The 102855-nt window shown below is 35.1% G+C and overlaps 15 protein-coding genes and 1 long non-coding RNA gene across 27 annotated transcripts; 9 read left to right on the top strand and 7 right to left on the bottom strand.

The window, feature by feature from the left end:
• The first annotated feature begins 3513 nt into the window (after positions 1 to 3513).
• On the top strand, positions 3514 to 4881 carry LOC109182152. The gene is made up of 2 exons (XR_002054336.1): positions 3514 to 3714; positions 4483 to 4881. It is a non-coding gene; the product is annotated as an uncharacterized LOC109182152 (long non-coding RNA).
• Positions 4882 to 6065: 1184 nt separating this feature from the next.
• On the top strand, positions 6066 to 9743 carry LOC109182131 (DAR GTPase 2, mitochondrial). Of its 4 annotated transcripts, none has more exons than XM_019332210.1 (8): positions 6066 to 6375; positions 7069 to 7167; positions 7476 to 7553; positions 7643 to 7793; positions 7878 to 7948; positions 8293 to 8389; positions 8593 to 8783; positions 9339 to 9743. In XM_019332210.1, the coding sequence occupies exons 1-8, from the start codon at positions 6205 to 6207 to the stop codon at positions 9582 to 9584; spliced, it is 1104 nt and encodes a 367-aa protein (XP_019187755.1). In that variant the 5' UTR covers positions 6066 to 6204; the 3' UTR covers positions 9585 to 9743. The 4 variants fall into 4 exon arrangements, with proteins under 4 accessions (XP_019187755.1, XP_019187746.1, XP_019187762.1 ...); XM_019332201.1 differs by having other exon boundaries at positions 7069 to 7173; XM_019332217.1 differs by having other exon boundaries at positions 7069 to 7173; positions 8593 to 8859; positions 9339 to 9474.
• Positions 9744 to 13645: 3902 nt separating this feature from the next.
• LOC109182102 (E3 ubiquitin-protein ligase PUB23-like) lies at positions 13646 to 15173 on the top strand. Its single transcript, XM_019332158.1, has 2 exons — positions 13646 to 14147; positions 14254 to 15173. The coding sequence occupies exons 1-2, from the start codon at positions 13678 to 13680 to the stop codon at positions 15080 to 15082; spliced, it is 1299 nt and encodes a 432-aa protein (XP_019187703.1). The 5' UTR covers positions 13646 to 13677; the 3' UTR covers positions 15083 to 15173.
• Positions 15174 to 22214: 7041 nt separating this feature from the next.
• On the bottom strand, positions 22215 to 23562 carry LOC109182110 (AT-hook motif nuclear-localized protein 23-like). The gene has a single exon (XM_019332169.1). It carries the CDS (start codon positions 23251 to 23253, stop codon positions 22471 to 22473), a length of 783 nt encoding a protein of 260 aa, XP_019187714.1. The 5' UTR covers positions 23254 to 23562; the 3' UTR covers positions 22215 to 22470.
• A 7209-nt stretch (positions 23563 to 30771) lies between these two features.
• LOC109182094 (pentatricopeptide repeat-containing protein ELI1, chloroplastic) lies at positions 30772 to 33594 on the bottom strand. The gene is made up of 2 exons (XM_019332145.1): positions 33351 to 33594; positions 30772 to 32959 (listed from the first exon to the last, which is right to left on the bottom strand). The coding sequence occupies exon 2, from the start codon at positions 32869 to 32871 to the stop codon at positions 30997 to 30999; it is 1875 nt and encodes a 624-aa protein (XP_019187690.1). The 5' UTR covers positions 32872 to 32959; positions 33351 to 33594; the 3' UTR covers positions 30772 to 30996.
• A 715-nt stretch (positions 33595 to 34309) lies between these two features.
• On the bottom strand, positions 34310 to 40560 carry LOC109182084 (protein SCAI). The gene is made up of 10 exons (XM_019332133.1): positions 40228 to 40560; positions 39152 to 39539; positions 38236 to 38436; positions 37840 to 38082; positions 37431 to 37497; positions 37108 to 37329; positions 36297 to 36388; positions 35403 to 35585; positions 35182 to 35318; positions 34310 to 34831 (listed from the first exon to the last, which is right to left on the bottom strand). The coding sequence occupies exons 1-10, from the start codon at positions 40389 to 40391 to the stop codon at positions 34612 to 34614; spliced, it is 1917 nt and encodes a 638-aa protein (XP_019187678.1). The 5' UTR covers positions 40392 to 40560; the 3' UTR covers positions 34310 to 34611.
• Positions 40561 to 44707: 4147 nt separating this feature from the next.
• Positions 44708 to 45718, bottom strand: LOC109186472. The gene has a single exon (XM_019336466.1). It carries the CDS (start codon positions 45716 to 45718, stop codon positions 44708 to 44710), a length of 1011 nt encoding a protein of 336 aa, XP_019192011.1.
• A 2767-nt stretch (positions 45719 to 48485) lies between these two features.
• Positions 48486 to 58308, top strand: LOC109182064 (putative acyl-activating enzyme 19). Of its 4 annotated transcripts, XM_019332113.1 has the most exons (20): positions 48486 to 48915; positions 49198 to 49692; positions 49776 to 49972; positions 50131 to 50334; positions 50448 to 51158; positions 51625 to 52262; positions 52347 to 52422; positions 52515 to 52601; positions 53016 to 53059; positions 53340 to 53448; positions 53638 to 53697; positions 53979 to 54063; positions 54242 to 54306; positions 54761 to 54820; positions 54930 to 54974; positions 55791 to 55900; positions 55997 to 56338; positions 56439 to 57286; positions 57383 to 57462; positions 58081 to 58308. In XM_019332113.1, the coding sequence occupies exons 1-17, from the start codon at positions 48555 to 48557 to the stop codon at positions 56211 to 56213; spliced, it is 3564 nt and encodes a 1187-aa protein (XP_019187658.1). In that variant the 5' UTR covers positions 48486 to 48554; the 3' UTR covers positions 56214 to 56338; positions 56439 to 57286; positions 57383 to 57462; positions 58081 to 58308. The 4 variants fall into 4 exon arrangements, with proteins under 4 accessions (XP_019187658.1, XP_019187640.1, XP_019187650.1 ...); XM_019332095.1 differs by having other exon boundaries at positions 55997 to 57286; XM_019332105.1 differs by lacking the exon at positions 57383 to 57462 and having other exon boundaries at positions 55997 to 57286.
• A 4307-nt stretch (positions 58309 to 62615) lies between these two features.
• On the top strand, positions 62616 to 65444 carry LOC109182057 (probable xyloglucan endotransglucosylase/hydrolase protein 30). Its single transcript, XM_019332083.1, has 4 exons — positions 62616 to 62894; positions 63122 to 63222; positions 63457 to 63665; positions 64723 to 65444. Exons 1-4 carry the CDS (start codon positions 62705 to 62707, stop codon positions 65261 to 65263), a joined length of 1041 nt encoding a protein of 346 aa, XP_019187628.1. The 5' UTR covers positions 62616 to 62704; the 3' UTR covers positions 65264 to 65444.
• A 5958-nt stretch (positions 65445 to 71402) lies between these two features.
• Positions 71403 to 77249, top strand: LOC109182049 (protein transport protein SEC23). Its single transcript, XM_019332070.1, has 13 exons — positions 71403 to 71983; positions 72837 to 73115; positions 73545 to 73718; positions 73800 to 73961; positions 74101 to 74243; positions 74672 to 74747; positions 74822 to 74997; positions 75093 to 75174; positions 75405 to 75482; positions 75654 to 75815; positions 75912 to 76175; positions 76495 to 76599; positions 76888 to 77249. Exons 1-13 carry the CDS (start codon positions 71534 to 71536, stop codon positions 77029 to 77031), a joined length of 2295 nt encoding a protein of 764 aa, XP_019187615.1. The 5' UTR covers positions 71403 to 71533; the 3' UTR covers positions 77032 to 77249.
• Positions 77250 to 78006: 757 nt separating this feature from the next.
• LOC109186900 (transcription factor bHLH91-like) lies at positions 78007 to 80874 on the bottom strand. Of its 3 annotated transcripts, none has more exons than XM_019337096.1 (5): positions 80696 to 80874; positions 79521 to 80511; positions 79020 to 79436; positions 78806 to 78929; positions 78007 to 78302 (listed from the first exon to the last, which is right to left on the bottom strand). In XM_019337096.1, the coding sequence occupies exons 2-4, from the start codon at positions 80424 to 80426 to the stop codon at positions 78828 to 78830; spliced, it is 1425 nt and encodes a 474-aa protein (XP_019192641.1). In that variant the 5' UTR covers positions 80427 to 80511; positions 80696 to 80874; the 3' UTR covers positions 78007 to 78302; positions 78806 to 78827. The 3 variants fall into 3 exon arrangements, with proteins under 3 accessions (XP_019192641.1, XP_019192633.1, XP_019192647.1); XM_019337088.1 differs by having other exon boundaries at positions 79521 to 80508; XM_019337102.1 differs by lacking the exon at positions 80696 to 80874 and adding an exon at positions 80599 to 80653 and having other exon boundaries at positions 79521 to 80508.
• A 3432-nt stretch (positions 80875 to 84306) lies between these two features.
• Positions 84307 to 87092, bottom strand: LOC109183673. Of its 3 annotated transcripts, XM_019333731.1 has the most exons (4): positions 86859 to 87092; positions 86607 to 86614; positions 86143 to 86451; positions 84307 to 84337 (listed from the first exon to the last, which is right to left on the bottom strand). In XM_019333731.1, exons 1-3 carry the CDS (start codon positions 86960 to 86962, stop codon positions 86162 to 86164), a joined length of 402 nt encoding a protein of 133 aa, XP_019189276.1. In that variant the 5' UTR covers positions 86963 to 87092; the 3' UTR covers positions 84307 to 84337; positions 86143 to 86161. The 3 variants fall into 3 exon arrangements, 1 of the variants encoding a protein (XP_019189276.1); XR_002054596.1 differs by lacking the exon at positions 86607 to 86614 and having other exon boundaries at positions 86855 to 87092; XR_002054595.1 differs by lacking the exon at positions 86607 to 86614 and having other exon boundaries at positions 86859 to 87088.
• A 439-nt stretch (positions 87093 to 87531) lies between these two features.
• LOC109186455 (BTB/POZ domain-containing protein At5g17580-like) lies at positions 87532 to 90186 on the top strand. The gene is made up of 2 exons (XM_019336444.1): positions 87532 to 87959; positions 88564 to 90186. The coding sequence occupies exons 1-2, from the start codon at positions 87822 to 87824 to the stop codon at positions 90169 to 90171; spliced, it is 1746 nt and encodes a 581-aa protein (XP_019191989.1). The 5' UTR covers positions 87532 to 87821; the 3' UTR covers positions 90172 to 90186.
• A 19-nt stretch (positions 90187 to 90205) lies between these two features.
• On the bottom strand, positions 90206 to 92337 carry LOC109182040 (DNA-directed RNA polymerases II and V subunit 8A-like). Its single transcript, XM_019332059.1, has 5 exons — positions 92231 to 92337; positions 91113 to 91221; positions 90838 to 90992; positions 90620 to 90702; positions 90206 to 90540 (listed from the first exon to the last, which is right to left on the bottom strand). The coding sequence occupies exons 2-5, from the start codon at positions 91183 to 91185 to the stop codon at positions 90429 to 90431; spliced, it is 423 nt and encodes a 140-aa protein (XP_019187604.1). The 5' UTR covers positions 91186 to 91221; positions 92231 to 92337; the 3' UTR covers positions 90206 to 90428.
• An 876-nt stretch (positions 92338 to 93213) lies between these two features.
• LOC109181986 lies at positions 93214 to 95888 on the top strand. 2 transcript variants are annotated; one of them, XM_019331985.1, is made up of 4 exons: positions 93214 to 93421; positions 93944 to 94070; positions 94165 to 94237; positions 95486 to 95888. In XM_019331985.1, exons 1-4 carry the CDS (start codon positions 93394 to 93396, stop codon positions 95753 to 95755), a joined length of 498 nt encoding a protein of 165 aa, XP_019187530.1. In that variant the 5' UTR covers positions 93214 to 93393; the 3' UTR covers positions 95756 to 95888. The 2 variants fall into 2 exon arrangements, with proteins under 2 accessions (XP_019187530.1, XP_019187537.1); XM_019331992.1 differs by lacking the exons at positions 93214 to 93421; positions 93944 to 94070; positions 94165 to 94237 and adding an exon at positions 94824 to 95213 and having other exon boundaries at positions 95428 to 95888.
• A 3806-nt stretch (positions 95889 to 99694) lies between these two features.
• On the top strand, positions 99695 to 101148 carry LOC109181951 (F-box/kelch-repeat protein SKIP25-like). Its single transcript, XM_019331938.1, has one exon. The coding sequence runs from the start codon at positions 99816 to 99818 to the stop codon at positions 100989 to 100991; it is 1176 nt and encodes a 391-aa protein (XP_019187483.1). The 5' UTR covers positions 99695 to 99815; the 3' UTR covers positions 100992 to 101148.
• The last annotated feature ends 1707 nt before the right edge of the window (positions 101149 to 102855 follow it).

Below are 102855 nucleotides of genomic sequence, written 5' to 3'. Positions count from 1 at the left end.
TGAATATATTTTGATAGTGGTTGTGATAACCATGCAATAGGCTTAACTGAGAGGATATTAGTAACAATTAAACTTGTAATCATTTAATACACAAAACATATATACTCTACTTAATTACTCAATCACTCTTTTTTAGGTATCTTTTGTTTTCTTAATTATACTTTTATTTTCACTGTTTCAGTCATAAATTATAGTGTAATTATAGAATTCATTTATACTCGTTGCCCCTTCTCATCTCGAAACAAGTTGTTGGTCCTACTTATTTCTCGTTTCTAAATTATAACTGACGTTGCAAATTTCGTCATTTTTCTAACAAAATATTATTAACGAAATTTAGAGACACTTTGTATACACTTTTACAATTTAGAAAGAAATAAAAAAGCAATACTAAAAAGTCATGAGAGAGAATCAAGCAACTAAGGGGGTGTTTGGTTGGATGGAAAATATTTTCCATGAAAAATGTTTTCTTCAAAGTGAAGGAAAATATTGATTTATGTTGTTTGGTTGGATGGAAAACATTTTCCATTGAAAAATGGATTCCTCAAAGTGGAGGAAAATGAATTCTTTGCAAAGGGGTGGGATTTTGTTTTCCACAAGGATTGGGAAGAAAAATAACATAAGTGAACCATTTTACCCTTATGAAAAATTTTTAATTACATAGACACCTATTTATTCATTCATCTTTTTAAGAGCATATTAGTCTTTATATTCATTATTCCTTATCTTTCTAAAACCAACCAAACAATGGAATCCATATTCCCAGTAATTTCATTTCCACCAACCAAACAATTGAATCAATTTTCCTGAAATTCATTTTTCATGGAATTTCAATTCCATTTCTCTTATGCACGTGAGAGGCATGAGATGGCACGATGAGTCATTGGTGGTTTTGATAGACATTAATCAATTATTATGTGGAAAGAAGATATTAGAATTCGGAGGTTTCACGCTATTTTGAGTGATGACAATTAAATTTGTAGGCATTATGATGATAAACACAATTAATGAATTATATATGCTTGTCGCAGTAACTAAACACAACATTAGGCACATCTCCAGAGAGCAAAAATAGAGTAACAGACATATTAACTTATATGACACTATATCACAAGAGAGGAGTTAAGTTGCCCAATTTGATAATAATAATAATAAAATAATAATAATAATAATAATAATAATAATAATAATAATAATAATAATAATAATAATAATAATAATAATAATAATAATACACGAGGTATGGCATTTATGACAATATCTCAACAAATTAAGAATCAACACGTTACAAAGAAGAACTGATATGTAACTTATACTAAAATTATTTTTAGTGAGACATGAATCCATTATCAAATATATATTCTAACTTCAAAATCATTCTTTATGCAATATCATTATTATTTTTGGTTGTCCAAAGGTATCCCTCCAGCCGATAGTAAGAATACTAATCCTCCGTCCTTATTGTACTAAGTGATAGTGGACTGGTCATATTGTTTGCTCCATTCATCTGGGTATATGCAATATGATTATGGTTAAGTGTAAGTTGGCGAGTATATGGGTCAATCATTACACCATAGACCATAAATCATTGACATAAGATACATTTTTATTATACTAAATATATATATTTTTAATACATTTTTTTTGGGTGAATATATTTTTAATACATTAATGGTTCATTTTTTAAAGATACATTATTTGATATATTACCAAATAATATATATTTAATACATAAATAATGCACATTTTTTATATATTAAAAATGTACGTTTATTCATTGTCCATGTTACAATATGAATCATGGTCCACAATATAAGTTGCCTGTTGGTTTTAGGACTTTTGAGGCCCACGGAGGTCCAACACAACCGGGAGGCTGGTGGATTCACCGAAAAACTAAAGGTGTGATAGATTGGAAAATGGCGGATTTGAAGTATGAGTAAAGTTGCTAAAAGTGCTTTGTCTTTTTCTCAATTCTCCCGAAGATGTCTTACAGGTTGTGGGTTAGACCTATTTATAAGCTTAGATTTACAAAATCTTGAATTTGAGCGAGTAAATGCGTATTAAAGGCGCCATTTAAGGTCAAAGCCGTTACTGGACTCCTTGAACGGTAGAGTTGACTGTCATTGATGGCGGGTAATTAGTGGGCAACGGTTCCGATTCTCAGACGCACTAACCTTTGTTCAAGCTGACTGCCCGGACTCGGCCCCCTCCCGGCCAAGTCCCTGAATCTGGCTCACATTCTTATTGGGCTCCTTGTTCCTTTAAGTTTTGGGCCTTAGCCTCTCGACCCATTATCTCAAAGCCTGCTTTTCTTATTCGTATCCCATATTTTGGGCCTCCTAGCCCATCGGGGTCCACACCCCAACATTGTCTATATGAGTAAGTTGTGATAGAGTGAGCTAAATAAATCAAAATTGTTACTAATGATGTCATATTTTGTTTATTTTGGGTAAATCTGGTTATTGTTTATATATAATAGTCCACAAACTACCTGAGAAAGTAAACATTAAGTAACTCTCACAAAGTTAATATTAAGATATTATGATTACGGCTCTGTTTGGTAGAGCGTATAGCTTATAGCTTATTTTAAGTTACTAATAAGATATAACCTCTGTTTAGTAATGTTCTCAAAATAAGCCCGTAGCTTAAAATAATAGCTTATTTTGGAGCGCTACCATAGCGTTTCAAAATAAGCTAGCAGCTTTCTAACTTTTTTTCCCCATCTTTATCATTATTATTTTAAAGAAATGACATCTTTACCCTTCCCAATTAAAATCATTTTCTCTTCTCCTTTAGCCGCAACTTTCACCGCAATTATTATTATTATTATTATTATTATTATTATTATTATTATTATTATTATTATTATTATTATTATTATTATGGGATGAAGGAGATTTGCAACAATATTGCTAATTCATTATGGGATAATAGGTCTTAATTATGCTAATAATTTTATTTCAAAATGATAATTTTTTTAAAGACAAAATGTTAAATTTTAATATAATTAATTTAAATTTTATGAAGATGTTATTTTTTGTCTTTTTACATTTATTAGCTTATCAAAAAACTAAGTTTACCAAACATTTTCAAACATAACAGCTAGCTTTTAACAGCTCTTCAGTTTCCAACTCCTAACTTATAATTTTTTTTAACTTTCACTCCTTATAAGCTTTCAACTACCTTTTCAGCTAGGTTTGCCAAACATAGCCTACTAAATCAACTGTTGGACAACATTACTTGTTGTTTTCAGAAGGTTGAATCCCCTACCCAGGCTCTCATGCCCCGGCCCCACAAAGCATTTGATATGCTGGATCTTTGTTTACTGTGCACCAGGAGCCCTCTCACCTTGAGAGGATCCTCTCACACTGCCTGAGACTTGATACTTATTGTTTTCAAACTTTATCCATGTGATCAATTAAGCTGCTCATGCGGACAACTCTCTTTAAAATGGGTAGACGCAATGCATTTTTCACGTGTTGTCGTGCGGATTGTGTTTAATATTGTTAATAGTAATTTAAACATGATGAATGAGTAGGTGTGGAGTTGGCGTTGTGTGAACCAAGCTATTGAAATGGATAAAACCCAGCGTCCGAGAAGACAAAAAGGGTATTGATCGAGCCATTCAACGTTAGTTACTATATCGGCTAAACATCGTTCAAATTTCTATAGGTAATTCCCCAAATCTCTTTGTTCTTCCAATATTATTTCTGGAAGGTAATCTTAAATCTTTTGTTCGTTTTCATTGTGTTTAAGTTTCTGTGAATGAAGCAAAATTGTCGCTTGGTTTTCAGTTTTCACTGCGTTTCTGCAAGGCATAATCTGGTGTTTAAGTTTGATGGGCACTTTTCAGGTTTAAAGATTTGTTGTGTGTAAGTTTCAGATCTAGTATAATGGAAACTGAGCCCTACTGTCAATTAAACTAGCTGGTTTCTGCTTTCTACTGCCTGGACTCCATTAATGTTCTTAGTTTGCTCTATTATTATGTGCTGTACCTGGAAATCTGTAATTGATTTGAGGAGAAATCCTGTGTTTAATTGGTGTTAATGCTTGATTTGGACACAAATCTTTACATTGGAAGACATGAATGAATCATGCTTTATGTGGCTTATGTTGTCTGTTAACTTTCTACATTTGTCATTAGTACATACATTGTTGTTGTTGGGAAGTCTGCTAAGTTGTGTTGTATTCGAGAGTGTACAATAGGTAAACTCGACCCTAGCTGGCAAAGTATCACCATGAGGTAAATCTGTCTAGGCTACCTATAACTGATCAGTTCAAATCAAGAACGCCATAGACTGTCCTGATAAAAGTTAAACTTGGAACTTTGTAGTTACCAAACCAACAGATCTGACCAATTTGGTTGGGTTGTCTCCTGAAGCCTGCAAGATAACAAGATGGACATCAGCCATTTAGGCTACCTCGCATCTTATATTGTTCGGGTATGATTTTGATACCAAATTAAACGATGTGTTATGTTTTTAGGAATCGTTGTTGGTATGGATAACAAGGAAGTTGGGAAGGAGGTTTTTGAGGAAGCCATAAGGGAGTCACTGATTTCAATATCTCACTCAGCTCCAGCAAGGAAGAAAGCTGCTGCAGCTTCTGGTTTGGATTTGCAGAATGGGGTGAAGGGTGTAGGAGATGGTAATGGTGATGACAAGTACAGGTCTAAGTTGATTTCAATATCCTTCTCTAACTCACCAGATGCCAAAGTTTAACCTGGAGAAGTTTAGGGATGGCTTTGCTGATATAGCCAGTTTTCATGTTTCTGCTATGTTGTTGTCATATGTTGTTATTTGGAGAGGAAGCAAAACTATGCTTTCATCTTTTCATATCAAAAGCTTGCTTAATAATTGTATGTTTTTTTTTTTTTTTTTTTTTTGTGTTCCCGTTTGGGATTGCTCCATACCCAAAGTTAAGTATCAAACTATTGACATAATGACATTTGGTTTAGACTGAATAAATCCCTTTCACTTGGACTAATTTCTCACATAGCTGGTCGGAAGATTTAAGGCTCGAATCCTTACAGGGTATTTGGTTGGAGGGATTTTAAAGGCCATTAAATTCCGTAGTTTGGTTGGAGGGAATTGCAATTCCCCCATTTTCATGGAATTAAAATCCCATGTCCCCCCTGGTATTTTAATTCCTGAAAAAAAAGGATAGTGATGAGTCAAAATTACCCCTTCCTTTTTTAACATAAAATTAATGTCTAACAACAATAATGGACATTTTTGACTTTATACTACTTATTTCCTTTCAATTCCCATGTATACCAAACATTGGAATTGAAATTCACAGTAATTCTATTCCAGTCAACCAAACACTGGAATTTAAATTCTCACTTTATTCCCAGTAATTCAACTCCCATGAAATTACAATTCCTTTCCCACATAATTCCTCCCTCCAACCAAATACCCTGTTACTGTTTAGTTAAGGATGAATTAGTCACCTCTACTCAACTACTCCTAATTTATCACATTTGGTCCTTAAGTATTAATTTTATCACATCTGATGAAAATTGTCGTCTTTGGTCATGCTAATTGCTAACCGAATCTCCTGCATTCACTTGGCAAAAATGTAAATTTCCTATCATCATAGGGTTCTACAAAAGCAAAGTTTAATTATAATATTGTTTATTTAGATTTAAATTGACGATTTTTTTTTTTTTTTAAGCTATCTAGATGAGAGAAAATTTAATTTTTTTGGCAAGTAATTATCAGAGATTGGATGACAGGACTAAAAATGATAATAAAAGTATATTTCTGTACCAAATGTAAAAAAAAAAGTTGGAGACTAAATATAAAAATAAATAATGGTCGAGAGCGACCAAAAGTGGCAATACGTGATTTCAATTTTAGATGATTCAATTAATTTTACATAAATATTTACTTTTTTACCCGTCTAAAAAATAAAAACAACTTAAAAACAGTAGTCTAAGTGAATAGAAGAGGCACTTAAAATTTACTTTCAACCTTGGAGGTGGGGTTTAATTTTTGCCGCGAATGTATAATTTAATGACTTGATTTATCTTATAATCCCGGATATAATTTGGTTATTATCAAAAATTAAAAAAAAAAACAAAAAAAAAAAACGCAACACAACTACATAAGTCTGAAACGGTGAAGCCTCTCAAGCTCCCGGAGCAACCGAACGCCGGCGCCATTCTATCTTTAAAAGCTAGGCAATGTAGTTAAGGAAGTAGCAATGAAGCCATTAATGCATAGTTTAGTTCAAAAGTTAGGCAACGCAGTTAAGGAAGTAGCAAGGAACAAAGGCTCGAGCTGGTGGTACACTCCTCATGTGGCCGCCGCGTCTCATGCCATCGCCGAGCGGATTCCACTGGTCGATTTCGTACTCGAAGTCCGAGATGCCAGGGTATGTGCTCCATTCCATCCGTATTCGCTTTGTTTTTCAATGGGTATTGCTAGGTGTTCGATATAATGCTTAAATGAACTGACTTGCTGCTGGGTGATGCTGCTTCGTAATTGTCTTTTACTATCTGGGTTCTGGGCAGTTTGGCTTAGCGAGTTTGTTTATATTGTAATATTGTATAGTGGTTCATGGATTGAACTCAAGTTGGATGGATGATGAAATTAATTGCTTAAATGAGAAATATTAGTTTGTGAGCTTAATTATTCTTAAGTGGAGGAGAATGCTCCAAATATATATTTTACAGTACATTTACACCAATGGTACTGAGTAAATTAAGTTTGAATGATGAGGGAAACTCATAGCCACTACACTAGGTGAATCCCGCTTGTGACCCTAGCCAGCAAAGTATCACAAGGACGTAAACCAACCTAAGTTATCCATAACTGACCGGCTAAAACCAAGAAGGCTGGAGCTGGGAGTTGGACTTGTAAGGTTACTAAGTTAACAGCCTGACCAACTTGGCTGGATGGTGGGGCAAGTAGGAGAGGCTATAAGTAATGGACGTGATGGTTCAAAAATGTTTCTGTTAATGTAGAAAAATAGAAGTATGGTGTATGTCATGCTTGGAAGGTTATTAAGAGAACAAGTTGCTTATACTTTCTTTAATATTGGAATCTACATCCTACCTCTGCTCAGATCCCTTTGTCGTCAAAATACAAACTGCTGAAAAAATGTTCATCTTCTGCGAGGCGAATTATAGTTCTTAACAAGACAGACCTTGCAAATCGCTCAAAGGTGAAGGTAATGAATTTTATTATTCTTCCTCTCTGTATTTCTTCCAATGTGATTTTTATTTCTAGAAAGATTGTTGCTTATCAGACCGTACTTTTATTTTTTGGTATGTGATTTTTTTATGATTCTAATACGAATAGTGCTGCAAGTTCTCGTTTGTTGGATGCGGGCATGTTAAAGTATTGCAAAGGATCTTTTGCACCGAACTATTGATATGTTCTAATTTCAATCATTCCAGATTTATTTGTGGGAGATAAATGTGTGCTCACTGCAGACACTTTTTTATTTTTATTTTATTTTTTTATTTATAGAAATGGATGCATTATTTTGAAGAACAGGGGAATGTAGCTTTTGGAGTCAATTCCCATAATAAAGATAACATTAAGGAGGTAAGCAAGGACTAGGGAAACCTGAGGAAGCCATTTCTAAATACGCTATATACTAATAGGCATTAATATTTCTCCCTATGTTTTGACAGTTCCTGAATTTTCTGCAAGCCAGAGTAAGAGAACTAATAAATAGTGGGCATTCTAGTCGTACTATAACATTAATGCTTGTTGGCATTCCTAACGTTGGAAAGTCTGCCCTTGCAAACTCGTTGCATCAAGTTGGACGAATTAGTGCAGCAGGTACATCAATTCCTAATAATATATTGCTATAAAATGTTGATCGCTTCTGACATTCTGATACGTATATATTACATTGATTTGAAGAGAAGGGAAAACTAAAGCATGCTACTGTAAGTCCTCAGCCAGGGGAGACTAAAAACATTAGCAGCTTAAAGGTGTAAAATCTTTCCCATTCTTTGGTCTTGATAGGAGTCATCCATTTTGTATTTCAAGATATCTAATAAACTGAACATAAGTTTGTGGGATTTCATATTTTTCTTCTCCTTTGGCATTCAAGTATTCATAGGAACCCAAAACTGAACACCATGGGTTTGGATTCTTAATTTTAATTTGTCACTTTGTGTTTTTGTTTGTTTCCTTCAACTTATGGGCACGAGAATTTAAAGTGCCCCACCTGAAGAATTCTGTTATGCTGGAGCCATTTAATTTTCTCGATGCATTCATTATTCTTTCTTCTATTGCTCTTTGACAAGCATGTTTTTCTCGATGTGTGAATCAGATTGCTAGCCATCCTAATATCTATGTGTTGGACACACCTGGTATTTTGCCTCCTGACATTCCTGATGCTGAGCTGTGCTGCAAGCTAGCTTTGACAGGTACCCGCAATGTTACTTTGATGACTAGAACATAATTATACTGTCCCAAATAACCAATGTAAAAGAGAAGGGAAACATAAGCAAAAGAATGTACTTAATTTTTGGGAGAAAATTAAGATATGAAAATGATGTAAGAGATTCATGCATGTAAGCAATAAGCTTTTCCATCAATTTCTCAGACTGGTTTCCCCTTCTCAATCCAGGTGCTATCCAAGACTGCTTGGTTGGGGAAATAGAGCTTGCTCAGTATTTTCTAGCAATCCTTAACCAGAGTGATGAATACAAGAAATGGGCGAAGTTGTGTGCCATTGAGAAAGACATGGTAGCAGCCACTAATGATGGCTTTGACTTGGAGAAAACACAGAAAAGCCAACATTTGACAGATCACACACAGGTATACTATCAATTTTATTCTAGGGCAGCCCCATTAAACACCACAGAAAAAGCAACATTTGACAGATCGCACACAGGTATACTATTCTTCATAATCGTTTAGCTTATATTGGTGACTGTATAATCCCCTAGCCTTCTAACCTTTCTTGCACTTGTTTTGTAAATGTCAAATGGAATTTGCTCTGGGGACAATACCAACCAAGTTGGTCAGACTGTTGACTTGATAACTACAAGGTTCCAAGTTCAACTCCTAGTTGGAGCGATCTATTTGCCTTCTTGAATTAGTCAGTTAACTATAGGCAACTTAGGCTGGTTTGCCTCCTTGTGGTCCTTTGCCGGCTAAGGTTATAAGGTGGTGTTTATCAAGTGCACACCTTCGGATAGTGGTTGCAGGTTTCCCTCATTACCAAAAAAAATGGAATTTGCTCTTAAAAAGAGAAAGAAAATACACTATAACCATTTTTGTCCCTTCTAATGAATGCCATCTTAGGCCAAATTTCAAATTTTCACCAATTAGTTTAATAGGTGGAAATGAAATTTAACAAATTTTGTGCAGGATTTCATCGTAAACAATGTTCGGAAAACTCTCTTTGATGCTATTTCATCTTTCAATGGAAACCTGGATGATGAAGAAAGCTTGTTACAGCTAATCAAAGCAGAGTTTGCAGATTTGAGGAAAGCTTTTTATTTGCCTTCTGAATCAGAAGATAATGTACATAAAGTTGCTGCTAAATTACTCAATCTATATCGTACAGGAAGGCTTGGTCATTACACCTTAGACCCTATTCCAAGGAATACTTGAGTAAGACTCTTTATCTTTACATGCATAAATTACATAGCTCCCGTTTCTGTATAATAAATAGCTCATAAATTACTTCGAGATGGTGTAAGAAACGAACCCGTGCTCTTAGAATAACCTCAATAGTGAGGTTTTTTGGTTAGATTTTTCATTTTTGTATTGCATGGCTAGTGCGCAAAACGTGCACCAATAGAGTTTTTTTTTTTTTTTTTTTTTTTTTTTTTTCGAGTTCTACTACATGTAGTCTCAAATCTTGCTCTCTAAATTTAATTTCTGATGTGGTGAGCTTTGATAAGTTATTTTTTTCATGTGGGTCCCAATACAAGTATCTACATCAAAGTTTTGTGTGTGGGAGTACAAGTTAGGAATAGAAAATGAGAGTACACATAGCATTTTCCTTTTTTTTTTTCTTCCTCTGCGAGCCCCACAATAAACCTTCGTCTTCTCTCTCTTTCGCCTCACAAAAGTCACTATTGTTTTCTCTTTTTTTTTTTTTTGGCACGACAGAGGGATCGAAAGGTCTCAGGATTAGTAGATTCTTCTAGTAGCAACATCTCTAACATCTTTTTTTCCAACAAGGGTTTGAGGCCCTCCGGGAATTTATTGTAGTGACTCTTAAAGCACGAAAATCATATTCTATTCACGAACATTTTTTTTAATGTGATTAATATTTACATTTTAATCTTTATAAACACCTTAAGAATATAAGCACATGGTCCCTATTTGACCTTCATATCTGCCTTCACCTGGGCCGATAATCATGCTATCCTCTAGTCAATTTTCATTTCATAATCAATCTTAATTAATTATTAATGGATTATTAACTCTGTAATTCTCTCTTTCTGCACTTGACATAATTCCACTGCCCTTTGATAGTAACATCAACACATAATTTATTACCACCCCTGGCGTTATGTTCACGGGGTCGAGTAGAAAAAAGTAGTACCGTAGAATTATAATCCATTTGCTAAGAATATAACCTTTTACTTTCTCAACATACTGGAACACAAAGAGATAATAACGCCTCCACTAAGGCTCGAACTCACAATTTTCCAAATGAAAGTCCAACTCGGATACCATTGGACCACATAGTCTTGCTATAACCTTTTTGTGCTTAATAAACAATTACTCCCTAATATTTTACAAGTCAATCGCTTAAAATATCATTTTAAAAAATGTATATAACTAACCAAATACATTTTCAAAAAAAAAAAAAAAAAAAAAAACCAAATACATTTATTGAAAGCGTTAAAAGAGTAAACTGCACTAAATTTGGACATTACTAAATACGGAGTACTAAACATGAGAGGTAAATAGTAAACTGCACTGAATGTGAGTTAGATATTATTACCAAATATTGTACTTGTGATCTTTTGGTACGAAAATTATATTTTACTTTATCAGCCCTTTCAAGACTATAATAACTAATTTTGATCAATATATTTTTTGTAAAAATCGAACTCGTGATCTGATTTATGATTTCGTATGATCAGTATGCTACAAATATCCTAATTGTGCAACCACCATATGATTGAGTCTAATTCTAACAGCTAAATTTGATCTTCTGATCCCTCATGGCCACCTACTGTTGATTTCTTCTTTGTTTTATGGGTGGCAGCACGTTGGTTTCGTGTGACAAGTTTCTAAACTTTAATCCCTATAGATTCAAAATTATAATAAAGGATATTCAATTCCGGCCTCTTTGTAATATGAACACATATTTATAATTGATCACTTGCTAATATTCCTCTTTTGTGGACAACATTTTTTCCATCGAAAATATTCATGCATACTGCATAGTATTATTACTCATCAAGATATTAACATATTCTTAAATTTAATTGATTCCCAGGTATTATTGTGAATGAATGTATATCTTAGTGGCATGTTTAATTTGTTTGTTTTTTTTTTTTTGGGTGACAAATTAATGGCATAACTCTTTTTTTTTTTTTTTTTCAATAATAATAATAATAATAATAATGGAAAAACAAAATATGGAGGGAGAGAGTCAGAGAGGCAGCTCAACAGAATATAAGAAAAAGAGATAAAATAAGGTGTGAAAGAATCGCAGTCGTCGCCGGTGTTATGTAAGCAAAGGTTTGAATATACAAATACACACTACTGCAGCTACATTTCTAAGTGTTGAAATGTTCATTTTTCGTATTATTTTATTGTCTCACAATTTCGATCGGTTCATAATTATAATTATAAATTATAATGAAACCCATGCCCGCCCGCATGTCATACGCAATTTTGGATCTAATCTCTTAATTAAAGTCAACCCCCTGACCGGTCCGCAAGCTTTTATGAGATCACATTTTTCATTAATTGTTATCAACCTTTTTCTTTCTCCATATTTTCTTCAAAATATATATATATATATATATATATATATATATATATATATATATACACATATACCTAGAAGAATAAAATTCCAAATCCAATGGCACTTCCATTGGGCATATCAAAAATAGGAAGACCCAGTCTAGAAAGTAATACGATTAGTTTGGTAATTACAAAATTTCAAGTTTAACTTTTGTTAGGAGTAATTAATTGGCTTTCTTAGTTTGAGGAGATGTCAACATATGCTGATTTGTCTTATTGTGATTCTTTGTCAACTAGGGTCACAAGGTATGGTTTATTCAGTGCCGCACATTCTTTGGAAGTAGTTGATTCTTGAACTAGAATAGAAGATCACGAAAAAAAAAAAAAAAAAAAAAAAAAAGATAAGGAGTTTGATTTTTGCCAAACACCTTATTGGTTGAACTCGTCGCACATGGTTCTAATGCCATTTACCTCTCCTATCCCATGTGATAGTGGTTGCTTATTTCACTCCTCGTCACAACAAAGAAAAACTTGTGATTTTTTAAAAGTAGCTTAGTTACCTTAAAAAAAAAAAAAAAGAAGCAAAAACATAGGAATATCCCATTCTTGTGATTTTTTTTGAAGTATTGGAATTACCATATTTGATCATACATTCATAAAGAGAAATTTTCTTCAAGGCTGTATGGCAATAATGCATGTGAGACCTAGACCAGAGTAGTTTGGTTCATTTGTGAGTTGTGGATCCGGGGATCACCATATGGGATCAAACCATTTCTAACCATGAATAGCATGCATGTATAGGTGCGGCTCGACCATGATAAAGGATAGCAAATGATAGTGTAGGTGTGACTTTGGATATGATATTTTGGTTTGTTTGTGAGTTATGGAGTCGGATATATGGGATAATAATCAAGCACATTCTAGTAGTTGATTGTGTAAGTGTGGCTCGATAATGAATTGTTTAGTTTGTTTTTATTTTAGATGATAAAGAGAAATTCACAATTACTATTTGAAAGTGTGTATTGATAAATTCTGAGTTATAATCCTAGCCGACAAAGAATCACAAGATTAGAGGTAAATCAGTTTATCCATATCTGATCGACTCAAACTCAGAAGGTTAATAAGACAGTACTCCTACTTGAAATCGAACTTGAAACCTTGTGACCACATACAATATTTCTTGATATGTTTGAACTGGTTACCTATGAACAACCTAAGTTGTTTTACTTCATTATGATCATTTGTTGGTTATGGTCAAAATGTAAATCAAACTTCACCCAGAATGCAAGCGGTTATGAACTTTTTTCTGAATCAAAGAATTTAATCATACTTACTAGTACTTTTTGTATAAGTACAAACACATACCCTTTGTCCAAATAGTATATAAAGTATAACTAAAACAGGTGATCAAATAGGTAAATCATAGATATCGTACTAAAAGATCACGAGTTTAATTTTTTTTAACAGAATTGACCCTACTCTTTGAGCAACACTATCAAGTAAGTTTTTTTGTTGGAAAAGTAAATTTAAAGGGATTTGACTCTTCCAATTTGCTTCCTTGTTGAGCGATGTCAACAGTGCATAAACAGCTATTTTCCATTTAAAAACTCATCTATTTTTGAGGTTTTCATCATATTTCATTTATTAGACTTCCACAACCCTCCTAGTCCTAGGCTCCTAACCACTCACCTCTTAACTCCCAACACCACATATAAAAAAAAAAAAAAAACCTATATATACTGTTGTTGTCTCTATCCCACCACCCTCCATGGAAAACCGCAACAAAAATCTTCAAGAAAACCAAAACCCATCATCCTCCATGGACTTTCCTTTGCATTTTAGGTGCCCCATTTCCATGGAGGTCATGAAAGATCCGGTGACCATCTCCACCGGCGTCACCTACGAGCGGAAGAACATCCAGACTTGGTTTCACACTTACAACAAGAAGACATGTCCGGCCACCATGCAAAGCATTGAGAGGTTGGAGATGACGCCCAATCACACGCTCAAGCGGCTCATCCATGCATGGCGACAATCCGCCGGCGGCGCCGCGGTCGGCGGCGCCGGATCCTCGTCGTCCAAGCGTGATGAGTTGGTGTCCTTGCTTAGCGCGGTGGAGACTACCCCGTTTAAGGTCAGCTGCTTGAAGAAGCTCAGGACGGTTCTTGAGGTCGGAGATGACGATGTTAAGGATGATTTCAAACGCCTCGGAGGTGTTGAGGTTGTCGTGACCATAATGTAAGAATCTTCCTTCTGTGTCATCATGTTTTTAGTTGAGATAGAGCACATGCCTCAATTTGGTATCAGAGTCCTGGTTGTTTATCTGCTGTTATAATGATAACAGGCAGCAGATTTTGGTGGAGAGTTCGGATTTTGTGGCGTTCAGAGCGTGCGAAGAGGCGGTGGGAGTCCTGCACAAGCTGCCATTAATGGAGGAATCCGACTCGGCGTTGACGAAGCGCGTGTTGTTGACGCCGGAGCTGATAAAATCCATGGCGCTGATGCTCCAGCGCGGCAGCGCGGAGGCGAGATACAGCGCCATCGCGACGTTCCAGAAGCTTTCCCGAGCGGACTCCGATCAATGGAACGCGATGGTGCAGGAACAAGGCATCGAGTTCTTCAAATCCTTACTAGAAACCATCTCCGACGACTACGCCTCCGGCAAGGCCAGCTCGTCGGCGGCGCTACAGCTCCTGATCGACATCCTGGACGCCTCGAAGCGGTCGCGGCTGAAGGCGACGGAGGCCGGCGGCGTCTGCACCCTCATCGACCTCCTCCCCGACGCCGCCGGCTCCAAATGCGAGAAAATCTTGTACCTCATCAAGCTCCTGTGCGAGAGCGCCGACGGGCGGCTGGCGTTCGCCGAGCACGGGCTGGGGATCGCCGCGGTGTCGAAGAAGATGCTGAACGTGTCCACGGCGGCGACCAAGATCGGCGTGAAAATCCTGGCGTTGATCTGCGGGTGCCACCCGCCGGAGAGGGTGCTGGAGGAGATGCTGATGTACGGCGCGGTGAAGAAACTGGTGGCGCTGCTGCACATCGGCGGTGCATCCTCCACCAAGGATAGGGCGGTCAAGATTTTCAAGATGCATGGGAATACTTGGAAGAGATATCCTTGTTTTCCTTGTGATCTCAAGGATTATTTGGGATTGGGAACCAATAATACTTGCTAAAATCTCAAATTAAAACTGGATAATTAAAGTAAACACAGTCTTATTGGCTATCTAATTATCAGAAAATCAAAAATATAATTATTTTTTTTAGCCAGAAATGTTACAAACACAATGTAGAAATTAAAGAATTGGTTTTTTTTTAAAAAAAAAAATACATTTTCATACTTAATTAGCTACCCTTTAATATAATTTTCATTATTCAAAACTGATGAGAGGTCTCAAAGTATGTATGAACATATACTATATTGTAACAGAATCAATAGTACTCAAAAAAAAAAAAAAAAAAAAAAAAAAAACTTATGCATGCAATCAGAGTTTATGACATTGTGGTTATAATTGTAAATCTCTTGACATCTTGGCTGGAGATACTCCCAAGCTACTATTGAATTCGCTACTAGGCCACGAGAAAGCTCCATCTTCTGCAAATTTTGGATCAAATTTAAAACATTGTGGTTACCGAGCCAACCTGAGAAATAAGGCATGACAATTCTAGCACCAATTTAATTAACATGAAGTTGGTCTTCAGACAAATTAAATGTATCTCATAATGTTATATCACAAAGAAATTTCCTATCTCATCCTATATGTTAAAAGAGCAACTAATATTTGTGAGATAAAGTCGAGAAAAGGGAATGCATACCATTGACTTAGGATTGCATTAAAAGCTACTAGTCAAACTTTGCTACTTATTAATAAATAATAATAAATAAATAATAAAAAATAAATAAAAAACAGATAACAATTTTGCATTTTTGCATACCAAAATTACATATTTAATATTTTTGATATATTTGTTCTCAATAAATACGCATACATGCAAACATGATTTATTGATTATAATGATCAACCAAGCTATGATTTATTGATTATAATGATCAACCATTAAGCAATAGTTAATTTTAAGAAAAAATATTTATGCCATATTAGTATACAAATTTTAGCAATGCAAAGATACATAAGTTTCAAAATGGATGACTGAGGGTGTGAAACATAATTTTTGTATTTAAAATTTTCATGAATTTGATTTTTGTTAATATATGAGGAGATTTTTGTAAGGACGACAAATTTTAAGAGAATACTTGAGATATTTAACTCTTTTGATTCCCTATATTCCTTCAATCCAAGCATAGAATTTGGAACGTTGGTTTAACCGCAATAAAAGATTGACATTTGGAGAGTAAGAGCTTTGATTTGATTAAGGTAAGACTTTAGTTGGCCGGTGTAACGTTGAATTGAAGTAATTAAAGTATTAAACTATGTTAGTTACGTCTCTTAATTATTATTTATTATAATATAATCTGCTGATGATGAAAGCATTGCGTAGAAAACATCATAATTCAACTGCTAATTACATCGACAGTTGACCATCCTATATAGTATAATTTCTTTTACAAAATTTAGTAAATAGGTTAAGAATCTATATAGTATAATTTCTTTTACAAAATTTAGTAAATAGGTTAAGAATCTATATAGTATAATTTCTTTTACAAAATTTAGTAAATAGGTTAAGAAACTGATTTTATGAAGCAAAAAGTTTTTATATAGATGGGCTTATTATTATGAGGATTGTATACGTGCGCAAATTATGCCATGGAATTGTGTTCACCGAGAATGGTGAACACAAGGCAAAACGACGTCGTTTTTAGGCAAAAATAAAAATAAAAATTCGCGGATGTAGAGTTAACGGCGCGCGTTTGATCAAATTATGAATTTTCTGTTATGAGATTATGAATTTTATGAAAATTCATAATCTCATAACAGAAAATTAATAATCGCATAACAGAAAATTCATAATCTCACAACTGAAAATTCATAATCTCATAACAGAAAATTCATAATCTCATGGTTCCAAAGTGAATGTGTAGGCATGGTTCCAAAGTGAATGTGCAGGCATGGATTCATAATTTATGAATGTCCGTGATTTCGGACGGGAATATGTAGGCATGGTTCCAAAGTGAATGTGCAGGCATGAATTCATAATTTATGAATGTCCGAAATTATGAATGTAATGAAAATTCATAATCTCATAACAGAAAATTCATAATCGCATAACAGAAAATTCATAATCTCATAACTGAAAATTCATAATCTCATAACTGAAAATTCATAATCTTATAACAGAAAATTCATAATCTCATGGTTCCAAAGTGAATGTGTAGGCATGGTTCCAAAGTGAATGTGCAGGCATGGATTCATAATTTATGAATGCCCGTGATTTCGGACGGGAATGTGTAGGCATGGTTCCAAAGTGAATGTGCAGGCATGAATTCATAATTTATGAATGTCCAAAATCTTTGTTCACCTCAAATTAAAGTGAAACCGCAAAATGTGAAAATAAAGAAGAAAAGTCACGCAATTAATTAAGAAAAAAAAAAAAAAGATAACGGTGTACTAACACCGTTGGAACCGTGTTCACCATGAATGGTGAAACACGGTTCCATCGCATAACGTCCCGTATACATGTGTTGAGTTCAAGTAAGTTGAGTATCTAAACATTATAATTTATCACATATTCATAGCAACAAATTAAACACAATTGTGTTTATTATATAAAAAACATGATTTATCTGGTGCACACTATTAAATAATGGAGGTAGGTTCCTCTCGTTATTCAAAAAAAAAAATTAAAAAATATTAACCATAATAATTGTTTATAAGTAAATTAATTTCGGATCGTATATGTGTAATAATATTTCTAGAACGATTACTCTTGTAGTCTTGTGGCTAATCTCATTGGACCGAACCCAACCATGAATCCATGATCACTTTGGGTTGCCAACGATTGCAAAATTATTATATTGGAAAGAATCATGCATTGTCTAATACGTGACATTTAAAAGTTAAAAGTTCAGATTTTATTAATTCCAATACCTTATATATATATATATATATATATATATATATATATATATATATATAAAACCCAATACCTTATATAATTAATATAGAATAATAATAATTATTATTATTATAATAATTGTTATGTCGTAATAATTGCATCCATTATACATAAGTCTCTTTCAATATATACCATATATGAAGCAATATTATTAATATATTATGACATTAAAATTGCTACTTCATATTGAATACCAAGTAAAAGTTTAATTTGGCCAGAACGGTGGTCAATTTTTCTTTTTCTGAAAAGAGTGATTAATTTAATGAAGCATAATCATCATATTTGAATATAACAGTTTTTCTTTTTCTGAAAAGAGTGATTAATTTAATGAAGCATAATCATCATATTTGAATATAACAGTTTCTATTTTCATCAATACTTTATTAATCAAATTCGTCACATAGAGTTTTCTTAGTTCATTTTATTTCTTATATATAATTCGCGAATTATTACATAAAAATTAAATTTTATCTAATACAAATCCTCAAATAATTTCTATGAATTTCCTTTACACTTGAAAAAAAAAAAAAAAAAAAAAAAAAAAAAAAAAAAGAACTTAACAATCAGCATATATACGGTCAGAATCAATGGTTGGTTTGATGTTATCCATATAGTATTATCTATTTGTTTATTATTTATTTGCAGAGTAAAGTCTGGCTTCTGAATTGACATTAATCATATTATAATTTCAGTTTTACTTTTTTTTTTTCTAAAAAATATATTTGTTGGGAAATTGTTAAAATATATTTGAAGTAGATGTTAGCTATAGCTATCACGATGATGATGATTTGATAGTACTCACAAAATAAAGAAAAGAACTCAACAGAATATTAGTTAAACTGGTAAGAAATCAAGCTAATTACTATACACTAATCGAATTAATTACTTAAATTTATTAAAACTCTCCAATATCTTAATGGTTTACCCATTAAGTCAACTGATGTAAATAAAATAGCAAATTACACTTTTAATCTCTTATGGCTTATAAGACAAGTGCAAAATTTAGTTATTAATTATCACGAGTTACAATTTTAGTCTTACAAAATTGATTACTTTTTATCTTTCAAAAATATATTAAAAATTAATAAGAATGCTAACTTCTCTCGACTCTGACGATAATCTTCAATTTTTACCTTGACAAAAACAGGAATATTGTATACCCACCCCTGATTATATTTTAAATTGGGGTTATCCAAAACTAGCAAGTTGTTGATGCTATCCAAAAAATGAGATTAGTCAAATGATTGAGGGTTTTGTTGGTTTATCGAAAAGGGTCGAAAAGTGTAAGGATGTCTTAATTACCTTTACCATACGACTTGGGATTATTGGCCAACTGCCGCATTTAAAGACCACAAAACATTAATTGCTATTTTGGCCGAGTCTTAATTGACTATTTTATACATAGGTTAATACCGTGTTCTTTCCCCCCCCCCCCCCCTTTTTTTTTTTCTCCTTCAAATAATTGAATGATATTCTTGGTCAAAGTATATATAGATTACTTACGTCGTAAGTAACACGACAAAAAGTTATACAAGTATGAGCAAAAATATTCGATATAAAAAGTAACTCAATCAAGTTGGTTTGATAGTTAATTTAATTTTTGAATAGTGATTATGACTTTTCTCGTAATAAAAATTAATATAAAAACTAACCTCAATCGAGTTGATTTGTCTTGACTTAGCTTCTTCAATTTCTCTCTGGATAGTGATTATAAACTTTCTCGTAATACTCCTTTTATCACATTTTATGTGTTTAGTTTAGTTTGGTTAATGAGATTTAACTGAATTTATTTTGGTATATAAAATTTATATATTTAGAAACTATATTAAAAATACTATTAAACAAAAAAATAAAAAAAAAATCAAATTTAAAATAAGTGAAAAATACTAAAGAAAAAAAAAAAGGAGGACCGTAAGATCGTAAGCCCCGTTCAGTTAGTCCAGACGGACCACGTGAATAACTGTTAATCAGCCAACGCACTTCCAGCTAGGGCCCATGGGCTCGACACTCGTCTCAGCCCATCTCGCAACGAGATAGGGCACCAGACAGTGAAGTGTACCCGTTTCCGGGCCTGCATCTCTGCAGAAACAGCCCGGGGACTTTCCTGGGCCTGGTCAATCCATAACGGAAAGGCCCAACCCACTCACGTCGCCCCACGGTCAAGTTACAACGTTGTTAGTTTCCATTGTATATAAGTATTGATTCTTTCGGTTAAATACTCGATGTGGGACAACATCGGATAATTCGCAATAATGACTATATTTACAAATTACAAGTGTCATTCATAATTACCAATACACTGAGAATGCGAGCGATCTGGTTTTTCGGAAAATTTAAGGTAAAATAATAAACTTGTATGTATATATAGACAGAGATGGAGACATAAATACATAGGATTTATATCTGAGTTGGTGGATCAAGAATTGAAGAATCAAGATCGAGTTCATCCGATCCATCAAATCGAAGAAAAATGCAGGCCATAAGGGAGAAGCCCAAGGCCAAGGCAGAGTTAAAGGAGGAAGAAAAGGTAATATATATAAGCATGCAATTAATATGAATAATTAAACATTTAATTAGCATTAATTAATGTAATAATACAGGCAGAGACAGAAATGGCGAAACAGAGATTGGGAGTGGTTCATAAGATACGGCTGGCAAAAGCAGAGATGAATCTGCATGCCAACAAGGCTAATAAGGGGAAGGTGGCAGCCAGGTATGATGGGGCAGATGATCCTATTGCCTACCTCCAACCCTGATCACGACGGACGATCTGATTTCATCTGTCACACATCCCGCTATTTACTTCCTCTCATCAGAATTCCCGAACAAGAACCATGGGTTCTCGGGATTATATTAGGGTGGCAATGTACAGTACATCCTGTAGTAGGCATGTGTATCTTAGGTTTCTGAATGTTGCTTCTTATATATATGTGTGTGTGTGTGTTGGTTTTAGCTAACATACATGTTGTATTATGGTGGTTTTTATATATCATTATTTTGATCTGAATAAAATGAACATGCAGCATTACTGCTGGGAGATCAGATCACTCTTTATGAAAGCTGTCTATTATTAGCCATTCTCAATCAGTTTGTCCTTAACGGCTAGGGTTATAAGGTGGGTTTCACCTGGCCTGAGCGTGGCTGTGGGCTTTTTGATCAATAAATTGACAATATGATATACAACTTTTATTTTAAACTATACTGTTAGTTTGTTATTTTATGCATTCGTTGGAGTTAATGTGTTACATACTTACAATGCTGCAATGCAATGTTATAATGGAAGGGCGACAGAATGTGAAAGAAATGAAGAAGATAGAATTAAAAGGATTAACTATGCATTTGTATATACATTTAGGACTTAGGATTTGAAGTATATATCTCTTAGCTGCAGGTTTCTCTTCAACTACAAAAAATGGTTAATTATTACATAATATATATGTGTATGGATTTTGAATATATATATTTGTTAAGTTATATATGTAGTAGCTAGGCATTATATTCACAAGCTGGCCTGGTTAAACCAATATATATCATTTCCATTCTCATAAGATGTATCAATAATGCAAGCATTTGATTTATACATAAGAATCTGTTTCGTGACTCTACAATAAATGATCGCAATGAGGTAATTAAACTAACCTAACTTGCTCATAATAACTTACCCTAACCCGCCTTGTGCATTTTCCTTAGTTCTTAATTCTTATGAATGCATGTATCATATGTATACATTGGCATAAGATAGATAATAAGTGCATGGTTTTCCCTTCAAATTCTACTAATAATAATTTAAACCAACAAAAAATTGCAACCATAATTGATAGGTAAATAACTATATGAAGTTATGGAGTATTCATTAAGACTTAATTGAAATTAGAATGTTAACTAATCAAACTCCCACCCCCACCCAAAAACAAAAGTATTTATTACTAGATTATATTGGGTTCTTAATTAATTTAATAATACATGTGCTATACCACTTGCTAGATCACATAAGATCTATCTTTGATGCCATTTAATTTCATTATCCTTAACTAATTAAAGTAATACTTCTTTTAATGCATTTCCATTTTCAATTACACCTACCTAGCTCACTATATGCATGATTCCAAGGAGAAACAACAAGTTGTAATTGTATATATATATGTATATATAATTATATATATACACACATATACATACATATGATATGTCCAAGATAGCTGGCTAGTTGATATAAAATAATGGCAGGACTTATAAAGAATATAAATATTATGTAATTTAACAAGCTAATAAGTTGCATTATATTGTGCCTCCAACCAAAATTCAATGAGAAGATTAAAGATAAGAGGAAAACCATTTTGACAAATTGTAATTAGGTCACAAAAGAGATTAAGTAAACAAATGTACAAGATATGATGATGAAGATGACAAATTAACCATGCATGTTTCACATATAGATTTGGGATGATCACAGAGTGCACATTCGAGTAGCAGCAGCAATCTGACCTAGTTAGTATTGACCTCGGGTTGCCGGATTTCCGGCCCATCCGCCGCCGCTCTCCATGGGAAGCTGGCCGTTTGGGAGGTTGAAGAAAGGAAGCCCTAGAGAGGGATCCGGGAAAGCCGCTCCACCGTCTGAGGGTTCGGACTGCGGCGGTTGCATCTGGAGCGCGGCCGCGGTGTCGTCTTCGTCCAGCGGGAGGCGCTCGTAGGCCACGTTGGTGAAGGAGGCGGCGATGACGATGACCGGTCCGGACGCCATTAACGGCCCCACCACGTTCCCTCCCACCACCTGCCCTTGGCTGCCGGCTAGGTAAATCGTCAGGCTGGTGGCCCCCGGCGGCGCTGGCGGCGGCAGGAACGACCCCGACAGCGACAGTATCTCGAACCGCCCCTGCAGCGTCACCACGGCGCCGGCCGCCGACGGCTGCCGCAGCGTCACGTTGTTCACCGTCCCGTTCCCGCTCAAAACACAAATCCCCCTCTGCCGCTTCCGCGCATAACTCGCAACCGACTCGAAAACATCGCACCCGTTACTCACCTCCAAAATATGCGCCCGGAGAGCGTTCGCGCTTTCCCGCGTAATAATCACCGGCGGCTTCGGCTTGTTCTTCGACCCCGCCGGCCGCCCTCTCGGCCGCCGACCCCCCATATCGCCCAACACCCCACCGCCGCTTCCCCCGCCGTTACTCTCGCCTGAAAAAGGGTTCCGGCCGCTCTCATCCTCCGTCTCCGATCGCCCTTGAAGCTGAGAAACAAAACGGGACGCAGAACCTAAGTCTAACCCCGCCATATACACTCCCAACAACAATTAACAACACCCAAAAGTAGTGAACAGAAAACAAAGAAAAATAAACAACTAAAAATGATTAAGAAATTCCTAACCCAAAAAAAAACAGTAAAATATTTAGTGGGAAATTATTTTTATAAAAACATTAAAGAAATCGTAGAAGAACTATCAAGCAAGAACTGTAGCAGAAGATCAGCTCAAACCCAAACCCTAGATCGAATGGAAACCAGTAGGGAATCAAGTAGAGAGAAAGGAAAGGGCTAACAGAGAGAGAAAGAAAGAGAGAGAGAGAAGTTGACAGGCGCAGCCATTATTTTACCAACCCAAAAAGCATAAATAATAAGGCAATCTCAGCTAAATTAGTCAGATTAGTGACTTAATAATCATAAAATTTTAAGTTTAATTTCCAACAGACACAATAGATCAGCTATAAATACCTTAGGTTGATTTACCTCATTATGATACTTTATCCGCTAGATTTACAAGACAAAATTTATATAAAAATAATTGCTGCGAGTTTTCCTCAACTCTGTCACCTAAAAAAAAAAAAGCATAAATAATATTTAAAAATAAATAATTATAGAATATGGTTCGCACAATTGGATTAAGAAATGAAGATGGAATAGTTTAATGTTTGGGGCTTTTTAAGAATAATTTTAAGGTATGAGTGGAGGAAAACGACAAAGAGAGGTTAAGTATCTATAGGGTCAGTGTACATTAAAATACTACATTAGTCCTAATGACCTAACATGGGAAAGACTAATTAACGGTACAGGACATAATGATAATTGCTTGATAATTATATGTGCTTTCATCATTTCATCATATCATACATAGAATATAGATAAATTTTATGATAATCAAGGAATAAAATAGAAAATGAATACTATTACTCCTTATATTATTTAATTTATATAAAAAAAATACATTGGGAATAATATTACATAGTTTAATTAGCTAACTTAAAAAGTAAACTATGGAGGCATGGAGCATATATATATGATTAGCATCATAAGCTCATAAGTTCGATCAATTATTGTTAATGTCTTCTCGGTTAAATTCGTCACACTGCACATAATTTTTTTACTAGGATTTACCTCTCCTGTATGATTTGCAAAAAAAAAAAAAAAAAAAAAAAAAAGAGATGCAAACGTAGCGTCACAATGCAAGGAGTCAAACCTGCAACCTACAACAATATCGAAATTACTTAGTACACTTATAATACTAGATATACACTTATACACAATTACACATTCACATATATTATATTGAAGGGTTTAAAAAGGATATACCCTCCTCTACAAGATTTTGTTTGCTATTTGAGTTGCATACTTATATACTTGTATGTATGTAGTGGTAACTTTAATTTTATCATAGCCTTGAAAGAATAAATTGCTATGAAAGTTTGTGTTTTGGTTAAATTTTTGCGCATGTTTTCAATTACGAAGTAGTGTTTTTAACTTTCAAGTAGGTAAGTTTGAATAATATATAATATGATCAATTAATGGGAAATGACATTTTTAATCTTTAAATTATATTTGTGGTGTATAATTGGTCTTTACATTATTTAAAGTGTAAAATTAGTCGTCTATCAATTTTCATAAAAGTAATATTTTTCATCCCGTTTGGATATGATGAAAATGTTTAATACTGGCATATATGGTTATCAAGAGTTAACTTATTGCCTTCAATCTAGATCCAATTCTAAATAGGGTTGTGCAAAGTTTTTATGAAGGAAGAAGGTTATGCAAATGACTAAAAAGATCTGGCCCTGTTTGGTAATATGTTTAGTTTATCAGAATTTTAGTTTATTTGACAATTATTAACTGTTTAACTTGGTTAAACAATCAATATGATTCTTTGATTAATTAGATTTTTGTAGCAGCTTATTGCTCAAAAATGTTAAAATTTAAAAAACTGATCAAAATAGTTTTTTCAATCAGTTTTTTGAGAAAATAATTTTACATGTAATTTTATTAAACATTTTTCTACAATCAGTTAATGCTACCAACTAGTCAAATTCATTAATCCACTCAATTAGTTAACCACTATCAACTAACAATTATTTATCAACACTACTCTCCTATCAAATTAGGGTTTATGCATTTTTCCGTTAACTCTTTCTATATGACAAGACTATATATATATATATATATATATATATATATATATATATATATATATATATATATATATGCAACCTTCAATCCATGAGCCAATACTACTATTGATTGATATCCGTCCTTCCTAATTATTTGTTTGGTGATAAAACGGTAAATTAGTGGAAAAAGGGGTGGTGGGGGGTGTCACGTGAAGGAGTACAAAGTCAAATGAAGGCTTTCGTTGTTGGAGCTGTTGGCCACGAGGCGGCAGTCACTTTCACTTTTATTTATTTATTTATTTATTTATTTATTATTATTATTATTATTATTATTATTATTATTATTATTATTATTATTAATTTGAAACACTTAATTTATTCTTTAAAAAAACAAAAGAAATGGTCAAAAACTTAAATTGACCGCAAAAAGACAGGCTGAGGTCCCCTCCACGTGCCCTCACCCGCTCCCCTCTTTTTATTTTTACTATGCCCATTTGTCCAGCGCCCCAAGCCCCCCAACGCATTGAAATTTTCTCATTTTTAATTATTTACTTATTTGATTTACTAAAAAAAAATATGAAACTAAAATTACTATAAATAAAGTTGGTCTTGTAATCTTAATCAGTATATGATCATAAAATGCTTATCAATTAAATTAAAGAAGTCAATAAGCACCTTTCATTGTCTGATCAGTTGAATTATAATAAAAACACAAGATTAAACTTTGACAGCTGCAGTGTACGAATTACATCTAATATGGTAGGCTTTTTAGGGATACCAAATATTGGCCCTCTCATAGTCTCACTATGGACTGCGAGTCGTCGTAATTTATCTATCTATTATCATATTAAATCAGATAAAAATACGAGGAAACTTCGTCTTTTTTAAATAAGTGAAGCTATTTCCGATGTAACAGTGCGTTCTCTAATTGCATTCCAAAAATAGCAATGAAAACCTCTACTCATTAATCATTATATTCATTAATTGCTCAAATGCACATGAATTAATGAATCACAACGCACTACGCAAATAACTATTTATATTTTTCATTACACCACCTTTTTAAAAATAAAAATAAAAATAAATCCATTAGTGTATGTTTTAGTTAAATTTCATCACAATTATATTCTTCTTTTCTTATTTATTAAAATGCCCATTATTATATTAATGGAAACGAAATTTCCATGTCATTAAGTGATTAAGTTTTATGATTTATCCATAAATATACTATATACTATTAAAAATTGCACTATATTGTATTAAAATTACATTTTTAAAATACGAACAAATTATTAGAATGTCTTTTTTTTTTTTCAAATTAGATCATATCTATTAAATTTTTTCGAATAAAAATTTAAAATTAATTCTTAACTTTCTCTTAAAAATAAAAGTTCTCATTTGAATGTATTCCTGACATCGTCAATATCAAATTGACACTCTAGAATAGGTATTTAAGCTCCCAACAACAATCATGGTGATGAGGAATTCCTCCTAGCTAGATGTGGTTGGATTGGATGATCAAACTAAGACCTAAAGATGGCTTTTTGACGTACAATAGATATATTAGCCATGTTTGGTAAATGACTATTAGCTGTTATTAGCTGATTGCGTTAATTAGAGGGTATAACTAACATTAGCTGTTGTAGAAAAATGTTTGGTAAATTAGCTGTTAGCTGATTGCTGTTTGGTATAATTTTTTTTCTGAAAAAAACTAATTGAAAAAGTTGATTGGAGTAGCTTTTTAAATTTTAGCATTTGGAGTTGTAAAAAAAAAAATTAATCAAACACTTATATTAATATTTTAAATAAATCATACAATTAATAGTGGTTAAATAAGTCAAAATTGACTTATAGATCAATTTTTTACCAAACAGGACCATTATCTAAAATCTACTTTATTAATTCAAGTCAAACCTTAAAAATTATTCCTAAAAAAATCCCAGCTAATACAATGGAATGTTTCAAAATTATATATGTTATATGAGCTAGTCTACATTTCAATTCTTAAATCTACATCATTCATGGTGTTTTTGTCAATTAATTCGGGATAAGATTGATCAATTCACAAATAATTAATAAAAAGTATATATGAAAGATTATGACGCTTCACTGCAAGATAAGAGTAAAATATCTACAAATTAAATAATTATAGATTTCAGGGTACGGTTTACTATAGTTACAAAAATTTGTTACTAAACTAAATACTTACACATTGCAATAATTTATCTACAGATTTTTTCGTAGATAAATTTAATTTTTCTTGTTGTGCTTTATGTTTATCGCACAAAATAGCATGATAAAATTGAATAATGCGTTTGGTTTCAATTAAAAGTGTAAACTAATAATTAAAATATACATTAACTAATGAATTTCTGTCAATTTCCATTTGACTATAATATTAAATTGAATGATATTTTTCAGTTCAACTAAAAAGTTAAAATGATAATTTGACTATATATTAATAATTTATATTACAAAAGTACAAAATGATTGAAACAAGTACCATTTTTATGCTCTATGGCATCAAACTTGCGTTGGATAACTATGCAATTGAAAAAAAATGGTACAAATTCTCGAAAACTGTTGAGTTTCGTCATATAAGTAGTTGAACTTGAAAAACTTCCTCAAAGGTTTTTTTTTTTTTTTTTTTTTTTTTTTTTTTTTTTTTTTTTTGTCGGGAAAACTCTATTCTATTCAAAAATGTATATTTTGCATGAAATAAATCTCTTGTGATTCTAGTTATCAAAGAATTATAAAGAGTTGATCGGCTCAAATCAAATGTTGTGTATTTCTCATATGTTATTGAAAAATAACATGTCTTAAAGTGTAATAGAATGAAGCGCAACAGAGCATCATCACTTGTCTTTGAGATTAGTATCCGAATTGAGTTCATTGAGTGGGCCCCGTGGGGTGTGGTATAGTACAAGGATAGTTGCGGTATAGTACAGGGGTAGTTTTGTAAATATACCGTACATTAGAGTTACATATAAATATGATACCTCTTGTATACATAGGTATACTATCAAATTACATAAATTTTGTGTTCTTTTTCGCTTTTTGTTTGTTTTTAATTTCTTGATTTCGTTTTCTCAATATTTTTTTTTGAGTACTACTGTTCTAACTTTCTCAATTTACTGAAACAAAAAGAGTCAAAACTACTTTCACTATGAATGAATTCACAAAGAGTCAATACCGCTCCCATAAGAGCCCAATTTATGACCTCCCATTTGAAAAAGTCATTTCGTGCCATTAGACCATATAGTCATAGACAATATTATAATTATGATTACTAAGTTAATTGTTGATCCAACTCGACCGGATCCATGGTTACGTTGTCTAGTTCGTGGTGCCCTGCAAGTGCTCCAACTAACGATAATGGAGTCGTATGAGTTGGTGCAAATTTTGTCGTCCATCGGGGCATATATTAATAAATAAATAAATAATTAATTAATTAATTAATTGAAACAGCCATTGAGCAGATAATGTTGATAATCTCGAAATTAGCGTCACCATCGACCAATCAGTGCAAGTCTTTCGGACATAAACAAAGCTATTAACGTTCCCTAATCTTTGCTTAAATCCGTGGCCCCACCATTGTCTGATCTGTTTGCCTGAACAATATTCTACCGCTGGATGTATTTTCTTTTCATGTCTGATGAATTCTTAACGGTGAAGGAATTCTCTATCGTTGAATTCATTCACAGCTCAAATTTGATTTTACGAGTTAATTCTAGAAATATTCCACAGATTATTGATGTTTTTAAAATTTTAACTTTTAATTTGATCATAAATTATAATTAGTGTTTAGATTATCAAGTTTGTTATAAATTTGGTCCTTTGTTAAGAAATTTGTTTATAAAGCATTAGTTATGAGAGTAAAAATGTAAAATCTTGCATTTAACGCCTTTCTTTCTCCTTAAAAATGGCTTTCAACCTCTCAAAAAGAATTTCAATCGCATGGGTAACTCAATTGATCATATAGGTGAAGTTTGAGAACAATTATTCGAGATTGAGTCTCAAATAAAAAAGGTCTAACCTCTGTATTCAACTGAATTACCATAATTTATATCATCTCAGATGCTGTTGGACCAGGGCGTAAGGGCCATTGGAATGGGAGATTCAACCTTTTGGGAACAATAAAAAATGACTTTCAATTTCTATTTTTTAAAATAAATCTCTTAATGGAGAACTAAATTTTGATACAAAATTTATAATTCCTAGACCAGTTAGAATCAAATTAAAAGTTGATGAAATTTTTTGAAAAAGTCAATAGTATTTTCTGAATTAACTCTTGATAAGACGGACGCTATTTCTATATGCCTGATTTATAAATCAATTACTTTTTTTAGATTTACAGTATATCATGACTTTTTTACTTTGAATAATTTTATATTACTTAAATTTTATGTACTTAAAAAAAAGGAAAAAATAAAATTGAATTGCCTATTAGAGGTATGGTTTTAGCAAGTACCAAATCAGTATGCATAATGCCTAATAGAGCAAGTCCAAGGTTTTAATGATGTTTGAGTTCACAGTACGTATTAATAACAGGGAGGACAAATAATTGTTTGCTTTCTTTTCGTGCATTACTATAGTAGTTAGTAATGACTTTCGTGACATTTTTATTACAATAATACATATTGATTAAGATTGATCGATGGGATTACACCACCGGTTATTTGTTAATGTTTTTATTTTTTAATAATTTTGGTTGTGCTAGGTAATCGATGATTAGAAACAACATTAATGTATTTCCACATCCTATCATTTTCAAGATTAAAATATGAGGATTAATGACTTTGGACAAAACTACTTATCATTTATTTACTTTAATTAATATTTCTCCCTTTTTTTTTATCAAAACAATTATTAGATGAGATTAGTGGTTCAATTATACTCCGTAATAGGTAATGTTAATAATAGTGTTATTGATTAATTAGATATTAATGGTCTTGTGGTCAAACAGCATAACGGAGACATATGCTACATTGTAACAGAGAAAATTAAAGAATAACCGTCAATTGTGCTAGAGAGAGATCTATGATTAACATTCAAGACCTTCGACAACAATTTTTTGTCTAGTGAGGTTAAACTTCTAACTACAAAAAGATTTCAATATTAATATAAAGAACTATACAAAGACCTTATATTTTGTATAATCTTTTAAAATATGTACTGAATTGAATATAATAAAATAATTTTAACATCTTTATTATTTACATACCTACCACTAAAAAAATTGTGTCAATCAATTCACCAAAATTGTATTTGTTGATCTACTATTAATATATTTCATTTGAAAACTATGCATGAAAGAGAAGCACCATCAATCCCTCAAAGTGAGGTCAAATAATATAAACTTTATTATACGAATATTTACTCATTTGCATTTTAAACGTGTCTGCATATTTAACTTGTTATATGTGAATAATTTTTAATAAATTATTTTTTTTAAAAATGTCTACATTTTCATTCTACATATTTAACCAAAGGGTATCTCTCCTGAGTCATGGCTGGCTAGTAATAATAACATGATAGCAACTATACAAATTATTAGCAAAGAAGCTTCTGAAGATAGAATTGAAGATTGCGTTTGCGTTTAAGCAGATAGTGAGACTATATATTTTACGCTCAATAAATAAAAATTACCAGTAATCACCGCAAGAACACGAACCATTCTCGAAATGGTGGAAGCGATTCCGGTCTCTAACAATGAGTTTCCTGCCTGTGATCTTGGAGATAAGTTTGGACACGGCATGACAGTCTTGGCACACCCGAAGGTTTTTGACAATCTTGATTGTAGTTCCGGGCTGAGTGCTTATCAGTCCAAACGCAATGGCAAGTTTTTCACTGTGAACAGCCAGGGATTTCTGCTTCTCTGACTCCCCGATGTCATGCAATACAATGTCGGTTTGTGGAGTGTAACCATGAGTCTCGAGCCACCTGTTGATTTCCTCGAGCATAGAGTAAATCTCTTTGGTCTTAGGGTGTTTCATGTCGCCGGCAAGGAACTCATGTACCTTGTTATTCACCTCAATTGAGCTGCAACCTGGCTCCTTCTCGACCCCGCTTTTCTTCATCATTGCCCTCACCTTTGCAGCCCCATCCCAATCTCCAGCTGCAGCGTATATGTTGGAGAGCAGAACATATGTTCCAGAATTTGCGAGATTGCATTCTACAAGGAATTCCACAATTTTCTCTCCCAGCTTGATGTCTCTATGAATCCTACAGGCACCAAGTAATGTTCCCCATAAAACCGGATCAGGGTCTATCTTCATACTTCTAATAAACTCGTATGCCTCTTGTAAATGTCCAGCTCGGCCAAGAAGATTTACCATGCAGCCATAATGCTCAATCTTTGGTTCAATTCCATACTCCTTCATTGAATGGAAATAACCCCATCCTTCATTAACCAATCCTGCATTGGCACAAGCATTTAAGATGCCAATAAAGGTTATATCAGATGGTTGGAGTTTCAATCTGCAGAACTCACGGAACAACTGCAAAGCTTCTTGGCTAAATCCGTGCATGGCATACCCTACAATCATCGAGTTCCACGCAACAACATCCTTAACATTCATATGATTAAACACCATCCTTGCATCCTCCAAACTTCCACACTTGCTATACATGTCAATCAGTGCTGTGCCTACACGTAAATTAACTGGAATCCCATTATTTTTCACATAAGTATGAACCCACTGGCCAGATTCCAGTGCTCCCGATTGACCACAAGCAGAAAGAACTGCAAGCACAGTGACTTCGTTAGGTCTTACATTAGATAATAACATGTGTCTAAAGAGAGCCAATGCCTCGTTTGGCCTCCCATATTGAGTATAGCCATCAATCATAGCATTCCAACATACAACATCCCTCTCTTCCATCCTATCAAATAACTCCCTTGCCTTGTCCACATCCCCATTCTTTGCATACCCAGCAATCATTGTCGTCAAAGAAACCAAACTCCTTTCAGGCATCGTATCAAACAGCTTGCGGGCCGAGACAAGATCACCACCTCTTGCATAGACATCAACAAGAGAGGTCCTAACATAAGTATCCGAGTCACACTGAAACTTGAGGGCTTGTCCATGGATAGCTTCTCCAGATTTCAATGGGCACGCTTTGAGGATGGCAGAGAATGTAAACTGGTTGGGCTCAATGTCTTGGGTTAGCATTTCAACATACAAAAGAAAAGCTCGCTCGTGGAGATTGTTGATGGTGTGGCTATGGATAATGGAAGTGTAGGTAAAGACACTTGGACTTGGGGTTGATCTGAAAAGCGTGACAGAATGCTTGAGATGGCCGAGAGACGAGTAGGACCTCTGAAGCCTGAAATTCAGTATGGGGTCACAGTCAATGCCATGGCGGATAAGAAACGCATGTATTTGCAGGAGCTGTTTGATGGTTTTGGATTTATCAATGAGGAATTTAAGTCTTTCCGGTGAGGGTGAAACGCTGCTTTTGCTGGATTTGCTTGGGGAGTGTATTGGTGGGGTGGAGAACAAGGAAGCAGCAGACATGGTTTCAGCTATAGAATTTCTGAACCCTTAAACTTCAGAAGCTTATAAGAGGACAACTCATCCAAGATTCATGCGGCACCTCCTGTTTAACAGAGAAGTATAGGTATCAAACATCATTGCATACAAGAAATATATAACAGAAGAAATGAATGCATAAGACAGTCCTATGAGCAACAATGCATAAAAGCTCCTTTCTACTTCAAACTAGTGGGATTTTAACACTGTTTGATTGTCATAAACTGCGCCAGTTGCTATTGGGCTAATCGAATGAGAGTATAATTAAAGGAAGCACGCCCATATAGCATACACTTAACTTGGGCATTTTAGCAAATACTTGGTCTTCATTGCAGAAACATTTTTTAAAAACGCCAGAAACTGCCCATACACACAAGACAATGAAGACATAGAGAAAGGCGTAAGACGAGCAGATTTATGTGGCATGAAGAATTGAAGAGTAAAGCTTAAGTGAATTCCGGAACCTGCAGAGAATGCAGTGGATATCCAAGAGCTATGGAGTTGAGCCATGCGAAAACAAAAATATCAATACGATTTCTCTCAAGCCTTCTCCCCCTTCCCTTCTAGCCACTGCTTACGAGTCACAATCCTATGACTTGTGCCTATATTATCTTTTGTCATTTGTTGTATGACATTATCGACTTCTTTTTTTTTTTTTTTTTAATATACCAAAATTCGATTACAATTCAAATAAAGACGCAACACATAGTAAACTACCCACACTTCCGCTATAATATTGTAAGGCCATTCTAATTTTATACACAAAGCCTCCAACCCATTAACCAAATTTATATCATGTAACACTGATTATTGTTATTGGGCGTCTGCTAAGTTGACTGAGGTCAATCTCTGCTTGATTTGAGATGTAATGTTGTGGCTTACTATAGAAATGATTAATATTCACCTACTTATCATCAATTGATTTTAAGTATGATAGGGTAACTAGATAGTCAAAAAATTCCGTGATCTTACAACAATTACGGGATGGGTGACCGAGGAAAGGCGAGAAGTAAGTCTTGACTTGCAGCAATCACGGTGAGATCCATCAATTATTTATCAAATTAAAGCTCATGACAATTCTAACTAATATTCATTAGCACTTGCAGAGTTTAGTTAGCCTAACTCTGAAGTAACTCTAGGGTATAGTTAGCATTTTTCAAAATAACAACATTGATGATATTGGAGGTGTTTGGTAAATGACTATTAGCTGATAGTTGACTGAGTTAGTGAGTTTAACTAGTTGATAGAAAATGATTGTAGAAAAGTTTTTGGTAAATTAGTTGTTAATTGATTACATGCAAAATAACTTTCTCAAAAAATTGATTGAAAAAGCTACTTAACATTTTGGAGCAATAAATTGTTACAAAAAGCTAATTAATCAAACACTTATATTGATTGTTTAACCAAGGCAAACAACTAATAATAGTCAAATAAACCAAAATTGGCTGATAAGCTATAACTATTTTACCAAATACGGCCATTGTCAAAAATCCAAATGCATTTTGACCTATATGTATACCACCCAGGCTTCAATTTGGATATTATGTTTATGTATCCAGTTGACTTGACAAGAGGCCAAAGTTAACAACTTAACATACAAAATACAGTAACAGTCAGACCAAGAAATGATGAGAAAGAGGAGAGTTAACACGGTTTCCTTCAATCCTTCGTGCCCCCCAACTGCCTGGTGGTATTAACAGCAGACAGTATATTAACTTCAAATCTTTAATCCTCTGTATTTCTGTTTTCAGGGAGTATTATGTCCTCTGAGAAACTGAACTTGTTGGCTGCCCCAAATATTTCTGCCAGTTGCCGAATCGTTGATTGACATGTGGGACTTGTGGGGTTGACGGAATCTGGAAGGGGAGGGATGCATTCAGGGAGATATTCTGTCTTGTTGAAACTAGAAGCATAGAGCGCCAGCACTGCTCGACAGAATATAAATCTGCAATAGGCAGATAAGAAAAAAGTCATTTAATGGAATCCGAGGCTACAAGTTTTATGCTCCAATGAAGAAATCACAGCAGAAGTGTTGGCCATCAAAGTAGTTGCAGTTTCAAACCTCAAATGCTGGCACTACTATGTATAACAATTTGGAATTGGTTCCTCGACACAATGATATGACAAGGCAAGGGAAAGTAAGGATCAAGTTATTTTAAACTATTCGGTATTCAAACCTTCTGCAGTTTAGCATATCTTCACCAGTTCACCAAGTGGCAAGGAAGGGAAAAAGCGTTGAGGTACTTCTAAAAAAGGAAACAAATTATATACATAACGGAAAGAACACCATGGTACCTTAAAAGGAGTCGCCTCAGAAATGGGTCGCTTAAAATTTGAGCCCAGACGGCATTAAGATTGTCTGATGTTGCCAATAATTGACCCCACTGATTTAACGAGGATGAAAGAAGCTTCTCGGCCTTATTGAACAAATCCTGAAAACTCATTTGATACATGTTCCCATTAGAAAAAACATCACAACAATCTAATGAGACCAGGCAGCATTCTTAGCTTCATACCATTTCAACATCAGAGCCAGTAAAACCAAGCATGAGAGTGAAAGCCTGAAGAGGAGCTGCGAGGAAAATGGTGAATGAGCTTTGATTTGGCTGACGAGAGGTGTCCATGGCAGGTAGAGGGAATGAAGTGGTTGGAGATAGGAGCATGGCAACTGACTCCCCTTTTTCTGCTCCATTTAAAGCCTGTTCATATTTCATTCCTTAAAGCTGACTAGAAGATACCAACAAATTTGCTTCTAAAGCATTTTAAAAAAGGTTCAGTGTGCCCATGTGGATCCACAAAGTCGAGAAAGTGATTCTTACTCGTAAATATCATACAGCAAGGTTACTAGTTTTATAACATAATTTTCTATAAGCTTGTAATATAGTCAAATTATCATCTTAATAGCAGATGAATAAAAAAGAAATATTATGAAGAGATGCAGATAGCACAAAACACAAATGTAAAGGAGAACCACAAATAAATAAGAAACATAACCCAAAACAAATTATGGGGTACTTCTAGATTATGTAAGGGACAAAGCCAGATATATAGGAAACAGAAACTAAGAATGAACTATTTCCGTAGCATCTATGACTATGTCTTGTAATTTGTAAGCAATATGTTGACTACCATATTACTCAGACCAGAATATTCTCTGCTTAATGCAAATTGTTTCAGGTTAGTTGCTTCAATAGTTTCATCAAACTAAATCCACCGGAAAACAATTAGAAGTGCTAGAGTAAAATAAGAAACAGGACAATGATATTAGGAAAAAGCAACCTAATAGCTCACATAATTTGAAAGCTCAGAGAACAATTAAAACACAAAACATGTATCGCCTTCCAAAATAGTTAATCATGTTTATGTCTTTAATTGCAAACTCATGATATATATTACAGAAAGGGTCTTGCCTTGAAATCTCCACTAATGTTGCTGTCAATCACCAGGAAAAGTGGCTTTCTTGTAAATGGCAGCAAGTCACAGGGGAAAACATCATTCAAACCTATATAAGCAAAATAAATAAATAAATAATTATTTCAGTATAGGGATATCACATGGCAGAGAGAAGAGACAGATGTGGATAAGGTATAAAATATGAAGGAGTATTTCAAAGATGCATCTAAAGAATACTGAATGTACATCACCATATATTTATTTCAAAGAAAAAAAAAATCAGTCCTAATATTAGAACTGGCAACTGAAGTGCTGAAATATTCACTTTGTATATAGTTGTTATTATATAATCTAAGATTAGGCGAAAGTCACTCATCTAGTAGGCTCTAATGCTTCATGGGCCAAACCACACTAAAAGACTGAATCCAATCAATTAGCTAGTCTAACCCATGGTCTTATAAACCCATATGTTCTCTCTTATTTTTTTCAATGTGGGACTCTTAACAATAGTCTTCAATTAGACTAACAACTGCTAAACAGCGTAATGTTTGAATTGAGTAAACAAATGCTCAGAACAAAAGTATAAGGCTCCAGTATTAAAATGTCCTAAAGTGTGAGAAAGCACTTTATAGGAACCTAGTTAGGGCTCAAAAAAACTAGTATCAGTTTCCATTTATTGACCAGTGAACCATTCAGCTTTCAATTGATAGATAAACTTCATAGTGTCAAAAGGAAATATTACTATAAATATAAATTTGCAACTACATAACATCTATCAGATGTATATTTCATAACCAATTCTAAGGCTTCAAAGGATGATATGTATACCTCCACCACCTCGAGAGCCAATATGTAATCCACCACTATGACGACTTAAGGGGTCCTCTTTGGCAGAAGCAGGATTTGAATTATCATATTCAGGGTTCAGGGGAGATGTGGATGCAGATTCAGAGTCATTGAATTGAGACTGGAAGCCCCTGAAAATGTTTTCTGGAATGCCCAAAGAAGCTCCACTATGAGACAGGGATGAAACATAGTTTTGACAGCTTCCTGATTCATCAAGAATATTAATGAGTAGCTAGTATGCAACCTCAAATTTTAAAATAAGTAACTTAGTGACACCAGAAAGATGTTTTGCAACCACCAATTACCTGAAGCTGATAGATATATTAAGAGTACACCATCTGGAGGAAGCTCCTCGCAGGTTGTTGCCAAAACCTATCCACAGATGTAAATTTAATGTTAAAACAGAACAAAGTTTGGAGAGTATCTTTCCTAGAAAATACATGCAAATGCAATCAAGTAGATACTCCAAAAGTTTAATAGTTAATAAACCTCCAAAACTAGGAGTCTACTAGCAGGTGTCAGTGTGTCACTACATTGATCTCAATAACTAAAGAGAAATATATCATAATTCAAAATCAAGAAAGAATGAAAGATCCGAGTAAGCCTCCCAAACTTCAGAAAATATTACTTCAATCAACATGTTTAGGAAATTCGCCAGTAATAGCCACATAAGCCACCTACTTGGAGGAAGATAATTGACAGGTGAATACTCACTGCTATAAAACTTGTAAGGGTTGGGCGGTATAAAATGGCTTTGCGTGGGTTAGGAGGCAAAGTAGGATCAATTATATCTTGTGAATAGTTAACACAACTAGGCCCAGGAGTTCCATTCTGGCCAGTGCTAGATCCAGCCCCAGATGAAGGAGCTCCACTTGTCTGGTAAAATGAACCACTGGGTTCCCACTCCAGACATTGTAGCATTCTGAAAGTGTCAAGAGTCAGTTCTGAGAATTTGACCTGAGCAACAAATCAAAAGATAGATGGAATCATCACTGTCCACTGAACAAGGGTTGCAAGACAGTCACAAATCACCCATTTACACAGGCAAATGGCATGGCAAGTTATTGCTGATATTTCCAAAAGAAGAGAATTTTTATTCATTGCACTGACCTCATTAGGATGGTAACTGCACAATATTGCATCTCTTAACCTCAGCTTTCTCTTTGCTTCAACGACATGTGGCAGACAATCTATATGAAGGTCCACTGCAACACTATACCTCAACGGTCTGATATTCATAAAAGCTGTGTCAGCTTTTAGAAATTTAACTATTTCCTGAATCACCACCTTCCATTCTTTAAAATCAGTTTCCTGGAAATAGGACAATTTAGAGGCCTTTAATCAAGACTGAGAAAGTATCAACTTAGTTCTTTTGCAAAATGGACAGTAAGTAAATAGGGATCTCTTTGGCTAGCTAATCCACCTAAATTTCAATCAATAAATATCTTGAAGAAATGGTTCAATAGCCATACACGGATAAATCATTGCTCATACCTAGAATAGCATCATTACAGTTCATTATAGTATGAATTAATTTTAGCATTGGTTGAGATCCAGTTGATTTGCACTTGTTTGTTATGAAAAACTAAATCTAGAAAAGCATAAGTGTCTTAATTTTTACTTCTAGTTTCAATACACCAGTTCTTTTTTGACAAAATCTTCACTCCAAATGATGGATTATCTCCTATAAATGTGTGTATCAGTTGTGGACACCTCAAAGTTGGAAATGCATGTAATTGCCTGCATCTGAACATGCCACCTAAATTTGGTAAGGCAGCTGACTGAATATTATAAAATCACCCTTTGTGGTTTTCACAAAGCATTGAAAGATTAGGCGACAATACAAAATCTGGTAACTACCTAGGAATATGATAATCATTTCCTAAACTCTCCACTTCAAATAGTGATTTCATCTAGCATGAAAATTCAATTGAGCAGTCAAATCACCAACTAATGTATAAAGCTCGCCTTTAGACTAAAATTTACATAGACTAAAACAATATTTGAGCATGCAAGGAAATATGACCTGGAATGCCCTCTTGCATTCATCAAGCAACATTTTGAGCTGATTTACCAACTGGTACACCATCTCTCGTCGATTCAACACCAAACAGACAGTAAGAAATCGAGAAATAAGCCTCAATTGTTTGCAGGCAAGATTAACATCCTGGAACATCCCATCTTTGAAGTACTCCCTAGTCAAAACTGCCTCATAAAATATATAAGACTCAGATAAATAACTGGCCTCACTAGTCCTCATATACTGCCCAAAGTAAAGCTGACCAATCCGAGATGCAATATCCCCTATCTCCCATCTTTTGAGGCCTGCTTCCACCAGTTTCTGTCTATTCTCTTGTTGGAACTTCCACAACTGTGTATAAACCTTGAAAACTTTGGAGAAGTATGTATCATACCTATCAATCGAAATCCACAGTATATATGAGAATTAAGCACAATTCGCAACTAAAATCAAACCAATCACATATATTTTGCAAATTACCAATAAAAGTTCATAGAGTCCAAATACTTTGTTTAAAATCCCCAAACTGAATGATAAATTGTTAACATCATTAGAAAATCCAAAATAGATCAACACGCCTCATTCTAACATTATTAGCACACTAAATAGTTAATAATCAGTTTTTTTTCTAGTAAAATACCCACTCAACTTTGAGTATGACCGTCTTAGATAAGAATTCTTATATAAATCCAAAATTATCCTTAATCCTCCATTCCTCCAATACAAACAAAAGTTAATAATGTCTAATAAAGCTTATTTCTATGAAATCCCAAATGGATATCACAAAAAACTTCATACGAGCTTGCACATATTCATAGCATAGTGATCCAGCATATATTCTAAATTAAGTAATTACAACTCCTGAGTTCCTTGTGTTAATATACTATAGTACTATACCTAGATAAACTATAAGTTCAGTGCCGTCTAATGTTCGAGAGAAGAACGTTCTTTCAGAAATTGTTCAGCTCACTTGGAACTCAATACATGGCGATTGGGAAGTTCTTTCAGCTATAATAAACCAACAGAAAATTGGCAGTCCTAACTGAAAAGTTTGATGTGTAATAAAAAGGTGAGGAAAAAACCGGTTGCGATGGTAATACGGCAAATCGCGAATCTTCGAGAACTTCTTGTCGGCCTTGGCAACCAGAGTCCAGTACACTTCGCTCACCGGAATGTTGCCGCTGCTACTGCTGTTAATGCCGGGGTGATGGTGATGGTGATGTGACATGTCTATGCCTTGCTTCATTTCCTGTTCTGCAATCGTATAGTATCGATTTTCACTCTTTCAACGAGCAAGCCATGGAGCTTGAACAGATTGCTGGCTGTTGAAATGAAAGTCCGGGAGAGAAGGGAAAGGAGCGACGCGGGCCCGGCGCCGAAGCAAATAGAAATGCTTGAAAATATGGAAATTAGCTTTGTGCCCCCAAAACTTTTGGAAAATTCGGTTAAGAACATCAAATTTCTCAAAATATCTTGTTGTATGGTTCTTTTTTTTTTTCCCTCCTTTTGGAAAATTATGACATTTTAGTTTGTGGTCCGAGATGTTGTGAATTTAATAATAATAATAGTAATATTATTATTAGTAAGATGCAATACAATAGTAGCTATATTAGCTCAGTGAAAGGAAGAGAGGATTGCTATATTTCTTATATATTGCTTCTGATGTGTTTTTGATACAAGGAGTGAATGGGGTATTTATACTATCAGGACTAGGAATAAACAAATATATAATTTGCATAGCATGGATAGATGTTGAAGCTAGTTTAGTTGGTTACTCAGCATGTAGCTTTACCTTGTTATATATTAGTGCATGTGTTCCATTCCCAACAGCTACAATTTTGACTTGAGTATTGTGCTCATCAGGAGCAAGAACATTCCTTCTTGTTGATCAGGACATGGGAAAAAGAGTACAATAATAAGATCAGGACATGGGAAAAAGAGAGTACAATAATAAGATCAGGACATGGGAAAAAGAGTACAATAATAAGATCAGGACATGGGAAAAAGAGTACAATAATAAGATGACGCATACCACGGACTGTAGTCGTAGGTAATGCTTTGGTGAACAAACGAATCTGTTGAATAATGATTTCACCTTTCTTCTGGAGGTCATGAGTGAAGAAGAATTTTGGTGAAATGTGTTTTACTCTGTCTCCCTTGATGTATCCCTCCTTTAATTGAGCGATACATGCTGCATTATCTTCATATATTGTTGTTGGAGTATCATCTAACAGTAAACCACATGCTCCTCTAATATATCGAGTAATTGATTTAAGCCATACACACTCCCGGCTTGCTTCATGGACAGCAATTAGTTCAGCATGATTTGAAGAAGTGGCAACAATGGTCTGCTTAGTGGAACGCCAAGATATAGCAGCACCTGCACTTATAAACAAATAACCAGTTTGGGATCGCGCTTTATGCGGATCCGAAAGGTACCCGGCATCTGCATACCCAACCAAGTCACATTTGGAATCTTTTGTATAAAATAATCCCAAATCAATTGTTCCTTGGAGGTAGCGAAATATATGTTTGATGCCATTCCAATGTCTTCTTGTTGGACAAGAACTATACCTTGCCAGCAAATTAACAGAAAATGCAATATCAGGCCTTGTGTTGTTAGCAAGGTACATTAGTGCGCCTATTGCACTAAGATATGGTACTTCCGAACCAAGGATTTTTTCATTATCCTCCCGAGGTCGGTAAGGATCCTTTTTCACATCAAGAGTTCGAACCACCATTGGACTACTCAATGAGTGAGCCTTGTCCATATAAAATCTTTGAAGAACTTTCTTGGTATAATTTGATTGATGAATAAAGATACCTTTATTCAAATGTTCAATCTGTAAACCAAAGACAAAATTTTGTTCTTCCAAGATCTTTCATTTCAAATTCATTTTTCAAATAATCTACTGTTTTGGGAATTTCCTCAGGAGTCCCGATGATATTCATATCATCAACATAAACAGCGATTATGACAGATCCATGCCCAGATCTTTTTATAAAAACACATGGACAAATTTGATCATTGGTATAACCTTCTTTCAGTAAATATTCACTAAGTCTGTTATACCACATGCGCCCTGATTGTTTTAGTCCATATAAAGACCTTTGTAACTTTATCGAGTAAAGTTCTCGAGGGCTTGTTTTATGCCTTTCAGGCATTTTCAGTCCTTCAGGGACTTTCATGTAAATGTCATTATCAAGTGACCCATACAGATAAGCTGTTACAACATCCATTAGTTGCATTTTTAATCTTTCATGCACAGTTAGGCCAATGAGGTATCGTAATGTTACAACATCCACAACAGGTGAATATGTTTCATCATAATCGATACCTGGTCTTTGAGAGAATCCTTGTGCTACGAGTCTTGCTTTATACCTCGTAACCTCATTGTTCTCATTTCTTTTTCTTACAAAGACCCATTTGTATCCCACAGCTTTTACCTCTTTAGGTGTTCGGACGATTGTGCCAAATACTTTTCGTTTTTCAAGCGAATTCAATTCTGCTTGAATTGCTTCTTTCCATTTAGGCCAATCGTCCCTATTTTGACATTCATGAATGGATCTTGGTTCATGATCCATATCATCATTCATGATACTCAATGCTACATTATATGCAAAACAGTCATTCACAATGACTTCATTTCTATTGCATATATCTTCAGCATTAGTATAATTCATCAAGATCTCTTCATTTTTCTCAATTTTTGGCGAATGAATCTCTTTAGGAATTTCATTCCTTTCATACTCATTTTTATGAGTTTTCTCATTTTTCTCACAAAGATCATTCTTTGTATTGACCTTTCTTTTTCGAGTATTTTTATCCTTCGAACCAATAGGTCTTCCACGCTTTAAGCGTACTTGAGATTCATTCCCAGTTTGATCTTTTGGAATGTCAATACTAGCAGGAACATTAGCTGCTGGGATATAAGATTTTGTTACCCTTTTCGGATCAACAAATGCGTCTGGCAGTTTATTTGCCAATTCATGCAACTGAATTATCCTTAGAACTTCTTGTTCACATTGTTGAGTTCTAGGATCTAGATGAAGCAATGATGGAGTATTCCAAGTCAATTTCATCTCCACAACTTTATTTTCTCCTTTCAATGTTAGAAAGGATGCTTCATCAAAATGGCAATCTGCAAATCTTGCAGTAAACATATCTCCCGTTAATGGCTCAAGATATTTAATTATCGAGGGAGATTCATAGCCAACGTATATTCCCAATCTCCTTTGAGGACCCATTTTAGTCCGTTGTGGTGGAGCAATAGGGACATATACTGCACAGCCAAATGTTCTCAAATGAAAAACATTAGGTTCCTGACCAAAGGCTAATTGCAATGGAGAATACTTATGATAACTTGTCGGCCTAATTTGAATTAGCGCCACTGCATGCAAAATAGCATGCCCCAATGCATTTGATGGGAGTTTACTTTTCATAAGTAATGGTCTAGCTATCAATTGTAGCCTTTTGATAAGTGATTCTGCTAGACCATTTTGCGTATGAACATGCGCTACCGGATGTTCAACGTCAATCCCAAGTGATATACAATAATTATCAAAAGCTTGGGATGTAAATTCTCCAGCATTATCCATCCGGATTGATTTAATTGGATGGTCAGGAAAATGGGCTTGCAATTTTATTATTTGTGCAATCAATCTCGCAAATGCCATATTACGAGATGATAATAAGCACACATGCGACCATCTAGTTGACGCATCAATCAGGACCATAAAGTATTTAAATGGTCCACTATGTGGATGTATCGGTCCACATATATCACCTTGAATTCTTTCAAGAAATGCCGGTGATTCTATACCAACTTTGGTTGGTGATGGCCTTATTATTAATTTCCCTTGAGAACATGCAGAACAGAAGAATTCATCTGTTCGAAATATTTTATGTTCCCTCAAGGTATGGCCATTTGTGCTTTCGATGATTTTTCTCATCATCACATATCCTGGATGACCCAATCGGTCGTGCCAAATCTTAAAATCATTTAAATCAGTAAACCTTTCGTTTACTATAAGATTGACTTCGATTGCACTTATTTTTGTGCAATATAATCCAGAGGGAAGAGCATGGAATTTTTCCATCGCATATTTCTTTCCCGATATTACCTTTGTAATTTGAAGGAATTCTTGATTCCCTTCTTTTATAGTCTCAACGTGATATTCATTTTTTCGAATATCTTTAAAGCTCAACAAATTTCTTTGAGACTTTGGAGAGAACAATGCATTGTCAATCATCAATTTTGTTCCTCCAGGCAATAATATATAGGCTTTTCCAGAGCCTTCAATCATTTTTGCACTACCACATATTGTAGTGACATATCCTCATTTCTTTTCAAGAGGTTAAAATATTTTTCTCTTTTGAGAATTGTATGTGTGGTTGCACAATCCACAATACATACATCTTCTTCATCTACCTTAGATTTTATCACAAGTGATGATATATTCATCTTATTTCTTCAACAAGTACAAAACAAAGAAATAACATATATTAGAAATATTACAAGGATAGCAAGAAGGAACTAACAGGTCTCCAAGATAAAAACATCAGACTTGATGTTCAACTGGCTCAATGAAATCTTCCACATTCAGCTGTGTGATATCAAAATCGTTATCCATGAAAACATTGTTGGACTCTATATTTTTCTCTTTTCCTTTCAAGGAAGCTTGATAGAGATCCACAAAGTGATTTGATGTACGACAAGTGCGTTCCCAATGGCCAGTCTTGCCACAACGATAACATATACTTTCATTCTTGGGATAATTTTCACGCTTTTCCTTGTCATATCTTGCACCAGCACTTTCCCCTTTTCGGTGGTAACTTTTATTTTTGAAGTTTTGACCATCATAACGATTTTGACCACGACCGGGATTTTTACCACGGTATTTTCCATGACGACGACTGCGTCCATGGCCACGACCACTGCCCTTTGTATTTTCATTATACAATGATACCTCATTCACTTCAGGGAATGGGTTTGAGCCAGTAGGGCGTGACTCGTGATTTTTCAACAACAGCTCATTATTTTGTTCAGCCACCAGAAGGCATGAAATCAATTGAGAGTATTTGGTAAAACCTTTCTCTCTATATTGCTGTTGCAGCACCACATTTGATGCATGAAATGTGGAGAATGTTTTTTCAAGCATATCTTCATCAGTAATTCTTTCTCCACATAGCAACAACTGAGAGGTAATTTTGAACATAACAGAGTTATATTCACTCACAGTTTTGAAATCTTGCAATCGCAAGTGAAGCCAATCATAACGGGCTTTTGGGAGAATTACTGTTTTCTGGTGATCATATCTTTCTTTCAGATCTTTCCAGAGTTGACAGGGTTCTTTCACAGTAAGATATTCATCTTTTAACCCTTGGTCTAGGTGATGGCGAATGAAAATCATCGCCTTTGCTCGATCTTGCATCGACGCATCACTATTTTCTTTTATAGTTTCACCAAGACCTTTTGCATTTAGATGCATCTCAGCATCCAGTACCCACGACAGGTAATTTTTCCCGGATATATCAAGTCTCACAAATTCAAGATTTGTAAGGTTTGACATATTGGTAATATTGAATAAAATATTATAATTATTTAAAGAAAGATTACCTCTGTAATAGCTGCACCCGAAACTTCGTGCTGATAACGTGTTGTGAATTTAATAATAATAATAGTAATATTATTATTAGTAAGATGCAATACAATAGTAGCTATATTAGCTCAGTGAGAGGAAGAGAGGATTGCTATATTTCTTATATATTGCTTCTGATGTGTTTTTGATACAAGGAGTGAAGGGGGTATTTATACTATCAGGACTAGGAATAAACAAATATATAATTTGCATAGCATAGACAGATGTTGAAGCTAGCCTTGTCATATATTAGTGCATGTGTTCCATTCCCAACAGTTACAATTTTGACTTGAGTATTGTGCTCTTCAGGAGCAAGAACATTCCTTCTCCTTCTTATGTTTGTGCTCCTGCTCTTTCTCCTTCTTTAAAGCAAGATCAGACTTGCTCCTTCTAGAGCAAGATCAGGACATCCACATTTTCCTTATTACATAACACGAGACACTTTTTTTTTTTTGCCAAGTAGGATCTCCCTTCCCTGAACTCAAAATTTATAATGAGTTAATTCCAGCAATGGTCCTCCGATTATTGTGATTTTCCAAAATTGGTCCTCGTTTTTTAATTTGGACGAATTAGACCCCTGACTATTAAATTTGTTCCACTATTGGTCCTTCCGTTAACATGACGTTACAAAGTCGTTAAATTTTGACATTAATGTTTGGATATAACAAATTTATATCAATTTTATAATATATGTTTGGATATAGCACTTAATTATTGAGTGTATTAAGATAATAATATTTGAGTAGATATAATCACCTAGACATTAATAATCATTTCATTACACAAATTAAGTATAATACCTCTACAACTCGACTCATTAAAGTTACAGACAAACCTCTATGGTCCTAAACACGTGTCAAGTCATGAGAAGACAATCTCAATGAGATTGTGCAATGTGAACACATTAAACCACAAGCTAATACTAATTGTACAAGCTACCCATTATTTTTATATTGGATACAACTGAAACTCAAATTACCTTTATATATATGAAATAATGAACTTTACCATGAAAAAAAAAATGAAAATCTATTTAGATTGTTGTGCACTATATATTTTATACACGCTATAATTTGCAAACTTAGCATCCTTAGTTGGGCATTTGTCAAACTTAACCTAATCACTATATTGCAAGTAATAAATGAAAATTGCATGTTACTTGCAAATTCAGACACAATTTATTTATTTTATATAAAAAATACATTTTTTAATGAAAATAGTCCGCGATAACGCCACTATAATGAATACTTTACAACTTTAGTTATTAATATTAAAATATGATGAAATTATTTATAAGTAATAATAATTAGCAAAATCAAAGATAAAACTTGTATTAGTTTTGTTTAAAAAGTACTCCGTATAATATTACTCAAAAACTAGGTTTATTAAGCTATCTGCACCCATAATAATTGAGCAATTGCAAAATCTATGTTTTTTTTTTTTTTTTTTTTTTTTTTTTTTTTTTTTGGTGCTAACGTGTTGCCATTCTCACACCGGACAATTACAACACAATTACAACAATTGCAATTCATGTGTCAAAATTGCAGCTAGCATACTTTTTGATTTTTTAATTTAATTGTTATAATAATAATAATTTGATTGATAACAAATAAAATTTTGAGTTGTTAATAAAGTAATATGACAATGAGACTACTTTTGAAAGATTAGAGAGGAATTTGACGACGAACTTAAAAAGCCACATACAAACGCTTTACGCCCAATCATTCCATATAACCCTTGCATCCTCTATGTTACCGCTGCTGCTAGCTGCTTATTCCCCAGATTTACATGATGAAATAAGTGCCACATATGCCATTGAACTACACACGAAATTGTAATTGGGCCATCGAGCAAAAAAAAGTAAAAAAATGAATCATTGAACAACGCAAAATAATGAAATTGAACCAAATATGACATGTTTATCTATTGATGGCTGACATGGCGGTTACCAAATTTAAAAATAATTGTATTTAATTTTTATTTTAATAATTTTAAATTAAAAAAAAAACAATTGTCGGGCCTCTTCGTCTCCAAGTTGCCGGAGACGATGAGACCTCCGTCTTCGGAAGCCCGGAGACGAAACCCTTCGTCTCCATGCTGCCAGGAGACGTTTAAAAAAATACGTCATACCTCTTCGTCTTCGACAGCTTGGAGACGAAAATACCTCTTCATCTTCGAATTGCCGGAGACGACGAGACCTCGTCGGGGAGACGAAGGGACTCTCCGTCTTCGTTTCTAAGCTGCCGGAGACAGAGATGGTCTCTTCATCTTCGGTAGCCTAGAGACGAAGGGATTCTTCATCTCTGGCAGTTCGAAGTTTTTTTTTTTTTTTTTTTTTTTTTTTAAATTAAAATTTAAAATTATTAAAATAAAAATGTTAAAAATAATTTGATAACCACAACGACAGTCATCAACATATAAATATGTCATTTTTTGTTCAAGTACATTATTTTACGTTGTTTAGGGATCTAATTGTAACGTTTTTTAGGGATAAATAATAAATAATTACAAATTTTATAGTATATAATAATAATAATAATAATAATAATAATAATAATAATAATAATATATTTTAAAAGTGAGAGAAGATTACAAAGCTACGAATAATCTTATATTTTACTCTGTATCACTTTTCCAAACTAAAATATTACAAGTCCTGCAATTATTAAATAGCAAATTAGCAAGTAATATTCGGAAGCCGCGCGGTTTACTTACACAATTAGACACAACCTCTCTATTCTATTAAAAACAGCATTTCGCCGCGAAGATGACCGGCGGCGATGCCTCTACGACGACGGAACACTTCGCCGCCGCCTGCTGTATATCGCACGAATTCAACAGACGCGCTTCACTGAACCCAAACAGGATTGCGGTGATACACGCGTGCGGTGGTGCTCGAATAGCCCGAGAATTCCACCGCATTCACAAAAACGACAGTGATGAGCAAACCATAATCGACTTTGATGAGTTCATATCCGAGAAAACGACTTCGCTTCGCCCTACAGTTTACGAAGGCGACAGATGCTTCACCTTCTCTGACATTCTCTCCGCGGTCGATTCTCTCAGCTCAAGGCTCCGCCGGATTCTCGACGGTGCTAATGATTCCCACCTTATTAAACCTCGTTCAGGTATTCATGCTCCTGCAAGTGATCGTGCATTAGTTGATTAATGACGGATGAGTTGTAGAACATGTAATTAAGTGGTTCAACGTATTAAGCAATCCGTAAACATTAAGCATATGTTGGTTCAGTTGCATTACAGAATTAGCTCCACTCCGTATTCTTTGTTTATGTTTTAATTTGTAATTTCCTTTATTCTAAGCTCTGGTTTATGTCTGACTGTTATAGAATTCGTTGTCAACATTACATTGCAGATACTGCCTAATTCTTAACCTACACGAGTTATTGCAGGCAATGGTGTTCTTAGGGATCATTTAGTACAAGTTGAGAATTCTGAATCTCTGGAGTCGAGTGCGCAGCAGTTTAATGAACTTCAGAAGGCATATACTCCAAGAGTAATAGGAGTTTATATGGAACCATCTATAGAATATATTATTACTGTCCTCTCTGTACTGAGATGTGGAGAGGCTTTCATGCCTTTGGATCCATCTTGGCCTAAAGAAAGGATATTATGGGTACTATCTTCTTCAAAAGCCAACCTTCTTGTTGGTTGTGGGTCTTCAGTTGACAGTAATTTTCACCAGCTTGATAAGTTAGATTGGCTTATTGATGATGGGAGCTGTCCTATATTTCGTATATCTATGGAAGATTACATTCAAAAGAAAGTTTGTGATTCATCGCATTTAGTCTGGCCTTGTGAAAGAGAAAGGTTGAGATCATTCTGTTACTTGATGTACACTTCTGGGTCTACTGGGGAGCCTAAAGGTGTATGTGGCACTGAAGCAGGTGAAAATTCTTTTGGTTCATGTGTTAGTTGGCACTCTTCCATTCCATTTTACTGTACTAGGTATTCCGTCAATACTTTGCAGGTCTTCTGAATCGCTTTTTATGGATGCAAGAATTGTACCCCTTACAGCTAGAAGATTTGTTGCTCTTCAAAACATCAATAAGCTTTATCGATCATTTGCAGGAATTTCTGGGAGCTCTACTTGCTACTTGTACGTTGGTTATACCTCCCTTCAATCAGCTGAAAGAAAATTTGTTCTATATTGTCAATATTTTACAGGTATATCTGCAAAATTAATTGTTCTTAAAAAAAATTCTTTTTGACCTATCAATGTATGAAGGAAAAACCTTAGTCCTTTCTTTCACTTGTTTCCCAGTTATCATAGACAACCCATTATACAAATCTATGAACTGAACACTTTCAATATGGCTATGCAGGAGTATTTGATTGGCAGGATCGTAGCCGTTCCATCATTTATGAGGGCAATACTTCCTGCATTGGAAAGTGCATATTTTAGGAGAATTCAAAGTTCTTTGAAAGTTTTAGTGTTAAGTGGCGAAACTTTCCACCTGTCCCTGTGGAAGATCCTTGTGAAGATACTCCCTCAGACTGCTATTTTGAATTTATATGGGAGTACAGAGGTAGGTTTTTGTTAATGTTCCCACTGGACGAGGATTCATAGCTAGATCTTCCTTGCCAGTGATTATTTTAGTTCAAGATTAGCTATTCCTTAACCCAATGGTTTCAAATTTAGGTTTCTGGTGATTGTACGTACTTTGATTGTGAGAGTTTACCTCTCATCTTGGAGCATAAGAGTCTGAGTGGTGTTCCGATTGGCTTGCCTTTGCAAAGCTGTGATGTTCTTCTCCTTGGAGATGATGATCCCAATGAAGGAGAAATATGTGTTAGTGGACTCTGCCTTTCAGCTGGATACTTTTGTTATCCTTCTGTTTTGCCATTGGACTATGTAGAGTTATCTCAGAACCATGACAGCAAGAGCACTGATCATAGAGTTCAACAATATTTTAGAACTGGGGATTTTGCCAGAAAACTTCAGAATGGAAACTTCATTTTTCTAGGGAGAAAAGACCGCACTGTAAAGATTAGTGGACACCGCATTGCTTTGGAGGAGGTTGAAAATGTTCTGAGGGAACATCCAGAAGTAGCTGATGCTGCTGTGATTTTCCGTAATGACAAAAGAGATACTTCACTTTTGGAAGCACATTTGATAATGAAGGAAAACAATGAACATGTTGAGATTTTGAGATCTATTACAAATTGGATAGCTAGAAAACTCCCTCCAGCAATGATTCCTGTTCGCTTCTTCTTTACAGAGTCATTTCCCATGTCTTCCAGTGGAAAAGTAGATTACAACCTCTTGGCCAATAGTCATGTATGCAATGCAGGCTTCCATATTGAGGTTGATGAAACTCAAGATATTGACTTGATTCAAGCTATAGAAAAGGTGTCTGAACTTCAAATTTACAGATACTTAACAATATCTTCTGATTTTTCTTCTGTTTATTGTTTTTTTCCCAATTTTATGTGTACTTATAAAAGGATTGATGGTTATATGCTGTCCAGTATCATGTTGAATGTAACATCGAAAATGTAGGGGGGTGTGAGGATATTACAAAATGTTTTGTAATGAAGTATATATCCAACACATTGTGCATATATAAAGCATGGTTGCAAGACTCTGAACCATTGAATACAGTTCTTAGTTCCGTTTATTTCCCTTAAAACTTGAGTGATTAGAATTACATTTGCATTTATTTAAGGCTGGTTTCTGTTGGATAAACCAAGTCATTTCACTATATATGATAATAAAGGCTCATATTCTAAGTATCTCTACATGACATTCTCACAATCATAATAAGTTTTCTATTATATGAAGCAGTTTCTTACATTTTGGATTTTGTGTTGTGCAGGCTTTTTGTGATGGTCTAAGGGTTGATAAGATCTCCCATTATGCTGACTTTTTTGAGATGGGTGGCAATTCTATCTCTGCTGCATATGTCTCATATACTTTAGGAATTAATATGAAAGACTTGTATACTTTTCCAACACCAAAGAAGCTTCAGATGGCCCTTCTAAGAAAGGAGATTTCATTCAATCATGATCTTAGATCAGGTGCTTCAGAAGGAGTGAACTATGAAGGGCACAGCAACAGTAATATTCTTTCTCTTTATTCAAGGGAACCCCATCATAATAGAAGGATGCCCCTTAATGAAAATTCTTTTAAACGCTTGAAGATGGATTCAAACTTGTACATTGAATCTAATTATGTTAGTGCAAGAGAGTTTTCCTATTCCAACTTGAATCTTATCAATTGTTCATTTAGCCGATGCAACTATGTGAAACATGGAGAGGAATGTGGGGGGAATATATGCGATAGTGTGTGCTCGCAGGAATTTCCACGTGATAGAAAATTTTCACTACGTGAATTCTGGAAAGTTGACATGGAGTCTTGTGTTGATGCATCACCACTTGTTGTATACAAAGAAAGTAATGTTTACGTGTTTATAGGGTCTCACTCGCACAAGTTTGTTTGCATAGATGCCAAAAGGTATGGATGATATTCTTTTTTGGACAATAGGTAAAACCAGTTGTAAAGTTTCCTGACAGTATTATTTTGCTGTAAATTGTATAGTGGTGTTGTACAATGGATGGTCAAATTACAAGGAAGAATTGAATGTTCAGCAGCAATTGTTGGCGACTTTTCTCAGGTTTGATTTGTGCCTTAATTTCATAATAGTTCTAATGTGACATTCAACAGCTTTCCATAAACTAAGTGAACTAACAAGGCTTCCTTTTCCAGGTTGTTGTTGGCTGTTATGAGGGAAATATATATTTTCTGAATTTTTCAAATGGCAGCACCCATTGGAGTTACCAAACATGTGGAGAGGTATTAATGTGTGATTCTTCAATTTTCTAAAGCAGTCGTCATTACTAATATTTTCATATGGTATTTTCTCTACTTATATTTCCTAATTATGTACTCCGTATTAGACAAAAAGAATGTGTGTGCTATATGTAAAAAATCAGCATGAGTGATGAGACTGAGATTGTGAGTCATAGTTGGGACTATAGTACATGATAACATATCCATAATTAGTTGTTTTTTACAAATCACAATTATTCATTGGTTATGATGAAGTTGGATGATCAATGCTTTAGGCTGATAGTGGATTGCCACTATTTTTTCAACTTAATTTACTTTCACTTGTTTTGTTACTTGAAATTGGTTTCATTTTTGTGTAAATTAGCTATTGAATTTTCTGACATCCTCTTCTGGTTCTTGACTTGTGATATATTGAAGGTCAAATCACAGCCAGTGGTTGACAAACCCAGGCACTTGGTCTGGTAAGATTTCATTCTCTTCCTCAATTGTACAGAGTAGTTGTTTAATGCAACTCTATACCTTCCTGGCACCCTTTTGCTTTGCCAACAAAGTGCACTGTATGAGAGCCTTTAAAGCTATGCTTAAGGAAAATTCTGCGTTTATCAAATGTGTTGACATTTTGCTAAAAAGGTTGTAGATACTCATGTTATTTTTTCACTGAGTTTTATTTCCTGTTATCTTGCTAAAGAATATGAACTTGTTATCTCACTAGTGAAGTATTTTTTTAATCACTATCTGCAGGTGCGGGTCACATGACCACAACCTCTATGCCCTGGACTACAAAAATTATTGCTGTATTTTCAAAATTCCTTGTGGTGGCAGTGTATTTGGCTCACCTGCAGTTGATGAGGTGGGTTTTTGATGACTATATATGTTATATGCATTGTGTACCATTTGCCATGGTCAAATGTCTCTGCTAAATTAAGGATGCAAGGCTGTGAACTGACGCATTTTTGAGTGAAATTCGGTACCACATACTGTGCCATGTTCTGTTTGCCCTAGTATTTGCATCTAATAATCTTTTTCCTGTGCTTTTTAGATGCAAGGAAAACTTTATGTGGCATCAACAAGTGGCCGAGTAACAGCAGTATCTATTAAGGTATTATTTTTGTAATCTTAAGCAGTTCTTTTACAATAGTACATATCATGGATCTAACAGTGCTCACTGTGAGGATGAATTAGGTCAATACTGTTTATAATTTAGAGATTAAATTAGACTAGATCAGTTTTGTTGTATCACTTCATACTATCTTTGAGACTCCTCTGTGATCAGCTTTATTTCTCTAACATGGAGCTGCCATTGACTTCATTGTCTTCTGGGTCTGCAATGACTGGATCGATTAGCCCACTCTGGTATCTAAGTAATATTTTATTGTGCAGGCTCAGCTATATAGTGTACAATGGATAAAAGAGCTGGGAGTTCCTGTTTTTGGGTCACTTTCCATAAGCTTTTCATATGAAAGAGGTAATTTGTTGTATAAACCTTGTTCTAAGGTTTGTAATGAGAATGTCTAGCCAGAATTTTTTGTTGACATCATCAAGTTGTAAATTTTATGGAGGTTCCAGTCCATGCATGTTCACAGAGCTTCTGCAATTGCATTTCAAAATTTCATTTGATATTTATCTTAATTATGATTTTTTAGTAATTTGTTGCCTGGTGGATGGAAGTGTTATTGCATTGGATGCTAGCGGATCTGTTGTTTGGAAGGTATTTTTACATTTTTTAAGAGTTCATTCCATTTTTTGTCCATTGACTATAGTGGTTTTTTTACTTTTGGTTCCAACTTTGGTTTGTTCCACTTTTAGCACTCTCTGTGGCTACATTGAAACTTTTTAATTTTGATATTTAGAAATGGTGTATGTACTGTCTGTACCGTTACTCATTGTTGTTTTATGATCCACATTTGAAGAATAGATTTAGCTTTTAACAGCTTTTCTCCATCCTCTTTGATGTGTAGAAGTTCTATGTCCAAATTCAATGTTTTTTCTTTATTTACTAGTATTTTTTTTTGAACACTCACGATTCTTTACAATGTAGCATCTGTTCTATATTTTCTCAATCTTCTTCAGCCCAAAGAATCAATCTTATTTAGTACTCCGTAGTATTTATAAGATGCCCTTTCTTCCTTGAATTTTTATAATTCATTTCTTTGATGAATTAGGGAAGAACTGGAGGTCCAATATTTGCAGGACCATGTACATCACATACACTGCCCTCCCAGGTGATTATATATTTATATCTCAACTGACAGGTTCATTACTGTGGATGTAGAATTTCTTAATGCAGCATTGCAGTTTGACATTTATTTTTAAATTTATAAATCTTGGTAGGTGCTTATTTGTTCAAGAGATAGCATCATCTATTCATTTGACTTGGTAAGTTGATCACCATATGCTGTGCTCTTTCCTTATTGAGCTATGTGACTCTTACCTGAAGTTTTGTCCTTTCTATACTTAACAACTTCTTTGACCTGTGATATATGTGTTTTCAGTTTCAATTGATGAGTTCCTTGGACTCAAAAAAGTTTTTCTTTTTAGATCATGGAGCTTTGTTTGAGTGGGTGTGGAAGTATTATGAACTCTATGGGGTGGGATATTTTATGAGATCTTGATATATTGTCTGTACTCGTATACCTTGGCGGCTAGGTGCATCACCTATACACCCCCAGTATTCCTATCCTTTCAAGAGAAGATTGAATCATAAGTCATGGAGTAACCAACCTTTTTGAATATGAAGTTGAGTTGTTACATTTCTGCATAAATGTCTTATATCTCATTCTCATTAGGCACTTCTCACATTGTGTATCGAATTAAAAATAACTGTTGCTGAAAATGTGTCTAGTAGTTTTTTGCTTGAGTATGGTTGCATCTCATATATGTTGGACTCTATAAATTGATCTTGAGTATGGGCAACATTTCATGGCTTAGCACAACTTGTTAGCCCCAGTGACCTATTATTATTATTTCTGTACTCAAATTAATTGGTACTATTCCTAAATGTTTATCATATCCTGTCTCTAAAATAACAACTTTTTTCCTTTTTTGGAGAGGGAAAGGTATTGGATTTAGAGAGATGATCCTCTCACATGTTAGTGAGAAATAAGGCTAAATGCAATTCCAATGACATTTCCAATAAACTATTTTCATTGTTTATGGTTATGGCTTTGATAACAATAATTAATGTTTTGGCAGGAAAGTGGGAGAGTACTCTGGAAGCACTCTGTTGAAGATCCCATCACTGCATCTGCATACATTGATGAGAACTTGCTGTTGTCATGTGATGACCACACTCTGCCCCGGAGGTTATTCTGTAGTTTAATTGCTTGTGAAACAAATTATTGAATAATCAGTCTAGGAGAAAAGTAGAACATCTCCAATGCCTGACTGTACTTTTACAGGTTCATTTGTGTATGCACCAGTTCTGGAAGTATTCATGTGCTTCAAGTCAAATTAGATTACAATGATGCAGCAATACAGTCAGGGGAAGATGTGATACAGGAATTTGCCAAGTTGAATCTTGAAGGAGACATCTTTTCCTCCCCTGTGATGATTGGTGGAACCATATTTGTTGGCTGTCGGGATGATTATGTGCACTGTTTAAAGCTTGAGAGATAAATTCCAACTTAAAGTTGAAGTCTACTGCTTTGGTATCTTGAGATTCTTATGCCCATTATGTGAGTCTGGCCAAGAATATCCCATTTGTGAAAATCAGAGCACTGAGTGCATGTCATATGCACATGGTAATGCCACCAAGTCTTTTTAAATTATCAGAGCCTTCAACTCTTTGATAGAATCCAGATTACTTGGAAACAACTGAGCCAGAGTGCCAAACCTTTTCAGAATACCCGAGCATTCACCTGTAGTTATAATCCAGATTCCTTGGAAATGGTGAGCAATCTGCTCATGAACTGTTGTGATGGATTGAGAATTCAGCCATGTTCTAATGGAGTACTCCTTGAAAGTATGCCACAGAGATCTGTCAGATTCCCTCTGTCAAAAGTCCTTTCAGGGTATATTCTCAGTACTTCATAGATCTCTTCAAAAGGTCATGCAAGACATCTGTAAAAGAGATATATTTTGGAAATGATCTGACATGCAAAGTGGAAAAACAATAGTGCTATGTGGCACAAGATCTGAAAAATCAACCAATGCGGGCATCCTCCTCTAACACCTATAATTCATTATTGCATTCAGATTTATTGTACTGCCAATATTTTCCTGTGAAGCTGTTAGTGACGGATTGTAAAGGTTTCTTGTTTCTGGGATGTTACATACTACTGTATTCTATATGCTCATATTTAAAGTTGAGGCACTGTTTTAGACGTGAATCTGTGTATCAATTAGAGAAGGCATTTGTGCTGATATTGATTTGTCAACAATACCTATGCTTGTACATAGTTGATACAAGTGTTTGCTTTCTATTAAACAATATGTTGAGTTTGAACCTTGCATAGTTGCATCAACCCAAGTAAAAACACTTATCCTTTTTGTCCTTTAGCTCTGCATCACTTCTACCTGATTATATTTTGTTGGTGGTTACATGCCCAACTTGTTAATATTCCTCCAACGATTTTCTCAGCTAACTATTTTTTTTCCAAGTTGTAGAAACTATCTTTGATTGGCCTTTGTTCTCTTAAGGGTTTGTGGCTTACACTCATGAAGATTGAAAACCTCATCAGTTGACTTTTGTAAGTATACAATCCATTCCCCACCTGCTATTCTTATTTTTCAAGTTTCTGCAGCTGTCAGTGATCTATTCAATTTTGTTCTTTTTTTGGATGAAGTTGTCTTGTGAAGGGCAAAGATAATGTTCAATTTGGAGTCAGCATCAACATGATATAGAAAGGCCCAATGACTCAACAAGGTATAGTAGGTTTCACTAGCCCTTTGACCTCACTTCACTACAGCCAAAGTCAATAATAATGCTCGTGAAAAAAGAAATAAAAAAAAGCATGTCTTTTCCTCCACCTTGTTGCCATTTTTTCCTTGTACTAACAAATGAAATATAAATAAATATATAAGACAATTTTAATACCCTTTCTTGGCCAGTTCTTTAGCCCCTAGCTGTTGGCCATATCCTCAAGTGAAAATTAAATTACAAGCTCTATTCTAAACTTTACAAATATATATTCACTTTTGTGATCCCTTTCTTTCGAGGTACAGTCAAATCGATTCTCGTCTTTCTTTTTATACTTAAAAACACATTCTTTGCTCCACCTACCCCAGACCCGATTCTCTTCACCCATGTGCCTCTGTCATTCCAATAAACATTCAAGGAAGATATACCTTACTTTGTAAGCTAGGTTGTTTATTATTCCTCCTTGGTATTATTTGTCAATAATGATTATGATGTTCCTTCAATGTTAATCCTTTATTCCAGATATACACAAAAGCAATGATTATGAAGGGTGTTTTTTTAATTAACTTTCCAGCCTAGTGGAAGAATGTTAACATAACATAGGTCTCTGGCTTACTAAAACAGGTGGGGTCACAAATCCAATAGAAAACTGGTGTGAAATCAGTTGGAGTCGGCTGGGAAGGGGAAAGCAACTCACCACCAGCAGATTCCTCCAGAAGCTGTCCCATAAAAAAAAAAGTCCATGCACATGCAAACGCAAAGGATCTTATCAACAATGGAACAGAAGTAATGCTTAAACTTTTCAAAAACTTTCGCTTTCCTGCCTTATTATTAATCAGTTCAGTTTATTCATCTGATTAGGTTGTTATTGCTTCTGTGTCAAGATTCCAAGGAATAGTTCCTTCAAAACTAAATTTTAGTTTACTTTATCTATTAGGCAGTTGTTAAGTTGGTATAACCACTTGATTTGCTAAATCCTATTCATGTAATTTTGCTCCGGAAGGGATAGTTGAGTGGGTAGAGTATGATTCTCGTATCGAGATGGTCATAAGTTCAATTATTGCTAAATTTTGCTCCGGAAGGGATAGTTGAGTGGGTAGAGTATGATTCTCGTATCGAGATGGTCATAAGTTCAATTATTGCTAATATCTTCTCACTTTATCAGTTGAAGCCGTTGCACATGTCTTCCTAATGTGATTTGCGGGTTGTTACATAGGAGCAGAGTTTACTTAGTACATACCATCGAGTAGTGATAACTAGTTTTTCTTGTCTCGAGAAAAAAAGGAGCAATGTAAGTTTATACATAATTATTGTAAACCTATAACGTGTCTTGCATCTATCACTAGAGAAAACTTTGCACAGTGACTTGTATCTCTCTAATTATTAATTAACTTAATTGATACGGAGTATTAATTTGGCTTATATTGTATTAATCAAGAAAGATAGACGGGAAGGAAGATATGTATAAGTTTTGATTTTTTATTCAAATTATACCAAATAGAAGCTTTGGCTGTAAGACATTACTCTATTTTAACCCTATGTATGCAGACTTAATATTAAATTAAAAGACTCTATCTTAATTAAAAAAATATATAAACTTAGAGTTAGATTATACGATGTTAAATGAGTGGTCACAAGATTGAATTTTAGTAATTGTGATATTGATTTTTTAGACTGAAAAAGATTGAGAAAGTATAGAATAGATACTATCTTATAAAGAATCATGATTATTTCAATAGTATATATATATATATATATATATATATATATATATATATATATATATATATATATATATATATAATGCCGAACAACCTTTTCATAATTGTGTTTGCAAATATCATTATTTGGACCTCTAGATAAAGTCAATTGTGTGGATTTCGAAATTTTCATATTTCAATCCTAGAACTATTATTGTATCAATTCTTAACATGTGGCATGTGTTGTATAATTGTATATTACTATTTATATTTATTAGATGCAAATTAGCTTATACTACAATTCAAGTTAATCAATGAATATAGAAATAGAAGATTATATACAAAAAAAAAAAATTGTTTAATGGTTATTTATAAATTGATTCTATTGAGTCTCAAATTCTCAACCATTGCGAGATGTATCAAATTTGATATTTGTAACATTATCTAAAAAAAATTTTAAATGGCAACTTTATCTAAAAAAAAAATTAAATGGCAATTTCCACTATATTGAAAAGATTAAACTTATTTTGGTAAACGCTATATTTCAGACGATATTGTAAAAAGTTCTTTACAAATTTATATATATCTCAAACAATGTCTTAAATTTTATCTCAAATAATATAAATTCTATTATTTTCATATATTCATTTTTTAAAACTTATTACTGACTAATAAAATGAATCTATATATAATCTTTATGTATGTTTACAAGGTCCTGTAATATTACTAACAAACATAACATGACAACTATCATTGAAAGGATAATGGAACTGATTTTACTGCTTGTTCGTAAAGGAAAATAATCAATTTAAGGTGAGCATGTGCGACAAGCTGGTAGAATCAAATTCAAGACCATCTTAATACAAGAATCATGTTTTACTCACACAATTAATCCTTTTAAGGTTTCTCTTTTTTTTTTTTTTTTTTTTTTTGGAGTTTTTATTACGAGAGAAATTCGCAACCATACTTGATAGTATGTATGAGGTAAATCTCGCTCTTATAGAATGACCTGCAAATCACATAAGAGAAGTAAATCGTACTAGGACAATGATACGTGACGGGTTTGATCAATAGAATATTAGTAAGAATTAAACTCGTGGTTTTTTGTATAAAAATTATATTTTACCACTTATTTTAATTTCCTTTTATTCAATACGTAATGGGTACATGAAGGAAATATATTTTAATAAAATTATTACATTTTAAAGTCAATACTTAACCCCAAATAAAAATAAGAAAAAAGAACTACTTATGCGCAACCTACAAGCAAACTGCATCAGCACGGGTTTGCTTGTCTGTACACGTGGACAGATGGTGCATGCACAGTCGTTTGATCAATCAATGATCAATGATGATGACGGTTGACGACTTTTCCTAAAAAGCTGCAAAACTGAAGCTCAGGTTTTTTTCTTAAATTCTGAAAAAGTCAGTTCACCAATATTGACATTTGACAATAACGAATTCCCCATGCAAACTGTTCTATATACCTAACCACATGCACAAGTCTAGGGGCTTTCTGTCATTGCACAATTTGTGGACTATAATTAGCTTTATAAATTGTCCAACATTAAATTATTGCCAATTATATCCCGCCAAGTATTACAATAATAACCAAAATTATTACTCCTTATAATAATGACTAAATAACTTTTAAAAAATGTTATTTTTGTAGCGAATTGAAAGAAATGGTTGAGTGTGTAGAACGCGATTTATATACCAAAAATTCACAAGTTAGATTTTTATCGATATATATTCCCAGTCAAATTTATTGCACAAGACCTTCCTAATATGATTTGGAGTGAGATTTACCTATGACATATTCTTAAATAAGTGGTAGTTGTTTGTTTTCCTATCATCCAAAAAATGTATGTTATTCTTTCCTATTAAGGTGTTATTACTATTTTTTTTTAAAATGTTGATTGATTGTTATGAAATGTATATATATCTTTTTTATTTTAATCTCTAACATGACTGAAAATATTTCTAAAATTACAATATTTTAATTTTAATACCTAATAATAACTCTTGATCTAGTTGTAGCACTCAACATTTATCTACTTTTTTTTTTTTTTTTTTTTTTTTTTTTTTTGAGAATCTCAACATTTATCTACTCCTCTTAGCAAGTAGATAAGAATTTTTTTTTTTTTAAATAATTATATATAAGAAAGATTAAACGAGTATATATAATATATTTGTACAAAATTGATCTTACTCAATTAACATAATTATATAAAGGTAAAGATCAACTTGTGCGAATTGAGTGATATTTTTTCTTGATTGTGCATGCGTAGCTAGATTGGATTACAATATATACTTTGATTCTCCTCTCAAGGGGATTTGGTATGCAGCCATTAGGATAATGGATATTATTACCTTTTTTATTTGGCTTAAATTAGCTTGTTTTCAGTTCTAACTTGTGACCTCCGATCCTAATCGAGAGAGTCATAATTATGTTGTTTGATCGCAAGATCATTAGCAAGTGAAACATCTGTTTAATTATGAAGCTAAGTAAAATCAAGTTATAAATTAAACTAGTTGGCTAATGTACCTCTATGTTATGCATGATCAAGAGTTTTGGTTGTTGGTTCACCCTTTGAGAAAATCCTTTTAGATAATTCATAATGGCTTGGAAATCGCTTGTCTTAGTAGAATACGTCCTAATGATGGAATAGATTCTTTCTATTGATCAGGTCGAGTATCTCTAGCTTACGAAGAATCAATATAAGTAATATCCCCGTACATGACTTTATGGTCTAGTGACACAAGTAACTTTTTCATATAGGAGATTATATTATGGGTTCGAGCTTGGAGTGATATTGACCAATAGTTATGCCGTGGAATCATGTTCACCATGCGCATGGTGAACACGTGATACATCCATAATTTCTAAACTGTAAATTCATAATTTTTATACTGTAAATTCATAACATCTATACTGTAAATTCATAATTTCTATACCGTACTGTAGATTCATAATTTCTATACTGTAGATTCATAATTTTTGTACTGTAGATTCATAATATCTGTATTGCGAAGACGGAATAATGCAATTGCGAAGAGAGAAACATCGTTAACAACAAATGAAAAACAAAAATTATAAATTTACAGCATAGAAATTATGGATCTACCCATGTGTTCACCATGCGCATGGTGAACACGTTTCCACAGCATAATTTGCGGGTATTGACTCTTTATACTTCAGTAAATTCCATGAGAAAGTAATTATGAACAGAAATACTTCATTGTAACAGAGTCACTAGTACTAAAAAAAAACAATATCCCCACATGCATTTCCCAAATTGCCCCTGCCCAATTGTGCCTAACCTATAGTACCTCCTTTAACCACTATCATTAAACAATTTCTATAATCCATGAATCAATCATCTCTAAGTACTCTCTCTCTCTACCCCTTTCAAAAAGGCACTATCCCTCTCTCTCTCTCTCTTAATGCCATATATATACCCACTACTATCTACACGCAAACATAAACCTTAACGGCTTAACCCATCCACAGTGTCTTCAACATTTTCTTCCCGCAGACAAAAAGCATGGCGGTTCCGCCTTATCTCCTCCACTCCTCCGCCTTCTTCCTCATCGCCTTCCTCTCCTACACGGCGGCGGCGTTTGACGTAACCACCACCCCTTTCGACCAAGGCTTCACCACTCTCTACGGCGAATCCAACATCCTCCGCTCCACCAGCGACGACTCCGTTCGCCTCCACCTCAACCACTTATCAGGCAAGCTCTCTCTCCGATCATCACCATCTATTATCTCATCCCTGAAAAAAACCCTAATTCTACTCCCCAACTAAATAAAGATACTAGTTCCCCAACTTATTTTCATCTCCCATAACCGGAATTTCTGCAATCATATCCCTACCATATAAACTTGTCAATAAAAGTGATCGGATTTTGGGAAACTTTACCGTGTAATATGATATGATGATCCATGCATCTATATGCAGGTTCTGGCTTCCGCTCTTCTGATCTATACAGCCATGGCTTCTTCAGTGCCAAGATAAAGCTCCCATCGGACTACACCGCAGGAATCGTGGTTGCCTTTTATGTATGGATAGTTTCATCATCAATTTAAACTTTTAACAGAAATTAAACATATTTTGATTGTATAGTTTCACTATCAGTTTAAAATTTTAATGGATACAGAACACGTTTTGATTGTAGAATTTCACTATCAATTTAAACTTTTAACCGAGACAGAACATATTTTGATTGAGAATTATGATGAATTAACTCCATGATTGATGGATGATATATAATCTGATGTTTTTTTGGGCGGTAGACGACGAACGCGGACGTGTTTGAAAAGACGCACGACGAATTGGACTTTGAATTTCTGGGAAACGTGAAGGGGAAGCCATGGCGGTTCCAGACGAACATGTATGGGAATGGGAGCACGAGTAGGGGAAGGGAAGAGAGGTATTTGCTGTGGTTTGATCCGTCCAAAGAGTTCCACCGCTACAGTATTCTATGGACCAACCAAACCATCATGTGAGTATATATATATATATATATATATATATATATATATATATATTGCAATGATTAGTGTTTCCATTTTCTGCCTAACTACCATTGAAATTTAGAGATTGTGGGCTGTGCTGCACATGAAAGTTGACCTGTTCAATTCATTGCTTTAAGTCACCTCTCTACTGTTCAAGAATGGCTGCATATTTATGGTATAGACTTTGAGGAGATATATGATCACATGTAAACTTATTGTGATTTAAGGAAAAAAATTAATTAAAATCTATCTCCATTTATATGTGGCACTATTATATTTGGGATAATGGTGCTTAATTCTAGGAATGGCAAGACATTCAAATAATTATTAGTTGGTTTAATTTGAGTAAATAATTAATGGTAATATATATATATATATATATATATATATATATATATATATATATATATGTGTGTGTGTGTGTGTGCGTGCGCGCGCACTACTTACCCTAAATTATTTAATTTTAAAAAAATTTGTACCTTTTGTCTAAAAGTTATAAGGTAATAATGAATTTAATTTTTGTGTTTTTTATCAAAAGTCCTCAACATATTTTGGGTGGAACATGTCTTGTGACCTAACAAACACAAGAAGATAGATTAGTCTAGTTTACCCATATTAGGATAACTTTGACAGGATTGAGTTGATTCCACCAGAGGTCTTTTGTTTTTTGTGATAATTTCAATTTTAGTCTCAGACTATCATTTTTGTCATTTAACATCTCAGACTATTATTTTTAGACATATTTTCCTATATTTAGTAAGGACATTTTTGTCTTTATATATATATATATATATATATATATATATATATATTATTCTCTGACTTCAATCGGTTTGCTTGAGTTTGATGGTTTAGGGCTTTAGTTAACCGGAATTTGGAATGGTTACTGAACCCCACCTATCCAATCAACTTGGTTGGGATTGCGCATAAGTGCCACCACTCTATTATTATATTATAATTCAGAGTAAAAAGTTAAATTTTCTTATACCCTTATTTGTTGATAGTTATGCATTACATTTAATCTTGATGCTTAATTACATGCAGATTTTACATAGATGATGTTCCCATTAGAGAGATGATACGAAACGAAGCCATGGGGGGAGACTTCCCACAAAAGCCGATGGGCCTATACGCCACCATCTGGGACGCTTCCGACTGGGCCACTTCCGGCGGAAGGTACAAAGTCAACTACAAATACGCTCCCTTCGTGGCCCACTTCACCGACCTCGTCCTCCGCGGATGCGCCGCCGATCCTTTACAGGAGGTCGTCGGCGAGCACCCCGGGGTCGGCGGCTGCGACGACCGCCGCGAGCTGGAAGGAGCCGATTTCGCTAACGTGACTCCGAAGCAAAGAAGGGCCATGAAGAGGTTCAGACAGAAGCACATGTACTACTCCTACTGCTACGATTCCGTGAGGTACGCGGTGCCGCCGCCGGAGTGCGTGATTGACGCGGCGGAGAGGCAGCAGTTCAAGGAGACCGGGCGGCTGAAGTTCGAGAAGCGCCACCACCGCCGTGGCAAGAGATCGTCGAGAAGTGAAGTGTTTGAGAGAACCAACTATGGGAGTAACCAAGACGAAGACTAATTATACTTACAGAGTTACAGAATATATATATATATATACTTGATCGATTGATTTTTTTTTTTTTTTGAAAATAATTTTTATGGGATTGAATTTATTTGGATTTGGTTAATTATTGTCAACTAAGAGAGAAAATTTGCCTCATTTTCTTGTGTAAATAAATAAACAATTACATTATCACTTACATAATTAGTAGTTTTTATTGCGATAAATACGTAATTTAAATATTGTACTGCGCAATATCTACTATCTAGTATATATACTAATAAGAGCCCAAGAGTTAGGCTTATAATGGGTAGAAAAAATGACGGTTAAATTTTTTAATCGCTCAGATTGATCATATTTTAATTTTTCCTTAAGATTTTCTAATTTATCCTAAATGAATATGATTATCCGTTAACTTTTCCGTTAAATATTATCTTTTCCGTTAATTTTTGTTAGTTCACCGTTAACTTACTCATTGATTCCAATAAGAAAGGTCTTAGGTTCGAACCACATCCCAATCAAAGTTGACATAAATAATAATTTAGTAGCTACAACAAAAAATAATACATATGCATTTCTTTAATTTAGAATAATGTGTCTACAATTTCTTTATTCAAAAAAATTATTCATTATCAATAAATTAAATAAGAGAAATAATTTCATTAGTTATATTGTCTTTATTTTTCTCTACCATACAAATTCTTTACATTCAAATTCATCAATTGATTATATCCAGTGCATTATCTCTACAATGTCTTTATTAAAAAAAATATTCATTATCAATAAATTAATTAAGAGAAATAATTTTATTAGTTATATTGTCATTATATTTCTCCAATGTAAAAATTCTTTACATTCAAATTCATCAATTGATTATATTCAGGACATTGTCTATTATCTTTATTGTGCACTATTTTTTAATTAAATATCAAAGTTATAATACAAAATAATGCTATATATTTATTTACCAAGTATTTAATTTATTAATACCATGAAAAAATTTAAAAATATATATAATTAATAAAGCCAATCATATTAACTACTTGAAGGATTTGTTGACAAAGAGAGTATTCAAATCACACAACAAATTAAATTGGAAACTATCTCGCAATGTTCTTGTTTGACAATCAGCAGTTAGCGGTTAGCGTTAACGGATTATATTAGTGGATTTGACCAGCGAATTATATCAACGATTGGTAAACAGATATTTGAAAAAATTAGTTGTTTAGATTAACATGTAAAATGACCTAAGGGTATACATATATTTAATAATAATAATAATAATAATAATAATAATAATAATAATAATAATAATAATAATAATAATTGTTTTGAAAAAATAAAAAAATAAAAAATATAATTAAGCCAATCATATTAAATACTTTGGGGATTTATTGACAAAAATAGTATTCTAATCATACAACAAATTGAAGTGGGAAACTACCTCGCAATGTCCTTGTTTGACAATCAACAGTTAGCTTTTCAATATGAGTATATATTTAATATTTTATGCCCTAATTTTTATTTGCTCTCCCTTATGTCACGTATTTGGTTTCAACCATACCTATACAATTATTTTATTGAAAATTATAATCAATTTTGACTATATTATCTTACATTTGTAAACTTAGAATTACCTATTTAAATATGCAAATTCAACATTCAATTATCTATGCATGAACAATTCTAATATAATCTTGCCTTTATATACTTTAAAGTACTTATTTTAAAAAACATTGGGTATTATCCCAATCGCGCGGTGCGCGTAAAAAAACTAGTATATTGCTATAAGCGCAATTATGAGGGTTTTTGGCTGAAATAGGAATGAGTTTAGGGTGATTGACAATAATAGGAATGAGATTTTTTTTTTTGACAATAAAGGGAAAACCGAGTTTGGAAAACGCGATTGGGTTGAAAATCGCATTTTTCAAACTCGGTTGAGCTTAATGGCCACGCCAATATCAGCCGCATTTGTCAAATGCGGCTGTAGTATAATATATACACAAATACGCATTCCGAAAGTGCATTCCTTGTATAATACGAATACCGCATTTCTCAAATGCAGATATGTTTCCGCCTTTCCACCGGAGCCGAAGATAAACTATGGAGACCGAGGAAATCACTTCAACCCAACTATCTAATTTTCTACCATCATCTTCTTCTCTGCGCCAAACAAATTCCCGGTCAGAAAAACTATCACTCCAGGATTTCGAGAAATCAGTTTTAAAAAAAAAAAATCAATAGAAATGCAATACCTTTCTAGTGTGTTGTGCGCGATTGTGCTGAGATCCTGTGCTTTCTGAGAGCCCCTGGAGCTGTCGGGAATCGAGAGAATTCCGAAAGCGAGGAGCATTAAAACGACCAAATAGAGAATTACAAATACGGTGAAAGCGGTGGTCGCCGACGAAGCCGTTTTCCGTGGGAGTCCTCGGCCGTATTTCCCCTTCGCCATTGTTACAGCGTAAGCCAGAAGCATATCCGCATTTCCCGGTATAATATACGACAACCGCGTTTCTCAAATGCGGTTGTAGTATACACAAATACGCATTTGGGAAACGCGGTTGTCGTATATTATACTACAGCCGCATTTCCCAAATGCGGCTGATATTGGCGTGGCCATTAAGCTCAACCGAGTTTGGGAAATGCGGTTTTCAGCCCAACCGCATTTTCCAAACTCGGTTTTCCCTTTATTGTCTAAAAAAAAATCTCATTCTTATTATTGTTAATCACCTTAGGCTCATTCTTATTTCAGTCAAAAATCCCAATTATGATGGGGTCCGGTCCGTATGAACGATATTTCAAACTACTTATTAAATGGGCATATTATTTCTTATGGTGATTTTATCCAAAATATATATTCGGAATAGTAATTACATATTATTTTTTCCGTAAAGATATATGTGTCTTTTACTACTAAACTATAAAGGGACAAGAAGAAAATTACAAAAAGATGGACACACTTACATTAAATTTTAAAAAGTAAATAAAAATGTAAGGCCCTTATAATTTAGAATATAAATAATAGATTTTAATTTTTTTTTTATATATCAAGGAAGGGGGAGACCCAAAAGTATAACAAAGTTTACAAAGAAGAGCACACATTACGCCAGGCAGGGAAGCCAGCCCTATCATCCTCTAATAATCGTTCTATTTCCGGTGGAGGTTCCGATAGCAAACATAAACCGTTATGTTGCCACTTAGAGGCTCTAGCTAAGGCATCGGCAGGCCGGTTCAACTCGCGTGGGATGGCTGTAACCTACCAAGAGGAGAAGGAACGGAGTTCCTTCTTACAAGCTTCGAGTATATTATGCGCGGCAATGCACGGGGCTCTGGTTGCATGAAGGTACGCTACTGCTTCTGCAGAATCAGATTCAATAAGGACATGTTTGAAGCGTAAAAAACTGGCGAGTTGAATCCCCTTTAGCAGCGCCCAAGATTCTGCTTCAAGAGGAGAGCATTTACCAACTGGCGATATGAAGCCTTTAATCCATGATCCATTATGATCTCTGACGACTCCACCACAACCGGCTAAAAGGGAATGCAGCATAACAGAACCATCAACATTAAGCTTTATAGTACCTATAGGAGGTTTTTCCCAACTAACCTTTGACCAAGCTGTGAGTTCTTTTGAATTTAGGAGGCCCTTTGCTCTGGCGAAGGCTCTATTGATCTCCTCAACTTGAAGTTTAATCAAGGATGCCTTAGCTGACAAAGGTTTGATGGAGCCGCTGAAGATTGCCTCATTGCGCCACTTCCAGATCCACCACATAACCACTGCAAAAATAGTGCTGTCGCTGGAAGGGGCTCTGCCGTGATTAGACATAGAAATTCCTTCATCCAGCCAACTCAAGAGGGGTTTCGATCAGAGTTTTTCATGTACAGATGGTAAGAAGAGTCTTCAGATTTCCTCTGCAGCTGGGCAGAAGCGTAGAGCATGATCAGTATCTTCAACCAGATCTTCACAAAGCCAGCAGTTCGGCTGAGGAGTTAGGCCCCGCTTGAGACGATTGAAATTAGTCATAATCCTATCATGTCTGACGAGCCAAAGGAAAGTGCGAATACGATTTGAAAGTTTTAACTTCCATATATTATTCCACTTAGTTGCATCTAAGGATATCTCAACATTTCGTGACATATCATACGCAGAACTGATTGAAAAATTCCCGTTAAGACCTCCAGTCCAGCTCGTTAGATCCCCTAAGTCCGAATCCTCGTGAAGGAAGAAACCAGCTAATAGATTTTAAATTTAATCTTCATCATCTATTTATTTTATAGAATGACAATCTCTTTTTTTATTTATTTTTTTTTTTTATTTTTATTTTTTTTTTTCTTCTTTAAAAAAAAAATTCCGGAAGTGACGATCATATGACATTGAAAACTAAAAACAAAATTAACTATTTTAAATCTCTAATAAACAATTTTTTAATATATACTGTAAAAATGACTCTAAAAATAAACCACCTATATAAATAATAATAGTTACACTAGCAATATACTTAGGATGTGTTTAGTTCATGAGTTTATAGGCAAATTATGTTGTGCATTCGTGTGCACCATGCATGATGCACACGGAAGCAAAAACGACGTCGTTTTACTTAAATAAAAAAAAAATCATTTTCGATTGCCGTTAGTTACGTAAACATATGTTCATAATTTTATAATTTCACATTCTGAATTTATAGTTATGAAATTATAGATGTGAAGTTATGCAATTCTGAATTTATAGTTATGAAGTTATGGATGTGTAGTTATGCAATTCTGGATTTATAGTTATGAAATTATGAATTTGTAGTTATGCAATTCTGAATGTATAGTTATGAAATTATGGATGTGTAGTTATGCAAAATTCTGGATTTATAGTTATTGATGTGTAGTTATGCAATTCTGGATGTATAGTTATGGATATGTAGTTATGCAATTCTGGATGTATAGTTATGAATTAGTTATGGATGTGTAGTTATGCAATTCTGGATTTATAGTTATGAAGTTATGGATGTATAGTTATGCAATTCTGGATGTATAGTTATGGATGTGTAATTATGCAATTCTGGATTTATAGTTATGAAGTTATAGATGTATAGTTATGCAATTCTGGATGTATAGTTATGAAGTTATGGATTTGTAGTTATGCAATTCTGTTTTTTATTTTTATTTTTTATAAGTCGGACGTCAAAACGACGTCGTTTTTGTAACCGTGTGCACCATGCACAACATAACGCTCCTGAGTTTATACACTATGAATGAGATTATGAGAATCAAAATAATAGTTAGTGTTTGATTGACAACTTTTTAAAACAGAATTATGAGATTTGATTACTCCTTTAATTAATTAATTAAAAATCACATTCTCTAATTATCGGTTTGGATTAGTAATTTTAGATTTTTGTTTTGATTTTTTTTTCATATTGATGATTTGAATGTCATTATATTAGGATCAACTGTCTTAATTTTTTATTTTATTTTTGTATTTTTAAAACATTTATGTAAAATACTTTCACCAAAATTCATTATCATTATTAAGTATTTGATTACTATTCTGATTCTGATTCTGATTCACAGGTGGAAACCAATTCAAACACACCCTTACTAATCCTCTTATTTCTTAATAGACTTAGAGCATCTACATCAATGAATAATAGAGAATTAATGTCAGATTAAATCACTTGGGTGGAGTTATTCACAAGTGTGGGATGAGGTTAATAGATGAAATAATCTTCCTGCAAGTTAGAAAATAATGTCAGAAATTAAAGAAAAAGAAAAAGTGAAAGAAATGAATGCTGTGCGCGAAACGCGCACAGCAGGGCCATAAGCCTGGCGAGGTGGCGCGCCAGTCGGCGCGCCTGACTTACAATTTTTTATTTTATTTTTATTTTTTTTTAATTCAGTTTTGTTTTATTTTATTTTTTTTTCTCTCCCCTCCCACCTTCTCTTTCCTAATCACTCTTACATTATCTCCATATTCTTCCCAACTAATGTGGATGCTCTTATAAATTTTGTGAAATCCTTTTCTTTTTTTAATACTTATACAAGGTCTCACACACACACACACAAGATTTTTAAAGAAATATATTTTAATTAAAATAGGACTGAAATTCGGAAACTGTAATTGAATTCAATGAATTAATGATTAATATTATTTGTTGAAGTAATTGTAATTCTCCAGGGGCATCGGCCATCATCGTAGCACTCACAACTCTTTTAACTTTAGTCTGTTGTGAGCTGTAACGCCGTGCGAGCGCCACCATCGGAGGCCCGATTTGCGACGATCACAGCCGTTCGCCGTTAAGCATGACGGAGTTTCTGGAGCTGGAAGCTCAAGATGCGGTGCGGATGCCGTGGAACGTCTTGCCGGGGACGAAATCCGAGGCGGCGCAATGCGTGATTCCGGTCTCCGCCATCTACACTCCCTTAAAACCCTTCCCGGACCACCCGGTCCTCCCCTATGCTCCGCTCCGCTGCAGGAACTGCCGATCGGTGCTCAATCCCTTCTCCGTCGTCGACTTCTCCACCACCAAGATGTGGATCTGCTGCTTCTGCTTGCAGCGCAACCATTTCCCCGCCAATTACCAGTCCATCTCCGACACTAACATGCCCGCCGAGCTCTTCCCTCAGTACACCACAATTGAATACGAGAGCGCCCCCGAGAGAGCCGCCGTCACTAGCCCTGTCTTCCTCTTCGTCATCGACACCTGCCTCATTGAGGAGGAGATTGGCTTCCTCAAATCCTCCCTCTTACAGGCATCCACTTCTCGCTCTCTTCGTTTTTGTATATGTGTAGATACGCAATACATAGGTGTGCTTGTGTTTGCTTGTTCAATTATTGGCTTACTTTTTTGAGATGATAATATATGGAGCTAAGGTAGGATGTATAAATTCGGATACTTGGGAGTAGATACACCAAAATTGTTCATAGAATCATAGACTAGATAGTTCATGTTTGTTAAATAAGACAGGAAAATTGTTGTGGGCTTATTGGGGAGTTCGAGATTGATTTGCAAAAGATGAATACTTGAAACCAATATAGTAGCAACAAATGAATTTTGAATTGTATTAAAACAGCACTATCCATAAGGCAGTAAAGGTGCCTGTGCTATGTGACTTGTGAGTGTAAGGTTGGTGTTAGAGGGTTTATGACTATTACAATTTGTTAGCTAAGTTGGAATTGTAACAGTATGGTTTTGTCTACCATTTTTCCTTGAGACAGTTATACAAATGTATGCATGCACTTGTGCTTGTATAGATAGTGGAGAAATGCTGTGGAGGTAGATTCATGGATGTTGTATAGAATGTTGTGATAATTGTAGATTTCTTGGGAATATTTTTATACAAAATTTTATGACTTGTGACTGTATCACACCATGATATTTTGTATTCTAACATCGGACTAGAGTAAATTGTGATATGTGAACCACTTCATTTTTTGTTAAATATGCGATTCTTAAATTGAGAAACTAGCTTCATTTGGATTTATCTCAATATGTTCCTTTTCATATTCATTTGTTGGAACAGTGAAGAGATTTATTAGTAGCATTTTTTTTCCCCAATTCAGCTCATTTTTGTTCTTAAATGTCACCTTTTTTCTTCATGGCAGGTGTTAGGCACATTGCCTGAGAATTGCTTGATTGGGTTAATAACTTTTGGTTCATATGTTCAAGTTCATGAGCTGGGCTTTGGGCAGATTCCAAAGGTTTATGTGTTCAAGGGGTCGAAGGAGATCACTAAAGACCAAATTTTGGAGCAGATGGGTTTCTTTATCAAGAAACCAAAACCAACTACTGGGGTTATTGCAGGTGCAAGAGACGGGCTTTCACAGGAGAGTATTTCAAGGTTTTTGTTGCCGGCATCAGAGTGTGAATTTACACTCAACTCAGTATGTTCCTTCATTCCACTTTGCATGTCTGTTTGTATGTGTTATGCAAACATTGAAATTCACTAGCATACTTTAATTCTATATAGAAACTATTGGAGCTTGTGGTACGGTGGTTCATTTCTTTCTCAATCATTGTGTATTTTCTTAATGGCATTGGTAAATGCATGAAAAAAGGTTTGATATGTTCACCTTTAATAACATTCACAGATGCCTAGGTTGTTGGTATATTTGTTTTTCTATAATGAGTGGAGATATAGAATCTATGTAGTCACCTAGATGGGATATAAGGAGTGAATTGAAATCTATAATGAAATTTTCTTTTCCAATTCAGTCTCTAAAATTTTGTACTCAAGAAGTATGATATGTTATAAGCCCCATAGTGTGATATTATGCATTCTCACATCTATACTTTTTTTTTTACTGTGTTAGATATTGGAAGAGCTTCAAAGAGATCCTTGGCCTGTGCCTGCAGATCAACGAGCAGCTAGGTGCACTGGCACTGCATTGAGTGTGGCTGCTCATTTGTTGGGAGTATGTGTTCCTGGTTCTGGGGCCAGAATCATGGCATTTCTAGGTGGGCCCTCAACAGAAGGGCCAGGTGCTGTAAGTCTTTCTCTCCATTTTTTGGATTTTAAGTATCTGAACTATGCTAGCATTGAATTACCCTGTCTTTGAATACTGCAGATTGTTTCAAAGAGCCTGTCTGAACCTATACGGTCCCACAAGGATTTAGACAAAGATTCTGCCCCATTATATCACAAGGCTGTAAAGTTTTATGAAGTACTTTCAAAGCAGCTTGTACACCAAGGACATGTACTTGACGTCTTTGCTTGTGCTCTGGATCAGGTAGTTTCCTTCTCTATTATCAACTGTAAAATACTTTCTTGGACATCCCAGATTGTTCAGCAAATTTCTTTAAATGGTTATAATTTTCATATTATGCAATACTGTTTTTGTCACATTGAGCATTCTTCACATATGTTAGGTTGGGCTTGCTGAACTTAAAGTAACAATTGAAAAGACTGGAGGGATTGTTGTTTTGGCGGAAAGTTTTGGCCATAAAGTTTTCAAGGAGTCACTAAGAAAAGTATTCAAGTCTGGAGAAAATGATCTGGGACTATCCTCAAAGTAAGGCTTCATCAAGACCTCTTTGTTTTTAACTTTGCATTGTGAAATTAAGTTGATGTTTTGGATGGTCATCAATTTGTTTCTTTCTACCAGCAATTAGGATCTCTTTTGCTATGTTCAATAGTCGGGGTCTTAATTTTATTTTTTTAAAAACGAAATTTCATAACCTTTTATTGTCATTTAAAGGATCTTCCTGTTTATTTATATTATTCATTTTTATATGTGTACTAATAACCTGTTTTGACATGTCAGTATAACACACACACACACAAACTTCTATATTTTTGGATAAAGTGGCATGTCAGTATTATATTTGATAAACCCACTTCTATTTTTGCTTCTGGTTTTTTAAGCATATTTTCTTTATCCCCTCTCCGATTATATTTTACCATTATTTTAAGTCAAATTCTAATTTTGCTTGTATGCAGTGGCATTTTTGAGGTAAATTGCTCAAAAGATATCAAAGTTCATGGAGTTATTGGTCCTTGTGCATCACTTGAAAAGGTATACTTCCAGTTTTGCAAGGTCTATTTTTACATAAATGTCTATTGGATTTCAATTTGTTTGTCCTTTTGCAGAAAGGTCCTCTGTGCTCTGAAACTGTTATTGGTCAGGGAAATACCACAGCATGGAAGATGTGTGGTCTTGACAGAACTACATCCTTATGTTTAGTGTTTGAAATTAGCAAGAAGGAGAACCCAGATGCTATTGCTCAATCTGCGAACACGCAGTTTTATTTCCAGTTCTTGACTTAGTATGAATTTCTATCAATTGTTCATTGACAAAATATGTGCAGCTTCTTTCACATTGGCGTATTAAACTTTTTGACTTACTAAGGATGTTTTGCAGTTATCAGCATACAAATGGACTAATGAGGCTTCGTGTTAGTACCCTCTCCAGAAGATGGGTTGCTGGACCTGGAAGCATACAGGCAAGTTTTCACTGCTGCCTCTGCTGCTTTTTATAAGTTTATTGGATTCATTAGTGTTACTTTACTTCATTTTGTTTGATTGGTGATCTTATATTGGCACATCATACATCTGTGCAACTATCACAAACTAAAAATAAAAATACATATATGTATGTATAATAAAAGAAACAAGTAGATATGGCTAATTTACTTTGTCCTTCAAGTAATAACCTGTATGCTGTATTCTTTAGGAACTAATTGCTGGATTTGATCAAGAAACTGCTGCTGTAGTAATGGCACGCCAAGTTTCTTTCAAAATGGAAACTGAGGTACTCCTTATCTGACAAAGCAGTTAAAAGCTTTCCTGTTAGATTTATTTATTTATTTATTTTAAAGAGATGGGTGCAATTTTGATGTTATTGTTTTGCTGTTATTTGAATCTTGCTCTGCTTTTCCTCAACAATGGATTCCTTGAAATCTTAAGTTTCTTTACTGTTCAGGCTGAATTTGACCCTATAAGATGGCTGGATAAGTCATTGATACATATGTGCTCCCGATTTGGTGACTACCAAAAGGACAGTCCTTCATCTTTTAGTCTTTCTCCTCGTTTCTCAATATTTCCACAGTTTCTATTTCATCTACGGCGTTCTCAATTTGTTCAGGTAAGTGCCAATGCTTCTATTTCACTTTAGAGTCTACACTTTGCTCATTTATATCCCGTTATGAACTTAGTTCTGATTCCGTGGTTTCAAATTTAGGTCTTTGGCAATAGCCCAGACGAGACAGCTTATTATAGAATGATTCTGAACCGGGAAAATGTTTCAAATTCTGTTGTGATGATTCAACCCTCTTTAATCTCCTACTCCTTCCATTCTGTCCCCGAACCGGTTCTTCTTGATGTGGGCTCAATTGCTGCTGATAGAATTCTTCTTTTGGATTCTTACTTCACTATTGTTGTATTTCATGGATCAACCATTGCTCAATGGCGAAAAGCTGGATACCATGAACAGCCTGAACACCAGGTAGTCTTTACACCTTTATACTGTCATCCAATGGTCCCAAGTGTGGTCTATGGATAATGCATCTTTGGACCACTTGTATAATTGTGCCATTTTTTGCTAGGTTATCTCTCTAGAGTTTTTTTTTCTTTTCTTTTTTTTTTTAATTGTGATTATGTTTTTGTAATCTAGTAATATAGAAGTTCCTCGGCTCTGGTATAAAATTTCTACCTACCTTAGTTGTGTAAATGCTTTTACAATAAGTAGGTTCACTAGGATTAGTGTCTTAAGTTATGATTACGCATCTTAAAACTGCATAATCTTAATCTTCCCGATTTTACAGGCATTTGCTCAGTTATTGCAAACACCTCGGGAGGATGCAGAATCAATTATACGAGACAGATTCCCAGTGCCTCGTCTGGTCATTTGCGATCAGCATGGATCCCAGGTAAATTACTGTTTATACAAGTTATCTTTTACTTCAAGGCTGCTTTACGTGTAAACATGTGTAATTTTATTGATATACTTCGTATTTACTGTCTGTTATTTATTTTTATATCACCATTGCTATATTCCTAGCTTTTGTAACCCCCACCAAAAAATAAAAGATAAACGAAGAATCCATGGAAGTAGCAAGCATCTTGGATGCATAAACTTTAACAGACCCTTGGAAGTAATGCAATTTACGAAAGCATCCTTTCTTTGTATTAGTAATTGGAGTTGTGAAATGATGCAGGCTCGGTTTTTGCTTGCGAAGTTGAATCCTTCGGCCACATACAACTCAGATGCCCCTCCTGTTCCCGGAGGTGATATCATATTCACCGACGACGTTAGTTTTGAAGTGTTTTTGGATCATCTTCAGCGGTTGGCAGTTCAATAGAAGGAACTATTCTTACATTACATCTCCAAGAGGTTAGCAGTTATGATACAAACCCAACCGATTTTGTAATATTTTTGTTTGAATTGACTGTGTACAGTAATACATAAAAGACCTTTTTTAATTTAATTGCTATTTCAGCTTGGATCTGTTAGTGGAAAAAAGAGAGAGATTGTAATGCAGCTTCTATAGCTTTGTCTCAATAATATAGACAAGTGAAATATGCAGATTTGGTACCAGATTTTGTTCAACATTTAACATTTAACACTTAACACCATCACCATTTCATAATAATAATTATTTTGAAGTGTTTTTGGATCATCTTCAGCGGTTTCTATGCTATCTAGTTTCTTATCGCAGGACAAGTGAATGGGGTGGGAATAAAGTTTGGGGTGTTGTGTAAGATCCCATTCACTGCATGTTTGGTTGGATGTAATTGAATTGCAATTATAACATAATTCGTTGAGCCTTTCAATTACGCTGTTTGGTTTAAGGGAATTAGTTCCTTCCATTTGTGAAATTAGAATTCGTAGGGCTCTCCTAAATTTCAATTCAGTGCAACATGAAAAAGGGAAACAATATGAAATAACTACGTCACCCATGATTATTATTACTATTATCAGGGACATTTAGTCTTTTCTTTTCAATTTTCATAAATTTTATTCATGCCTGCCAAACAGGTCAAGTTTATCAAAAGTAAACTGTACTTTTAGAAATATAGAGAAGATACAAAACAAAATGGTTAAGAAAAGGATTCATTAAAGTTGGAATCGTATACTTCCCCAACTTTTATCAAAAACGAAAATCGAAACAAGAATATTATTATATTGTACTTATTAAAGTTAGCGATCACTTGTTCTTTAGCAATTCAGTTGGAATCTCCTGCTTAATTCATCAAGGTTCATGTAACATAAAAGTAAAGTTTTATACTCTAATATATTGAGAGGAAAAACAAAAATCTCAAGAGAATTAGTCTCGTTCACATTTCAAATGGACCACCACATGAACACTAAGGAAAACCTTCATACAATCATTCATTCATTCATGCTACCAAACTAAAGCCATTATATGTTAATATAACACTAAACTACACTACACTAATTCTTGTGTTCAGACTTCAGACATATATCTTTATTTGCAGTAATTATTGCTACCATATAAATTGAGTGAGTTAATGGTTATTCTAAGGACCCTTCAAGAAAGTTGCCATTCAATCTTTCCTGGATGGAGGTTATCTTATCACCTTGTGACATACCATCCTGTAATTACACAATCTGCAATTATCCCACAAAAAAATACAAAATAACATCAGGCTTCATTCACTCATCCATTTTTCACCATTTCTAATCATGTAAACATTATTTAATCTATGGGGCAACATAACCCCAGCCAGGTTCGTCTGTTGACTTGGTAACCATAAAGTTACAAGTTCGACTCCTACCAGAAGAAACGGCCTATTGGCCTTCTTAGTTTGAGCTGATCAGCTATGTACGACCAATGCTAGTTTACCTCCTTGTCGTCACAAGGCGGAGCCAGGTTGGTCTGTTGACTTGGTGACTATAAAGTTACAAGTTCGACTCCCACTGGAAGCGGCCGACTGGCCTTCTCAGTTTAATCTAATCAGCTATGTACAACCAAGACTAGTTTTTACATCTTTGTGGTCATAAGGCGGGGTACGGTTAAGTTTACCCAGTGCACACCCTCGGGTAGTGGTAGCGGGCAGGGTTTCCCTTGGTCACTCAGATTATTTAACCTATGGGTAAATCAAGAAAATTACCAGACATTGAATGGCTTCCATCTCAGTAGCTAGTGGTTGGTGCAATGGCTGTATAATGCTTGTCCACAACTTCAATCAGCTTATTGGCAATAGCACTGGCATACACTGTAGAGCCTTCACAAATCTGCAGGATATATATATATACATATATGATTGAGACCAGAATTGAAAGGGGTGATTACTGATTAGAAGTGGAAAAATGAGCAAATTAAACCTTGGAGTTGAAGAGGAAGCTATAGTAATCACCAATGAGGCCTCCAGCAACATGGTGGAGATCAAGCTGGAGTTCATCAAGAGCCTTGGAGACAAAGAGGAGGCAGTTGATCCTCTTCTGCTGGACAAGTTTGACAGTGACTTCATCGTCGATTATGCGAACATCAACCTCAGTGTTCTTGGATTTCCTCTGAAGCCAAGAACTTCTCAGTGTGGTTCCACTGTAGGATTGGTCCACATCCTCCACAGATTTCAGATCTCCACCATCCATCATGGAGCTGCACCCTTCTGTTTTGTGTCTCTTCATTCTCTCCCTGCTGCACCTCTTCTTCTCCACCAGAATCTTTAGCTCACCCACTGTCCTCTTCAGCTCATTTATGTACCCAATTGCATCATGCACAACTGAGGCTCTATCATTCTGGGGCAAAAATATATGCAAGATTATTGGATGGATCAATTATATATCAAGAAAATACATGTGGAGGGCTAAATTATATAATACCTTTGATGGGTTGGGAACCAATTTCTTTAAAGCTTCATACTTGTCATTCAAATGGACTCTCCTTTGTCTCTCAGTGGCAAAGTGTTTGGTGCCTTTGCCATCCCTATTCTTAGCCAAGACATTCATATCCCCAGTCAACTCAAAAACCCCATTTTCAAAATCCCTGCAGCCATCCACAGTTTGGTAGAAAGCACCATTCACCTCTCTCTCATCCACCTCACCAAACAAGGAGCCACTACTCCTTGAGGCCCCAAAGCCATAGCCACCTTGAGGCAAGGAGTGGAAGAGCTCTCTGAGTAGAGGGGGCTGTGGGGGGAGGTTTAAAGGCAGCAAAGAAGGGTCACACACCACAGTTGAAGGAGATGCACCATCTGCTGCTGATGATGGGAGGTCCCCAAATAGGCCTAAAGAAGTCAAGAAAGTTGAGGAAAAAGATGGGTTTGGGAGAAGAGAAGATGGTGAGCATCTTGGCAAAGGGAACATGTTAAGTAGGTCTGGTGCTGGTGGGCATGGGGTTTCAGGCATGGGAATTTGAAAGCTCTGTGGCTGATGAGAAAACCCTAATTCTTCCCAATTTGAAAGCCCTTGATTCTCATGCCCCAATTTCTGCATGAAGTGAGGATCACCCTGATGATGATGATGACCATTGTTCCCATTATTATCATTATAGCACTGTTCCATCTCAAGATTCAGCTGCTGCTGAAGCTCCATCTCCATCTCCATGGCAGCAGCCTCAGAAGAGTTATGGTGATGATGATGATAAGGGTGCCCTTCTTCTTCTTCCTCCAAGGGAAAGCTAGGGTTCTGAGGAAACCCATCATCTTCTGCACCTAGCACCACCACTCCCCCACCCTCTCCCACTCCCACACTGGGATCAAAACAGTCACCATCACTCTCTACATACATTTTTCTTGCCCAAATCTTCAGTACACACAATATTATTTCTGTTCCTTTCCACTCCTATTTTGGTGGGTCTTTGTCTGCAAACCTGCTAAACAATAATGACACACCTCAAGTACATGAAGAAAGAAGAATAAAGCACAAAACTTTTTCAGCAAGAAAGTAAAATAACACCCACCCCAGCTAGGAAATCCTATTGGGATACAAGAACAATAATATATATTCAAGAATCAGTGACAACAAGACAAGAATGGAGTTCTGGGAGCAAACACTACCTCTCTTCAGTCTTTATAAGGAGGGAGGAGGGTTTTGTTTCAGGGAATTGGCACTACAGATCAGAAATATAATCTCTCCACCCTGTGGAGATCAGATGGACGGTGTGGATGAAAGAACTGACGTATAAGTCGCCCTAACAACTGAAATTTTAGGGAAATGGGGATTGTTGGTTGGTTTGGGTTGGGGAGACTGAAATGCAGATATGTTGTTTCTGCAAGAATGATTTTGTTTTAATTTGGCAGAGCTGAAAAAGTTTTAGTTTGTTACTGAGATTCCATGCAAGAAAACTGGGGACCACTCTCTCTCTCTCTCTCTACTCTCTCTCCTCTCTGATTTGCAATTCAAACCAACCAATATCATTTCTTTGCAAATTTAGGCCTTTGATGTTTTCAATCCTTTACATACACTTTTTCTTTTCTTCTTTTAGTACAGTGCCCTACAAATTTTCCTTTAATAGTTCTTTTTTTTTTTTTTCCTTAAACATCTGAACATATTGAACTTGTAATCTCCACTTACCATCATGCTTTAGAGCATCCACATCAATGGTGAAAGAGGAGATAATGTCAGATCTATTAACTTGGGTGGGGATAATAACAAATGTGGGGTGAGGTTATTTGTGAAAAGAATTGCTCTGCAAATTCAAGCATAATGTCAGAAAAAAAGAAAAAACAAAAAAAAGAAAGAACACTGGCACAGCCATGTCTACACGGGCGCGTGCAATGCACGCGCCCGTGTAGCGCGTCAGGCGCGCTGACAGCGCGCCTGACGCGACAGATTTTTTATTATTTTTTATTTTCAATTTTTGTTTTGTTATTTTTTTTTCTTTCTTTTTCTCCCTCTCCCACATTCTCTTTCCTAATCACTCTTACATTATCTCCCAAATCTCTCCAACTAATGTGGATGCTCTTATAGAGCTCAATAATAACATTTTTGATTTTTGACAATTTTTCTTTATGTACTATTTTTGGGTAATCAGGAAAAAAAAAAAAAAAACTAACTATAATATTGTGGCTAATTAGTCACTCTAGCACACTCAATTGTCAAAATAGACCAAAAAACACTGGATGAGGAATCTTGTGGGTAGTATATATTCTACTGGGAGTCTGGGGTTTGATATTGCGATCACCCATTTGGAATAGTAATAGAGGTGTTATCACATTATATGGTAGTTGGCACTCATTTGAAAAATAGATTTAGTTGTTAATAACATTATTAAGTGTATGTTTGTCCCTATTTGAAAATATATATTTTTCTTTTCAAAAAGTTATAATTTGTCTTTCTCCAAAAACATCTTTTAAATGATCAACTAATTTTTATTATAAATTTTAAAATAATTAAATCATTTATAAAATTAAAAAAAAAAATCAATTTGAGCCCTGAAAAGAGTGACCATATAGGTAGAACATAATTATTGTATCAGAAGATCACAATTTTGATTATTGCCAACATCATTTTAGTCAAGCTCATATGTCGCACAATATCTTCCTAGTGGAATTTGCAGATATTACACAAGTGTGAGATTTACTTAGTGTGATTGCCTATCGAGTTTACATGTTATTACACAAAATTAAAATTTACCCAAGTGAATTTCTTTCGTCATTAAAAAAAATAAAAATTAGTTTGAAGTACAAAATTTAATGGGGAGTATTATTGATAGCCTTCCTATCATACAATCTGCGATTATTCTTCAAACAGTGGTAGTTGAGACTTGAGAGCTATTGTTTCTTTTGGCATTCATACATGTGGTGGCCCACTACCCAATGATCCCTCTCCATGCAAGCTAGGCACCTTAACTAACTCAAACACCAAAAAATAAAAAATAAACAATAAAAATTAAACAAAAAATGATATGTTATAATTGATTGATTTCAAATTATTTTCTTTTGATTAAACAATAAATTAATTATAACTTTTTATGTCAAATTACATAATATGTATCACTGGAGGACTTATAATATCTTGCACGGCATTTTGTCCACGGAATGCAAATAGAGGTAAAATAATGAGTACTTAAAATCTTTTGCTTGTTTGATACTAAATTGAAAGATACATTTTATTTATAAAAAAAAGTTTAAAATTATCATGAAATTAAATATTTATTATTTCATACTCAACATGTATAAGCATATTTACGTAATTGTACGTATACACTTACACCTTCCATGTATGTTATTGTTGATTGTGAACGGTGTATTAGAGTGTGTGCTGACTGGTAAGCGAGTTACTATATAGTGTGGTGTTTGTTTAGAGTTAAATTGCGACATACTGATTTATTATCATAAGATTCGTATAATAAATTTTATTTAGAAAAAATCAAACATGATCGTTCTATTTTGAAACACGTTATTAGTATAGTATCTAATAATATTATGATATAAAAAAAAATACTCCTTTTATCAAATTCCTTATATGATAAATGAACTCTTCTTTGTTCTTTTATATATTTTTTGGGTATTAAAAACTAATAATTAATTTCATTTTCTCCCAATTATCTTGGAATATATAATAACTCATTGCCTCTATTGTATCTTTGATAGAGAAAGAAACTAACTTCAACATCCTCAAATCCCACAAACAGCACGATTTCATAGGGATTATAATTAAAATCACGAAAAGCTTGTGCTATGAATATGTAGGCACCATTTACTGAATATTTCACTATAATCCAAATTTAAAATTAGCCTAAACAATCCCATAATTAGTTGATTAATTTAGCTTAGCCTAAGAGGAAACCTAAACTCCCAATCTCTCTTACTCGAATCAACGTATTTTTGATTTATAATATCAGTTAAAACTTAATTTAAGCTTAGTTAAATTCGAGTTTAAACCAACTTATTAAATTCGAGTTTAAACCAACTTATTAAGTAATTAATTTTTTTTTTGTTCATGTCTTGTCGAGCTGCTCATAAGTTTATAAGGGAACCGGTGACCGAAGCCCTAGTGAACGACAACCATAACTATAATGATCTTAAGGTAGTGAGAAGATTTGATTCGCACAAAAGGCGTAACAATTTGAATATTGTCTCGAAGAGAGGCTCAGTGAAATAGACATGTTTGTGAAGATGCGGACTACTAGCACCTGATCAGTACTTCTTGCACAGCTTAGGTGGAAGACATTCAAACTCAAGCTAAATTCAAGCCAATCAAATCAAACTCAAGCCTTATAAAAATTAACAAACTGAACTCGAGCCTAAAATTTTGAACTCAATTGAGCTCGAGCCCGAACTCAAGTCACTATAACTATTTTAAACTCGTACTCGAGCCAATCTAGGTTTGAGCTCAGCTCAGCTCATTTGCATCCCTAATAAAAAGAGGATTCTAACTTCTCCAATCTGATCACTTGAACAACATACCAACACTCTGAACAGGGCAGTAAAATTTATAAATCCTATTATCCAAAGTTGTTAAGAAATGCAACAGTAAATATACAAACAACATATATGGTAAATTGGTAATGGCAGTGAAACTCAAGATTCAGTGCAAGATTTTTGTGAGGATTTTAACCTAATACTGCTACTACTCCAAGATTTCTCTGCGATAACAGCTTCTAATTAGGCGACAGCTTTGGAAGCCAAACAGACTGCCGATTTGCAGGCTCTTCTGCTCAATCATTGGATGCTGAAAGTTAGGTCATGCAATCCCTGTGAGTGCCGAGAGAGATGGAAGATGTAGTTAATTACCTATAAAGAAGTTTGAACATCTTTGCTAACTCAATAGAATATAGTATTCAATAAAGAGATCGTAAAAATACAAACTATCATAGACCCAATACATACTTCCACGACTATCTAACATATTGGCTACGGACATTTTCAGAAAACATACGTTCAAGAACCAAAATCTGAAGTTATGTGCATAGGAAATTAGTCATGTAAAAGTGAACAATTTTTCAGATTAATTTAGGTTGCTGATTCAAATATGTGTTGCAGTTTTTCATCAAAAACACGGGAAGGGGAGGGAGGAATGAAAATCATACATTTCACTATTTCAGATATCAAGCACTCGTTGATGTTTCATTTACAGATAATATGAAGAAACAAACAGACAAGGAAAAAGATGAGTTTCTAAGCCTAATGAAGTAACGAATATTTACAACTGTAAATTGGTTAATCTTTGCAGTAATTTCAAATTGTCAGTGATTATACCCACCCCCCCTCCCCCCCCACCCCCACCCCCACCCACCTCTCTCACCATTTGCATTAACTATCTCTCATAGAAGTTGAGAAATGCAGAACATGCTTCTCAACAGTTTTACTACACTGCTAATTCTTAAATTACCTATGTGGGGTTGGTGACTTACCTACACAAGTTAGTTTATACATGCGCTTGCCTGTAAGTATATCTTATTTTGTACAGAGTACGCCAATTTAAAATGCTTAGCGTAAATACTATAAAATTCATTACCATATCAGGCAAACTATAGAGAAATAGACTGCTTAACGTTCAGAGTGTTTGCATATAGAATAAACAATAGCACAAGAGAGATAGTCAGAAAATTTGCAGCCAATAGACAAAGTAATTCGTTTCGATATGATTGAAAAATGCCAAACAGAAAACAAACTGAATCCTTTATCCAGGGGGAAAAAACAAATTTAAAAGAAATTACATCAAATTGTAGGAAGAGATTACACGCAGATCTTAGTTGGTTGACTTAACTGCTTAACTTCTTAATTCTGAAATAGATTACAAGGCAAGAAATCACCATGTAGGAGAAATATGTTGCCATCTCCTACTTAAAAATCTGTTAAAAATTAAGTATAACATAAACTAATGATTCATGAATGAAACTAATAGGCTTTTGCCGCTTTTCCTAGCTTAAAATCTACTGTTTAACCCTTCTTTCTATCTCCTCATCACCGTGTGGCCATCCGTGTAGGTCTCTATCTTTATAACAGCTATGCTTTATTCCGTTCAAAGAATTATTTTTAATTCTATAATAATACTAGTAGGTTTAGAAGTTCCTACAAGTGCAAACAAACACGTTTCTTGGCTGAAGAAGCTTGTCGGAAGAGCAGTTCATATTCCCAAAATATGAGTTTTACAGGCATCAAACTAGACCGTTTCTAGGAAACAACATTTTTGTATGCTTCCCTATACGTCAATTGTCTTTGTTTCAAAAGAAACTTTTATGGGGACGCAACCTACGTAAAGTTCAAACATCTTAATTGAGTATGGATATCAATCAGTTATATCTATACTACAACAATACATTCAAACTTGCACACAACAACCAAATGAAATGGTCAACCTTTTCCAAGAAAATTTATTTCTCAACATTCACCAGCAATATTGCTTAATCTTGCTTATCCTATTACCTATAGAACGGCCAACTTAAGTTTCCAAATACATGTATTGTAAACGAAAATTAACATAAACTCAATTTTCCCAACACTGTAAACGGCAGATGTAAATAAGCATATTATCACAGAAAATAATCACTTCTAACCATCTGGCAACCGCACACTTTAGACTTGGATGTGTTTTGGAAGCTCCCCTTTCTTCAAGAGGGAGACGGTGTATTCTGCAGCATCAATAAGATCCTCAATGTTATGTAGGGATCTTTCCTCGGCACCAAGAAGAAACATGGCACGAGCCTCGGCTTTCTTCTGCAGCCTGGCTGCCAAGTTCAGCGGCAGAATAGGAGAGTTTAGACTCCTCAGTATCTGGCGATACAGAGAGAGAACCCTACCCCTATTCCTTGCCATATCTTCAGCCGTTGCCCATATCATACCCTTCACCATTTCCAACTCCCACTCTATACATTGAAAACATACATGTTATTTCTAGTAACAATTAGTAATGTAATCATTTCCAAATTCACCAAAGCACACATATCAAAAGATAACACAAAGACTGAATCTTTTAGCTCTCCCCAAAGAAAAAGGACGCAGAGCAACATAAAGGCTCAACCTTTTATCTCTGCGCAAAAGAAAAAGGACCCAGAACATGTATTAAAATCAAGGTATATCTCGTTTAGGAATTTCATCAAACAGGTTATAGACATCTACTATATTTGTCTATCTATCTTTCCAAATGCATTGATCCTTTAAGTGGAGAAAAATCCTGGAACGGAAACCATAAGACAAACAATGTCGATAACACTACTCCATACTTTACAAATTTGCAAATATAATGAGAGGATGATCTCTGGGTTTTACTTACCAGTGAAGAACAATCGAATCCCAGTGAAATCCCCGAGACGTCGTCAATGCTCCGAATGCTACTGATGGCGCGGCTTCGACCACGAGACACGACAGTCTAAACATGCGTCAGCTACTTTAACATTTACCATTCGTTGGAATTATGGTTGTTTGGGAGCTTTTAGGAAATCGTATAAAGAATATATTCAAAAATCTAATGTAACAATATTAAAGAAAAGAAATTATATTTTAGTCTCTTCTTAGGTGCAGATATCAATGTAATTTTTTTTTTTTAAAAAAAATCTTTGATATTTGTCGAAGTATATTGATGTGGTAAATAAATCAGGATATACAAATAGATCTACCTATAGTTTGAAAAGCAAAATAGGTTTTTGGTCTCGGGATGATTAGACGGGGTCGGAGTCCTCCGAGCCAAGATGTGTTGTTAGTGTGAAAATCCCTCACCCCTCAAAAATTAGATGTGTCTTATATAGAGGGCTGAAAGGGGACACATGACGGGGGCATGTTTGCCACGTGACCCCATACATAGAGGAGGTCGTGGGCATCGCTAATATGTCCACATGTACAAAAGTTCCAGACGGTGTGAAGGTGAGCAATAAAAGACGTGTATATAAATAGGATGGCTTGCCATATTATGAAACCAATAAATAAATAAGAAAATGTATTGTGTTTAACAATTTGAAAATAACAGAAACTCCACATCTCAAGCTTTTGAACGTTTGAAGAAGTCCTTCTAGGCTTCAATGTCTTCTTCCTTCTCAGCAAAACACCAAAAGAAAAAAAGAAAAAAAAATACAAATATACTCTCACTGCCACTTCCCAACTGGTTTTCATTCTTTCTTGATTCTGATGGTGGCAAAATCACAGATTCTCAACAGCAGGGTAAAACCATGACATGATGGCTGCTAAGAACAACATAGGTTCTATATCCAGGTAAGAGGAACATCCTCCTTAACACCCCCACATGTTTCACTTCAATTTCTTGTCACTGTTTGGCTTTTCGTTTTGTTTTGTTTTGTTTTTGCGGTTCAGAAAACCGAGCAAGAATGCGGCTTCAGTTCTGCAGATACGTGTGTGTGGAGTGACATGCTCAGTGAATAGGGTTAGAACATTTTCCCTGCAATCTTCAAAAAAACATTGGTTTTCAACATTGTATGAAACAAAAGAACATAGTAAATTGGCATTCGCGGAAAACCCCAGCCAAGTTGGTCGGGTTTGCATTGTTGGCTTGGTAACACTACAAGGTTACAAGTTCAACTCCTGGTGGGAGCAGTCTATTGACTACCTTGGTTTGAGCCGGTCAGTTATAGATAACCTAAGCTGGTTTACCACCTTGTAGTTAGGGGTGTGCCCAGTGCACACCCTTGTATGGGGTGCCCAGTGCACGCCCTTGTGTAGTGGCTGCGGGTTTTCCTCGTCACCCAGAAAAGAACATAGTAAATTCGCATTCTCGGAGAAATCCCAACCAAGTTGGTCGGGTTGTTGGCTTGGTAACCACAAGGTTACAAGTTCAACTCCGGGCGGGAACAGTCTATTGACTTTCTTGGTTTGAGTCAGTCAGCTATAGACAACATAAGCTGGTTTACCTCCTTGTTGTCGGGGTTTACCCCGTGCACGCCCTTGTGTAGTGGCTGCGGGTTTTCCTCGTCACCCAGAAAAGAACATAGTAAACTGCTAACTAGGGAATGTTGTGGTGAAATGTTTAGGAACTTTTGGCTGAAAACTGTGCTAGAGTGGCTGCAGTGCTGAGAGAGAATCCTCAGGATAATCTGTCACTTTTGCTGGGGGAGATTCCTGCTGATCCCCAAACATTCGAGGTGGTAGCGAGGTTCTGTCATGGTCTTGAAATCGAGCTGTCAACCGAGAATGTTGTTCATGTTTGCTGTCTTGCATACTACCTCGGGATGACTGAGGATCAAAGAACCAACAATCTCCTCAAAAGGGCGCTTGTCTACTTCCAACATAACGTCGTACCTAGCTGGAACAAATCCATTAGAGCCCTCAAGACCATGGAGAATGTTCTGCAACAGGCTATTGAGATTGGGCTGGTTGATGGCTGTGCAGAGTCCCTCGTCGCTCAAGCACTTGATGATCCCCGCCTTCTTGGCGAACCGGTCGAGATAGATGGTTGCGGTGGAGAAGAAAACGGGCTTAAGCCGAGTGCGAGGAGGAAGCTGTTTGATATCGAATGGAAATCCGAGGACTTGACAGTGCTAGCTATCGGGCTTTACGAACCCATTATTTCTGCTATGATTCACCGCCAAGTTCCACCGGAATACGTGGCTGCATCGCTCTGTCAGTACGTTAAAAACTGGATTTTTTCAGATGGAAAACGAGGAGATAACATTAACAACTCAACAATGTACAAAAAGAGCTCCGAGAGAGAAGTGATTGAAGCGATTCAGAGACTGTTACCTGATGAGAAAGGGCTGATTTCTTGCAGATCGCTGTTCGAAATGCTGCAATCTGCGATAGCGTTGGGTGCTAGCGTCGAATGCAAGGATGGATTGGAGCTCAGAATCGGGAAACAGCTTGATCTGGCAACGGTCCAGGACCTGTTAAAACTATGTCAATTATACACGAAAGATGAAAAATACGATGCAGAATGTGTGAAGAGAATATTGAAAAACTACTACTGCAATTACACCAGTTCAGATATCTCCGGTTTGATTGCCGTGGCAGAGCTCATCGACGAGTTCCTGGCAGAGGTTTCTCGCGATACAGAGATGAACGCGACCACATTCGTGTCACTTGCAGAGCTATCCGCCTCGGTGTCAACAGAAACCAAGGGAAGCTCGGATGGTATATACAGAGCCGTCGATATCTACCTCGATAAGCACAGATGGCTGACGGAATCCGACAGGGAGGAGGTCTGCAGCGTGCTCGATTGCAACAAGATGTCCCCCGAGGCCCGAGAACACGCTGCACAGAATCAGAGGCTCCCGCTCAGGCTCGTGGTGCAGGTTCTGTTCGTAGGCCAGCTGAAACTGCGGGACACAATTACCAAAGGGGCGGAGAGCTCTGATCGGGGGCTGGTGAAGTTGGAGGAAGAACACGAAGAAGAAGCACCGAGAGCCGGGAGGGTCGAAGAAGAGGTGAAGGAGGAGATGCAGAAGATGAGCAACAAGGTGTCAGAGCTCGAGAGGGAGTGCACTGAGATGAAGGAGATTCAAAGAAGCTGCTGTAATAAGGCTGTGAAGGAGAAGGGTAGCATGTGGAGGGAAATGAAAAGGAAGCTGGGCTGCATGACCACCATGCATGACTGTAATTGCCATGTGAAGAAGAAAAAAACTCAATCCAAGAATGTAAAATAAAGAAACAATTGCCTTAGTTACTTGTTACTCTTATGACCAAAAGGTAGCAACAAATGACATCTAAACAACAATTGTATTGCAATATTGCATAGATCAATACAAAAGAATCCTTGGTAAATTTGGACAAGTTTTCATCATGGATCCAACAGAAGTACAGAACACCTACTGCAATATTACCAACTTAGACACATAAAACTATTGCGGATTTGCAGTTCCAGCAATCCATTGAAACCTCAAAATAGTCATATGATGGAATTTCACATTTTCCTCAAAAGTAGGAAAAGCCTTTGGTCAAGCTTGAATTTGTGCATTTTCAGTGGGTCACTTCTCAGCTTCAGTTGGAGTCCCCCAAAAGAAATGTATACCACCCTGACAAGACAGAAAACCGGGATGTTAATAACAGTGGAACTGTGAAAAAAATCTTGAAAGAGATAGATATAGGGCATACACTTTAGATGACTCTTCTGCGACCTTATATAAAAGCCCATGCATGATATACTCAAATTTGTCTGCAAGTGATTTCGGATTGCCCTACAAACATTGTTTGACATGTGAGCTTAGACCTTAAAACATTGTGCTTAAAAGCTTCCAAAGTCCGTATGAATATGAAAGAAAGTCTTTCCAAATTCCAAGAATCTTCTTTTATTGGAGAAAGGACCATGATACCTTTGGGTAGTTACCAACAGCCGAACCATCTAAATTAATAGTATGTGATAAAACCATGCGATATGTATCATTCTTGTTAACAGGATATAACTCGGAGTTGATATCTAGAACTATATCTGTATTGCCATCTTGACTCTTTGCATCAATGCGAGAAACTGAAGAAACAATATCATTACATGAGAATCATTACCGAACGAACTTAAGTACATGAAGTTGGAAGTCATTATAGACAACAATTGCTGTGAAGCATCAGCGTAAGCTAAAGAGGACGCTACCTTTATCATATTTTTTACCATCTGCATCCACCTGGACGACCTTGATAATATCATCAAAGTGAAACTCAGCCATATTCACGTCAATTCACTCCACTAGAAAATTTGACCACTAATACGTCAAAAACAGAAGTCAGCTTAAGGCATTGACACAATCACAGTGGTATATATAGAACACGGTTTACTCAACAGAAACATACAGACGTAATCCCTTGATTTAATATCAGAAATGCAAGCCAAACGCTTTAAAGTTATTGAAAAAAAAAAAAAAAAAAAAAAAAAGATTGTGTAGGACCCTCATTCCATCTGAATCATAAGACAACACCAGAATATTACATTGCTTTGGCATTGCATCTTTCATCTCAACCATTCATGTTAAGACGACTAATCACAGTTTGCCAGCCAGCCAGCTAAGGAAACAACGAACAATCTCTGAACTAAAGCCGACAATCCAATAGGGATGACTATATGTACTAGGAAATCTTCTAATATCACCATAGTCATTATTAAGCAATAAAAACCATTGAAGGGGACAACCCAACCAAGTTGGTCGGGTTGTTAGCTTGGTAACAACACGTTCCAAGTTCGACTCCTAGTGGCAACAACCTATTGGCCTTCTTGGTTTGAACCCGTCAGCTATGGGCAACCTAGGCCAATTTACCTCATCCTTTGCTGGCTAGGCTCAGCAAGCAAAGATAACCCGTGCATACCCTCATATAGTGAAGGCGAATTTCTCTTGTCACTCAAAATAAAATAAAGTAAAAACCATTGAAAATAGAAAGTAGAAACCATCCATACAACAAGTTTAACTACCTCCCACCATTACCAACTACTTTAGCAAGTTGTTTCACGCAATATAAATTTATGCCCATCCAGAGCACAAAACTTCTTCCGCCCTAGCCCTCTGTTAAATCAAACTTACTGAGAAAACGAATTCTTGCCGACAAGTTCCAAACTTCACGACATTAATTTTGCTCTTTTAACATTTATCATCTAAATATTTATTATGCTGTCCTATAAAACTTCTAAAAATCAAAACTTTAAGATAGCAATTGAGTTTAGATGGAATTCATTGCTCGGCAGAGAATAGAAGAACATCTACGAGAAGAAAGAAAACTTACCGTCGAGTTCGAAGCTTGTATGCTACGAGTGTGCACCTTGGAAAGCTAGGGTTCAGGTACAATTGTACAAAGGAAAATAAAGGTGAAACTAAAGTGGCATATTTTATAAGGAAAACACAATAAAACTTGTGATCTAATAGCATAGTGTTATCTTGTAAGGAATGTTTCGGGAAGCCACGTTCAGCTCTCGACTATTATAGAATGATTAAAAAAAATACTTTTTTATGTGACAATGTCACAATAGTTATAACTAAATATGAAAAATATCATAATAGTAGAATGATACAAATTGAAATGGAGTACTAATTGGGACAAACAAATAAAAATCGATAATGTAATATGACAAAAGTATGACTAGATGTGACGATATCATAATAATGGTGGGATTCAGCAACCGCAACTGGTGGTTTTCGACGCTAGCCGCACCAATATGATGGAAATAAGGAAGTTGTTGACCACTTTCAAAAACAATGCTGGTGCCAACCCTGGTCATGGTAGGATATGGTTGATAGGCACATCACTTGCGAGACTTATTTGATGTGTCAAAAGACAAATTGCAATCAATGTTGTCATCTCGGTGGCATGACTGCCTTCGTTATAAAGTCTAAAAGATAGCTATGTCGTTACCCCTTGGTGACGGCAAATGCAGTCACTATTCACTCATGTCTTCATCTGACGATTCATTTAAAAAAAAAAAAAAAACTCCTTTACTTAGAAAAAATTTATACAATATTTTCTAATTCATTATAATGTTAGATCAATATTTATCTTGTTGTGTATATAACTGAGACCTTAGTTGTGCATATTATGAACTCTTATTTTGCAAACACTTGTTAATAAAAAAAATTAAAATAAAAATAATCTGAATATAAAATATTATAGTATAGATAGATATAGATTTTTGTTGACAAATTCTCATCAATTATACAGTTTATACGGCAGGATAAAATAAGACAAAATGAATATGGTCCACCAGGCTAAATATCTCGTAAATCGCAAAGCAAGATTAATCTCACGTGGAGTGGATCCGAAGCGCTCGTTCGCTCACGAGTCACGAATCACTGGTTTTTCGTGATTGCTTCTACGTCTCCGAAATCTCCCAGTCTCTCCTGCAATCCCTTCTGCAACTTCGTAGTTCAAGCACTGGTGTTTCCTCAATCGACATGGGTCAAATTATCGGCAAGTTTCAAGGTAACATTACTATTCATCGCTTCTTTCTGGGAGTATCGCATCAGTTGTTAGAATAGTTGTCTTTTATCTGCATTTGCTGTCTTATATTCTATTAAACTTTCCGTCTTTATGGATTAAGATTTAAGATGTCCTGGGAGAACATTTCGTTTGAATCTGTGAGCGGTTGATCTCTGGGCCTTAGATTTGAGATTGCAACATCTTAAGTTTCTGCAGTTCTAAGTTTGATTTGAGATTTTGAGTACATGAAAGTGGTTTGTAATGATTTTGTAAAGTGAAATGATGTTGCATGTTGGACCTCCTATGAGGTCTGTTATAAACAGTTAAACAAGGAACATGAAGTCTAAAGGATATTTCAGCACCTAAAGTTCTCTTGATATTGAAATTCCTTTCTGTATACCTGCTTTCCTGTATGTCTTTGCTCTTTAACAGGTTGTTACAGTTATTACTCCTGTCTTCTTTTTGAGTCTACTGTTGTACAACTGAAATAGGTTATGTATGAACTGCATCCATGGCATCATGTAGGTAAAGAAGGGAGACAGAAGCAGATACGAAAGATAACAGACAAGATGTTTGATCGATTCAAGAATGAAACGGGCAGAGTTAATTTGACGTTTGAAGATCTTTATATTGCTGTGCTGCTTATTTTCAAGTGAGATGGTGCAGACTAGTTGTTTCTTTGATTTTCCCGTTTCATCTACTGACAAGTTGTCAAGAGAGTTGCTAACGCAGTTTTGTTCTTACAGTGATATCAATAAGCGTTTGCCTGGGCCGCACTTTGACCCTCCTTCAAAGGAACAAGTTAGGGAAATGATGCAGGTATATCACCTTTTCCATCTTAGAATGTCGCTGCTTTGGGCAATCGGGCATTGTCTGATATTTGAATAAATTGTTAGCGTGTAATGATGGGTTCAATTTATACTTGCTAGATAGGCAATAATATAGCCTGGTCAATCCCTGGTGGTGCTAATATCTGCTATATTTTCCTGTGTTGCTATACGAATATAGAGTGCCTTATTCAGGAAATCCTGGATGTATGTAATGGTCTAAGTTCATCTGGTGGCTAACACATTCTCTGCCAGTCTGCAGTTTGCATCATATATATATGGTTCGGTGAAAGCTAGGATATGGTTGTATGTAACCAGTTTTTGGTAAAATTGATTTCACTGCAGTGCCTCTGCAAGCAAAGTATCACTCTGTTTGGCAAACTTAGCTTATAAGTTGCCTTAAAGCTAAAAGCTTAAAAGCTGGTAGCTACTAGCTTATTTTGAAATGCTACTTAGGGTAGCGTTTCAAAATAAGCTATTATTTTAAGCTCTTCATGTTTTACCAAATAGAGCTTAGCTATATAGTATAAACTCTAAAATAAGCTCTACCAAACATAGGCTATATGTAGTCCATAAATGCTTGTGTATACTATGATGTTTTTATGCCGTTCAATGTGATTACGTGTTGTTCAATGATTTCAAAGAATTCAATAGAAGACATTTTTCATATTAAACCATAATATGGCATAAATACCAACTCAGTTTCTGTTGGTAACGGAGTTCAATTATCAGGTCTGCTTTTTGTTTGTTCGTTGAAATTGGCTATACTTGGCTTTGGATTGAACTAGCTAATTTCATTTGGAAAGTTCTGGGACTTGTGTTTTTTTAGGACTGAGAAACCAGCAGTTCATTTGAATGTCTATAAAATGCCTGGATGTAACTAATAACCGCAAACAAGTTGAATTGTTTCTTCTTGTCCATAAAGGTGTATTAATGGGTGGCTTGAGAGTAACTTATACGAGAGCTAGTTTGTTCTTGAGATCTATTAATGTTTTTGTCTACGACATTTGAAGTTTGTTCTCTATATTATCTGCAAAATGAACCACTCTGTATCAGATATCCAATTTGAAGCCAATCTAACACCATTATCCATATTACTCTCGACGGGTAACACTTGGTTGTATCATTCTTTCTGTCTGCAACTCGCTGATCTGACCTCTAATAACCACGCACTTGCAGTAGTTTGCTTTCGGATTTCGCTTTCATTATATTCATCCAACATTGTATTGTCTTTGGACAGAAATATGATCTCAATCTCGATGGAGAACTCAACCGCGATGAGTTTGTGGCCTTCATCTCACAATTAACTAAAGACACCTTCATCACAGTCAGTCAAGGACTGATCATCACTCTGGCTGTGGCGCCCACGCTAGCTCTGCTGACAAAGAGGACGACAGAAGGAGTACCTGTTGTCGGGAAGGTGGTGGAGAAGTTGCCCAGTTCCATCTATGCCTCCCTCGTCACCCTGACCATCGTGCTCGTCCAGCAAGCTGCCGAGGCAAAGCAGTAAAAGGTTTCTCTGCATTGTAAATAAATATTGCTAGTTTGCTACATAGTTTCTTTTCAATAACATGCCAGTAGACTTGACTGTACATGAACTTAAACACAGCTATTCTGGCTTTGAGATGGAAGGTTTCTGGTTATGCTTTCAATTCTGAATTAGTGAATTACAAGTTTCAAACTTTTGTGCTGTTTCTAATGATCTTGATCATGCATGTGTTCCAAGAATATATGTTAGGAAAGTTTCCCGTGTCAATCGGACCGTACTGATTTGCATCTGGTACAACTCAAAATGCATGCTTGGTTATACTCAGTGCTAATGGCACTATCGAATTTTTCATATATGTATATGTGATATGAACTTGACATGACATTATCAGTAATATTGACTTATTTTATCTTTTATTTTTATTTTAAAAGAGAGTATAACCGTCAGTCACAAGTAATTTAATATTGTAAAAAAAAATTTGCTTTTATTTCTAAACAAGAGTCTTCTGTGACTTGCTTTCAATGGCTGAGTGAAGGTTTAATTCTTACCACAAGAATTGAAGGTTTAGATTTTGGTTGAGCTTAATGTACAATTTGATTTTGAGTCTCGTGATTCAAAACTAGATTGATTCAATTTACGGGGTTGGTATTTGTCAACACAGGACTGAAACAAGTAATAAACCCATCACTTTCTTGAGGATTTATGGAGAGACGGAAACCGTTGATTTCATGATGGTTCTGCATTCTTCTGTTAAGGGGGTGGGGCCACCTTCCTCCTACTCCACGTATTCGTTTCGTGTCGCGTGTTTCTCGGCCATGGTTCCTGGTGGTGGCATTGGCGCTGTTCCGGGTCGAGTAGCCACAACGATGTATCGTCAAATATCTAGGAACGAAAAATGGGGACTATTTTTAATTTCTGGTTGGGACAGGGACGGAGAGTATACTCCCAACCCCTACCCCGTTGCCATCCTTGATTATAACTATTATATTTTGAATTAGTAAAGTCTCCCCGAGTCTCCGGGATACCCAAACAAATAGTATGTCCTGATTGCAACAAACATTGAATGACATTCAATTCATTCAAGGACAAGATACATGTGGTTGGGTCACTTGGGTGGTCGGGGCTAACTTATAATGTCTTGAAAGTAGATTTTTGACATTATTATCACTAAGAAGCCATGCATGGCCTGCCGGCCTGTTGCAGTCGATCTGCAGATCGAAGGCCGCAATTATTGCAATTTGTGAATCCCAACCAACATCTGGGCAAATTAAATTCAAGAACGCCATCCAATTAATACGTAAAGCGGCCGGACCTTTTTGCATTCATGACACCCATATAGATTATTGTAGGACAATAAGTCGTAGAATGTAAAACTTCCACAAGTTTCCAAGATATGGATATAAATTCATATTTTGTTCAAAAGTAGCTGTCGTAATCGACAACCTAAATCTTGGTAAAATATCAGAACTCGACATCGGATATCGTCGTGATCGAATCTTATCCTGTGTGGTTGTTGATTCCGCGGGTTGCGCGCACCGCCCCTTGCCCTTGGATTTGTGACATCTGGGATGCATGGCCATTACACTTATTATGAGCTCCTACTCTCATTTAAACACTATTATTTTAATTTGATCCCATTTTTTAAAAGTAGTTTACGAGTGCATTATATTGTTGATTTTACGATTTAGATAATTGGTGACAAAATAGTTAATAGAGTCGGTAGGAAGTAAAGTATTAAAGCTCAAATGAATTCGGAAAAATGGAGTATATATTGTTGTTGCTTTGAGAGTAAAGAAGAACATGTCAATTACATGCACACATCTTTTAAGGACATTTATAGAGCTCAAAGTATCAATTAAAGATCCGATGGGTATGAAAAGTAAACACCTCAAAATTAGACCAAGATCTTCCAAGAATCCAATTGTTCTTTCCTTAACAAAATTTCGTGTCTCCAAGGTTTTATACTTTACAGGATCAAATTTAGGTCTAGTCTAACCACTTGAACTAAGACCGATGGAATACTAGACTACCGTGTACCTATATCCGACTCATCAATTATAATCAAAGTTTAGTGTGAAATCTAACTTGAGGAAAGATCTAAATTGTGTGTAACACACACTTTTCTTAAAAATCGATTCACTACCTCCCGACTCCCGATAGTGTTAGGAGCGTTGTAGCGTTAGTCTCTTAGTATAAAATGGATCACGACTTTAAGTTTGAGCACTCAAAAAAAAAAATGTCCGCCGAACTAGAACAACAGGCGAGCACTTCGTTTATTTTATGAAAGTGTTGGCAGATTTTTCTTGTAGAAAAATGATTTTGAGAGAGGAAGAACGAGAGAAAAAACAAAGATTTTGTGAGTTCAAAATTAGCAGCTCAACAATTCTGTACAACACTAAGTATTTATAGAAGAATAAGTTAATAACATTAATAATGACATTAACATCTTAAATAATTTCAAGGAATAAGGGTCAAATAGGCCACTGAACTGTACACAATAATGCAATTAGGCCACTGAACCTAAAAAACCTACAATTGGGTCCCTAAACTAACCTATTTCATTCAATTTGTCCATTTCTCAGGTTTCTCAAAATTTTAAATCCTTTTTTTTTTGAACACCTTAAATTAGTTTTTTTTAATGTTTAATAAATAAAAACTAAAATAATTTGTTTTTTTTTTTGAAAATAAAATCCAAGCCCTATACGACTTAAATAATTATTTTATTTTCAAAAAAAAAAATTAATTTTATTTATTAAACATTAAAAAAATTGATTTAAAAATAAATTATTTTAGTTTTTATTTATTAAATATTAAAAAACTAATTTTAAAATAAATTATTTTTTTAAAAAAATGCCACATATACATCCTAGGTGGAGGGGTAACTTGTTAGTAACTTGGAGAAACTTGAAAAATGGACAAATTGAATGAAATTAGTTAGTTTAGGGACTCAATTGTAGGTTTTTTAAGTTCAGTGGCCTAATTGCATTCTCGTGTACAGTTCAGTGGCCTATTTGAGCCTTATTCCTAATTTCAAATATGTATAACCCCCTCCCCCCCCTAACAACAACTTTAATATAGAGTTTAACATAGCTGTTACGACAGTTAATTCTTAAAAAAGAAACCCCCCATAACAACTTTAATATAACGTTTAACATAGCTGTTACGATCATTAATTCTTAAAAAAGAAATTGAAATTAATTCATACAAAACAGAATTAGCATTTATAGTTTAGAACGATACAAATAGTTGCCTAAAAATAACAAATTATCAACTATTCACAAGTTGCGCGCGAGAGAACCTCTATACTATACAAATTATCTTCTAAAAGGCTCTGGTATATAAGTGGTGCAAATCCGGCCACTTCCAAAATCAATGTGGAACAAATACTTTAACAAACCTTTATACGTCCCATTTTGAGCATACAATATATCAATTTTTTCGTCCTACTACAAAGAACATGACTATACTTTGACCCAACCCAAATAAAAAATTGAATCCCACATATATTTGTACAACAAAATAGTCCCTTTTTATACCATTTCATGCTAAAATTTTCTAACAGGTGACACCTTGCTCTTGAAGTAATATATTCTTGATGAGTCCCTCTCTCTCTCTCTCTCTCTCTCTCTCTCTATATATATATATATATATATATATATATATATATATATCTCGTTATATTAAGTCAAAAAGAGGTTAGGTTTATTCTTTTATTTTATTTTGTTTTTTTTTCAAGGTAAAAATGTAAAAATTGTAACCCCTAACACCTTAAAAAAAAAAAAAAAACATGTACTCACATTTCTTATTTCTATTTGTACTCTCACAAATTCTTGATATTGACATGTTTTTGGGGACCCATATAATGAAAATATTCAATCTTTGTTTGTGATATCATGGAGTAGAATTTGAGAGTACATGTAGCAGAACTCAAAAAAAAAAAAAAAAAAAAAAAAGTATGCACTAATGCGCGTGAGGTGCACGTGAAATATGCATATGCTTGGACAATGTGGAGCTACTATATATATGATGATGAAATGAAACTATGTTGTGCTCGAAAATAACGAAACACTAGGAACAAAACATGAACAACGATACGTCATCAAAACGATCAGAATCCCAATACTATGACGACGACGACGACGATAAGAGTTCGTCGGTGCTGATTCCGGGATTGCCGGACCACTTGGCACAGCAATGTCTTTCCGCCGTCCCGCCCTCCCTTCTCTACGGCGTTTGCCGCTCGTGGCGCCGCTTCATCTACTCCCCTTCTTTCCCTCCCTTCTACTGTCTCTACGCTCTGCTCTCTCCTTCTTCATCAATGGCGGCCTCCCTGTCGTCTTCATCGTCGATCGGTAAGCCAGAAGGTCCGCCGAGTTCGATTGAATTCTTGTGTCTAGACCCCGTTTCGTCGAAGTGGAGCCAACTCCCAAGCCCGCCGCCGGAACCGCCTCTGCGAATCCTCCACCGCCACCCTTCCTTTATTTCTAGAACCCTCACTGTCCAGTCATTAGCCGTCTCCGGCCGGCTTCTCCTCGTCGCCGGCACCACGCACAACTTCCTTCCCGCTCTCGGCCGTCCATTGTGCTTTGATCCGTCTACAGGCGAGTGGTTTTCCGGCCCTCCGTTCACCGCCCCTCGCCGCTGGTGCGCCACCGGCTCCGTCCACGGCCAAGTCTACGTCGCGAGCGGCGTCGGCTCCGGGTATCAGGGTGACGTGGCGAGGGCGCTGGAGAAATGGGACGTTGAACAGAAACCCGCCGACTGGAAATGGGAAAAACTGTCTTCCCTGAATAATGGGCGGTTTTGTCGGGAAGCGGTTGAAGGCGTAGGGTATAAAGGTAAATTGTGCATGGTAAATATAAAAGGAAACGCGGTAAAAGAAGGCGCCGTTTACGATGTGACGGCGGACCAGTGGGAGAAAATGCCGAGAGGAATGCTCGCCGGGTGGAACGGGCCGGCGGCGGGGGACGGAGATGATGAGATTTACATGGTGGATGAATCAATAGGTTCGTTGAGCAGGTATAAGGCGGAAGATGACAGTTGGGAGGAGGTGATTCAGTCGTCGGAGTATCTGAAGGGCGCGGAGAGGATTGCGGTGGAGAGAGGCAAAGTTTGCACCGTGTCTGGCCGTGGACGGTGGGTCACGGTGGTGGACGTGGCGGCGCAGCCGGCTCGGATTTGGGTTGTGAATCCGCCGCCGGAGATGGAGTTCATTGCCGTTCATATATTGCCAAGGATGAAGAGTGTAGAAAACTAAAATATCCTCCATTGAGTAGAAAATGTTTAATGTTTAATTAGTTATTTTATTTTGAAATTTTAAAGATATTTTTCAAAATCTAGCGGCCAGTTAGGTATATATTATAGGGCCTAATTATAGGTGGCAGTATGGGGTGGAATCCCGAATCCCACTAGAAGATCTGAATTGAATTTATTGTGTGTCATTTCTATCTTGAATGAGACTATTTGTATCCTTATAAATACGTATATTTCTTTCTAGATCATTACTAGAACTATTATTCTGAACTGAATTTGATCAAGAGTTCTCGCCACCCTGGTCCAAGACTATCTATGGGGCACGACAATCATCGATCATTCGTGAATCTCTGACTTTTAGAAGGTTTTATTAATCTCTAGGGGCCTTTGCCCTTTGGTCGAGTTGTCGTCTTTCTAGTATGATTTATCTAGTACATATCGGTTAGTAGATGTATGAGTTTCCATCGCCATTTGTAAAAAAAAATAAATAAATAAATAAATAAAATGAAAATTAAATTAAAAAAAAAAAAAAAAAAAAAAAAAAAGTGGAATTGTTGCACCAATTGGAATATGGTCTGCTCGCTTTCAAAGATCAAGACTTGATCCTAATGTCCAGGCCTTGCCGTTGCCGTACCTACCTATCATTTATAACAAAAAGGGAATGCAGATAGAGCATATCTATTCTATTCTATTCTCAATTTGCCCTAATAAAGTTCTAAGTTCCAAAGTTCAATTGATGATGTATACGAACGCACCAACTCCATGATAGAATTTGCTCACTAATTTGCATTATATTCTTCATAAAGTATAGTCCTAATTTAAAATTTATTAAATGATAGTTTGAGGCAGGTAAACTATTAATGCATATCAAGTTATTAAGTAACTTTACACCTTTTTTTTTTTAGATATATGTCCAATCTCTAGTGATGGTGAGACCAACCAAAAAGTATGTCATCTGAACCGACTTCATTACACTATTTAGTCAAATATCAACTCTTGTATATAGGCATATTAAAGAGTTATAAGCCAGACTTTCTCAGGTAAGAGTCAAACTCAACTGAAACAATTCAAAAATTAAAGTCCATATTAATCTTGCTCAATCTGATTTATTAGTAGGTGTGATAATCAAGTTGCCCATGTCATGCATTGGCTAAGGTTGTGGGAGCTGGCTCTATTTGCTCGGAGTGGTGTGATGTACCACCTCTGTTCTTGAACCGTTTATTGGTCTAATACAATTTCGTTATTGATTTTCAAAAAATTAATAATTCAAAGTACAGGTGATTATCAGCTACCGAATTGAAAAGCCAATTTTGATATAGATTTTAAAAGAACAATAAATTTGGGTATGCAAAAATGAAAAAGCCAAGGGGTGGTATCATATGAGAAATATATAAAATGAAAATGCAAGAATTTTAACCTCATGCATGCGCAAAAAGTTTGCCATATATATTATGTAGCTTAGAGATCCAGGAAAAGGTGGTAGTGCAGTCTATAATGGCAGCACTGAGATCATACTTGCCAAAAGTCACAATTGAAGACAAAGGACCACCAATGCTATAATGCCAAAACTAAAAGTAAAGCAACCTAATGGTGTCATCATCATCATTCACAATGAGCTTAGCTTCATCATTATTCCAACTAGGTAAATGATTTTTTTTTTCTTTAAAACAAGCATGCATTTTTGAAGATAGGGTAATTAATTATCTTATATTAATCCCTATTGCATTTTAGAATTATGAATTTTTTAATGTCACCATTGATACCGAAATTCAAGACTTGGCCTTCAGATGAAAAAAAAAAAAAACTCACACTCTACTTATTCAAACACACACCTTCCAGAATACACATAATAGGCATTCTAATGTAAA

The sequence above is a fragment of the Ipomoea nil genome, unplaced genomic scaffold (genome assembly GCF_001879475.1).
Source record: "Ipomoea nil cultivar Tokyo-kokei standard unplaced genomic scaffold, Asagao_1.1 scaffold0188, whole genome shotgun sequence".
Lineage (NCBI taxonomy): Eukaryota > Viridiplantae > Streptophyta > Magnoliopsida > Solanales > Convolvulaceae > Ipomoea > Ipomoea nil.
Note: the sequence above shows the minus strand (reverse complement) of the source record. Positions and strands in the feature narration are given on the sequence as shown.

Excerpts from the sequence above, each read along its gene's own strand:
- LOC109182102 (XM_019332158.1), top strand. The coding sequence starts at position 13,678 with ATGGAAAACCGCAACAAAAATCTTCAAGAAAACCAAAACCCATCATCC. Across the intron at positions 14,148-14,253 it reads GAGGTTGTCGTGACCATAAT|GCAGCAGATTTTGGTGGAGA; the intron begins GTAAGAATCTTC and ends TAATGATAACAG.
- LOC109182094 (XM_019332145.1), bottom strand. The coding sequence starts at position 32,871 with ATGTCTGCTGCTTCCTTGTTCTCCACCCCACCAATACACTCCCCAAGC.
- LOC109186472 (XM_019336466.1), bottom strand. The coding sequence starts at position 45,718 with ATGTCAAACCTTACAAATCTTGAATTTGTGAGACTTGATATATCCGGG.
- LOC109182131 (XM_019332201.1), top strand. The coding sequence starts at position 6,205 with ATGAAGCCATTAATGCATAGTTTAGTTCAAAAGTTAGGCAACGCAGTT. Across the intron at positions 6,376-7,068 it reads TCGAAGTCCGAGATGCCAGG|ATCCCTTTGTCGTCAAAATA; the intron begins GTATGTGCTCCA and ends ACCTCTGCTCAG. Across the intron at positions 7,554-7,642 it reads ATAAAGATAACATTAAGGAG|TTCCTGAATTTTCTGCAAGC; the intron begins GTAAGCAAGGAC and ends ATGTTTTGACAG.
- LOC109182110 (XM_019332169.1), bottom strand. The coding sequence starts at position 23,253 with ATGGCGGGGTTAGACTTAGGTTCTGCGTCCCGTTTTGTTTCTCAGCTT.
- LOC109181986 (XM_019331985.1), top strand. The coding sequence starts at position 93,394 with ATGGGTCAAATTATCGGCAAGTTTCAAG. Across the intron at positions 93,422-93,943 it reads AATTATCGGCAAGTTTCAAG|GTAAAGAAGGGAGACAGAAG; the intron begins GTAACATTACTA and ends GGCATCATGTAG. Across the intron at positions 94,238-95,485 it reads AAGTTAGGGAAATGATGCAG|AAATATGATCTCAATCTCGA; the intron begins GTATATCACCTT and ends GTCTTTGGACAG.
- LOC109182049 (XM_019332070.1), top strand. The coding sequence starts at position 71,534 with ATGACGGAGTTTCTGGAGCTGGAAGCTCAAGATGCGGTGCGGATGCCG. Across the intron at positions 73,962-74,100 it reads TTGCTTGTGCTCTGGATCAG|GTTGGGCTTGCTGAACTTAA; the intron begins GTAGTTTCCTTC and ends CACATATGTTAG. Across the intron at positions 74,748-74,821 it reads CTTGTGCATCACTTGAAAAG|AAAGGTCCTCTGTGCTCTGA; the intron begins GTATACTTCCAG and ends GTCCTTTTGCAG.
- LOC109183673 (XM_019333731.1), bottom strand. The coding sequence starts at position 86,962 with ATGTTTAGACTGTCGTGTCTCGTGGTCGAAGCCGCGCCATCAGTAGCA.
- LOC109182064 (XM_019332113.1), top strand. The coding sequence starts at position 48,555 with ATGACCGGCGGCGATGCCTCTACGACGACGGAACACTTCGCCGCCGCC. Across the intron at positions 49,693-49,775 it reads TGTATGTGGCACTGAAGCAG|GTCTTCTGAATCGCTTTTTA; the intron begins GTGAAAATTCTT and ends AATACTTTGCAG. Across the intron at positions 55,901-55,996 it reads GACCACACTCTGCCCCGGAG|GTTCATTTGTGTATGCACCA; the intron begins GTTATTCTGTAG and ends GTACTTTTACAG.
- LOC109182040 (XM_019332059.1), bottom strand. The coding sequence starts at position 91,185 with ATGGCTGAGTTTCACTTTGATGATATTATCAAGGTCGTCCAGGTGGAT. Across the intron at positions 90,993-91,112 it reads TGGTAAAAAATATGATAAAG|TTTCTCGCATTGATGCAAAG; the intron begins GTAGCGTCCTCT and ends TTGTTTCTTCAG. Across the intron at positions 90,703-90,837 it reads CTGTTGGTAACTACCCAAAG|GGCAATCCGAAATCACTTGC; the intron begins GTATCATGGTCC and ends CAATGTTTGTAG.
- LOC109186900 (XM_019337096.1), bottom strand. The coding sequence starts at position 80,426 with ATGTATGTAGAGAGTGATGGTGACTGTTTTGATCCCAGTGTGGGAGTG. Across the intron at positions 79,437-79,520 it reads TGGTTCCCAACCCATCAAAG|AATGATAGAGCCTCAGTTGT; the intron begins GTATTATATAAT and ends TTTTTGCCCCAG. Across the intron at positions 78,930-79,019 it reads GCTTCCTCTTCAACTCCAAG|ATTTGTGAAGGCTCTACAGT; the intron begins GTTTAATTTGCT and ends TATATCCTGCAG.
- LOC109182057 (XM_019332083.1), top strand. The coding sequence starts at position 62,705 with ATGGCGGTTCCGCCTTATCTCCTCCACTCCTCCGCCTTCTTCCTCATC. Across the intron at positions 62,895-63,121 it reads CCACCTCAACCACTTATCAG|GTTCTGGCTTCCGCTCTTCT; the intron begins GCAAGCTCTCTC and ends ATCTATATGCAG. Across the intron at positions 63,223-63,456 it reads GAATCGTGGTTGCCTTTTAT|ACGACGAACGCGGACGTGTT; the intron begins GTATGGATAGTT and ends TTTGGGCGGTAG.
- LOC109182084 (XM_019332133.1), bottom strand. The coding sequence starts at position 40,391 with ATGAAGCAAGGCATAGACATGTCACATCACCATCACCATCACCCCGGC. Across the intron at positions 39,540-40,227 it reads CCGTATTACCATCGCAACCG|GTATGATACATACTTCTCCA; the intron begins GTTTTTTCCTCA and ends TTCGATTGATAG. Across the intron at positions 34,832-35,181 it reads CTGAGGCGACTCCTTTTAAG|ATTTATATTCTGTCGAGCAG; the intron begins GTACCATGGTGT and ends TGCCTATTGCAG.
- LOC109186455 (XM_019336444.1), top strand. The coding sequence starts at position 87,822 with ATGTTTCACTTCAATTTCTTGTCACTGTTTGGCTTTTCGTTTTGTTTT. Across the intron at positions 87,960-88,563 it reads TGACATGCTCAGTGAATAGG|GAACTTTTGGCTGAAAACTG; the intron begins GTTAGAACATTT and ends TGAAATGTTTAG.
- LOC109181951 (XM_019331938.1), top strand. The coding sequence starts at position 99,816 with ATGAACAACGATACGTCATCAAAACGATCAGAATCCCAATACTATGAC.